Source organism: Scardinius erythrophthalmus (genome assembly GCF_964197995.2).
Source record: "Scardinius erythrophthalmus genome assembly, chromosome: 4".
NCBI classification, from domain to species: Eukaryota; Metazoa; Chordata; class Actinopteri; order Cypriniformes; family Leuciscidae; genus Scardinius; species Scardinius erythrophthalmus.
Window position 1 is genome coordinate 25032446 of NC_138224.1, and position 144179 is coordinate 25176624.

Below are 144179 nucleotides of genomic sequence, written 5' to 3' on the forward strand. Positions count from 1 at the left end.
ACACAGGCCCACTACAGAGTTGCTGATCAGCAGGCAGACGTGATCATTCATGACTGATGGTTTTTTACCGTGATAACTTGTAGCTGTATATTCAAATGTTTGCTATGCCAAAGTGGCATAAATATACAGTAAGTTGTATCTACAGTAAAGAGTGGGAGAGTGACTCAAAGCAAATATAACCAACTCTAAGAGCAAAAATAATATGACTTAATTAAAATCAAATATGGGACACAAACGTTAGCTCATTCTTGTTATTTTATCGTACAGTATGTATCAATGAATGCCACATTTTGGCTGTGGTGTGTGCATTAATGTGTGTGAAATGTCTGCTAATCACGTTGCTTATTTCGATCACTTATTGGGCATTTTTTGCACTTAAATTGGCGTATTCTTACTGTTGACATAGAAAATGATGCATGCGTTTTTGGGGTCAAAGTCATTGGTTAATTTCTTGATTGCCGTTTTGACAGTTTCCTGGACATTTTAGTCATTCTCTTTAATGTATTTTCCCTGTTTTCCTGTGAAATTGATTTATTTTTATTTTGTCATATTTTTTTTTGGAGATACAAATTGTGCTCATAAACATTGTTAAAGTTTTGGGCAGGTTTTTCTTGGACTGGGTGGGTTTTGGAGAGCTTTTGGGCAGGAAATCATCGACTCAATCGGGCAACACTGCTCCTGATCAAAACACAGGCAAAGAAGAAGCAGAAACAAGTGATAGCAGTGTAAAAAGAGGCTTAAGTAAAATATTGTGATCATCAGTAAATCAAAACTGCCTAATGTTACTGAATGTAATCTCGACCCAGGACGAGGTATAGGACTGTCCAAGCTTTGGAGGTGTTGATGGACTCGATCTACTCCATCTGTTTTGTTCATCCCTTTGAATCCGATCTGGATGTAGTCTTTGATGATTACATGATTTTCACAGCTTTTTGCTCAAAATGTTGCATTTTTATATAAAACTTACCCACATTCAAGCGTTATTGAAAACAATAATGCATTAAGTTAGAATAAAATGGGATTTTTTTTGTTTAAAAGCAGATGGTCTGTTCTTTCTTTTGATATATTGCATTTTCACTTCTCAAGTGTGTCACTCTTGCCTGTCTTCAAAACTTGATAGCCCTTGACTTTATGAGGACAAAAACCAGCGTTTATACTCCTCTGGAGGTGCAGAACTTTATTCAGGCTTCCAGAAAGGCACTAAAATCAAAATGAAGGAGGCTAGATGAGACTCATGAGGAAATACACACGGTAGTCTGAGAGGATACAAACAGAACATTCCAGATACACAAACACAACAGCACACAGCAAGCTATAGCACTGAACATTTCAATCTAAGAGAGGTTGAGACACGTTTATTTGAATGTGTTTCATCCTTCATTGTAAAGATTCTTCAGAGAGAACACAACCTCCAGCTACAGTTCATGCTTTAGTGTCTTCTCGTCCTTCTGCTTCAATAAATATGATGAGGTGTGGTGGTCCCTGTGAAGCCACTCTGACAGGACAGGTAAACTCCATCATGTCAAGGAGTGGCCAGGTTAAGACAATGACGTTCCCAAGACTGTTATGGCTCTGTTCACAGTTCGTCTTTGTAGTAGCCCAACTTGGCGTTGGACATCTCCTTCCGTAGCAGCAAGACCTCCCAGAACATCTGCTCTGCTTGGAAAAACACAACATTATGTCAATTTTAGAGGGGAAACCTTCATAAGAACAAACATCTGCTTATGCATGTTTATTTTTACCAATCGCTGTGTTTACACAGACCTTAATAATCTGATTATAATTGGACTAGCAGCACAGTCGGAATAAAAAAAGTCACATGTAACCATGTCAACCGGAATGAATTGGCCAAATCCGATTTAATTTTCATTTAGATTATGGTGGTTTAAACCTTTTCTAATCCGTTTAATCAGGATTTGATCCGTTTGGACATTAGGGTGTTCACACTTGTAGTTCGGTTCTCTTGGTTCTTTTGGTCTGGACCGAAAAAAAGAAAATTATACATTTAATGCTGGTTCGCTTTTAATTCATCCCTTATCAGTGAATTTCTGTAAATCTTAGAGACGCTCATGATGATCCATGTCAATAGATGGCAGTACAGTCTCTAACACCATTGTGGTAGCTGTAAGAATACAGAGTACAGCAATGCTAACGCTAGCTAAAGACCTAAGCTGTGTCTGAAATCGAATACTTCCCTACTATATAGTATGTGAAAAACAGTACGCCAACATAGTATGTGCGAATACATAGTATTCGAAAAACAGTAGGCGAAAAGTCCCCGGATGACCTACTACTACTTCTGGCGAGATTCTGAAGTGTGCATGATGGACACTTTACTATACCATGAGCCCACGGGAGAGGATTTATGAATGGAGGTGAAGCGACGCAACTGACACTGGTAGGTCACATTATAATGACAACATGGCGACACATTCATACTATACATGTATATAACATACTTACACAGTTGACCCTGATCCATGCCTCAATTCCGCAATATTACAAATTTGTCAAATTAAAAATTGTAATCTTTTAATATACTTGAATTTTGAATAAAGCTTTTATCAAAATATATTTTGGTAAAGAACTTGCACATATTCATGTTCAGATGAATATATGATAATTTCATACTGTAAAACCATAAGTCATTTTATAATTAAAACTAAAACGGATACTTACAGTATATGACCATATTAAATCCATGCAGAAAACAGCATCAAGCTTGGATGCTGATATGTAGCTTTGAACGATCTAAGTCTATAAGATAAATGATTCTATATTAAATATTATTATAAGTTATTAGCTTACCATCTTGTTGTTTGACTAGTCCTTGGAGGATGTAACGGATGTAGGTGAAGAAGTTGCAGACGGACGTAATCTGAGATAGGTAGAGAAGAAGAAAAGTGTGTCAGTTAGATGTATGGAATTCAGTTCATGCTGATTTTAATCAAGTTTTATTATGGTATAACAGGCTTCATTTTCTTCACAGATATCTATTGTTTTTCAGATTTATGAAAGATATACTTATATATTTATTTAATTCTTTTGATATAAGTGTGAAATATCTTTACTATAACTATTTTTCCATCCACCTATTTTTATTCGCATTTTGGGATATTGCATTAAAAAAAACGCTGGATGGAAATGCCAAGATGCGCGCATAAATTCTAAAAACGCACGTTAAAAATACGTATGCGCTCAACTGAGTCAAATACATTTTTTATCTGATAAGAAACCATGCACATAAACTACGATGGAAACATATTTACAGAATAATTTCCTTGATGCATCTGAAATGCTCTTTTAGTCGTTCTGAAATGCAAAGTCTGTCGTCAAAGTGGTTCTGTTTAGTTCCCTCCAAGAACTCTTTTACACAGCTGCGTTACCAAACAGCAGGCATCCGCCTCCGAAAGCAAGTGAACATGACCGTGTTAATAGAGTTTGGTCTGCGTTTGGTCTCAACTTTGGATGGAAACATTACCAACACAATCAAAACTAGAAGGATTTGACTAATAATATTTATGGTAATTGACCCTAATCATTCACTCCTTACAATCACAAGCAAAAAGCCAAATTAATTGACAATATTTATCAAAACTGGATGGGGAGGCAAACTTGTAAAATTTACATAAACATTTTCCAAACAAGGGTGAAATATGCAAATGATCACTCGCACCAACTCAGATCCACTCGGTCGGGTCAACTTTACTGTAGTAAACAATGGTATCGCTCTTTACAACGTTGGACACATAACGGTAATTAATACGATTAGCCTTTTGCTTGACTACGTTATCAATCAGCTAATAATATGTTACTAATGTTACACAGACCATGTTCCTGTTCACCATCTCAGAGTCAGTCGCCTGCCTTTCAAAAATCAGCATCCTTAGAAAAACTTTGAACAACTTTGAATGTCAGTGGCAAAAGACCACTGTCTTTATGATAATTCATCATAACATAGTAATATACATCATATACATAATTCACCAACTGTATTGCTAAATATACCAGATTTTTCTCATCAACAGAAAAATATACTGGTATAACCTGGCTACTCTTAGACTCCCCTGCTTCAGAGAATATTTAATGATATGCTAAAGCCCGCCCCTACGTTGACGTGATTGGTTACAAGGTAGTTTGTGACGTCAGAATCACTTGCGATTTCAAACCACGTTTTTGAGACGGTCTTTGGTTCACTGCAGTTTTAAAGAGAAAATACTCAGCAATGGAGTTGACTTATGATTTTGCACATGGTTTGTCTTATAGCATATTAAAAACACCACATAGACATATAAACAACATAAAAAACTTGATTTTCACCACAGGGGGACTTTAACGGTAGTCTGTATTTTATCTCTGAGGTTTTGTCTTTGGTCTGTCTCAGTCTCCAGGTGAGTCTTCCTCAGTAGAGTCTTTAATCTAGTCATCTTCTCAAAGAGGCCGAATCTGCTGAAGCGAATGTAGGTTTCACGGTCAATTATGCTCTTTTTATCTTGCTCAATTTGGTAGGATGGTCTTAATTCAAATACATTTGATTTTGATATTCAAAACTTTAATTCTATACACATAATTATGCTGATCTCATTTGAATATACAAAAAAATATATATATATATTTTCTGAAGATCTATCAACCCAAGCATCCATATTTCACAAAACAAAGATGTTGTGAAGCCTATCCACATTTGTTTAATGCAAGACTGTGCGCGGCCATTTGTAAATAGAATGTGTATCGAATAATAAGCCAAAAATGTGATACTCACCCGATAGCGGCAGAACGGAGACACGTAATAATAGCTGCTGGAATCACCAAACTTGATTCTGTGCTTGCAGGTTTTGGTTTGACCACACAGGGCACATTTCCTACACATCGGGAAAGAGATTGAAAGCAATTAGAAATATATTATACCACAAACTTGATGGACATCTGAGGAGGGATTTACGACTATAACACCTGGGTGAATAACTAAATGAAGCACAACTCCCTGAAACATAGACACAGGGCGGCACGGGCCAGATCAGGGGGACCGAGGGTCTAATCACGATTCACTTACACAAGAGTCTGTGCCATCCTGCCACAGGAAGAGCCCATCAGAATAAGAACAAAACCAACAAAAGAACAGAAAAAAAGAATGACGAATGAAAGTCATGCAGACAGACATTAAATAAAAATAACAAATTGGATCTGACAAACTTCAGATACATATCTAATAATAACGGTTTGATTACATGTAAATTAAAGGGACACTTCACCCATTTGCATTAAGCTTTGCATTGTTAGAAACCCAGTCATACTATTGAATGGTCGTGCAACACTCTTTCATTTTTCCCTGATACGGGAGAAATCTGTTATTTACCTCTTACACTTCCTCCTACAATGACGCAAAAATCGTCATTTTGCGTCATTGTAGGAGGAAGTGTAAGAGGGGGGGATTTCTGTTGAGACTACAAGCACTCGTTCCTCATCTCTCCCAGGGGGCGGGACCCGCTCACGCTACAGACCTATTACAGATCAGTGGGTGGGACTTTACTCTCTGAAACTGAAAGCAATATCCTCCATCTTGTTTGAAGCTAAGCTAACAGGCGCTGTGGAGACAGATGTAAAGTTATGACAATAGCGGAGGAGAGTGCTCAATATGATATAGACTACAGGAAGAGGATTTCGGAAGTCGGATGCTTGAATCAGGTGTTTGTGGCTACCTTTACAAGCAGCATTATAGTAGCGAAGAGCAGCCGAGGCTGAAGACCTGCCTGCCGCGGACGAGGAGCCCGGACTGGCTCGAGTTAGGGCGGACTGGTGGCGCCGGAGATCTCACTATGCAGCTACGAACCGCTACGAACACAGAGATAGAGTCCGTCTGCGGCAAAGAATTTCAACGATGACAATTTCTCCTGGACGAAATCTCTGAATCAGACGAGGACACGGACGTTTGTGTTGTGAACAAGTTTCCTAGTTTCGCACCGCATATGTTCTGACTGAACATCCAGGTACCATGCAATAATTCACCTTTTCGAAAGAAATACAAACGAGGAGTAATGCACTAATGAGTTCGCCAACTAACTAGACATTTTGTGTGAATGTGAAATTAATTTCAAGCTCTGGTGGTAGCTAGCCTTGTAGACGGAAGAGTGATTTCTCTTATAGGCAGATATGCGCTTTCTGGATTAGTGGGAGTGGCTTGCGGAGCTGTGCAATGTGGTGCATTGTGGGAGTTGTTGTCTTTCATACAAATGCGTCCTGAAGTTATTTTTTGTCTTTTCTCGGTCACAAAGGCACCAAATTCAAAATTTCTTTTACATTTCGACTACATATATGACCCACTTTAAATAAAAAACAATGTTCAAATGGGTGAAATGCCCCTTTAATGTAGTAGGGAAAGTGTATATTTTAAGTTTGTCTTTTTTTACATTTTAATAATAATGAACTAAATGTACACATGATACTGTTTGTTCCAGAAGTAATTTTACTCGAATATACATCACAATAGGGAAGAAAACAATATCGCAACTTCCATTTCATGCCAACATTTAGGTGACGTTGTTGGAAGTGTAATTACACAAATATGTACTGAGCAATATTAAGCAACTACATGTACTTACTATAGAGTTAGGGTAGGATTAGGATTTGGTTGAGGGTTAGTTGCATGTAATTATGCACAATTTACTGTTTTTACTATAGTAAGTACATGTGACATATGTAACAAGGACACTGTAAAATAAAGTGTTACAAAAATTTACTGCAATAGTACTGTAACACAGTAGTGTAAGGCATTACTAATCAATTTTCAGTAATATTTTACTTGGTACATGTTCAGTAACGGTTGCGTTACAACACACTTTTAGCCCAAAATTTAATTGTAAAAAAAAAAAAAAAAAACGGGGGGAAAAAACCAGCGAGACATAAACGAATGAAAAATGCAAGTAAGTTATTACCTGTTCATGGTCAGTCAATAGCCGCATGTGGTGTTTGTAAATTAAAGACTAAATGACAGCTTCTGATATATTTGTATGGCGATTTATTTCATTCATCTCCCTCTTGCTGGTGTACCTTGTATTGTGTGACATGGTCCAGTAAAGGCGTGTTTAGGGCAGGTTTTACAGGAGTTCCGCGAGGCATGATTTCGGTCTCTGTGCTCGCGCTGGCCAGTGGAAAAGTGGCTAATGGGAGAATATGGTAGAAGAAGACTACATTCGCGAGATGGACATATGTGCAATACTCTGTTTGTTCTGTGTTTTCTTTCTAACCAGTTAGGCTATGTTTAGGTGGTGTTTTTCATCATGTTTTCATCACGCAATCATGTTTTTGATGCGGTGGTGATACATTCATATAAAACGTAAGGGTGGCGCTGCCAATAAAAGCCCCTAAAAGCACCTAAAAGCTGTCACAAAGAACCGGCAAAAGTTATGATTATGAATATGTCAAATATAGCAAGGAGACATTTTAATTGTTAATTAATATACAAGTGTTTTCTGTGTTAGTGTCGGCTGCAAAGATGAAGTTAACTATGCTGACTCGCGATCTTCGCAGTAGTGAACGCGCCAGAGAGAAATTTTATTTCATACGGATTAAATAAGCAGTCTGTTTTCTTTCGTTTTGAATTGTTTTGTTTAAAAGAAGACATGTCTTTGAGGCAAGTAGGCGCTGGGTTTCGGTTCATTTATGAGATGAGCTCCAGTTCACGCGTCGGCCCCTCCGTGTCCTGATTATCTCGTCTACTATATTCACTTCTTATTTATTAAATCCAGGCAATTGGTTGATGAAACATTGCTTAAAATTAAGATACAATTAATACAAAATGAAATTCACTTTAAAGAAAGACTTTGTGCTTTCTGTTTGAGGTCTCTGTGAAAGTTTTAAAGCAGTCTTTTAGTGCCGCTTTCAGAGCACTCATGTCCGTAAATTGACACGTCCATAACATTGTTTTTTCCTCATAAATGCGAACACGAAAAAATAAAATAAAATAAATATATTATGTGCTGTGGAGAGCCAACCCTTCTTCATCCGGTGGGTAGTATTACTTTTGGTTTGCTTAGTGTAATTCACAGAATTACTAAAAAATATTTTGCTACCTAAAAGTTAAAGATTTTTTGTGTCACGCATGCATGCATGTCTATTTCCCTCATATTAAATATAAAACGCATGTGTAGACTGATTTTTCTAATGTCTGGACTCCTTTATTAAGGGAGTAGCCTATGGATATATAAACAGACGTTTCAATATATTGGTATTAAATGCATTTTCTGAGAATTTATATTTCAAGTTTTTACTGCAAATGTCACGTCCATAACGCTGGAATTGCCCAATTTTAAAGAATTTATCCTCAACTAGTGTTGTGGTGTAGGTCTACGTATTTTATAATGTTAACTTCAAATAATACTAATAGTAATTTAAAGATGTAGTAGCATTGGATCTGGACGGGAAGGAAAACTCTGGGTGTTGGAAGGGTTGTGTCCCGATTCTGCCTTCTCACACCGCGACACAGGTTCGTGGATCTGAGTGTCGCGATTTCGGTTTTATATCGCATATCGTTACAGCCCTAGACATTTTAGAATGTTAAGTTCTACTTCTGTAGTTATTATAGTGAAAGTAACTCAAAAGTAATAAAGGAGTACCCGTATTTTCCGCACTATAAGGCGCACCGGATTATAAGGCGCACCTTCAATGAATGGCCTATTTTAGAACTGTTTTCATATACAGGGCGCACCGGATTATAAGGCGCATAGAGTAGAAGATACTGCAGTCAAACGTTTGACTGGGTTTGCGTTATGCAGTGGTCACCAACCTTTTCAAGCCTAAGATCACATCCAAAGTCCAAATGTAAACCAAGATCTACCACTTGCAAAAAATTATGAAAAAACAAGTGGCTGAGCTGTAAAACCTTGTTTATACTCGACGCGTCCGCATGAGCGCGAAGGTAATAAAAAAACTAATATCCGTCTGCTCGGGCAGATTCGGCTCAAAGTCGTGCATCTTCGGATGCGGAGGCACGCGCGCGGCAAAAACGACGTCATTGTCATTGACGTCATTGCTTTAACCCTCTGGGGTCTGAGGGGTTTTTGGGGTCCTTGAGATGTTCTGACATGCCCTGACATTTGTGCTTTTTTCAGTTGCTTATAAACATATTAATGGCAAAGGTGTAAATTCACTCTATTTAGCACAAACAGGGCTACCATAATATGTGAACAACTTGCATGTACATGTTTGTATTTTTGATAGAATAATGTTTATGCATGTTTTTTTCAAAAACAAAAAACTAAAGTTTCTGAAATAAGGCCATAAAACATATTCTAAATATATGTAAATAAGACTTCTGACTAATGGATGACGTTGCCTAGAATTTTTTCTTCAAAATTATGTGAAAATCATCCTGCCTAATCATTCACATAACACAATACATTGATTTAAATCTTGTAAAACACTTTTTGTTTGGAAAGGCCATATGCGGGTGGGCGCGATTCACACCTGCGGAGACAATGGGGCCCGCATAATGAGGCTGCATACGTAATGAGCCTTTCATTCAGGTGTGTGACTTAGCCACAAGAATGCAAGGACAATATATAACTGGTTTCTTGTTTTTTTTCACAAATTTTGCTTGCAAATTGTACAATATCCAAGGTAAACATTTCTAGTAATTGTGCAGTTAATTGTTCTCATACTGTATTTTCAGATTTGGAATATATTCTCTTCCCAAATGTGTCACTAATAAAGCATAATACAATTATTTAAAGAGAAGGCTTATAATGACCTTTTAAGATTTTGTTTACATCTATCCTTATATATATATATATATATATATATATATATATATATTATATATATATGTTTTTTTTGTTTTGTTTTTTTAAGGTTATACAATTACAACATTTAAAATTGTAACAATATTTCCAGTGTAATCTTTCTTTGTATTCGCGATTCATATTAAAACAGTATTTTTGTCAGCTGTAGTAGCTCCACAACAGCGCGCATCTGTGCGTTCGTTCGTTCATTCATTCATACACAGAAACGCGATCAATATTTAAACAGTATTTTTGCCAGCTGTAGTAGCTCCACAACAGCACGCATCTTTGCGTTCATTCATTCAGATTAGAACAAAGCAAACAGAACTGACCTAATTCCTCAGCGGGATCCGTTTGCTCCTCGAAATGATACTTCCAGAACTTCTGAGGTAAATTTTTGCAGGATTATTATCAAGATAGTATTATTCCTCACAGCATCGTAAAGTACATAAGTCTGAAAGTGAACTCACGGTGTGTGTTATCCAGCTGATGTGGGCGTTTCACAGGTTTGTTTGGATCGCCTCACATTTGCGTTTGAATAGCGCGCGCTCTCCGTGGGCGGAGCACATTAAAACTTAATGAGCTGAGATGAGAACGACTGACATCTCTCTCTTTGCATGTATATTACATAAACTGTGAATATTTGTTTTTTATAAAAATTACTTCATTTTAAAGAATAGAATTCAAGCTTCATGCCTGTGTGACTGTATGCCTGTTTGACTGAGTATTCGCTGAGTTACAGTTCATTTTCGGACGCGTTTCAGAATTGACTTCACTGACGGAGAGTAGGCAGTACTCGCATCATGTTTATTTTTCTTTATTTGGCGAAAAGCACAAAACTTTGTTTTTATTATGAGCATACACAAAAAAATACACACTAAACAGGATCGATTGATGTATAACACAAGCATATAAGATAAAAATTAATATTTTTTTTTTATTTTTTTTTTGCACTCATACGGAAAAAAACGAGCCTATCGCGCCGGCGCGACAGCCGACCTCAGGGGGTTAAAGCGCGCGCGCCTCCGCATCCGAAGATGCAGACGGATATTAGTACATCTCATCACACCGGCACCCAGTTTTCGCGTCTAAATCAGTTGCATGGTCTGGTGTTCAGTCTAAAACAAAACAGTTGTGTCAAGTATAAATGCCTCGTCTGTTTGGGGAGGTGCGCGCGCAGTCAGCGGAGGCTCGCGCTCCGGTGCCAGGCGAAAGTATAAACAAGTCAGCGGTTGTTTTACAGACATTAATATAAGGCGCCAGATCCATATATAAGGCGCTCCGGATTATAAGGCGCACTGTCGTTTTTGGAAAAAATTAAAGGCTTTTAAGTGCGCCTTATAGTGCGGAAAATACGGTAATGTAACGCATTACAGTTCTGAGACGGTAATATTGTAAGGTAAAGAATTACTTTTAAATAACAGTAACAAGTAACAAGTAATGTATAATGTATTACAGTTTGGAAGTAACTTGCACAACACTGGTAACTACATCGCCTTAAAACAAAGTGTTACATGATAAATTAGTTTACAAATAAAGGCAACCATTAATCTAATTCTTAAATGCATTTGATGCCATTGTCACATTCATTGTTTATTTGCAGGATACATGGCTTATATTAGGAGTGATATGGATTTCTAAAACGACTTCCTCCACAGAGTAATGTAGCGGCGGGCCTCGTGTCGTGAAGTGGGCGACACTCACTTGGGTCCTCCACACTCGACGGCAGACGCTTTGACCACTGGCAGCGGCTGGAATCCCACCGGCTCCACACTCAGTGTGTTCTGCTCCACCGCCTCCAGGATCGCCGATCCAAGCTGCGGATCACACAAACTAGACATCAGCCACGCACAGATCTATTCACATTAACGTTTCCTCTCTCTTTCAAAATGCATTTGTAAGAGTCTGATTCAATTTACTGAGGCTTTGTTTGTTTGCATGCGCCGTTTTAATAAACTAGTTTATAAATGATTCACTGATTAGTTTGAATCTTTAACCATAAGTTAATCCCTTACACCACTTAAGGCTTTTTATCAAAGAGTCCAAAAAACATGTAAAAAAAGCAATAGCGTTTTACTGAACACAAGAACAACTTACATGTGTAAACGTCAAAATAAACCAGAAAAACAAAAAAGACCTAAGTGTGTATTGTTTACATGTGTGTTGGTACATTTGTTTATAACTGACATAAATTGTTGTATTTTACTGTTCTATTCAGCAATATATGACACAAGATTATCTGTTATGTATAATGTTTTTAATGTTGAATATCAAATAAACAGGGTATCTATTCGTTTTTCAAAAACAAATTTAAGACTTTAAAAGACCCCCTGTGGTGAAAATCAAGTTTTTAATGTTGTTTATATGTGGTGTTTTTAATATGCTTTAAAGCAAACCATGTACAAATTCAAATGACAACACCATTGTTGAGTATTTTCTCCTTAAAACTGCAGTGTCAAAAACGCGGTTTGAAATTGCTGGTGTTTCTGACGTCACAAACTACCTTATAACCAATCAGGTCAACGTGCCGGCGGGCTTTAACAAATCATTATAGCAAACTAGCAATGGAGTCTCGAGAGATGCCCGGTTACCCGGTATATTTTTCTGTTGATATGAAAATCGGGTATATTTAGCAACATAGCGTGTGTATGATGTATATTAAGATGTTATGATGAACTATATGCCTTTCTCCACTGAAGTTCTGAGTTGTTCAAAGCGTTTCTGATGATTGTTAGAAGGTTGCCAGCCTGATGCACCGAAATGGCGAACGGGAACATGGTTTGTGTAACATTAGCAGCACATTATCAGCTGTTTGATAACATTGTCAAGTAAAAGGCTAATCATATTAATTGCCATTATGTGTCTGACATTGTAAAGAGTGATACCATTGCTTACTGCAGTAAAGGCGGATGTCTTGACATCATTGCTTACAAAAGAAGTCCCATTTCATCGGCTAGGCGCCAACCAATAAAACGACTCCTTTGCGCCCTTCCCCTGCCCCGCCTTTCTCTCTCGTCACCACTGAGTGACGAGAGAGACAAGTGCACAAGTTAGTTTTGCATCTTATATATTGCGAAATGGGTTGCAAAAGTCAAGGTGCGAAGATTTAAAATTGCAGTGAAAGATTTGAGAAGTTGTACTGCGAATGTGAACATGCAATATTAATATTATTCTTGGAGGCGCCAGTGCCAATGCTCTCGATTGTAAGTCTGGAGCCCTGTGTGTGTATTTATCCCAACATCATATCTGGCCCCTTTAAAAAAAAGTTTGGACACCCCTGGCTTATGTGCAGTTATTTACTTTTCCATTAGTTACATTAGGTATATAGCACTATGTTTTTTAATTAGGTAGATTGTCTATAGTAAATTACTTCACAAAACAGGCAGCATGTCTCTTTGCAAACTACACTTTCATATAGCTGACATTCATGTTTTCAGCAATTCATGAGTAGGTTCAACCACCAGAGAGCAGCTGAAGATCTCAGTTGTTAGCCCAGATTCTCAACCATTAGCTGAGCTGCCACGTTTGTTTAGTTCATTACAGCTAATCATTTACAGAATCTAATGTTCATAAAATTTTAACAGTAGAAGGAGGAGCTCATAAGTCTTACAGAAGGATGACAGCAGAAGCATACCTCGCTTTTAGAAAACGTCAAACATGGGTAGATGTCTTCTCTGTAAATGCGCTCGAGGAAGGAGCAGCTTCTTTCCAGGTTCGGCTCCTCTTTCCATGCTTTGAATTCTGTGAAGAGCAGTGAATCCACCTAACAAATGACAAAAACACACATATACTATTTAATATCCACCATTATAACTTTTATAATATAACCATCCACTTTTATAGTCCATTTCAGAACACTGGTTGAGGGGAAGATGATCAGCGAACTATGAAGTAAGTTTCAGACTGTACCTTGCACAGCTATAGTACATTGTGTAGCTTCAGTGTACTATAGTATGTACTGTGCTTGATCTTTTCACAACATTTAACACTACAGAGCATGGAATTAGAGCATCCAATTTAGTAGATTTTTTTTCTGTAGAAATGGGAAATGACTCTTCTTCACAAACATTGAGAGCAGCAGGAGTTCCTCAAGGCTCCATTCTAAGTCCCATCTTGTTTTCCCTATATGTGTTAGTTTCTAACAAATAGTTTCTATTTGTCAAAAAACATTATTGATTATCATTTTAATGTTGACGACACACAGCTATATCTTCCTTTGAAGGTCACACAAAGTTCATTCAAAAATTACAATTATTCCATAATTTACTTATCCTCAAGCCATCCTAGGTGTATATGACTTTCTTCTTTCAGCCAAACACAATTGGAGTTATATTAAAAAATGTCCTGGCTCTTCCAAGCTTTATAATGGGAGTGAATGGTAACTTATGCCGAGTTCAAACTGCACGATTTTAGTCCCGATTTTGGGACTCACCAGCAACTGAATGTTACCCTGGATAGTCGTGCAGTGTGAAAAGAACAGTGACCCGACTACTTTGAAAATCGTGCAATGTGAACTCGGCATTAGATGTTTGAAGCCCAAAAAAGCGCATCCATCCATCATAAAAGTAATCCATACGTTAAAAGTAAAGTCCATGCGGCTCCAGGGGGTAATAAAGGCCTTCTGAAGCGAAGCAATGCGCTTTTGTAAGAAAATTATTAGGGGTGTAACGATTCATCAACTACATCGATGTATCGATTTATATTTCTATGATCCAACTACATCGATCTGTGCTCGGCAAGTTGGCCTTCCGGACGACATATATCGAACTAACATCGTTTTAAAAGGTAATGAATCGATTGTATTGATACTAAGAAATAACACATTGGATTTAAGCACGTCAGACTTTATATGGATGTTTTTTATTAACACTTTTAATGATAAACGCGTTAAACGTTACTCGATTCAGTCTGCCTATCTGTGACGTCATCGCCATGCGTGACGCGCCAGCAGCAGTGCAAAGACAAGCAGCGCAAAGTCTCTCACCTCAGAAAAACGGAGTTTCCTGTCCTCTCAGCCGCTAAACTGCAGTAGCGCGCACTCTTCAATTGCACGCACAAATGCGCCGGCGCGCGCTGTATTACTTCACTAAAGCGCAAAAGAAATACGAGCATGCAACGTCGTAAATTAGTAAGTTAAGAAATAAAAGTAAAATACCAATAAATTACGTTATTGGTACGTCATGTGTGTTGCTATTTATCAGGAGCAGTTTCCATGTTTCTTTACCAGTTCTTCTAAGTATTGTGCATCACCATGGTAGCCTTTTGTTGTTTGTTTCCATAACAAAATGCCACTTACTGGTTATTTTGTATATTTTTATATGACTGTGGTGGCTCATACCAAGATTGTATTAACAAAAACTAGTTTGGGACTGCTATTTAATAGCTTAACCTCGCAGTCCCTGTCATATTCTTAAAAAAAAAATTGTATGTTAAGTAAAGGGGGACAGAACTTGTGTGTCAACAATTTTTGTGTAAACAAATGTATTATAATAGGCCTATATAATTCCTAAAAAGGTGGGTGGCGGCTTGATGACCATGGGGAAATGTGGGTCCCATGGCCAAACTTTTCAAAACATCATTCAATGTTGTGATAATCGTAATTAATAATCACAATTACAATTTCAAGGGAATAATCGACAATTATGATTTTTGTCATAATCGTGCAGTCCTACGTTATTCATATAAAATGTGAATGCATTTGACATTAATTGTTGTTTACTTGTTTGTTTTATATCCATAATTAATTGATACCTGATTCCCTTACAAAAATTTTTGGCTAAAAAGTCAATGAATCGTTTCGGATCGTATCGGTCTAAATGAACCAATATCATCCTTGAATCATATCGACAACCACGAATCGCGATACGAATTGAATCGTTGTTAAAACGAATCGTTACACCCCTAAAAATTATCCATATTTATAACTTTATAAACTGTAATCACTGACTTCCAGAGTTCCAGCCCAAGAGTGAACTCTGACCCGACGCATGACATATTGGCGAACTCAAAATCACAGAGGATAGAGCAAAACAAAACACCGATCATGAATTTGAAGTCTAAAAGGAGAACTTTTAAAGAGAAATGTCAGAGGAACTTGAGTTTGTTGCCTAGCTCTATTTGTTTGAACCGCGAGAGGTGTCTACTCTCACCTAAGTTTACGCTACTCCAACATCATGTGTCGGGTAAGAGTTCACTCTTCAGGCCGGAACTCGACTTGCGATGTAAGATGTAGGAAAACTAAAACTTTGTGGCGAACAAACACTTTTATTAAAAAAATACATGAAATTACCACTATAACCAGTAGATGGTGGCAGAGGAGCACTTATAGGCTTTTTAGCCATTTCCACTCCCTACTATATGGAAAAAAGAAGTCACAGTCTCATGAAAAACAAAAACTTTTTCTTCAAATTATAACTGAATTATACAGAAAACAAGTAAAGAGTTCTCCTTTTATAATCATTGAAGCTGTCGGTCAGTTCAATATGACACTATAAAAGAACAATGGTACATTTAATAAGTGTCACGTAACGGATGAATATGAGACGAGGATTCAAATGCAGAGGAATTTATTGATGACATGCAGACAGGGTAACAAACTCAAAAAACACAGAGCTCCAGGAACACGCAACAAGGACAACGAACCAGCACAAGACTACAAACACAAGGAGACTAAATAGGGGAACAAACAAAGGAGGGTAACGAGATACACAGGTGGGACAAATTAACCAATAATCAGATAACAAGATGGGAAGGGCTAGACAATAGACACGAGCACATGGCCCAAAATAACAAAACACCCATGTGCATAACAAGACAGGACAGGCATGTGACATTACCCCCTCCCTACGGAGCGGCTACCAGACGCTCCATAAGACCAGGGCGGGACGGGAGGGACAGAACAGGGCGGGACGGGAGGGACAGACCAGGGCGGGACGGGAGGGACAGACCAGGGTGGAACAAGGGGAATGGACAGTTCAGAAGGCACAATGTTCGGGAGACCAGGGCAGAGCAGACAGTCCATCTGGCGGCCAGGGTGGAGAAGACAGTCCATCGGCCGGCCAGGGCGGAGACTCTCCCTCGGGTGGCCAGGGTGGAGACTTTCCCTCGGGCGGCCAGAGTGGAGACTCTCCCTCGGGCGGCCAGGGCGGAGACTCTCCCTCGGGCGGCCAGGGCGGAGACTCTCCCTCGGGCGGCCAGGAAGGAGACTTTCCCTCGGGGGGCCAGGAAGGAGACTTTCCCTCGGGCGGCCAGGGCGGAGACTTTCCCTCGGGCGGCCAGGGCGGAGACTTTCCCTCGGGCGGCCAGGGCGGAGACTTTCCCTCGGGCGGCCAGGGCGGAGACTTTCCCTCGGGCGGCCAGGGCGGAGACTTTCCCTCGGGCGGCCAGGGCGGAGACTTTCCCTCGGGCGGCCAGGGCGGAGACTTTCCCTCGGGCGGCCAGGGCGGAGACTTTCCCTCGGGCGGCCAGGGCGGAGACTTTCCCTCGGGCGGCCAGGGCGGAGACGACCCCTCGGGCGGCCAGGGAACAGGCACCACCGGCTCAGACTCAGGAATAGACACCACCGACTCAGGAACAGACACCACCGGCTCAGACTCAGGAATAGACACCACCGACTCAGGAACAGATACCACCGGCCCAGGAACAGACACCACCGGCTCAGACACCACCGGCTCAGGAACAGACACCACCGGCTCAGACTCAGGAATAGACACCACCGACTCAGGAACAGATACCACCGGCCCAGGAACAGACACCACCGGCTCAGACACCACCGGCTCAGGAACAGGCACCACCGGCTCGGGCTCAGGAACTGGCACCACCGGCTCAGGAACAGACACCACCGGCTCGGGCTCAGGAACAGACACCACCGGCTCGGGCTCAGGAACAGACACCACCGGCTCGGGCTCAGGAACAGACACCACCGGCTCGGGCTCAGGAACAGACACCACCGGCTCGGGCTCAGGAACAGACACCACCGGCTCGGGCTCAGGAACAGACACCACCGGCTCGGGCTCAGGAACAGACACCACCGGCTCGGGCTCAGGAACAGACACCACCGGCTCGGGCTCAGGAACTGGCACCACCGGCTCGGGCTCAGGAACTGGCACCACCGGCTCAGGCTCAGGAACTGGCACCACCGGCTCAGGCTCAGGAACTGGCACCACCGGCTCAGGAACAGACACCACCGGCTCAGGCTCAGGAACAGACACCACCGGCTCAGGCTCAGGAACAGACACCACCGGCTCAGGCTCAGGAACAGACACCACCGGCTCAGGCTCAGGAACAGACACCACCGGCTCAGGCTCAGGAACAGACACCACCGGCTCAGGAACAGACACCACCGGCTCAGGAACAGACACCACCAGCTCAGGAACAGACACCACCGGCTCAGGCTCAGGAACAGACACCACCGGCTCAGGCTCAGGAACAGACACCACCGGCTCAGGCTCAGGAACAGACACCACCGGCTCAGGCTCAGGAACAGACACCACCGGCTCAGGCTCAGGAACAGACACCACCGGCTCAGGCTCAGGAACAGACACCACCGGCTCAGGCTCCACAGGCTCAGGAACAGACACCACCGGCTCAGGCTCAGGAACAGACACCACCGGCTCAGGCTCAGGAACAGACCCAGGCTCGACTGCGGCCATCTTGTCAGGGGACACAGGCTCGGCAAACGTGACGTGTACACTCTCGGCGGCGGCCATCTTGTCCGAAGACCCAGGCTCGGCAGGCGTGACGTGAACAGGCTCGGTGGCGGCCATCTTGTCTGAAGACACAGGCTCGGCAGGCATGACGTGAACAGTCTCTGGCTGGGCAGACGTGACCTGAACAGGCTCTGGCTGGGCAGACGTGACGTGGACAGTCTCTGGATCGGCAGATGTGACGTGGACAGTTCTGGGAAACTCTAGGATCCTGTATAGTTTTTCGAGGTAATCCAACAGAGTCTCAGCTGCTCTGTCTATCTCAGACTGCACATGAACCTCCGAGACTGGGACCACCGAGACTGGGACCACCGGAACTGGGACCACCGGAACTGGGACCACCGGACTCGGGACCACCGGACTCGGGACCACCGGAACTGGCATGGAGGAAGTTTTCCTTCTCCTCCTCCGTTTCGGGACCACCGGAACTGGGACCACCGGACTCGGGACCACCGGACTCGGGACCACCGGAACTGGGACCACCGGACTCGGGATCACCGGAACAGTCACGGAGGAGTTCTTCCTTCCTCTCCTCCGTTTCGGGGCCAGCGGTGAAGGCTTGCCTTTCTGCTGACCATCATCTGCCATGGTCCTCTCCTCCTCCATAGTCCTTTGAGCGCATCTGGCGAAATATTCAAACAAGGAAACTGAAGATCCCTTATCCTCACCAGAAAAAATTTCACTCCGCTGAATCCACATATTTGGCTGGTTCGTTCTGTCACGTAACGGATGAATATGAGACGAGGATTCAAATGCAGAGGAATTTATTGATGACATGCAGACAGGGTAACAAACTCAAAAAACACAGAGCTCCAGGAACACGCAACAAGGACAACGAACCAGCACAAGACTACAAACACAAGGAGACTAAATAGGGGAACAAACAAAGGAGGGTAACGAGATACACAGGTGGGACAAATTAACCAATAATCAGATAACAAGATGGGAAGGGCTAGACAATAGACACGAGCACATGGCCCAAAATAACAAAACACCCATGTGCATAACAAGACAGGACAGGCATGTGACAATAAGAGGAGAATATTTAAATGTTCCCTATAAAAAAATAGGTTTATGCATGCTACTGTTATTAATAAAAGTTCATTTTATCTGCTCAATACAACCTCAGTGCTTCACTGTCAAATTTCCAATTAACCAATGTTATATTATTAGTAACTGCACTAACTGCATAACAATAGTTTTGATTAAATGAACTATTATGATTACTTTATGAAATCCCCCCAGCAATACCAAATCAGGAGCTGGCACCACCATCTGTAGAAATTAGTGGCATCGGTGCTACTGCACTCAAATGTTAGTCTGGAGCCCTGCATATGAAAAATGTTTTTTGAAAATTGATTTCAATGTAATTGTACATTGTAATGTAATTGTACAATGTAATTGAGCGATTAATTCATAAATTGGACAGTATGTTTGGTTTAGTGTGCAGTTAGAAAGGACATTGGAAATATTCTCATGAGATTCATCTACATTACATATCAACTCGAAAGATAAAAATACATGTTGATGCTTGTGATTAATAAGACATTGTGGTTGACACAGAACAAACCCCAGGGATATATGGAAAATGTCTTTGGATACTCACACAAACGTACACAAGCAGATACAAACCTCTTTACACTCACGTACAATGGGCTGCGTTACCGCAACCTCCTGCTGGCTGCCCATCATGGCGCTGCTCGTGCTCTTGTTGCGACCGTGGCCTTTCTTAAAGGGGGCCTTGGGTCCGGGGGGCATTTCCCTACAGGGGGATGTGGGAGAGGTTGACAGGACCAGAGTCTTCAGAGCAGCCACCTCAGCCTGCAGAACGTCGATCTGAACCCAGGAGAAAGAGAAGGTCTTCTCAGATTACAAACTTAAGAGGGGTTTAAGTTCAGGTATTTATAAAATATCACATCTCACAAAAACATGTTTTGCATTTAAAAATGTGCAATGCAGGGTAATGGAATGAAAAAAGCATTTTCTTTTAACTCAAGCGCCGTGTTTTTAGAACAGGGTCATGAGCAAGATGCTGAACAAAATGCATGAAAAGAGTGAATTGCTATGTTTTTTTGTGTTGTAGTTCCTCATATTTATCTTTTTTTATTTTTTCCATTATTTAGCCATTAATAAAAACCCTCTAGTGTCCTTCCTACCTAGATTTTCCAAGTGGATTGTTTCAATCTTATTTGATTCACTCATGTCATTTTTGTTATATTTACCTCAGCTTCATTTACCCACCAAAGCATCCTTTCACTCTCATTTGGTACATGACAAACATTCATTTTTAACCCTGCTCAGAGCGTCACACTGAGCAGAGGTGTATGGGTTTTACCCATGGCTCATCTAGTCATATTTATAACGTTTATAACGTCTATTTCAAACTCAAGTGTTTCCAAATGTGAAGCTGATTTCGCACTTAATCATTGCATATGAGTCACCTTAAATTCACTGTGATATATTTTTTTAAATATGCACGTCACCAGATTATGGAAAAATAGACATTACTATATGACCAATGTAATATACAAGATTTTGGGGTTAAATTTACAGCAACAATAACTACATTTTAAAATATACTGTTACTGTTAAATTTATAACTTTTAAAATCAGAGTGATATTAGGTTTTGGTCATAAGGCCCACCTTTAATGCTAGAGAACATTAGAGATCAATAACTGCAGTTTATGGGGCTATTTACACGACACCGTTTTCAACTAAAAACGTAAAACTTTTTATGCGTTTTGGCCGTTTGTTTACACGAAAACGCCGTTTTGGGTGCCTGAAAACGCAAACTATTGAAAAGAAGTTTCAAAGTGCACGTTTTTGAAAACGGTCTCCATGTAAACAACAAAACGTCATGCACATGCGTATTACATGTTCAGTCTATAGTGTTTCATCACCATCTAATGGCCTGGCAGCAGAATACGGCATTTTTTGTTGTTTCCGCGGATCCGTGTGAATGGGGATCGTTTTGACAATTGTGTTGTCTGTACGTGGAAAACTCAAAGGAAAAACTTCTCAGTTTTAAGCATATCGTTGTCGTGTAAATGTACCCTAAGTTCAGTCATACTGTGAGACATTTTTTGTGACCAATTTTACCAATTTAGTGAGATGTTGATTAGCTTTGTTTCTTCTCTGAGCTCACTGTATTTTTTGATTTAGCTCAATGATTTGTAGTCATGTTGACATGTCAGCATAACTCACCTTTCCCAGCGCCTCCTTCAGCTGTTTCTCCGCAGTGGCCTGCTTCAGGTTTGCCTCGTGCACCATCTTATGAGCCTCCTGTTGAGAATGTCACAGATCAGATCGAACTCAAACTCGTCTGTAAAATACCTCTAACACAACAGACCAGATCAGAGGCACCTCGCAGAGCAGCGCTAGAGGACGAGGACACTCAAGGACTTTGACTAGCAGAAACAAACAAAGGAAAACAGAAAGACATGAAAAAGGAAAAGTATGAGGAAAGTATGAAATGCAAAACAGAGGAGAGGAAGTGAGACTTCAGAGCAGGTTACCTAATCACTCAGCACATCTGTATTTATATGGTAAAAAGACCTACATAATGTAGGCATGTCATATGTTGACCCTGTCCACATAATTAGATGAACTTCATTTAAAGTGTTTGGAGTTGGACACTTGTTCAAATCAGTAAGATTCTCAAATAACTTTAGAAATAAGGCTGGGTATCACAATATACAATGTGTTTTATTCCGATTCACAAGTTTTCAATTCAATGTGATCTCGATTTGATACAAATTAATTTGGAAATATGAAACAAATTAATTTGGAAATATATAGGGGTGTAAAGGTACACAGATGTCACGGTTCGGTACGTACCTCGGTTTTGGGGTCATGGTTAGATACGAGTTAGGAGAATAGGAAAAATGGTCACACTTTAGCTTAGGGGTCAATTTCTTACTATTAACTACCTATAAACAATGACTTTTGCCTCAATAAACCCCTAATTACTGCTTATTAGTTAGTAAGGTTGTTAAGTTTAGGTATTGGGAAGGATTAAGGGATGTAGAATATGGACATTAACCCTCTGGGGTCTAAGGTGTTTTTAGGGTCCTTGAGATGTTTTGACATGCCTGACATTTGTGCTTTTTTCAGTTGCTTATAAACATATTAATGGCAAATGTGTAATTACACTCTATTTCTTTAGCACAAACAGGGCTACCATAATATGTGAGCAACATGAATGTACATGTTTGTATTTTTGAGAGAATAATGTTTATGCGTGGTTATTAAAAAAAAAAAAAAGTTTCTGAAATAAGGCCACAAAACACATACTAAATATGTGTCCACAAGACTTTTCGCCAAGAGTTTTTGCTTCAAAATGATCTGAAAATCATCCTCCCTAATCCTTCACATAAAACAATATAACAATATAATCCAAATATAAATTAAAGGTAAAAGCACATTTTTAGTACACTTATATTGACCTATTAAGATTTTGTTTACATCTACCTTGTAAATATATTTTTGTTATTTTATTAAAAACTTTTCACATGTAAATCAACAATTACAATTTTAACAATATTTCAAGTGTAATCTTTCTTTTTAAAAAGTATACATTTTATCATACGTATTTCAAAGTTAAGGATTCATTAGTTTGATATAGCCTACATTGGAACAAACACTATAATAACATCTTAGTTGATGACTTTATTTTTGACAAAACATACTATATATTTAACATGAGCAGAAATTGGCGAACAAAAGCTTATTTGATGCGGCAGTAGTCTATTTTGCAGTAAAAACTTTATAATCTATCCAAAACTAGTCAACGAAATGTTGCCTTTCATATTTCGTCTCTAACATAGTTTTTATGATATATTAGGGCATATAAATGTTAATTTGCAGTTTAATACGTTGCTTATACAAACACATTTTATTTCAACATATTTCAGTCGATTTTTACTCATCTCAGTATAGCAATATGGTTTGGTAAAAGCTAAAATAGTAGATGTGTTCATGTAAAAATAACATGTTTACTAATGTAAGTGCCTGTAAACAACAGCGCATTTGTGCCGTTCATTCATTCACACACAGAAACGCGTTTCAAATTTAAAGTCTTTTTGCGGTTTACAGCCACTATTACCGCCAGCGTGTTTGCCAACCCCAGAGGGTTAATGTGTACTATTAAAAAAAATACTAATAAACAGCCTTTATCCTAGTAATATGCATTCTAATAAGTTAATAGTGAGAATTGGATCCTAAACTAAAGAGTTACTGGAAAAAGCAACAAATCCACAATGCTAGGTTTAGAAGAGTAGTGCAAATGACAGTTTGTCAAAGTATACTCCTTTGTCCGTGAGCACAGAAAAACGCACTTGACGCGTGCGCAATATCTAGAGGACTTGTTTTCAAGCGCATATGCGCTGTTCTTCTTCTGCTTTTTCCTGTTGTGGTGGTTAGCAAACAGTGTTGCATTACCACGCGCACCCCCTTCTGGATTGGAGTGTGGCTCCCCTGTGACTGACTATATTCATCATCTGACTGTATTCACCGAACCGTTACATCCGTACCGTGATCGTTCGAGACGAATACATGTACCGTTACAACCCTAATTATATATGGGAAATCAATATTTTCAACCCAATCCTATTTAGAAAAATCAAGTTTTACTCAAAATTATTCCTCGTACATTTATGATAAAAAAACATGTTTATAATTGAGTTTATTCAGTTAAAGCAATGTGAAGTAGTCGTCTAACATCTGCCATACTCCATACAGTTTTAATGGCACCCTAAAAGCAAATGATGCAATAAAACATGTTGCAATAGTTTCAGCCAGATAACAATCTTAATGTCAATTTCTGGGTTTGCTACGAAAGATAGTCAAGAGCTGAATACTGATGAAAGATTTGATGTGAACTGCTTTACAACCCTGATAGCACACACACGTCGCAGAGGCATATTCAATGGGTGTGTTTTTATGGATGATGTAATTTATGGGGCGCTTGCTATTCTAGTCTTTTAAAAGTTCCCTGTCACAACTGTCTGGAAATGATGTTTTTGACTTATTTTAAGATGTTTATCAGTACACAAATATAGCACCTTTGGCTTCCTTAGTTGGTGACTTAATATTCAGCAATATTATTGAATTGACTGAGCTGAAACTATAGGATGAGAACTAAACTGAGCTGAACAATGACATCACAGTTTTTTCCAGAGCTGCTTTATAGCTGAATCTAACTCATTTCATATTTTTTCATATTTCATATTACACAGTTATTGAATTTGTTTAAAAAGAGGTTTAGACTGATGATTTTTGTGAAGTACCGAGATGAAAGCCAGAGGTGAATTGATGTCTCGTACGATGTATGTGGGTATGGTAGGGGGATGTGAATAAGGATTTGAAGTCAAGGCTCTAGAATTTACTACAAGAATAATATTAGATTACTTCTCTATTGATATACGGTTATATTCATTTTCTTTTCTTTTCTTTTTTTCTTTATTTATTTATTATAATTTTTTTCCCGTAGATTAGAAGACTTTGGAAAGAGGATGATTATAGCAAATGTAAGTTTTGAATACTGGAGAAGGGGTAGGATTAAATAAGGTTTTACTTCTTCCAACCCCTTTTCAGACATGTTACAGAGTGTTAGTGTATATGTGGTTGTGTTTATATGCATGCATTTGTGTATATATGTAAGCGTTTGTATATGTAGGTATGTTTATGTACCTGTATATGGGTGTATGTATATGGGTATGTATGTATGCACGTATATGGGGGTAGGTGTGGATATATATATGTAGGTACATATGGATATGGATGTGGGTTTCTATGCACATATGTGTATATGTGCTCAATTTCTTGTGTGAGTTAAAGACTGGCTATATATGATAGAAACAAAGTGTATGAACTTGTTAACATGTCTGAAATTAATCTAATAAATACAAAATACAAAAAAATGGAACTGAATCAACACTGAGCTGATTTCAGCTGAACAATGACACTCTTTTTAGAGCTGCTTTAGAGCAGAATTGAACTCTGTTTGTATCATTGAATCATTTTCCTGTTATCACTGTAAAGCTGCTTTGAAACAATCTGTATTGTATAAAGCGTTATATAAATTGAGGTGAATTGACATGGGCGATATATTGAATTATATATTGGTATTTATATCTGATGGCAATATATATATATATATATATATATATATATATATATATATATATATATATATATATATATATATATATATATATATGAATGGCAACAGATTTAGATATCTGGTTTGTGATCTGATCAACACTCAAATGTTCAAGAAAGTCTTCATGTGACAATCATGTGACTTTTAATAAATATACATTACCAGTCAAAAATTTGGGGTCAGTATTTGAAAGAAATTAATACGTTTAGTCAGCAAAGATGCATTAAATCGATCAAAAGTGACAATAAAGATTATTATTTCTAAAAGATTTCTATTTCGAATAAATGCTGTTTTTAACAATTGTTTTAAACATTGATAATGATAAAGGTTTTTTGAGCAGCAAATCAACATTTTAGAATAATTTCTGAAGGATCATCTATTAACAGAAACTTTCGAATGGTAGTGTATATTTCGGGATATACAGTATAACTGATAACTATGAATTGTTAAATAGGTGTCTATTATACCTATTATAGGTGTTTATTTATAAATAAAAAAACTAAGTGGAAAAAATCATTTTATTCTTACTGTTTAACTTTATACATTAAATATGTCAAATTTACCCACTTTACAAATGGTGCAATATATCTAGTATATATAGTGTGGACAGAGTCTGATACACAGATGTGTCAATTAGTGTTTTAGGTCTGTCTTGAATCATTTGAGTTGACCCATCATAGTGCTGAATGTTCAGAGTAACTCCAGACGATCAAGTGCTCACAGACACACACAGATCTGCTCCGTCATTTGGCAAACAAACCTCAAAAAGGCTAGCAGTGAGTTCCTCCAGCTCCTGTCCCAGCTGGTCTCTCACTTTTGAAAGCCTCTCACACTCCTCGTCTTTTAACTTAAGATCCTTCAGACACATGCAATGACATGAACAGAACACACAAATGATAAACAGAACAAAAAAACAGGGAATGTATGGCTCATTCTCTCATTTAGCCCATGGCATCAATATAAAAGGGTGGATGATTCAGCATACACACGCTACAGTATTATTTACCAAAAAAAAAAAAAAAGTTTATTTTTGAACAAATATTTTACTGACAGTAGCATATGTAACTGAAATTATTACAAATATTTTTTGTTAATTGAAATAAAGCTGAATATATATATATTTGAAACTTGAAACTAACTGAAATAAATTACAAGTTGAAGCACTAAAATAAACTAAAACTGAAATAAAAATAAGTGATATTGAAGTGATATAGAAATATATATAAAAAAGACAAAAGCACTTAACAAAAATTATAAAAAATATAAACAAAATTAAAATAAAATAAAAACTGAAAATATAAAAATAACAGCTAATTCAAAATACTCTACTGCCTTCAGAAAGATCCCAGCGTCGGAAACAAGTGAATGGTTTATTTTAATGGCGTCCTGGATTGCATCGGCGGATTACATTTTTGTTCTTAGTATTTCATTTTGTAAACGAGGCACAGTGTAATGGAGAGTTCGCAAAAAACTTTTGTTGAAAGAGGAAGCAGCCAACCGTGTTGAATCTGGCAGCAGCTGCATCACAAACAGAAAGTAAATACTTTTTTGGTAAATGACGGTTTTATGTATGTTTTCTAAACACTCTCGAGCAATAGAGGTACACAAAGCTGCACTCTTGCAAAAAAATCCCGCTATAATCAATGAAGCCGTCTACACTTTGCAATGAATCTCTTATTGACATTGTTTTTAAAGTTTGTTGGTTATAATGAAAGGATTCGTGGACATGCAGAACTCACGCTGAACTCAGCACTTGATACACAGTGATAAGAACAGTAACGATGCCATTGGTCCTCATTTTTTGGAAGTGCATGCAAATTAGATTTGCTTTTCGCTGCACAGGAGACAGCATCTTCTCGACATGTTGACAATAGGGGTGTGCGATATTGACAAAAATGATATCTCAATATTTTCTGGGATTTTCTCGATAACGATTATAAGACAATATTTTGCTGAGTGTGTTTATTGTGTTGGTACTTTGGCAGGTTTAGGACTATCGTGGACAGCGGACTCTTAAAGTTTTTGATATTCTTCATACTCTGTGTGGCGATCAATTCACATCAGTGACAGAAATAATTTTTTCTGTCATGTGTTTCAATTGATATTTACCTAATATGGGCATTTTTACCTTTATAAAGCCATTTTTAAACCTAATTATATGCATGCCAATTTCATACATTTAATCAAATTCAAATATAAAAATAAGACACAATAGGGCTGTTACCAATCAAATGAAATCAGTATCAACAAAATTCATCTTTGCAATATTGAATACTGATATTTAAAATTATTTAAAACAAGAAAAGATACTTTAAAATTTGTGAAATTGAAACCGCCAGTAGGTGGCAGCAAGTCACTGTTAATGAGCGAATCATTGAGATTGAACCGATTCATTCAAATGGGTGATTCAAAGGGAAAAAAACATTTGATAATGTCAAATCGCACATCTTTAAAACAACAATTACGATGTTATCGCAGACGATATATATTGCACACCCCTAATTGACAACATGAACCAAACTCTCCCAGGCTTCAGCTACAACTACAGTGTTTGAGGGCAGGTCAAACATGCCCACATATAGGTAACTATATTTGGGCATTGTGCAAATTTTGTTACAGACCTATGAGGAATCAAGCAAGAACAAAGACTGGAATTACTAGCAACTCAATTTATTGTGCACTTTAATCTTTGAAACTTTGCAGACCTTTTACATTCACGAACAGCTATATTACACGCTACATGAAAGGTAATATTCAAAAATATATAATAGGGACACTCTAACCAGAGCACAGTGACTACGGGAGAATGACTGTTTGAGAGGAAGTAGATTTTTAAAGACTCTGTGAATTTCATTGTGTCTTAACCAGACACAACACGTGACACAAGATACACTACATTGCCAAAGGTTTTGGGATGTCTGCCTTTACATGCACATGAACTTTAATGGCATCCCAATCTTAATCCGTAGGGTTTAATATGGAGTTGGCCCACCCTTTGCAGCTCTAACAGCTTCAACTCTGCTGGGAACGCTTTACACAAGGTTTAGGAGTGTGTTTATGGAATTTTTTGACCATTCTTCTAGAAGCGCATTTGTGAGGTCAGGCACTGATGTTGGAGGAGAAGGCCTAGCTCGTAGTCTCCGCTCTAATTCATCCCAAATGTGTTCTATTGGGTTAAGGACAGGACTCTGTCCAGGCCAGTCAAGTTCCTCCACACCAAACTCACTCATCCATGTTTTATGGACCTTGCTTTGTGCACTGGTGCGCAGTCATGTGGAACAGGAAGGGGTTCATCCCCAAACTGTTCCCACAAAATTGGGAGCATGAAATTGTCCAAAATGTCTTGGTGTGCTGAAGCATTAAAAGTTCCTTTCACTGGAACTAAGGGGCCAAGCCAAACCCCTGAAAAACAAACCCACACCATAATCCCCCTCCACCAAACTTTACACTTGGCACAATGCAGTCAGGCAAGTACCGTTCTCCTGGCAAACGCCAAACCCAGACTCGTCCATCGGATTGCCAGACAGAGAAGCGTGATTCGTCACTCCAGAGAACACGTCTCCACTGCTCTAGAGTCCAGTGGTGGTGTGCTTTACACCACTGCATCCGACACTTTGCATTGCACTTGGTGGTGTAAGGCTTGGATGCAGCTGCTCGGCCATGGAAACCCATTCCATTCCTCTCAACGCACTGTTCTTGAGCCAATCTGAAGGCCACAAGAAGTTTCGAGGTCTGTAGCTACTGACTCTGCAGGAAGGTGCCGACTTCTGTGCATGCGCTGACCCCGCTCTGTGATTTTACGTGGCCTACCACTTCGTGGCTGAGTTGCTGTTGTTCACAATTCAGGTGGAAACTTATCACAGTGCCACGCTTGAATTCACTGAGCTCCTGAGAGCGACCCATTCTTTCACAAATGTTTGTAGAATCAGTCTGTGTGCCTATGTGCTTGATTTTATACAACTGTGGCCATGGAAGTGATTGGAACACCAGAATTCAAAGATTTGGAGGGGTGTCCCAATACTTTTGGCAATATAGTTTATCTCTTCAGAGTATGAAAAATTGCTTATGATGTTGATCATTTGTAGGTAATTTTGCATAATGCATCTGCTAAATTAATAAATGTAAGTGTAGATCAGTGAGTGTGAATGACGTTTGTTAAGGTTCTCACCCGTTGTGCTTTGGTGAGCTCCTCCTTTAGCTTCTCGTAGCCTTTCTCTCTGACCTCCATAACTGAGGGACTTCTGAGACGGGACAGACTGTCTGTGCTCAGGCCCAGAACCTCCTCTCCATCAGCCAACAGGACGTTGCCATCCACCACATCCACAGTGGCTGAAGGATCATTTCCACTGTGGAGACAAATATCAATTTGGTTTCAAAACTTTGGTTTCAAAACTTCGCATACGGAAAATAGCGGAATGCACAGAGTGAGTAGCTGCGGGAAAGGTACATGATCCAAGCTGACCGAAACATGAACATGCTTTATATTTATAAGAGCTTCAAACAAAAGCATAAGCGTTTACTGCGTCTTGCCCTGTCGTGCTTTGACAGATGTGTGTGCCGTTTAATTAAAAAAAGTTTTAAGTTTTTATTCTTTAAATGCTATTGAAGTTAGAAACGTGTATACCAAAGTCATATGTAACTTTAGAGACGGTCCCTAAATTTGCAAATATCAAGCCAACTTTATGCTAGTATATCACTGTGAAACCCTTAGCGTGAAACTTTGCACGTTACGTTCATAGTCTGAGTCCATCTGCTGGTCTGTAGCCTATATAGTATAGCCTACATCCCCAATAAGGTGTGAGTTTGTTTTTTTATATCACTGTATTTAGTCCATTAAGCTATGTTAAGCGTTTTATATGTCCTGACGGCAGGGGAATCCTGGAGTATGACATATTGAAGTACTGAAGTACCCCATACTGCAGCGCTAAGATATAAAGTTTAGGAAACTGAACAATTGAGAGAAATATACTGTATGTGTACTTCAGATTTAACGTTTGATCTGTACAGCAGCATCGGGAAATAACATTATAATCTCGTTCACAGTAGAGAAAGCTGCTCACATGTATGCAACACAGGGAAAGTAACCGTAATGACATTGAATTAAACATAAACACAGCTTTTGTGTCTTTATCATCGGCGGTCACGTTTCACATAGCCAAAGATATGATACTGTCAGTACCATGGAAAAACTTGGCTTCAAACGGCTGCTAAAGGAAATCGACCCCAGATACAATTTGCCTTGCTGTAAATATGCGCTCCCAAAATTGTATTTTAAAGTTGTCAAACAGCTGTCACAGCAGCTTTCTTAGATAACTCACTTCGCGACAACTTCCGATCTATTGACGAGCCAAACCTGCGAACCCTACATCAGTCCTACCATTCATTTTATTGATGGCTGGGAGCTGAAATCGGCTTGTCTGCAAGCCAGTTACTTTCCAAATGAACACACCGGGGAGATCATCGCAGATTACACTTTCTGTACTTGTTTTGCTCTACTTCAGTTACATTTACATGTGTTCATTTAATCAAAAGCAGGAAGTGATCACAGATTTTTTTTTTAACAGCTCAAATTTGCACTAAACATTTTGTACTTACTTTGTAACAATAGCTGTTCTATCTAAATTGTTTTTGTTGTTTTTAAATAGGGGCAAAAGAAAATCATGTTTTTTTTTTTTTTTAAAGAAAATGCAAACATATCGAGATATATATAGAATATCGTAAACATTTTGACAATATCGAGATTTTTTTTATATATATATCGCCCAGCCCTAATCGGCACCCAAGTATCGTGATAGCATCGAATCGGGAGATAGGTGTATCGTCCCAGCCCTATGAAATAATATTGTTTAAAATAATGGATTAAAAATTATTTTTTATATATATATATATATATATTTTTTTTTTCTCATCCGATTCATCAAACAAATTATTGACAGATTAATCGATTATCAAAATAATCGTTACTTACAGCCTTAAAATACATTTTTTTTTTAAATATATTGTACACTAATAAGTCATTCATAATTAACACTACAACTTTTTATTAAAAAGTATGAATTATCCATTTTGATTTCATGTTGACTTTAAAGTCAGCATGAAATGGAAGTTGTGATATTGTTTTCTTCCCTTTTGTGATGTATAGTGAAACAGCTTCTCAAACAAGAAAAAATGTTGTCCAGGACTTGATTTTGTCCATGGGGGATTCATTGGATGGTTTGTGGTTTGTTATTGCTGTGATGTCATGAAAGTGACAGGTTGTCCCACCCTCACCTCAGTAAACACATCATCAGAGATGTCACTGCAAGAGGGAGGTTATTTTAATTAAAGATTACAAGGGCACATGAATTAAAAAAAAAGGATGTGCACAGATAAATCATTTATAATAAATATGGCAAAATTCCATAAAAAAAAAAAAGAATTCTCAATTTTGGTTGTGCATGCACGCATAAAACATTCAGGTACATACAACATATTTGCATACTTCAGCTTGTGATTATACGCTTTTGATGGCATCTCCTCAAAGTAATACAAAATACTTATTTTTTTGTACTATTTTTGGCTTTTGATAAATATAGAGGGACAGGAAACAGAACTGGGACACAGTTGGTGGCAGGATTCAAATCTGCATTACTGTATTTCAAAATGACAATAATTTGATCTGCGGATACAAGCACCAATATCAAGGGTTTTTATAATTTGTCATTTTTAATTTAGTTATTATTGCCATTTTAAGTTCTAGCTTTTTATTATTTTTTTGTTCTGTAGTTTCCATGTAATTTCAGTTTATCTGTATATAGAACTGTAGACAGTTCTCCCCAAAATAAAATTACTGTCATCATTTACTCCCCCTCATGCCGTTACAAACCTGTATGACGTTCTTTCTTTTGTGAAACATAAAAGAAGATATTTTAAAGAATGTTGGTAACCAAACCATTTTGGTGACCATTGACTTCCATTATATGAAAAAATACATTTCTTAAAATATCTTCTTTTATGTTCCACAGAAGAAAGGAATTCTTACAGGTTTGGAACGACAAAATGATGACAGATTTGTAATTTTTGGGTGTGAACTGTCTCATTAACTGAGATTATTTAAATGCGTTTAATGCTCTTAAATTTAACAGTATAGCCAAAATGTTTGTACAAATAAATGCAAGGCTAGGCAAACATACTGTATATAAAAAAAACATATATACAAATTAATTTGCAGAGGAAATAAACTGACTGGAGCTTCTGCTGTAGACTCTGTGTTCGGTTCTGTACCTGCTGTCCCATGTTCAAGTCTTACCTGCCATTGAGGGCGTCCTCTGTGCCCAGGTGTCGCGGGGCTGAATACACGGGCTGGGTGGGCAGCTGGTCGGCTCGGAGAGCGTTGGGTGCGTTCTGACCGGAGGACAGCGAGTGTGTTCGGTACAGTGTGCTAGGAGGAGCGTTGTGCTTTGGTGGACTCGGGGCGATAACGCCATGAAGATCTGGGGTAGTGGGTGACGCCAGGTTCACCTCATGGAAACCTTCGAGCGGTTCACTGGCCATAGCCACAAATATCTTCATACAATACTCTGTCAAAACATCAGAAGAGGACAGGTAGTTCAATTCCTAGACCACATAATCCAAAGCAAAATCCAATGTCTATAACCAAAACCATCTCATTAGGATTCGCAAAATTGCATATATTTTAAAACTGGCTAGTCTGTGCTAGTAGCCAACTAGCCTTGAAAACATTTTTAAGGTCAAAAGATGCATCTGCATCTGTGAACTAATATGAATGTAAACAAAGGTTAATGAATGCTGTAAAAATATACTTCTCATTGTTAGTTAATGCATTAACACACCGATTTCTGCTAAAGATTACAGCACCATTTAACTGTCTGATGCACTTAATCCAAACACACCTGAAGGACTCGTAAACAAAGTCTGGTTTGACGTGCAGTTACACTGAAAAGAGGGGAACCGAGAACTCATTCCAGACTCATTACGCATTTTAACTAGGGGTGCACGATATATCGACTCAATATCGTTATCGCGATATCATGTTGCTCGATATTATATCGAAAGTCTCGCGATAATTATGCGATATTTTGTTTATGATGCGTCCCGTCCGACATGTACCTCTCGAAAAATACACGTTGCTTGGAGAGGGTTAACTTTTCATGCTACAGATTTCCCACAGTGGTCAGAAAGAACAGGGGAGACACTTTGTTTCTCTCAATATGACTCTAGAGTCGCTACTCACTCCAAAGCTAATCGCCGTCACTCTCTCACTTCTCCCTCACTCTACCACACAGTCCCCCCACACAAACACTTGCCGGCTCGACGCACACACCAGCGCACAAGTATAAACATCAGTGCCGGTTGCATAAAGCACCTTAAGTGTAATTTTCCCTTAAGTTCTCCCTTATGTTTCCCTTAAACCTAAGGGTGTTGCAGAAAAAAAACCTTAAGTGTTACTTAAGGGTTTCTTTAAGTGAAACGTCATAAACACTTAGAAAATCCCTTAAAAAGCGTTAAGTGTTGCATAAAACCCCTTAACGGTCATTTCCCTAAGTATAACTTAAGGTTTGGAAATCGTAACCTTAAAGGGCACCTATTATGCAAAATTCACTTTTACATGGTGTTTGAACATAAATGTGTGTTGGCAGTGTGTGAGCAAAACCACCCTAGAATGATAAAAATCCACCCAGTAGTTTTTTTACTATCTCAATAAATCATAAGCACTGTCTCAGAACACCCTGTTCTAGATTTTCCTCATTGTGACGTAGAAATGAGCTAAGCCCCACCGACGTGATTTGATTGACATCTGGTTTTGGCATAGACCCCGCCCTCGGTGATCTGTTCTGCACACCATCGCCATTGTTTCGACGACAGCCGGTAATGAAGTGTAAAAAAATTTAAAAAAATAAAAAAAATTGTTTGTACTTAACAGTAGTGTGTGTGTGTGTAGTTTCAAAAAATTGCGCAAACGTTATCACAGTTCGTGTGTGTGTGTGTGTGTGTGTGTGTGTGTGTTGCACATCCATAATGGCAAAAGGGACGCGATTAAAACTTTGTACAGAAAGGTATCAAATAACCATTCCGAGACGTTTAGTCCATTCTCATTCGTGTTTATTCTGTGCCGGAGTCTCTTCATCATCTGGGTCCAGCAGCAGGGCGGGGATATGCAGCTCATTTACATTTAAAGTGGTACACACAAAACAGCTCTTTTTAAAACAGGCCCCAAAAATGACATTTTCAAATGGTTATAATAAATTAACTGTGGCGTATTTTGTGCTGAAACTTCACAAATGCATTCTGGGGACACCCAAGACCAATATTACATCTTCTAAAAAGGGGCATAATAGGTGCCCTTTAAGAGTAAGGCGGACAAAAATAAGACGACACTGCTGAATTTATGGAACCAGCTGAAGATCATTATGTGCCAAGAAGAATTTTTAGGGATAGGGAGAACCCTTTGGACCATCTTAGCGATGAAAAATTGTTGCAAGAATACCGATTTGATCGACGCGCAATATTTGACATCGCTAACTAACCTTGACCATGTCACACATCGCAACCACTCTTTACCTGCGGTGTTACAACTGCTTATAGCACTGCGGTTTTTAGACGGTAGTAGGAGATGTTTTCCACGTGCATAAATCGTCTGTCAGAAGAGTGGTTCACCGGGTTGCGGGGGCTCTTTCCCGTCATTTAACCTGTTAACCGTTGCCAGAGCGCGGGCGCACTGAAGCGTTTTTTTTTTATAAATAGTTCAAAGTTACTATCAGATTTAATGTTATACCTTGACAAACTATACATCATTACAAAGATATACGACTCAAGTTTCAGAATTTGACCACTATTGTATTCTGAGAAACTTATAGCGACAGTTATTTCTTAATTTGTGTCAGGAGTTATGAAATGAAAAAATGAGTCGATACCTTTGATATGAATTATGCGCGTCAGCCGCTTTCATTCATAAAAAAACTCCCGTGCCGTCGTCATGACAGCGATACACAAAACAACGTCCTTCCGGGCTTTTAGCTAAAAAATGTGCAGATTTGGAGAAATATTGATATATTCTCATAGGTTTACATCAGATTTCTATAGACAGGGATAATATTTATTGAATTTATACCCAAATGTGTCGATGTAATCATTATGAGCGTTTGTATACTCTGTTAATGTGTTTTCAATTCATACCAATAGCCTGAGGGCGCCCTCGCCGCCCTGTGCACAGTATTAGAACATGAAGAAGTGCCATAATCATGTGACAATCCAGGAAGCCTCGAACACACACACAGCTAACAAGAGATCGCGCTGTAACTATGGCTGAAACATGGAGATACAGTCGTTTTGAAGACAATAAACATGTTTGCTATGATATTTGAGTTACCTGTGTTTTTCAATCCATGCCAGGTATTTCCATAATAATAGATTATATTTATAATGTAATGCTAATCTATATAGACTATCATTGTGCAGAACAGTATACAATAGTATATTTTCTGTCTGATTTTTTTATCTGAAGCCAAATTAGATCACAGAAAATTATTTAAAATACTCGATTTGCTTTATAAAGTAAGTTTATAAGCACAAACATGGTTTTAATCTCATAAATTGTCGTGTATTGATGGTGTGCTAAGCTAACATGCTAGCTAGCCCTAGGTGCACCTGCCACCTAGAAGTTATATTTTTATTATTTTTTGAATGCTTACTGAAATGTTTCTTTATTCAAGAAATGCATTTAAAACAGTTTAGAATGTAAGGGTGAACTTTGAGAAAAGAAATTAGTGACTGAAACCATATGAATAGCCTGTGAATAGCCAGTCGTTAGTAACTATAATGCAGACAAAAGAAATGCATATTTACAGCCATAACCAGGCTGGAGAGGTGTGAATGTGTGCAGGGGGAGACTGAGACTGAATGGGGATCGTTTGCACCACAAAACAATAAAGACAATATACTGGATAGATGGTTAGAAGATGACAATAAATATCAGTAGCATTTTAGCATCAAATCAAAATAAAGTCACATGACATGGTCTTGAAAAACATTTCACTAAATACAGAGTTTTGGACTTATTATCTTAAGATTTTAAACATAAAATGTTTAGACATGTGGCATTAGCTGTAGTGCATTTCTAGATTGCTCCAGTGCCAACTTCAATTTTATTTTCATGAGGATGTTTCATAAAAAATAATTTCTAATAACTTTACAAAACTTTGAAGCTATTTATAACAATTTTTGTCATTATGACAATAATTAATTCTACATTACAATAAACTGCCAGGTGTCAGCTTTCAAATGAGATCATACTTGTGCTTTTAGTACAAAGGGTTCATGAACTGTATCTGTTTCAGTTTGGGTATGTCATTTCTTGGGATTTTTCAAAAGTGGGGTTGCAGCTTAACAGGTTAAACGCAACGGTCAAGTTTCCATCCCGTCATGACCAGGAGGTCATTCAAACCATTTTTTTTCAGAAAGCAGGTTTTCCTCGCATATGTGGTGTTATTGACGGCACACATATCAGAATACAGGCGCCCCAAACACACGAAGACCAGTCGTAAACAGAAAAGGCTACCATTCAATAAATGTACAATTAGTTTTTAATTTTCTTTATCCATTCCGATATCCTAGCCTACTTTATTTGACGAAACTGCGAAATTGCTAGTGTTAGTGTTTTGCGTATCTATGGCAACAACAGACTTTTATAACGTGAATCCAGGATCGCTGTCGTGAAACACTTAAATGTTTCCCTTACCTAAGAGAACCGTTTAAGAGATTATATGCAACACCCTTAAGTTATTCTCTTAGGTAAGGGGAAATCGCCCCTTAAGTATCATACTTACAGGAAAAACTTAAGGTGCTTTATGCAACTGGGAACAGGCCACCTGGACACTATGCGTTTTCTCAGATCAGATAGCTATCTGATTTATCAAAACTATTCCATTTACACCTGGACACATAAATGTGTTTTTGCAAAACGGTTCCTAGACTGTTTTTATTCAAGCTCCATGAGATGACGCCTAGGAACGTTTATTACACCTAGGAACGTTGTTGCTGTTCACGGTCAGGGACTATTTTTTTCCAGCGGAAGGAAGGCATTTAGTGATTTTACTTCAAGAAAGTTGCATTGAAACCTATTTTTTGGCTTTAATATTTGTACTGTGTGGTAACAATTTTATAAAAGCAATAAGCTACTCGAGACTAGTGCTGTATCGTGAATAAGTTACGGCTGAAGGGTTTGCAACGTAACAACTTATTCACAGTACAGCACAGCCTTGAGTACCTTATTGCTTACTTATTGTATTATGTTGAGAAGAGTATTATGAGAGAGAGATCAATTAAAGGTATAGCGGAGGATTTTCCCGAATTTTAGAAAAGAACCGCCCTCTCCACTTTTTGAAAAAATGCACATGCGCAACACTACCTACTCCCGAGAGGTAACGCCTATTAAACGTGTGCACGAGAGAGCATGCACGAGCTAATCATAGCTTACATTAACTTTTACTAGCAGTGATTTTAAATGGATTTCTCCAAATAGCATGCCAAACTTTACCTGTCAAGTAGAAACTTCGCGACTGAGGCATCAGTGGGAAGCCCAACCTGTGTTTTGAGCGTGTGAATCGTGTGCACGAGCACGTACGACGGCCTTACGTAAACATATCACCAGAATGATTGACACTTAGGAGGACCAATAGTCTTGATGATCCACCCGGAAAAAGAAAATCCTCCGCTATACCTTTAAGCGAGTGCATTACCTGCATCTAGCTGAAATTATGATATTTATACAAAATCATTTTGCTTGTCCGCCATGACACTCTTTGTGAGAAATGCTGCAAGCGGAGTGATACAAACAGTGAAACGGTTCCCGTGGTGATACATGTAGAATATCGCATGGCTGGAAAAGGCTCTCAGCCAATCAGAATCGAGAACCAGAACAAACTGTTGTATAAATTAAGAGATAATAAACTGTAAGGACACATTATTTTGATAGTAGGGAAATGTGAACGTACCATTGTGATGAAATGATGTTTAAAGCTTTAGAGTATAAGTCAGCAGGAAGAGCAGAACAAAGTTTTCTCCTCATAAACCACGGCTGATTCCTGATTTAATTTCACCTACAGACACACAAAACAAGAACACAAGCTACAGATGAATGAACGGTCAGTCAATCCCTGAAAAAAAGAAGAATTGTGAGCATTATTTATAAATTACAATAAACATTCACAATTAAAGGGTCAGTTCACCCAAAAAAATTATTTACTCACCCTCACATCGATCCAAACCCATAAGACTTTCGAACATATTTCAAAACTCAAACGACGAGATTATTAATGCAACTAGATTTCTGTCCCTTCATTTAAAGTCCATTCCACCAAAAAGTTCATAAAGACGTTGCAATCGTAATCCATAAGCACTTTAATCAAAGTCTTCTGAAGAGACACGATCGCTTTATATGAATTTAATTTAGGATTTTATTCATTTATATATACACTGATAAACACACATACACAGAGCACATCACATCAAATATAGTAAATGGAAGTAAACATGCTTGCGTAACACAAACACATTTGAAATTCCATTTTTCATATTTGATGTGCTCTGTGTATGTGTGTGTATGTCAATGTTTGTTTATATAAAATAATAAAAGCCTAAATTAAATCAATTCTCATAAAGCGTCTCTTTAGAAGGCTAGGATTAAACCGCTCAAAATAGATCACTTTTACAATGTCTTTATGAATTTTCTGAAGCATCAAAGTTTGGTGCAATCGACTTTCAATGGAGGGATAGAAATCTCTCATATTTCATTAAAATATCATCATGTGTGTTTCGAAGTTGAGTGAAAGTCTTGCTGGTTTGGAATGACATGAGGGTGAGTAAATGATCTACTAAATGACCTATCCTTTTCATAACATAATTCAACTATAAGCAGAAAGGACTCCAGACTGAACACAGAGGTGTGCTCCTAGTTTAATGTTTGATCGTGTCAGAGAATATGATGATGTGGTTGGTTTGTACAAAACAAAGTTTATTTATAAAGTTAAAGTCAAAGTCACATTATAAGCTACACAACCATGACACACATTGACGAATGCTACTGATGTAGTAAAGAAAACACTCTTATATCTGAACTTCTTTTAGATTCTGGACTTTCATCAGCCAACTTCATGAGGTTCATCCTGGGACGATTTTAAACTGTACTTGATGATGAACACTTCATGATGAAAAGATCAGTAAAGCTGGGAAGTTGTGTATGATCATGAGCAGAGGTGTGGACTCGAGTCATGTGACTTGGACTCGAGTCAGACTCGAGTCATGAATTTGATGACTTCAGACTCGACTCGACAAAATGTACAAAGACTTGCAACTCGACTTGGACTTTAACATCAATGACTCGTGACTTCACTTGGACTTGCGCCTTTTGACTCGAGAAGACTTGCTACTTCCCATGAAAACTGGGGGAAAAACGTTCACACGCCGCTCTGTTTATCTGCATCTGTGAAAAAATGTGCACCACCTGTATGCATGCAGAGAGCGCGCGCGCTGCCTGCACGACATCCAATCACTGTAGTCCCGCGTTGTTTTGATTCGACAGCATCTAAGCAGGCACATTGCAAGACAACCAATGAAGCGCAACAAGCACAACGCATGCTACGAATTTGAACGAATGAAGAGGACACGGAGACCGACAGACTTGACAGAGCAGGTTAGTTATGATATAAAAAATCTCTGCTCTCAGATTCTGTCACTTTTATTACGAAATTCAGACAATAAATACCGTTTTGGCGCTTGTAAATGTGACACGACAGATCCCTAGCGGCACGTGAACCGATCATCTCTAGCTGATAGTAAATAACGTTAAACACGAATGAACACTGTTGAAAGATACAGTACAGCTTACCGAAATGTATTTTCCTCATACATAATATCGAGCCATCAATCAAAGGGGTCAATAAAACAGTTGGAGAACAATTATGTCACATAACATTTACCTCAGGAAAGCATTTAATGACCATAATATAGGCACGTTAGTTGGCTAGAAAAAAGAGCTATAGAGAGTATTTTGCTAAATATGTGTACTATTGCATGTTTATTATATTTTTACTTATATCATTAAATAAAGTTGTTATTATAATAAAAAAAATGCATTATATTTAATTTGTGTTATTTTTAACCTTAAATAATACTGCCAGCTGATAGGGCTCTCTGTATGTTTAGGCTACAGCATTAGGTGAGTTGTTTTTTTCTTGAGAAAAATGAATGCCTATCTTGTGTAGCCTACCTAATATTTATCCAAATGAGTCAATATTAAATCAAATCATAATAAGTGAATTGAACTGAAATAATAAAAAAGCGTAGCTTACCATAAATTGAACCATGTAAACATTGTAACATGTTGTCACTAAACCTAATAAAATTCAGTTTAGTTACTAAAATGTTTTGACAATACACTTATTGTGATGCAAAAATTACAATTATTAATAATTGCATCACAGTTGCACCTAGGAGTGTGACGGTTAGTATATAACCGTGAGACCGACGGTTATAGTTGAACACCATCATTAGATCTATATAACCGCCAAAACCGTGTTATTAAAATATTTTTTACAAAAAAAAAATTTATCATAGAGAATGTTTAAATACTAATTAAAAACAATTGTTAACAGTCTGTGTTATTAATGGTCTACGTCGTTTCCAACTGTATTTGATTCTTTGCCAAGTACCCCCTGACCGACCCAATTATTTTAGATAGAAATAAAAGCTATGATATAATGATATGCCATCATTATGCGATTTATTAAACAAATGAAAAACATTTGCAATTATAAACATTAGCAATGAACATTTGCAATCGGGAGACATGGTTTTTACCACTTAATGAAGTTTTGTTTTGTAAATCGTCAGACATGATTTTTACCACTTCATTAAGTTTTGCTTTGTAGAAATCCTTTCTTTAAAGCGAAGTTCGTTTTGTACAAATTGTATCTTAATTTTAATAAATGTTTCATCAACCAATAGGCTCTATGTACGATCGCTTCCGCGTTTTGTCTCAGCCCGCCCAGTTACATCCGGTGCTGCGTCAGAAGCCGTTTTTGCATTAGGTGGAGATAATGGCAAATTACACTCGCTGTTTACAAACACTTCCTGCGGTTAACGTGAATGATGTTAACAATATTGTGAGGCAGTTAACTGTCACACATATGAGTAAGATAGAGAAGTTCTTTAAATTATAAATTTCAAGCTACATCAACAACTTTGAGGGTGAGTATTCTCTCATATTGCAAAAAAATCCGACTAGCGAATCAGTTTCTAAAATCGTTGTCTCCGTTTCTGAGAAAATGAATTTTATTAAAGTGAATTGTCCTATAGAACGCGCTATGCGGAAGTAAAGACGCCGGCTGAGATCCTACCGGAAATACGTTAGCAGCGTTCGTGCATAGAGCCTATTGCATGTATTTAATAATTAAAACCTATTGATGCTAGGCCTGTCGCGATAGTCGATAAGTCGATTAATCGCACGATAAAAAAAATTAGCTCGATAATTTTTCCGGCCGCGATAATTCCATTTGCATGCTTGTTTGTTTTCCTCGTCTCTCTCTCTCTCTACCAAAGAGACTGGATGACCACTCTCGGTTCTTTAGCGTATAGGAGGAGTGAACCCTCTTGTTGTCAGTTGCATGGTCTTTGTGTGGGGAGGCGGCGGCGCGGCGCTTGTCAGTCACATGGTCTTTGTGTGGGAAAGCGCCGGCGGGACTGTTTGCGGCTACTGCCGGGAGAGAGAGAAGATGCTAGTTGTGAGTTGCGACAGCGAGCCCGATCACATGAAAATGCATATCTATACCACGAATGTTATTTCTCGTGCCATTTATACGCCAAAAATAGTTTTTGCGTGCATATGATACGCTCTTTATGGCGTGTAATACGCACGCACTCCTCACCCCTAATCCTAACCAAGTATTTTCAGTGCGTAGCATACACACGCAATAAAGTGCGTCTCCGTCTTCCCGACAGTACACAATCACTTGACAAAGTAACAGGAGGACAAAGTAACAGTGCAAAATTGTGCGATATGGCTTGTTGAGGCTTTTTTTTATTTGTTTACAAAGGTCCTAACTGTCAGTTTTGCCTGTTATGGAATGTATCACCATTTAATAATGTCTAAAGCCTAATGTTTAATATTTTTTGAAGTGCAATTTTGTTTCATTTTATATATTAACAGACATTTATTTTGTTAACAGACACTAAGAGTCCATTGCTTTCATTGTTTTTGGTTGTTTTGTTCATTTTTTTGGATATTTAAAATGTTTTCCGTTTTCAATGTTTAATATTCTTTAGAAATAAAAGTTTATAGATCGTTGAAAAGGTGTACCTGCATTATTATGCCATTATAATTATATTAAATGAAAATGGTCTCAGAACGACAATATTATCGTTTATCGCGATAATTTCTTGGACAATTTATCGTCCAGCAAAATTTGTTATCGTGACAGGCCTAATTGATACTTTGCAGTCACGTGACTACCACGGATACCTGGCGGCCAACAAATGGGTATTTTCAACGCTGAGTCCTGTCTTTCTAGTAGATATCAAGTCTGTTAGCGAGCTAGCTGCATAACTACGGACTAGGATTAACTCCAAGGTAACTAAATTGTGTAAAGCAGACAAGTTTTTTTAAGATAATCGAGCAGTAATAATTCCTCCGTAAATAATCTAGCTCTACTGTTGGGTCATCTCTGGTTCTCATTGAAAATCATAGGTTGTTTTGAGGTTTGCGATATCTATCACACACTTCTGTTATTGTTAGCAAAAGACGACAGCTGTTACTGTGCGTTCACACCGCCACCGGCGAGAGCGTCAAAGTGCCTGGAAATCATTCATTTTCAATTAATTTTGCCGCTCTCGCTGGCGGCGGTGTGAACGTACAGTTAGCCTAGCTTAGACTCATAACACAAACACCTGACTCGCCGAACCAGCTGGTGAATACTGGTGGTGTTGATTGACAAAACTACAGTAACTTAAAGACACGATTAATTACATGATCCAGGGCTTGAATTTCGGCGCGGGATTGCGGGTATTGCGCATAATTTTAATCATTCCCGCAGGTCTGCCATTTATAATGCGGGAAATTCCCGCAAACATTGATTCGCTTTAGCATGTAGGTTGTATTAGTAAATGAATCCACACAGATTATAAAATCAAATCAGTCATTTTAAAACTGTCTGCGAGACGCAATTTCACAAACAGCGTGAGTGATTCAGCGGGGCTGCGTCTTCTCTCTCTTGTCTCTCAAAATGGGTTGCACAAGGCAATCGTTAAGCGCGCTGCAGGCGGCGATAATACACTCTCGCGTTTCGGGAGTCGTGATAGACAGAATTGTCACTTGCATAATCGGGCCAGCATTGCATCATGAGTAACTAAAGTTTACCATTTGCACGTCTTTTTAAGTCTTACCAGTTTAAACATTCACGTAATTTTAAACTCTTCGGTACTTGCGCGCTGTCTGAGAGATGTTTTTTTTCTGGGCACACATACATACAGTAGAGTAAAGCCGCCTCACAAACAGCTCGTGGGTAACAGAAGTTATTTTTCGTAGATTATATCGCTTTGACAGTCAAAAACATGCGAAAATAATGTCAATTTCGGTCTTGGTGAGTATCCTCTAAAACCATTTTGCTCTTTATGGTGTGCAAGTGATAGAGCGCGGCAGCAACGAACCAACTGATCAGCTTGCAGCGTAACAACATTGAATGTTCAGCCGAACAGCTGATCATAGCTGTACAGGGCGCCTTATTATTTTTCATCTCCATAAATATATCTAGTAATAAAGTTAACGCAAGGGCTGGAAATCAATTAATCTTTTGCTGATACTTCCTTGTCATCATGGAGAGCGCAGTTGGTTGCATGGCAACGACAGACGCCACGAGAGTGCAAGCGCTTGTGGAAAGGAGACAGCAGCGCGCGCGCCCGTGCTTTCCACTTGTTTTTTCACATCTCGAGCTACGTTGTTGATTGTTTGAGCATGTGACTGCGCGTTTCTCCTTGTTTTCTATTCGTTATGCGCAGCATATTTCCCGCGCGCACAAACACGGCCACATACAATGAATTGTTTGGTTAGCGTAACGTTAGTTTAAATATGGACCGCTGGCTGAAGCGAAAGACAAGTTCGGATGATGACGATCCAAAGAAAAAAGTGTCCTACAACGAAAGGCCGACAAGCAGCCAAACCGAAGATCCACAAGAAAAGGTGAAGCAGTCAAAGGATAAATTTCAAACGAACTGGCTAAAAATTTACCCTTGGCTAGAAATGAATGATGGGATAATGAGCTGCTCAGTGTGTAAGATGTACAGCAGTCCACAATTTACCAGCCAATGCTACAAAACATCTACATTAATTAGACATGCCAATGGAACTGGCCATACAGCAGCTTTAAAAAGAAAGAAAGAAGCAGAAACATCCAAAAATGCTATGGCTAATGCTATCCAAACTGCACAGCTGCAGGGAGAAGAGGAGCTCAAGGGGTTACTTAAAACTGCTTATTTCCTTGCAGAAAATGAACTGGCAAATTCAAAATTTCATAATTTTGTGAAATTTATGAAGGAGATGGATTGTTCTTCTTTCAAACATCTAAAGACAGACTCAAGCTATGGAAGCTATCTTAATGACAAAGCATTGTCAGAAATGCACCAGGCTATTGCAAGTACACTGGTTGATGACATTAATAAGGCTGTCCTAAAAAGTCCAGTGTTTTCCTTAATTCTGGATGAGTCCACAGACATAAGCAACAGCAAACGGCTGATTACCTATGTTCGGTACATAGAAAACAACAAAATTCAAACAAAATTGTTCAGAAACTCTGAAATTGTGGATGGAAAAGCAGACACAATTGTGGATGATGTGAAACAACTGTTAATAGAGAAGAATTTAGATGGAAGAAAACTTGTAGCAGTTTGTACAGATGGTGCTGCTGTTATGACAGGATGCCGTAATGGAGTTGTTCAAAAACTCAGAGAGGAATACAATTCTGAATTGGTAGGAGTGCACTGTACAGCTCACCGTCTCGCTCTCTCTCTGCAAGTGATGCAGCCAGATCCGTTGAACAGGTGAAAAAGTTTCAGGAAGATTTAAGAGCAATTTTTGTGTTTTTCAGCAACTCTGCTGTCAGAAGCAACAAGCTTCATGAATTGCAAAGACAACTAGATGAGCAACAACTGAAATTTACCCAGCCCCACACAGTGAGATGGCTGTCAATTCACAGTGCAGTATCGGTGGTATGTAGATCCCTGAAAGCCCTAAGAGATGTCCTGGAACACATGGCTGCCTCCAACAGTCAGGACTCGGGAAAAACCAAAGGGTTATTGATTGCTGTTCGGCAGTTCAACTTTGTGGCACTGTGTCACATGATGAAGGATGTGCTTACACATATAGTCCTTCTTTCTAAGCATTTTCAAAGGGAAGACTTGGACTTTTCCACAGTCCAACCAATGACCCAGGGTACCAAAGAAGCACTGAGACAATTAATAGCTCATCCTGGTCCAGCAGAACAAGAATTCTTCAGCTGTCTTGAGGGAAACAAATTTAAAGGAGACAAACTTTTTGAATTCCATACTCAAAAGCCAGCCTTTGATAACTTGAAGAGCAGGTATGTTGGATCCTTGATTGATGAAATCGACAGAAGATTCCCTGCTGACACAATCAGTCTTCTTTCATGGTTCACCATTTTGGAGCCAAAAAAGGCCACCGCTGCCAAACAGTCTTCAGGGAATTTCAGTCTCTATGGTGTTGAGAAATTAAACAATCTGCTGAAACACTTCTCATCCAATGTGAAAATGCAGGAAGCTCATCAGGAGTTCACAAACCTGAAGCAAGTCATGGTCTCCTGTGATTCATATTCTTCATTGTCCTTTCAGCAGTTTGCAGAGACTGTGTTAAGTGAACATAGTCATGTTTTCACTGAAATGGAGAAACTCCTTCAGACAGCCATGGTCATACCAGTTGCGAGTGTGTCGTGTAAACGTGGATTCAGCACACAAAACAGGATCAAAACTAAATTCAGAAATTCACTGAATAATACAAGTCTCACAAATCTAATGATCATTTCAGAGCTTGGACCTTCCCTTGAGCAGTTTGACTTCAACAGAGCCATCATCAAATGGAAAGAGATGAAGATGAGGAGACAGATGAGAAACTTAGAATAAAGTCACATGAAAAAAGTAACAAGAAATGGAAAAAAAGTGACTGAAATAGAACTGAAATGCATGAAAGACTCTGAAACTGAGAGACATAAATACATATAGTTAAACTGAGTTCTTAATATCAATTTACGATATCAATATCAAACGTTTAAAAAAAAAGCAAAGAATTGAACTGAACTGAAACACATGAACGACACTGAAATAGAGAGACATTAATAGGCCTAGTTAAGACAGAGGTCTTAATGTCAATTTGAAGAAGAGCATGGTGTATTTTGTATAAAGTTGTTTTGTTTTGTTAACTGATTTGAGAACTGGAAATGCAAAATTCATGCATACAAATCTTTAGATATTAATAAATGAACATGATTAAATTAGACCGATGCATCAAAAGTTATTCTCCCCCCCCCCCCCCATAATCTTTAGATCCCCCCTATGTGACCCATGTAAGGGGGGAATTCCCCCCCAGTTTAAAAAACGAAATTCAGGCCCTGCATGATCATACACCCATTGTATTCAATCAAATGTTGAAATTACCTTTGATGGTAATATGCACAGACGTGTGTATACTGTGAAGGTTGCTTATCTCATCTGCGGTTAGTGCATCCAATTGCACAACAACTATCTGGCATGTCGTTTACACCTCAAAACACCAACTTTTGTATAGCAAAACTGGCGACCCTTGATTAGTTTACTGGGTTTCATTGCTGGAGAACGACGTTCTTGCCCGCCAGCCAGTACTTGTGACGTCACGTGCAAAGTATCAATAGGAGACAATAAATAACCGTGACATTGAGGCTCCGATGCGCCGCGTTCACTTGCATTGCATTGTGAAGCTGAACTAGAGCGCATCTCATCGTAAATGAATGAAACTCAGCGTAGGCCTCATACATTAGCATTAAATATATTTGCTGCATCCTTTCTAGAACAGACAAGGGCATTCTTGCGGCTTTGAAATCTGGTAAAAAAAAGTTGGTGCGGATGATGAGTTTTGTGATGCGGTTGCGGATGAAATAATACACCATTCGCGTATCTCTATTGATAACAACATTGAACACTACACAAATATTACTTTTATTCAAAGCCCCCCCCCCCCCCCCCGACAGTTATGTTACGAACGAACCGTCACATTTGACTCACGTCATAACCGTCATCACCAAATCTGAAACCGGCACACCCCTAGTTGCACCCATCTCCCGCCCCCCCTTCCTTCCTGTTCAGCAGAAGAAATAAATTCATGTGAATTTTTTAGTGAAAATTAAATTTTCTGTTTTTTTACTGTATTTGATTAATGTCATTGTATAAAAAGAGGTTTAAATAAATACAAATCTTACAGACATACATGATTTGTATGCATTTTATTTCTGTGGTAAGACGACTTAAAATGACTCGAAACTAAAATGGTAGGACTTTGGACTCGACTTGAGACTTGTTGGCTTTGACTTTTGACTCGACTCGGGACTTGCCTCATCTTTGACTCGACTTGACTTGGGACTCGAGGGCAAAGACTTGAGACTTACTTGTGACTTGCATAACAATGACTTTGTCCCACCTCTGATCATGAGAAACATCAATTCAATCCAGTGTGTCAAAAAGTTTGTTGCTAAATATACAACATGAATGAATAAACATTCTGTGGAGAAGGCATACATCTAGGCATTAGTGTGTGTGTGTGTGTGTGTGTGTGTGTGTGTGTGTGTGTGTGTGTGTGTGTGTGTGTGTGTGTGTGTGTGTGTGTGTGTGTGTGTGTGTGTGTGTGTGTTGCTCGTGAACGCTGTAATAAACCGAACAGATATTTGATAGGCTAGAGCTGCTCATCATTAAATATTGAGTCCTGCTGCTGCTGCTGGAAGTGCTCCAGCTTATCTACACTAGCTCTTACTTTCACCAGTGAAAAAAAAAAAATTCACTAGCTATCTGGAGCACGAGTGTTTATAACCTTACGAGGGGATCATTTTTCGCTCCATGTACAAGTATGGCCATGAGTACTTACTGTAGACGTGACAGCAGCAACCGATCATACAAACACAAACATTATGTGACTTTTTACCATTTCGAAATGCTTCACAGCAATCAACTGTGCCAATGTACCGCAAATGTGCCAAACTAGAGCTTTGTTTTTAATATTGTGATTGGTTACAGTGGCATTTTTGTATGGAACATTTGGCTCTGATTGGTTAGAATGGGATGATAAAAGTTCTTTAAACTAAAACAGCCTCACATGCACATTGCATTCATACTACCATACCTGCATGGACTGGCTAATAACCAGACAGTGATCGCTTCTGGGAATGAGGATGCAATGCAAATACTAAATTAATTTGCAGTACAGTGGTGCAATTATGACGTCAGAACCCGGAATATTCGAGTTCCTTCCAGATTTTCAGAGTTTTATAATGGCGGTTTTCGATTTATGAGTAAAATAAAGCCTGTGGTACAACTTAAATAACACGTATAGCGAAAATGCAAATTTTCAGAAGGTTATGTAAATTTTTTTACAAAGCATACGCTTTTAATAAGTAACTAGATAAGACAGCTTGGGGTGTGAGTGCGTGCAAAACATCAAAGTATCATCAAGTTGTTTACCACAGGCTTTATTTTACTCATAAATTACTCATTATAAAACCCCATAGGAAAATCAGGAAGGAACCAGCGCTGAATTAGACTTCTGGGTTCTGACATCATACCTGTACCACTCTATTGCATTTGAACTTTGACCGAAACATGTTTCCTAGTATGGTGCCCTTAAAACATCCAGGAAACACCCTGGGCTGGGACACATTATCATTCTGGGATGACTTTAGATTGATAGGAGCAAAACAAACTATGACCACTTATTTTATTAAAGAGAAAACAAATCGATTCAGAAAATAAAAACCGTGTTCTGATAAGTCTGTTGTGTATTAATCTGAATGTCAATCAATCAGGGAAGCTATAAAGGTGAGTAACCTGGGCTCGTTTGATCCAGTACAGACATCATGTCTAACTGTCACATTTATAATAATAATGACATTATTATGTCATGAAAAAGAAAATATTATTGCTGCTCTTCAATAAAAACAGAATTTCTTTATTTAATTTATGCCAAGAAAAGATCAAAATGAATGCGCTCGTTGTTTAGATTTCTAAGCAAGTGCTTCAGTCCACAGAGGACAAATATACTGTAAATGTGACCTCTTTTCCGTCCACATGAAATACATCATTCTGTCAGTTCTACACAACTATGTGCGCTTTTGACCCAAAACATTACTCAACAACAGTAAACAGAATTGTCAGATCTATGGTGCGTTTTGACAGTGACTAGTTTAGGGTACGTTTACACGACAACGATATGATTAAAACGGAGAAGTTTTTCCTTTGAGTTTTCCGTGTGCAGACGACACTGACAATAGAGCTGGTAAGTCCCGCCCCTTCCGCTAACCCCACTGGACCTCTAGGTTGAAAAATCGTCAATGCAAGTGAATGGGAGAAAATAATTATTTTCTGGTCCCGTTTGAATAGTGCCATGAATGTGAACATATGTTGTCTGTGAATTTTTTATATAATCTTTCATGTGAAGAATGCTACAATTTAGCGGGTAGAAGTTTGATACGGTTAGACTTTGTGTGAGAGCACTTTGTGGACTACAACTCGTCGCTGCTTTCGACGCGTTTGAAACGTCAACACCACCACTAGCACACGGACACTAGCTCACGGATCCCGCTAAACATGGCTGTGTCTTTGGTGCACTTCACCGCCTTCTTTCAGGGAGAGGACAAAATCGCTGAGGTTGGCGAAAACCACGGGTAAGTCAACTTTATGGGGTGACATCACATAGGCGACATGTAGTCTTTCTCGTTATGTCTTTTTTCACAACTGCTAGCCGAAGAATCATACCATATACTGTCAAACTCGTAACATGAAAGATTATATAAAAAATTCACAGACAACATATGTTCACATTCATGGCACAATTCAAACGGGACCAGAAAATAATTATTTTCTCACATTTACTTGCATTGACGATTTTTCAACCTAGAGGTCCACTTGGGGTTTAACGGAAGGGGCGGGACTTACCAGCTCTATAGTCAAAAGATCCCCATTCACACGGATCCGCGAAAAAACGACTAAAAACGCTGTATTCTGCTGTCAGGCCATTAGATGGCGATGAAACACAATAGAATGAACATGTAATACCCATGTGCATTACGTCATCGTCTTCAGAGATTTACGTTTTTATTGTTCAGCCTACACGGAGACCGTTTTCAAAAACTTCCACTTTGAAACCCGTTTTCAAAACTTTGTGTTTTCAGGCAAGCATAAAAAAGTTTTACGTTTTTAGTTGAAAACGGTGTTGTGAAAACAGCCCCTCAGTTAGTCTTCAGTCTTTATCCAGGTTTAGTTAGTCTTTCTCCAACCTTTTATGTAACGGACCGTAAAATGCCAGGACCAGTCATGAAGAAAAAAATTAGATCGTTCTTTTAAGACTAGTCTAAGCAGTTTATGCAACGAGCCACAGGTTATAAATGCAAGCAAACCATCGTGTTACCCGTCATTGTCTGTCGGCATTGTTCGCAAACGTGAAACGTACAAATCATGTAAACAGTGTCTGTTTCACATCCATCTTTCATGATTTGATTTTCATTCTAATCTGTAATGTTAACATTGACAACTGAGGGCCCTTTTTTAACAATCTAAGCACATGGTCTAAAGCGCACAGAGCAAGTGCACTTAGGGCATGCCCGAGTCCACTTTTGCTATTTTAACGACGGAAAAAATGGTTGGCGCATTGTCTAAAAGGGTTGTCCCTATTCTCTTAATGAGTAATGGGTGTGTTTTGGGCGTAAATTGCAAAATACCAATCAGAGTCTCGTCTCCCATTCCCTTTAAAGGAGAACTCCGGTCAATTTTAACATTGAGCTAATTATTTTGTAAATTTGGAGTGCTGTCAGTACAGAGAACAACGACAAAAATCGGTGTTGCCTACACCGTGTTATCCTCTTTTTAAAATTTGCACCCTGTTGACTTCAATGGGGCAAGTTTTAAACCTGCTTTTAGGCTCTTAACATCCTTGATGTGTCATTACAAGTGCACAGCTAATGTGAGTGATTCCTTCAGAGTGATCACGGGTGAATCTGACTGCAGTAGATGTGAAAGATATGAATAAAAATGAAGTTAATTCGGCCAGCGCACATACCTGTATTTACTTCCTGTTTTCGGTTAAAGGGGTCATATAATGGTACATGCACTTTTACAAGTTGATTGTACTGAAATGTGTGTTGGCAGTGCCTGTACACAACCATCATAAAATGATAAAAATCCATCCAGTGGTTTTTTTTTTATCTCCTTATATGTTTGAACCTCTGTGAAATCAAGCCGTTCGACCGTGTGACGTCACACGGTCGGACGCCCCTCCCACGATTGTGATTGACAGCTGCAGCGTTTCAACACACACCCGCCCTCGCTCATGAGCGAGCTGTCAATCAGTCCGCGCGTCATTGTTGATACCCTCACTGGAGCGCTGTCTATGAGCATAATGGTGTCTGCGATTGTTCTTCGGTGTAATAAGGAACACAGCAGTCATTTGAATGTTCCTAAATCTGAGCCATTGAAGAAGCAGTGGCTGAGTTTTGTTTTTGAAGCAATATGCCCAAAGGATTGACGCGGGGATTCCCTCACGGGGATTCCCCACGATCGTCTGTGCTTTCCTGTTTGCGTGAATCATTTCACACCAGACAGCTTTACAAACGAGAAAAAACGGATCGGTACCAACGTGTTCCTGCTGAACCTCAAGAAGATGTGAGTGTAATGTTTTATTAACCTTTATATTAGTATTTATATTAATCTTTGCAAATTTGCAAACCTTGCTGCACGCTTCATGATGAATGCATCTAAGGTTTACACTCCGGGTACATTACGGCATGTTTTCTATGTACGACGTTCTCAATATAATTCATAATCCCACGTTTATAATGAACAACGCGTGGTTATTGTGTTAGAATTGGTGTACGCACAGAACAGAGGGGCGGGGTGAGCAAAACTCATTATCATTTAAATACACATGCACTGAAACGGCGTGCTGAAAACAGAGCTGTTTTTGACCAGGTAAAATTAGTGTTTTCTTACAATACTAATGAGAATTTTTATTTAAAGTATATTACAAACTTTTAATTTAGACCCTAAAGAATCATATTAGCTTGTACAAAAATGCCATTATATGACCCCTTTAAAGTCCATAGTAATCGATTGTCGAGTTCACGCGCGTGATCATAGGTAACTAAACCTATGCATGTGAACTCGACAATCGATTACTATGGACTTCGACTGAAAACAGGATGTAAATACAGGTATGTGTGCTGGCTGAAATAACATCACTTTTATTAATGTCTTTCACATCTACTGCAGTCAGATTCACTGGTGTTCACTCTGAAGGAATCACTCACATGGCTGTGCACTTGTAATGACACATCAAGGATGTTAAGAGGCTAAAAGCAGGTTTAAAACTTGCCCCACTGAAGTCAACAGGGTGCAAATTTTAAAAAGAGCATAACATGGTGTAGGCAACACCGATTTTTGTCGTTGTTCTCTGTATTGACAGCACTCCAAATTTACAAAAAAATGAGCTCAATGTTAAAATTGACCGGAGTTCTCCTTTAATAGCCAGTTACACTCGCGCCATGGCGGATTCGCTATTTACATGCCGGAATTTGCAAGCGGAAAACTGAACGCTTCTCCAGAGAGCAAACGGATCTGCTCGTGCCCGAGGTTAAAGCGTGCAAGCAGAACATCTACGGAACAAGCCGGATTCCACCATATCTTGTACACAATATTAATCTTTTACATTGTTATCTTTTTATTTTTAATATTTGGCATGTTTGTGTGCTGCTATGCGTCCCTGTGTGTGTAATAAGCAGAGTGTACGCGCTGTGTGGACCGGCCTATAGGCGCACATTACTAACGCACCCTTTAAATAACAAAAAATAAATACTGCGCCATTGGCTTTAGACCAGGTTTCAGTTAGTCAATGGCGCAGTCTATTTCAGTTGCCTCAAAATAGTAATGCGCCAACAATGCACCTGAACACACCTCGTTTTCAGACCAGCACGCCCATGGGTACAAATGCATTTGCTATTTCAACGTGGCGCAGGACGTGACAATTATAACTGCGTCGTGCTGAAACTAGCAAAAAACACTTGTGGTGCGCCTGGTATATGATAGCGCCCTGTGTGTGTGAAACATACTCAGTTGTTTTGGTGTGAGATGGCAACATAGGATGCAGAGTACAGACTGAATGTATTGTCACGGGGCGGCAATAGTTCATCTTCTTGAGCAACCGGAGTCATATGAACACAATCACCTACATCCAACTGCACAATAGAGGACAGTATCCCTCCAGGAGACAGACACACAGACAGAGACTAAACTACTGTTGACTGTGTGTCTGACAGTGTGTAGCTCAATACTGTTTATGTAGCTCAATGTTGGTCATTGTGGTTCGTCTTGAGGAGATCCTTCACTAAGAGGTCAGATGGACAATTGTTTCCTTCTAGACAATAAAATGTGGAAAAAAATCCCAAAGAGTTAAGGAGGGACCAGGACAAGAACTGTAATTTCACTGTAGGGCTGCATGATATATGGTTTTAGCATAGATATCGCGATGATAAAAATACTGTTAGACCTACCTGAAAAACCTTAGCACTGATTATTTAATTTGTATCTTTGTTCTGGTGTATTTATTTCTTTGTGCTATTGCTTGTAGTTTGATTATTGGTTCTTTTTCATTAATTACAAATCACTTGAATTTAAAGGCAGGGTAGGTGTTTTTTTCCAGATTTTTTTTTTTTTTTTTGCTATGCTGGTTGAAAGTCTCTTCACATCCTGATAGCAATTACTAAGTTAAGTGGTCTAAATGTATATAAATATTAGGTCCGAATGCTACAATACGATGTCCTACCTGCCTGTCAACGTATGTGTTTTCATACCTCTGCATCACACGTCATCAGCTCATTTCATGGCACTAAAGTCTGATGTCATCAATTTGTGATTGGTTGGTGAGATCAATTTGCATTGATTTACTATTTTAGTGACTCAAAATCACTTGTCATAGAATGTGATCATCGGCCAAAGAGGCACATCCTCACATTTATATAAAAACAAGAATCAACAGAACGGAATGGACACATTACTAAAAGTTGGACTTCTTTTAAAAACAGCATGACACAATGACCTAATACCATCTAAATGTGTGTCTGTAGCAGCAGTGCTTTAAATGTTAATAAGTTAATAATGATAACAAGACTGTGTTTATCATGGTGATTTGTACAGAGGCTCGGGATTTGCACTTAACAAGACTAAACAGACAGTGACCGAGAGAGACATCGACTTGGCGTGTGCAATTTCCTGGTCTGTCCTTCAGGTCAAGCCATATATTCATAAAAAAATCAAATAATAATTCCCCGTGAATGGCGTCAGCGCTGGTCAATTTGATCTCTATGAAGTGAAGCATCAGTTTCAGCGTTGCCCATGCATGCGGCACATTTTGCTGCTCCGAAGGATTTCAAATACTTTGGAAAGAAAATTTTCTAAAGACCTGAGAACAACTGCCAAGACTCTAGTGAATGATTTAGCCAAGTCTGGGATTGATGTCTCAACGAAGACCGTCACTAGAGCCCTGCACAGGAATGGACTGTGAGGTTGCTGACCAAGAAAAACTTGTGTCTGAGGAAGAGACACCTCCAAGCTAGACTGAAGTTTGCCAAGGACAACCTGGAGAAAAATTATGCATAATGGAAATTGGAAACATGTAATTTGGTCAGATGAGACAAAATTAGAGCTTGGTGGCCATAGACATATTGCCTATGTTTGGAGAAAGAAGGACACCCAAAGAACACAGTTCCCACAGTAAAACATGGCAGTGGGAGTACAATGGCATGCTGTGGGGATTTCAATGCGTTTGGAACTGGGAATATCGTCTGGGTCGAAGGAATCATGGCAAAGGAAGACTACGAGAAGATTTTGAAAGACAACCTCAGGCAATCTGCAACAAAACTTGGTTTGGGTTGACGTTTTGTCTTCCAGCATGATAACGACCCAAAGCTAGTGTTGTCAAAAGTACTGACTTTGGTACAATGTGACGATACCAGCATTTCCTTCTAGCATTTTGACTTTTGAACGGATTCTTAAACACCTCTGATTGGCCACTCAACATATCTGTGATTGGCTACAATGATAAAAGCTTTGAAAACATGTCTTCATGGAGAGCTTGCACAGATACACACGGAATGTTTGAAAGCAGACGTCTCTCAGTGGATCCCTTATATATCCACTAATAGACGGATCCGCTGATAGACGCCTGCTTTCAAATGCTCACGCGTGTATCTGTGTAAGTGCCCACATTTATTTGAATTTCATTATTGACTTTGTACCGAAGTCAGTACTTTTGACAACACTACCCAAAGCATACCTCACTTCTGGTGAAGAACTACCTCCAAACGAGCAAAGTGAACGTCCTTGACTGGCCTGCACAAAGCCCAGACTTGAATCCAGTAGAAAATCTGTGGGACACACGGAAGACCAGAGCCTATGCCAGGAGACCAATAAATCTGGAGGAGCTTGAGAGATCTGCCAAGGAGAAATGGGCTGCGAGTCCTCAGGACTGACACAAACGACTAAAGGCAGTTATCAAGCAAAAGGGATACACTATTGACTATTACCCAGACAGCAACATAGTTTCGGCCCAGATCCGGCCCACATGGAATCCACGTGTACCGGATCTGGCCAACTCTATGGTGCTGTCAGGGTCACATAAGAGGGCTAATCATTTTGACTTGTAGACTTTTTTGTTTTTGGTTATAATTTTGTTTCTGTTTGTATTGTAAACACTCCAAGTTTCCTAAAATAACTATTATGTTTAGAAATGCTGTGTTAAAAAACTTTGCTCCGTTAATCAGCATTTGGGAATCATTTGAATAAAAATATAATATTTCATAGTGGGCTAATAATTTTGTCTTCAACTGTACATTAGTTTAGTCTTCTATGTGAGATGACACTAATAACAGTGGTTATAGTAGGTGCACAATGACTCCACTGTCACCAGCACATGGATCAGGTAACGTTATCCGCCTGACCTGAAGCCATTCAACCCCCACATACTGTTTACTACATAGGGCTTATTGTTTTAAGACAGGACGAGGTGAGGGGCTGAACTAATTCCCTCAGGAGCTCCTCAGCAGACACTGCTAATACACTACAGTATAGAAGCAAGTATGCTGCATACACACTGTCATTAAGGTTATATTAAGCTTTCAGAGTGAGATGGACCAGCAGTGCTAGATGCAGAAACAACTCAATATTATTATATGCATGCAACGTTACACACACCTGCTATCTTTAAGTGCGCGTGCATGGAGAGGTCAAGTTATTATATTTATGCTTTCAACAAACCCTGAGGAGTAAAGACATTGTAATTCAAGCACTGCAAGTGTGATCCTCAACACCATGTCATAGATATAAACTCCTTATGAATAATGCATCAAAGCCTCATTAACACAATGACATAATACTTTGGATTTGGCGTTGATGCAATAAATAAAAGCAAGAATGGATGTTAAAAGCGCAAGATGGCTGTCTAATGTAAGTACACTCACATGTCCTGAAGGAATTGTGTGTCTGTCATGTATCCCGCTCCTCCTTCAAGAAAATACACGAATATAATTAATATGAAAACATGAACGCTTGCACGATCACACAGCTCGCGCTTTTCCTCTCATAACGCATGTCTTTCTCGTGATAAACTAGTCCTCGGTTAAAGACAGTAACCAGGGCCAGACAAAGACACAACAGAGCCACCGGCTGCCACCATCCCGCCTCATGATTGTGCTGCTGTTCCGTGTGGAATATACGATTCCTACTATAGCGACGGTCTCTTCATGAATGTTAATTAGGTCGCGCTGACGTTTCTCAAGTACGTTCATTTGAGCTTCAGGCACGTTATCTAATTAATATTTATAAGGTAGTATTAAGCTTCGTTTATTCGTCAGCTGTCCAGCGCCCGCCTACCAACGCCTGCCTTTCAGCCAATCAGAAAGGCCTATTGATCGAGGATGAAGTTACCTAATTAATATTTCACCAGCCAAGCGGTTGCCATAGTACGACTGTTCATCCAACTATCCTGTCAGATGAGGCGGAGGCTCTGACCGGCTCGCGCAAGCGCTGCTAAATCACTTCTATTATAAAACATGTAGCCTTTAAGGTTTTAATACACATAAAACAATAAAAAAGTCACGTATTAATCTCAAGTAATAATAATAAATTCCACTCAGCTGTTTGTTAGGGGTTATAATTTGGACCGCAGCGCCGCGCATCGGACAGTTTGAGTCATAATTTAAAATATAACGGACAACGTCAACGATGATTATAACGTTACTGGATTGAATGGCAAGCCGTTTTAACTTTTATTAATTTCCAGGATATGAATCCTTGATATCAACAATTCAGTTTTCACAAGTTAAAATGATAGTTATTGATATCAGGAAGAATTAGATTTCTACAATGGCAATTTTTAATATCATAAATTACATTTCCACTAGTAACAATGCTAATTCTTGATATCTACAATTCAATTTTCACTAGTTAAAATGATAATTCCTGAAATCTGTAATTGTATTTTCACTAGTGAAAATTGTCACCATAGGCTGCCATTCAAAATCAATTTTTGATATCAAGAATTGATTTCTTACAAGTTGAAATTCTAATTTCACATATCATAAATACAATTCTTACTAGTAAAAGCCTTTATTTTTGATATCAAGAATTCAATTGTCACTTGATGAAATGTCTATTCTTGATATCAACAATTGAATTACTGCTAGTGACAATGTTAATTTCTGATATCATGAATGTGATTGTTACTAGTAAGAAAGCCATTTTAGATATCTGAAATTATATTGATATCAGAAATACATTTTCAGATATCAAAAATTTACATTTTTACTATAGCAATTTAATTGTTGATATCTAGAATATACATTTTTACCACGTAATTCTTGATATCAGGAATTCGCTTTTTTATTGATTATTGATATTAAAAATGATATTTCTACTACTAAGAAATACAAAGCTGATGTGTGTAATAAGAATTTTAGCTATAAGAAATCAATTTTTGATATCTAATAGTTTTGTCGCCCTTTTAACATTTAAATATGTAGGATATGAATTGTTTTATATCAACAATTCAATTTTTGATATCAGAAATTCTGATTGTTATTATCAAAAATGACGTCATCACTTGCAGAAATACATTTATGATATTACAAATGAAATTACAACTTGTAAGAAACATACTTCTTGATGTCTGTAATTTAATTCTTGATATCTGTAATTTAATTCTTGATATCTGTAACTTACATGTTAAAATTTAATTTTCACTAGTCAAATTTGTTATTGCAGACATCAAGAATTAGTTTTTCGATATGTGCATAGTAATGACGACTGCTTATAAATATTCAAATAAGAGCATGATGTTTTTGCGTGATGTTTTACATGCTCAAGAACTGCGATGAACTGTGAACAAACTGGCAATGGCAGAAGGAGGTTTTGAGGCAAATTGGAAGGAAATGTTATGCCTTTGAAAGGACGTACCACTATGGCTTTTGTGGTCAATGACATCTACGTGCCATAGAGGCACACTGTAAAAAATTTAACCATGATTTTTACGGTAAAAAAACGGCAGCTGTGGTTGCCAGAACTTTACCGTCAATACGGTATAGCAGACTTAACTTAAAATTTACAGTAATAAATCATATTTTATTATCTGATATAGTGAATTTACCGTCCAACTGAAGTATTAATATCTGTTTTGTACCATTGTAATACACTGATAACCACCAATCACAGCAGTGATGATAGTCACATGATCAATCAAAGCTCATCACAAGCAGCTCTTCCACAAGAAAGTTAATATTATAGAAGCTGCACAGTGTTATTCACACAAACATTAAACACCATCACGGTAACATGAAATTTTACAAATGCAATAAGCATTAATTTAACAACATTAAATGTAACATAAAACCCTAATGTACATAACTGATTAGAAAAAACGAAGAAAACTATGAAGAAACATAGTTATTTCAACAAAAATACATCAAATGTGAAGTGTCACACAGGGAATTGCGGGAATGTCAATTTACGGTTTTTCACTGTACTGTAAATTATACAAATGAGTTGTTCTTTTTCACTTTCAAAAACTGTAAATTTAACGGTATTTTACAGTAAAATTACATTAAATGTACCATTAGATCTATCACAGTTATTTACCGTATATACTGTAGTACGGAAACTTTCTGTTAACCAATTAAGTTTTTCACTGTAGCATTTTTACAGTCTTTTACCGTTAAAATTACGATAATTTTTTACAGTGTACCTGAGCTGCAACACAAATAACCGTGCCTCAACTGTGCTGACCCAGTTTGTGAAGGCCACATGTCTTTCTGGCCTTCCTTCGCGAGTGCGATCTGACCATGGAGGGGAAAATTCACAAACCGCCCTCTTCATGAATCTAGTTCAAGGGGTGGAACGGAGGAGTCACATAACAGGAGAATCTGTTCACAATCAGCGCATAGAACGGCTTTGGAGAGATGTTTTCCTGCATGTGCTCCAGTACTTCTACAACTTGTTCTACACTCTTGAGGATTCTGAGGTCCTTGATCCAGATGATGATGTCCACAAGATGTCCCTGCAAATTGTCTTCCTGCCAGAGATACAAAAGAGACTGGGTCTATTTAGGAATGGATGACCACAAAATCAGAATGGAGAACAATAAAACACCTGTCCAAATATGGACTGCAGGAATGCTTGCCAACATGAGACATGAGACAAACTGCAGAGCCATCAGCAATGTTTTTGGTGAAGATCCTTACAGCACACAAACTCTACAAGAGCATTTGGCACAGCATGGCATAGACAACTTCCCTGTGACTGATGATGGCGAAGATCATTTTCCAGCTGTAGTTGTGGAGCAACCCAGAATCAATCTGAGCCATCCGCAGCAAAACATTATGCAGGCAATTGAGACCATCTCAGATATTACTGCTAAGTATCAGACATGCTGCAGAGAAATTGCAAACACATTACAAGATGGCTGAGATACAATTTATGATACAGTGTGTTTTTTCTAGAAACGCGCCATCAGAATGATAAAAATGTTGATGTATTCTGGATGCTTGACTATCTCAAAAGGACCCCCCTCAAAAAAAATCAATTAAATGCCTTCAGGTAAATACCACCCTGTCTGTTTCATGCTCTGACAAAATGTTTTTAGCAGGATTACAATGTGAAAAAAGGATTCAGACAAATGCAATCAGAATTTATTCAGGTTTTATTGTTCCGTTTATGCAGTGAAACATTTAGATGTCAGATGGATCACTGTTTTGAATCACAACTTGCTGTGATGTACTTTTTAAATTTAGAGGAATTAAAACTGATGTTGATACAAAAAGTAAATGAAGCAAAATGTTAAATCTAAATCAAACGTTAAAGGTAAGAACAGTACAACAATAACAGTAAACGCAGTAACAGTAAAATGTGTGTTTGAGATGGCATAAGGGTGGATAAGTGTTAAGAGAACTATTTAAAGTATTTCTTTTATCACCCTTACATGAACAAGGTACTACATGGTGCCAAAAGTTGGCGTTCTAAACGATTCGTAGGTACTATGAATTGGAAGTCTGAGAACAATAAGGCGTGTGTTGGCCTCTGGAAATATTCTGGTGTCTTGACCAAATGTAAGTAAAAATTTGATTTTTGGCTTTTTGAAGTCAACTAATTTTTTTTTTTTTTTTGGAAAGAAATTTAACTTCACAAAAATGTGTCACTCAAAATCACATTAATGACCAAACTTGATTATTATGAAATTATATATGAAAAACTGGATGGACTGATATTGGCTACAACTTGGGAATAATATGAAATCATAAAAAATGTATTTTCTTAGGTCCTAGGAGACACTGGGCGATCATTGTTTGCTGATGACGAACTCTTTGGGTTGCATACATTTTCTTTTAAAATGTAATTTTGCTATTGAAAAAATCCCAATTAAACTGGCAAACTTCCATAAGGAAGGCACTGCTGGTTTGGTAATAAATCTATAAACATAACTTTTCACTGAACGGTACTTTATATTAAATAATAGAGATACCTTGTACAAAAAAAAGTCTATCTTTAATCAGACTTGGTATGGAATACTTACTGTTAATCAGTTGCTTAATGATTAAGGACTACTTTTATCATAATCTGAATTCCTAAATAAATTTAAGATCCCTGTGAAGCCAAAATATTATGCTATTATCTTTGATTCAATCCCAAGTAGAGTTGTAACATTATTACTAAGTCCTGGATTCTGCCCTCTTAACTGAAACCAACAACCTTCTATTTATTCATTCATTCATTAGCCTTTATTGTCCACCTTAGTGGAAATTTGTCTTCGACTTCTCCGAACAGAAATGCATCAGTGACACCACATTTAAACTTACATTAAAATACACACAGTTAAGAGTACAATACTACCACCATCAACATACAACAACAGAAAACGGAAAGCAGCGCAGCCGATTGAAATAAGGTAGGTTTCGACCTACAATAAACACATTTAAAAACTATTTCAGTTTAAATTAAGTTCCTGTATGGCATGGGGAATAAAAGATCTCTTTACAGTGCATTACTGTGCATTAACAGAATGCATAGCTGATATAAAAAACTGGATGACTAGTTATTTCCTACTAAATTATGAAAAAAATGAGATTCTAAATATTGGGCAAAAAACGTACCTCAGTACAGATAAAACGTTGTCAAGATAATTCCAGTTCACATGGCTAGGCGGAAGTGATAAATAATTCTTCATTATAATTTGTAAAGAAAGACTAAACGCCTACGCACATATATATTCAATATATATATATATATATATATATATATATATATATATATATATATATATATATATATATATATATATATATATATATATATACAAATAATAATGTTAAAGAAGTCTCCTTTAAAATTCTACACAGAATTTACCCTGTAAAGGAGTTACTTTCAATTTGAATATGGAAGACTCAAAGACTCCATCTTTTCTTTGAAAGTGAACATTCAAGAATGTTTTAGTTGGATGTCTCTAACTTAATTTTTAGACTGTTTGGAACAATAAGACAAATTAATTTGAATGATGTTATATTCTTTTTTGTAAAGGATACCATTGATTCCAAAATAACAATCTTTTTTCTCATTCAACTTTTTATTTTAGGCTACTTGGAAATGTCACATTCATGTGAAGAAATGGGCTAAAGCTAAGCCAAATTGTGAACATTTTATAAAATAAATTAAACAATACAGCACTATAGAATATATTAAAAGCAAAAAAGACTAACGAAGCGTTTCGTCACTTTATCTTCTTGCAATATTTTACCTCTGGCATATATTGTTTTCCCCTTATACACTCATCAGATGAATATTTGTGTCCATATTTGTTGTGAGATGTATATATTGGTACACATTTTGTATATTTATTTGTAATAAAAACAGACAAAACAAAAAACACCACAAGCAGAAAAAGACAGGACTTTTATTTTGGTCTGGTGATGTGACGTCACAAGGCTGCGCCACGGTCCTGTGTCTGTAAACTGACTAAAGAAAGGTTTGTGCGTTTAAGTGTTTCAGTAAAACAATTTCATAGTTTATAAGAACTGTTAAATAACGCAAATATTATTTAAAGTAACACTGTAATGCTTTATCTAACATAAATGTACGCTATTTTTGAGAGTAAAGCGCTTCAGCAGAACAGAAAAGGTGCGTTTCATTTCGCTCCTTGTATTATGAATCAGATTGTACATCCTAAACACGAATTGAGGCACTGGAAAGTTCCAATCGGAAGTGAGCATCCCTATGCTTTTTTGTTTTGTTTGTTTTTTGGTAATACTTTATTTAGTAACAAAGCACAACAATTAAATACAAAATAGCAATAGTTAAAAAAAAGTAAGAATATTATAAAATACAGATGGTAATAATAATACAAATAAATAACACAAAGAAGAACAACTATATACTCAGAGGTATTGAAATCAAATCCATATCATTACAAAAAAAAAAACAGGTCCTTAAAGGGTAAGTTCGGTATTTTACACTTAAAGCCCTGTTTACAGATCGTTTTTGATGAAATAGAACGGTTAAGATTAAAATTTGGACTCATGCTGCTGTCCCGATAATTTTAGGTTTCTTTCGCTTCCCCCCCACCTCCAGAATGGGTGTATAGGTGCACTTGAAGTCTCGAACATATCCTTCCTAAAACGCATTAAACTTTCGTTTACAAAGAGATGAAACTCACCGAGTTGTCAGGGGTGTTCACTGATATGCTCATACAAAAATCGCTGCAAAAGATGCTTTCCAACAGGTGTTTTACCATTGGTTGTAAAACTGGATCTATTTTTCCAAACGTCTAACACCCGTAGATTCTTCCGTTGAGAGCTTGAATAATAGACACTCCAGCCCGGTTGGTGGCGATAATGCACCTTTGCCAATTGCAAGCAAACCACTGGCATTTCATTAAATACACAGAAGAAGCAGAAGAAGAAGCGGCGGAGTAATACCGTACCTCACACAGCTCTTTCAATACAAGTCAATGGAGTTGGACAAAAACTACGATAAAACCTGTTGGAAAGCATATTTTGCAGCGATTTTTGTATGAGCATATCAGTGAACACCCCTGACCACTCGGTGAGTTTCATCTCTTTGTAAACGAAAGTTTAATGCGTTTTAGGAAGGATATGTTCGAGTGCACCTATACACCCATTCTGGAGGTGGGGGGGAAGCGAAAGAAACCTAAAATTATCGGGACAGCAGCATGAGTCCAAATTTTAATCTTAACCGTTCTATTTCATCAGAAACGATCTGTAAACAGGGCTTTAAGTGTAAAATACCGAACTTACCCTTTAATAAGGATAACATTTCATGGCTTTACCACAATCTATAGTCTTTTTTGCCTTGGTGTTCCTTATACCCTCCAATGATTTAAGATACTGACAAAGCTCAAACTTAAAGGGGGGGTGAAATGCTATTTCATGCATATTGAGTTTTTTACACTGTTAAAGAGTTGGATTCCCATGCTAAACATGGACAAAGTTTAAAAAATTAAGTTGTACGTTTGATGGACTATTTCTGTGCCAAAAATACTCCTTCCGGTTTGTCACAAGTTTCGGAAAGTTTTTTTCGAGTATGGGCGTGTGTGATGTCAGATGCGGCGGAATTTCCTTATACGGGTCCTAAGGGCACTTCTCCCGGAAGGGCACGCGCACACCCGTAGACCAGAGCGAGAGAGCGAAAGCAGTACGCCCATCAAAGTGCTGTGCTCGTTTTTAGGGATGTGGAAGAAAAATAATGTCAAATGTTTTTGAAATAAAAAGCCTGCTGAATTGCACTACTTGGAGAAAAAAAAATAGGCATTACATTAACCATGCTTGCATTTTAATGCATTGTATTTTTAGGGCTTGCATTTTTATGGGCTGAAATTCAACATGGTTGAATATTTAAGCTGTGAATATTTCAATTAAAAACATTTCAAACACATTTTCATTATTAAAAATTCAATAATCCATATTCACCTTTCATATTTCACTTCCAAAATATTCAGACTGTTTAAAAATACAACCTATAATATTCAACAGGCATTTTTCGGTCCATTTTATTTTGCTTTGCAAATTCGCTTCCACAAATTCAGTGGTTCAAATTCGACAGTAAATTCAACATTGACATCCAGGAACTGCAGGAAAAGCAGTAGATTGCCGAGCATACTCTCCATCTGCTATTAGTCACCTCACCAGCAGGTGGTGCAAAAGCGCGTGTTGTTGACGAAGACCAGCAACAGTTTAACAAGCCATTCATTCATAAAACTCATTTACAGCAATGTAAGTGACGTAAGTGTATTTGTGATTATTATGAAGGCGGTTTTATGTTAAATTCAGTGTCTTCACGGTTACTTTTCCTGTGTAGCCTACATGCATCTTTCTCTACCGTGAACAAGATTATAATGTTATGCGGATACAATGTTATATTTTTGAGGTTGACATAATATTTCTCTTGGTTGTTTAGTTGCCTTAACTTTATATTGTGGCAATGTGCTGCATGCAGGCTATTAGGGTTTCCCTCAATACTTAAGGATTCCCCTGCTGGACATTCAAAACACTTAATGTAGCTAATATAACTAAGGCTGCATTTACACTGCAGGTCTTAATGCCCAATTCCGATTTGCTGACTATATCCGATTTTTTTGACGACCCGCTTACATCATCTTTTAAAAGTGACCCGTATCCGATATTTGCATTTACACTATACACTGCCAAAACAACCAAATATAGACGTTCTGGCCTGGAAAATGAAGTAAAACAGCTCGATATGCAATGGATGTAGAAGCAGAGAAAATTATTATAGTGATACGTACGCGGATCGCGGTTATATCCGCGGGGGCTCTGCTAATCCGCGGATCGGGCGGGTCAAGTAGGCTAATAAAAATAACATTCTGATTAATTTCGGGTGGGTCGCGGGTGGATAGATAAATCATTATTAACGAAAATATTAACTACATTCTCTAAAATATGAGCATGTTCCATTCCAGTTTAAGTTTCAAGGGAGTAAAGCCTGTTTATGCCATTAAGAAAATGAAATTCTGTCAAATAAATTTTGTTTTAAAGAAATGTTCATTTAAAAGCAGCGCTCATTCATCAGTGTATTATGTTACCATTAGAGATGCGCGCATCAACCGTCACCTCGAGTCCGCTGTTGAAGGTGATGATCATCCATTTATCCTCACGTGTAACAACACATAAGAATAATAACTTTGACCATCGGGTGCGGATACTTAAATCAGAGAAAATTATTGGTGCGGATGAGTGGCGGGTGGATGATTTGTTTTTGTCTGCGGATTCGCGTGACGTTGGAGCTCATCTGCGCATCTCTAATAATCCAGTGTTTTGCTTTCCGCACTATTTTCAAAGGTCAGCAAAACATTGCTCTCGTAAGGTGTAAAAAAAATTAGGCTACTCCACTGTGTTGAGCCTTCGACCTCCATCGCGCCTATAAAGTCATGTGTTCTCAGTTGGTGGTAGCCTATCACTTTTTTTAATGACGTACGACTCGCATTTACTGGGGAATATCCGATTTGTCTGCTTACATGGCACACGCAAATGCACGTATCCGATTCATATCCGATTTATTACCACATATGAATGAGGCCTGAATCCGATCTGAGAAAATCGGAATCCATGCGTTTTTTTCCTGCTTACACGTTCACCGGTCATATCCGATCTGTGCCACTTGAGAGGAAAAAATCGGAATTGGGTCACTTGAACCATGCAGTGTAAATGGGGCCTAATACAGTGATATTAAAAACCAAACGCAAGTCCAGCTCCAGATGGACTCAGAATAACGCGCAAAGTTTAATGCTTGAAACGTGTATAATGTTGTATGCAACTTTGGAGACAGTCCCTAAATGTGCGAATGTCCAATGTCAAGCCAATTTTACATTTATTAGGCTACATTTAGTAATTTAGCAGACGCTTTATCCAAAGCGATTTACAGTTCAACTAACAATAGGAGGACAATAATATGCAAGTGCTATGACTCTTCCCAGTTTAAACTAATGCAATACACGTAGACATAACCTACTATACTATATATATATATATATATATATATATATATATATATATATATATATATATATATATATATATATATATATTAGAGGTCGACCGATTAATCGGCACCGATTGTTGATTGGTGGAACTATCGTTATCGGCAAAAATACATACCGATAGTTTTTCCTGGTTGCGTCAGTTGCTGGGGCGGCTGAGAAGCGCGCGCTGTCATTCATTACACATTAAGAGAGAGCTGAGAAGGCTCTGCTGGCATCATGCAGTACAAGAGCGGCCTCTAGAGGTGTAATAAAAACTATTGCTGATGCCTCGTGTTGTTTATTTCGACACGTGATGCTGCGTGCTGCACTGAGAGCACACGCTGCGTGGAGAGCGCTGACATCAGATGCGCGTTTAAAGCACCGACAGCTAAAAGGTCTGTATACACAGTACATTTTGTCATATCATTATAAAGTGATTAATTTGTTGACTAAATGCTGCATTAGTAGAGAAAGAACAGCACAACGATATGTTTGTTTGCCTTCGAGGCTGAGAGGACCCTAACATTAGTAGTACCTCAAGCGGTTAAAACACTGACAAAAATAAACGTAAGTCCGACCCGAATGTTTAATGTCACAATTGTTACCATCTATTTGCATTAGTTTATATCCAGCTGGTCACTTTTATGCATTAAATATACAGAGAAGTTGCATATTTAAAGCTAGAGACGTAAGATAGCAAACTCATATGTTCATACAGCCAACAGAAACATATAAACAAATCAGAAAAGCATTAGATTTCGGTTATTTTTTCATCATCACTTTAATACATATTTTGTTATTTTGATTAGATAATCATCAAGTGTTTATAAAATAGAAGCAAAAGTATGAGACTATACATTTCAATTCTCTGGCGTTTTAGATATTTAAAGTTGGCCATCTTTAAGCATGACTGTTTGGGTTTAATATGAAATCATAACACTTACAATAAAATTACATATGTAACATTAACTAAGGTTAATAACTGCTGTATAAGGATTGTTCATTGTTTGTTTGTTAATTAAAATGTACTAATACGTTTTTAAATTAAGGTTTTTATTTGTTAACCATAGTTAGGCCTAATGCACTATCAAACTAACATGAATGATCAATTTGTTTTTATCCAGTATCAATTTTAAAAACTATCGGTTGATTAATCGGTTATCGGCAAGTATGGCCCAACCTAGCTATCGTTATCGGTAAAATCCACTATCGGTCGACCTCTAATATATATATATATATATATATATATATATATATATATATATATATATATATATATATATAATGTATATATATATATATATATATATATATATATATATATATATATATAAATAATGTATATATATATATATATATAGAGAGAGAGAGAGAGAGAGAGAGAGAAGAGCAAATAAAGTGTTAGTATTAATTAATCAAGTGTTGATTTTGTGCCAGTATATCACGAAACGCTCTGCATGAAACTTTGCGCATTAAGTTCATATTCTTAGTCCATCTGCTTGTCTGTAGCCTACAGCCTACATTCCCAATAAGGTGCGAGTTTGGTCTTTTAAATAACTGTATTAGTCCATAAAGCTACGTTAAGCTTTTTATCCCGACGGAAGGGGAATCCTTGAGTATGAGGTATTGAGGGAAACCTATTATAATCCCGTTCATGGTAGAGAAAGCTGATGACATGTAGGCTACACAGGGAAAGTAACAATGAAGTTATTGAATGAAACATAAACACACCTTTTGTGTCTTTATCATCTTTTCCGCATATATATACTGACACACATAATCATTTTCATTTTATGAATGAATGGCTTGTTCTAACTGTTGCTGGTCTTCGTCAACAACACACGCTTTTGCACCACCTGCTGGCGAGGTTGACTAACAGCAGATGGAGAGTATGCTCGGTAATCTACTGCTTTTCCTGCAGTTCCTGGATGTCAATGTTGAATTAACTGTCGAATTTGAACCACTGAATTTGTGGAAGTGAATTTGCGAAGCGAAATAAAATGGACCGAAAAATGCCTGTTGAATATTATAGGTTGTATTTTTAAACAGTTTTGGAAGTGAAATATGAAAGGTGAATATGGATTATTGAATTTTTAATAATGAAAATGTGTTTGAAATGTTTTTAATTGAAATATTCACAGCTTAAATATTCAACCATGTTGAATTTCAGCCCATAAAAATGCACGCCCTAAAAATACAATGCATTAAAATGCAAGCATGGTAGCAAGCAAGTAGTGCAATTCAACAGGCTTTTTATTTCAAAAACATTTGACATTATTTTTCTTCCATATAGGGAAGTCATCGGTTGCGCTGCTGTCAAAGGACTTAAAGAAATAAACAATGTCACCAAAGAAGTGTGTTTTTGGTTGCCAGGGCAAGACAACCCTGCACAGATTCCCAAAGAACCCAGCGTTAAGGGACCAGTGGATGGAGTTTGTTTTTCCAGAGCATCACCGGAGTTGTGCAAGTGTTCTTGTTTGTTCCCTGCATTTCGACGATGATTGTTTTATAAACAAGGCCCAGTTCGACGCCGGATTTGCAGATCGTCTAATGCTTAAGGATGGAGCAGTCCCAACAATAAAGGTTCACGGTCGTGCGTTGGAACCGCAGGCGGTGAGTAAAACGTACTCGGTTACTAACGTAACCTCGGTTCTCTCTAGAAGAGGGAACGAGTACTGCGTAATATCTTACGCTAGGGGAAAATCTCTTTTCCGCGAGATATTGAAGCCAAAAATTATCCTTAATTTTTTAAATAATGTAAAACGCATTGCGGCAGCATGCAGACATAGGCAAGACGGCTTGCACGCCTATTGGCTGCCCTGCGGCAACTGCAGCAGCCTATCGAGAGAGGGCCCTCGTGACGTCAGATCCAATGGGGGCACTTCGCGCCTACTGCGTCACGTCCTGCCGAAACAGGCGTGGCTTGGGCTTATAAATACAGCTCGACAGGCTGATAGAATCTGTTTTTTCATCGGCGAAGCGAACCAGAGCATGTTGCAGGCACGGCAAAGATACGCAGTACTCGTTCCCTCTTCTAGAGAGAACCGAGGTTACATTAGTAACTGAGTACGTTCTCTTACGAGAGGTCTCTCGTACTGCGTAATATCTTACACTAGGGGAACACAGTGTAAAACGCTGTGCGTGCTGAGATCCAACACCAAAGTCCCAGGGGCAGGTGCCCGGGGCTCATATAGTGCATGATCACCAGGGACTCGCAGAGAGTCCGGGAAAGAGGGGCTAGAACAGCATCATTCCCGTAATAAGTAGCGTCCTATAAGGAGCAAATTATATCAATAGTGTTCCACACAGTCAGGGCGAAAAAACTCGGCCTGGACTGATGAATATTATGGGTCTTACACACTGCTCATAGAGTTATTTAATCGATCAGTGAGCGGCGCTCAAGCAGTTTCAGTATTCTGAGCCGATAGCATCGGGGCAGCCAATACTGATTTATTAGACCGAAAGCAGCTTAGCCTGCAAGGCAGGAACCTCTAGGTTATAAAACCTTATAAATGTAGAAATGTAGACCAAGCCCACGACGAGGCCATGCCTCTTGTGGAGTGCGCTCTGACACCTAACGGGCACTGCAGGCCCTTAGAAGTGTAAGCCAGCGTTATAGCATCAACTATCCACCTGGATAGACTCTGTTTCGACGCAGCTAGTCCCTTAGAACGTCCGCTGAACGAAACAAAGAGCTGCTCTATCTGTCTGAAGACAGTCGAGCGAGACACATAAGCCCTTAATGCCCTGACTGGGCAAAGGAAGCTCGCGTCCATTTCCTCATTATAGACCGGCAGGGCCGACAGGGAAATCACCTGAGCCCTAAACGGTGTGTTGAGGGATTTAGTAACGTACCTTGGTTTGAGTATGACTTTCAAGTCTTTGGCCCAAATTCCATACACGTCGCGCTCACTGAGAGTGCTTGCAAGTCCCCTATACGCTTTACCGAAGCGAGAGCCAGAAGAAACACTGTCTTGAAAGACAAGTGTTTGATATCTATTGATTGGATTGGCTCGAATGGGGCACCTTTCATGGCTTCCAAAACCGTAGAAAGGTCCCAGATGGGGACTGAGGGAGGTCTGGGAGGATTCAGCCTCTTAGCTCCTCTAAGGAAGCGGATGACCAGATCGTTCCTCCCAAGTGACTGGCCAAGCGTCGGTTTAGTAAACGCTGCTATGGCCGCCACGTAAACCTTGAGCTTGGATGGGGTTCTGCCCTTATCCAGTAGCTCTTGCAGGAAGGAGAGAACCTCCGTCACCCCACAGTCTGGGGGTGATATGCCACGAGCTGTGCACCAGCTAGAGAACACAGACCATTTTGAGCAATAGAGCCATCTAGTAGATGGGGCCCTAGCCTGCGTGATCGTGTTTAACACTCCCACCGGGAGGTTAGCGGGTACCTGTTGATGGCCCACGCATGTAGGGACCACAGCTCTGGGCGAGGATGCCTGATCGAGCCCTTGGCCTGAGAGAGGAGGTCCTTCCTTACTGGTGTCGGCCATGGGGCAGTGCTTGTCAGCTGCATCAGAACTGGGAACCAAGCCTGGTTCTTCCAGAACGGAGCCACAAGTAGCACTGAGCATCCGTTTTCTCTGATTCCCTCTAATACCTGAGGCAGGAGCGTGACGGGGGGAAAAGCATAGAGCGGGCAGCGGGGCCAGACGTGGGCCAGCGCATCCCTGCTCTTGGAGAAAAAACTCCGGACAGTGAGCGTTTTCTTGAGACGCAAACAGGTCTACCTTCGCTCTGCCGAATGTCTTCCACAGCAGTTGGACTGTCTGCGGGTGTAGAGACCATTCTCCTGCCGGAACATTGTTTCTGGACAGTCTGTCTGGTCCCATATTCAGGTGGCCTGGCACGTGCGCTGCTCTCAACGAGCGCAGATTGTGCTGAACCCAAACCAGGAGGCGCTCCGTCAGCCTGTAAAGGTTTCGGGACTTGATACCTCCTTGGCGATTTATATAGGCCACCACCGACATGTTGTCCGAACGGACCAAGACGTGGTGTCCTTTTATCTGGGGACAAAAGCGCCTCAGCGCGTTGTCGACTGCCATCATCTCCAGGCAGTTTATGTGTAGAAGCTTTTCCCGTTCTGACCACTGGCCGTAGAACGGTCTGCCCTCGAGCAGCGCTCCCCATCCCGAGGTGGAGGCGTCCGTAGACACCACCTTCACACTCAAGGAAGTCCGACCAGTCGGTCGCTCCAAGATTTCAGAGCTGAGATGCATTTCTGATTGACCTTGAGGCTAAAAAAAAAACCGGAGGCCCATGTTCGACGCGGTACTCGCTCTTTTAGCCAGAACTGCAGTGGGCGTATGCGAAGCAGAGTACTGATGATGCTGAGGCCAGCATTTTCTGAATCTTCCTGAGCGGGACTATAGTGCCGCAGCGTAAGGATTTCGTCATGCACTGAATATTCAGTCTGCGCTGTGGCGATAGTTGTGCTGTCATAGACAGCAAGTCCAGTTCTGTGCCCAAAAAAAAAAAAGATATTCTCTGACTGGGAGACAGTGAACTCTTCGCCCAATTGACTTTGAGACCTAGATTCTCGAGATGTTCGAGTAATATGGTCCTGTGTTCTATGAGCTCTGAGTGTGATCAAGCTAGAATCAGCCAATCATCCAAGTAGTTCAAAACTCGCATGCCCCGAAGTCTCAGGGGTGCAAGCACCGCGTCCATCCACATTGTAAATGCTAGGGACAGGCCGAACGGCAGGACTGTGTATTGATATGCCTGGCCCTCGAAGGCGAATCTCAAAAATCGCCTAGAACGTGACGCTATTTGTATTTGGAAATACGCGTCCTTCAGATCTATTGACATAAACCAGTCCCCTTGGCGAATTTGCGTGAGGATTTTCCTGGTTGTGAGCATTCTGAACTGCCGTTTCGAAAGCACTTTGTTCAGCTGTCTTAGATCTAGAATGGGTCTGAGACCCCCGTCTTTTTTCGGTACCAGAAAATATCTGCTGTATAGACCCCCTTCGCTCTGAGCTTGAGATAAAGGCTCTATGGCCCCTTTGCTCAACAGTTTCACTATTTCGGCCCGAAGTAGATGTGCTACTTCCTTTTCTACCGTGGTTTCTATTCACGGCGAGCCAACTGTAGCGAATAGCCTCTCTTTATAATGTTCAGCACCCATTCTGATACCCCGGGAAGCTTTGCCCATGCACTTGCATGAATAGCTAGGGGTTGAATGAGATCTGGGCTCTGGCCGCGACATGGTGGTGACCGGAGAGGTTCGGTATGCCGTAACATAGACGCCGTGCTTGCAGCGTTCGAGGCGGGGGGCGTGCTGATCACAGCGGGCAGCCTGCCCGCACTCGACTCTCCTATGGCGGCTTGCTGAGAGGGAGCGAGCGGGGGCGAGCCCCGTGGGGCTTGTCATGTCTGTGAGTGAATGTGGCCGCGGGACAGCGGGCACATTTACTACACTGAAAACACCGTCGGCTTGAGCTGACTGTATGTGTGTTGGTTTCATTTTTACAGAAACCATGAGACATGCAGTGTGTAGTGTTTGTGGGCACTGGGTCGTGGGCACATTCACTACATTTAATGCACAATCGACATGAGTCGATTTTATGTGTGCGAGCCCTGGAATGTGGCGTGCTGTGCTTGTGTGTGGGAATGAGCACTGAGCCGTGGGCCTTTTTACTACAATCATAACATCATCGGCCGTGGCCGGAATACCAGAAAATACACTCTTTATGAGATTTATCTGGGTCGCCGTAAAAACTGTGTTTGTGTGCAGGCAAACGGGCTGTGGTACCGGCTTGTTTTCTGCAAAATACACTGGAACAGTCGCATTTTCTGGAACTGAACGAGCGAGAAGTTTTGGTGGAAGTCTGGCCGCAGCGGGACTTGAACACTGTCGTTTTCCTAGGCGAGCTAGGAAGACTTTGAGGCCTCGGGCTTTATCTCAATCTTAGGCCGGGGCCCACGCAGAGGGGGGCGGCGGCCAACAGAGCGAGAGCGGGGTCTTGGGTCCCTGGCGGGCTGCGGCTGGGAGCTTCGAGCAGACGGCTGTTTGAGCGGCCTGCTGCGGAGCTGGAACGCTTAGGCAGGAAGAGTGCAGCGCAGATGCAGCCTGTCTAGCGGTGGTGTAAGCGTGACTGTGCATGGCTGAAGTCGTGCGGCAAGCTTTAGATGGTAGCGCTATCTTGGCACGCCATCCAGCGGAGGGCGGGCAAAGATGGGCCGCTACAGCTTCTTCCACAGGAGGAAGAGAATGGTATCCTTTGTCTTTAGCACCATCCACCACAGAGAATGCTGCTGAGACAGAGGTACGCATTCTGGCTGAGAAGGGGGCGTTCCAAGACTTCGCGACTTCTTCTTGAAGCTCAGGAAGAAAAGGTGCGGGTCTTGAAGACGGCGAAACGCGGTCCCCTTGCAGGAAACATCCATCTAGCCGGTTGTGCGCAGGCTCCTCGGGCGCCGACCACTCAAGGCCGAGGCTCGCTACGGCCTGCGTGAGCAGATGCATCAGCTCTGCTTCAATGCTGGCCCTTTTCCCAGAAGGCTCGCGAGCAGAGGGGGCGAGATCCACAGAGCTCGACCAGTCCTCACTGCCCGACGCCAGGATAGAGCAGCTGTCATCCTCCACAGGCACGGCTTCTTCATTGTCATCCATGATGGAAGCGGCGGCAGACGGCGGCCGCTGTCCGTCAGTGAGAGACCCTAGCGAAGCAGGTGGGCGAACCGGCGAGCTTTTGCGGGTTGGTGGAGGTTCCGGGACCCGCTGAGCACGGCACTTTTACGGCGCGGCACCGCAGCAGGCGGAGTTGCAGACTCGGCGAAAGGTGGCAGGCGAGTCCTCAGAGTCACCATGGGCATCAGCTCGCAGTGAGGGCAGCCGCCGTCAGTGAGCGCGAGAGCTGTGTGTTCCTCACCCACGCAGGAAACGCAGATGACATGGCGGTCCCCGTCGCTGAGTGAGGCTCGACAGAAGGTGCGGGGCATCTTTAAAAAGACGCTCGGCTCTTTTAGAATGGGAGTGTGAGCTGCAGTGGCGAACACCTTGACCTTGACCACACTAGCAGAGAAAAGGATATAATACGCCGGATAGCGTAGCAGGAACGGCGACTGAAGGCGGCGAGTTGTCGACCAGCTGCTTCAGATGCAAAGGCTCGTCCCGCAGAAGGCTTTCTCTAACGGCGCGGCTTCTTCCTCTCAGGATCCAGCGATGCGAGAGCTTCACTGAAGAGATGAAAAATCAGATTCTATCAGCCTGTCGAGCTGTATTTATAGGCCCAAGCCACGGCTGTTTCAGCGGGACGTGGCGCAGTAGGCGTGAAGTGCCCCCATTGGAGCCAAATTGGCGCGCGAGCCGTCTTGCCTATGTCTGCATGCTGCCGCAACGCGTTTTACATTATTTCAAAATTAAGGATAATTTTTGGCTTCAATATCTCGCGGAAAAGAGATTTTCCCCTAGCGTAAGATATTACGCAGTATGAGAGACCTCTCGTAAGAGAACTGCTTCTGCTTCAAATGTCTGTGTGTTGTTAGCTATCAGCGCGTAAGCACAGCTTTAGCTCCGCCCACACGGCACGCCTCCAGCCGCTCGTTTTTTTTCCGGAAAGACTCGGTACAGCCTATCTTTCTTTTATAAATATAATAAAACTAAAGACTTTTTGGAGATATGAAGGATGCAATACTACTCTATAGGTACTCAAGATTAACATGAGATTGACTGAAACTGAGTGTTTCACCCCCCCTTTAATTGTATAAAACTAGGTGTATTTATTGACCATCATATTTCCCTAAAATAATAAACAAATTAAGTACATATATATATACATTCTAGACTTTTCTTTTTAACATGAAGACACAACACTTGCATAACTAATAATCATAACCAGGGCTTGACATTAACACCCGCCAAATGCGGGTGGATTTTGCTTGTGGCGGGTAACACATTTACTCCAACTAGCCACTTTGGCGGGTTGAATAATTGTAGTCTTTTCAAAAGGCATCTGAAATAAGTGTGACACTACGACACTACAACTCCCATAGGGCTGTCAACGAATATTCTAAATTCGAATATATATTCGAATAGTTTGAAAAAACAGAATTTCAAAGGTGAAAATGAATATTCGACCTTAAATTGCTTGTACAAAACTCTTGATCAGCACTCAACATTTGATTATTGTTGTTGTTCATTTAAACTGTTATGCACAGAGCGCGTGACGCCTCATTCGCGCCGCAAGACCTACAGACGCGCGTAAACGCGTCTTTACACTCGCGCCAGACGGTCTATTCGCGTTTGGTGTGAACGCAGCATGAGGGTGAGGGCGAGAGAGAGAAAGAGTGCCTGCGAGTGAGCGAGCGAGAGTGAGTGAGGTCTGCGGTCTTGGCCATTAGTTGATTTACTTGTTTTCGTATAGGTAATACGTTGTCAAATATGTTTAAACTTAAATAAACTACCTATAGTAGTTATGTCTCTTTGTATTAATTTGTCCTGTTATTGACGTAATGCGCGTCATTGACAAAATGCGCAACCAGATGTTCGAATAGTTTGAATATAAGCTATGTGTTTTTTTTTAGAGGGAATATTCGAAGATCATTTTTGAGCAATTTTGACAGCCCTAATGATTATTGTCGCTAGTGACCGACAACAAAGAATCGAAGAGACAGCTAGCTGCCCTGCTGGAGTTATGTCGTATGCAGGTGGAGCAATGTGGCGACATATAATACATAATACATGGTTTTATTTTTAAAAAGGAGCTTTACACACAACCTTATCAGAGCTAATGATAATGACCTGTATTGTTATATATTTATGTAGTCTTGATTTGGGTGTGTACAGTGGTTTTACATTTAAAAGGGTTGTAAATCTAGTTCAAGTAAATTTTAGCACGCCATAGTCAACTTTTATCAGGTAATTTCACAACAACAAAAATGTGGCTAGTAAAAATGCTGTGTGGCTAGTAACTTTGGAAAACCACTAGCCACATTGGCTAGTGAGCAAAAAAGTTAATGTCAAGCCCTGATCATAACAACTAACAAAAATAAGAAATGAGCTTACAGGGTCTCCTTGTTTTACACCTCTAGAAATATTAAATCTGGGAGTTGTTCCAAAAGGTAATTTTATTGCAATCATTATACACTGTATGAACCACTCTGATAAAATTATTACCAAAGCTAAAAAAAACAAGAGTATCCATCATGAATGCATGGTCAAAGGCTTTATAATAATCAATGAATAATATATAACTTTCATCCTAAATTAAGAAAGGATAATCAATTAGATCCAAAACAAGACGAATATTATTTCCAATATATCTGCCACGCATAAAACCAGACGGGCAGTCATCAATAATTTTATCCAGACAAAGTTTCAATCTCTCTGCAAATATTATCGATAACAATTAAGCATCATTATTAATTAATGAAACTAAGCGGATCTTTACCTGACTTTGGAATAAGGGTTATTAAACTCTGATTCATTGTATGCAGCATTTTCTCAGCTTCCAATATTTCCTAAAAAACATGAAAAAGGAACACAGAGATATCTTCCAGAAAGGTTTTTATTAAATTAAGCGGTTAAACTGACATTACACAGTGTTTTATTATTCTTCAATTTGGCAATATTTGTATCGATTTCATCCAATATTATAATTCCTATCACAAGTTTTTTTAATACTATCCAACAAAAAAAAGTCCCTGCATCTCCAATACCTTCATCTTATGTGTATAATTTTTTATAAAAGCTTGTTACAAACTGAGAGACCATTGAAACTTTAGCATCAATCCTAAGTATTTTTAAGGAGGACAATTCAGTATTTCTCTTTTCGAGATTAAAAGCCACCTATTATGCAAAATTCACTTTTACATTGGTACACCGACGCATGTATCATTCCTATTTTGCACCTGACGCACAGCGGACTTTTCCCTCCACAGTTGCACGTCGGTAAATTAGGGAATGAACTTGCGCTCCCGGGGGCGGTTCAGCGAAAAGAGGATGCGTGTTCCGGCGCAAACGTTCCCTGGTGCTATTTTGCAGTTCCAGAAAACAATTCCACCACAGACCAGGAAAAACCTAGTCTAAAGTCAGTGACGCGTTTTCAGTGGCGCGTTCAGATGCTATTTTAAGGGCGCATGCTTGGCCATAATGTAGTGTGTGCACAACACGCATACACTTTGCTTATCTCATCTACACACAGACGCAGCAGTTCCAATTTTGCAAAGCATACATAATTAAAAGGAAAAATATTCCACACAAGGGAAATCATTGTGGTGTCCATGAAGATGTGAAAAAATAAGCATAAATCTAGCTTACACATTTACCCAAATTATTATACGCCTGTTTAACCGGAGCTAATTTGGGTGTGTTTCTCCCATCCCCATACAGTGTCACTTCTCTGTCTTTTACGGCCCTGACGAGAACGTTGGTCTCCTCGGATGTGAACCGCTCCTGGCATGCGCCTGGCAAATTCTCCGTTATAATAGCAATCCGCCATGGAACAAATGCGCCTGCTCTTATAGGGAATGTGAGATGATGCTCTGATTGGTTTATTTCACGTTATGCCTAAACCACACCTATGAGTAATGTAGCTACTTCAGACCAACTCATTTTAGATCCGCCCACAAAGTTACTTGCGTTTTGCGTTTGATGCTTGCGTTTCAGATTGTTAAAATAGGGCCCAATGTGTGTTGGCAGTGTGTGTACACAACCACCCTTTAATGATAAAAATAAACACAGTGTTTTTTTGTTTTTTTTTATTCCCATAAATCCTAAGCAGTGTCTCCGAACAAGCTGTTTTCTGATTCTGGGCAATGTGAAGTCCTTTTGCTCAGGCCCCTCCCATGACTGTTGGCGGACACTGCCGTATTAGCATAAACCCGCCCTGAGTGAACTGATACACAGTCTGCCATTGTCTCGACGTGGGAGCAGCTGTACCGGACAAGAATGTCTTCTAAGCGATTGAGGTGTTTTGTTGTTGGATGTAAGAATGAACACAGCAGTCGTCATTTACTCCCGACATCTGAGCCGCTGAAGACGCGGTGGATTACTTTTATGTTTGAAGGGAATGTGCCCCCTAATCTACCTAAATGCGTTTATGTTTGTGCAAATCATTTTATGCCAGACTGCTTTGTGAACGAGGGTCAGTACAAAGCAGGTTTTGCTAAAAAATTGATCCTGAAGGATGGATCGGTACCAACTCTTCGTGATCCAGCTTCACCTGCAGAAGTAGTAAGTGTCATACTGTTTATTTTTTTTGAGCAAATTGCCATTTCAGTCAATGTGCCTGTTAGCTATTTCCACAACAAATGCGACTAAAGCTATTGTTGTCTTAGAGAATAGGGACCCTATCATACACCTGGTGCAATGCAGCGCCAAGTGTGACGCAAGTGTTTTTTGCTAGTTTCAGCCTGACGCAGTTCATTTTCACGTCCTGCGCCACGTTGTTTAAATAGCAAATGCATTTGTGCCCATTTGTGTCCCCATGGGCGTGATGGTCTGAAAACGAGGCGCATTGATGGCGCGTTGCTATTTTGAGGCAACTGAAATGACTGCGCCATTGACCAACTGAAACCTGGTCTAAAGTCAATGGCGAAATATTTCTTTTTCGTTAAAGAGTGCATTAGTAATGTGCGCCTATAGGCAGGTCCACAAATTTTTTTTCAGGTACACTTTGCTTATTACACACACAGGGAAGCAGCACACAAACATGCCACATATTAAAAATAAAAGGATTACAATGTAAAAGAATAATATTGTGTACATAAAGATATGGTGGAATCCGGCTTGTCCCGTAGATGATCTGCTTGTGCGCTTTAGATCCGTTTCCTCGCAAGAGAAGCGTTCAGTCTTTCTGCTTGCAAATTCCGGCATGTAAATAGTGAATCCGCGAACGCAACTGGCTTTTAAAGGGAATGGGAGATGAGACTCTGATTGTTTATTTGCACGTTACGCCTAAAACACACCCATTACTCATTAAGAGAAAAGGGACAACCCTTTTAGACCATACGCTGGGTGCGCCGACCATTTTTCCCGTCGTTAAACTAGCAAAAGTGGATTCGGGCAAACCCTAAGTGCACTTGCGCCCTTCACTTTAGACCATGCGCCCTTCACTTTAGACCATGCGCTTCGATCGTTAAAATAGGGCCCTAGATGTCCGTCGTCTATTTTAAACCTTGTTGTATAACCACACTTTTATAAACAACAGTATAAAAGGTTATTGTCTTGAAAAACTGTACGTTAAAAATGTTTGTTTATTTGCAAAGGCCAGCACATCTACACAAAGCCGTAGCTCGAGGGATGTTGGCGTCCAGACAGAACCATCACAGCTACACAGTTTTGTCACACAACCATCAACATTTCAAGCACACCACAGGAGTATCGGTATGTTGATGGTTTTAATTGTATTTGTTTTGCACAGTAGCCGCAATAGAGAATGTGAATCTACCTCGTTGTGCATTGCATAATGTAGTGAGCATCATGTTTGTGGTAGCCGCTCAGAGTGTACAATGACAACAAATACAAATCACCAGTGGAAAAACGAGTGCTTGCACTCGGTTAGAATAAAATTATTAATATTGGAATGTCTTGCATTCATACGAGCGCTTAGTCATCAGTCTATCATACACTCATAGAAATTCTACGTAGCTTTCAATAAATAAAACGTGACCATGATGTTTCTGCTATATTAAATAATAACTACTATATAGCTTGATATTTGCCAGTGGATCATTTATTCAATCATCATATCACCCTAATTTCTTAACGTTAAACGATGTGGCATAACACTAAAACGTTGCTGCATTATACATTTCAGGTGTCCAGACAACTGTGTCAAGTTTTGACCTTAGTATGGCATCAGTTTCTCATACAGCAGCTATGTCTTCCACACCTCTCAAGACTCCATCAAAGAGACCTCATCTGGACCTTGAGGAAGAGGGAGATGAAGAAGATACTCTCAAGGAGTGCTCTTCTATACTAACAGCACAAGAGACTGATGTCACATTCAATCACACATCAATAACAGAGCCAAAAGGCTTGTTGTAAGTATCTATTATGTGCAGATGGTTTAGAATTATGTTTGTTTTAATCATTACAACCCTCACGTTGTGCTTATATGCATGCATATTTTTTTCAGAGCTCAAGCATCCAGTCCTGTTCAAAATATTAGTAAATATATTGTCTATGAGACCTGCATCATGGAACTGTTCGAGTTGTGCCCGGTATGTCAGCGAAGCTGTCATGTACGATCGCAAAGGCTTGGGACATTTTTACGTGTTGAACAGCTCTGCCACCACTGTCAGTTCTCACGGAAATGGAACAGTCAGCCAATTATGGGCTGTACTCCAGCGGGCAACCTTCACCTTTCTGCTGCCGTGTATCTCTGTGGTGCTTCATTCTTCACACTTGAAAAAGTAATTGAATATCAAATAATTAATCGCAATGCAGTTACAGAGACTAAACATTTATAATGTCAAAGATGATTACATTTAGTAATTTATTACTTTACTGTATAGCAACTTCACTGTTCTCTATGTTGTCAGATATTTGCAGCAATGAAGCTACAACTTTTCAGGTACGACACCTTTTGTCGCCACGCGCGAATGTGGATTGAGCCTGCTGTTCTTCACAAATGGAGAAACTGGCAGGATGAGATGCTACAGCAGTTAACTCAAAGGGAAAAAGTCATTGTTGGAGGAGACATGAGGGCTGACTCACCAGGTACATTGTGGGAAAAATTAAACCTGTTATTGAAAATCCCCCAAAAAAGAACATTTGACAGACTTTATAAAGAATGATAGACTTTTCGCACATCTACCAGACAAGGCACAGTATGTAATAAGGAATTATGTAACATTGTTTTTGAAGGGCACTCTGCCAAGTATGGCAGTTACACAATGATGGACCTGGAGACGAACACCATTGTTGACGTACAACTCGTCCAGGTAAGTGAGCAGAAACCATTGTAGCAACATGCTGGAAGATTTGCATTTTTAATTAAAAGACTCATTATACTATGTTTCTTTGACAGAGTAATGAAGTGGGAGGAAGTTACCACATGGAGAGGGAAGGTTTGAAGAGAAGTCTCGACTTTTTGGACGCTCGTGGTGTGACCCTGGACTGCATTGTGACTGACCGGCACCCGCAAATTAAAAAATTCCTCAGGGAGCGCAGTGTTAACCAGTTCTATGATGTCTGGCACATAGAGAAAGGTATATAGCCTTACTACCATTCTTATAATTTGCAAGAGTTTTACAGACTAATATATGTGATAATACTGTAATAGCGAATGTTTCTGGATCACCAATAACAATATTAGGGCTGTTTTCGACTAAGGATTTTCATAGTCGAATCTGATTCGTTAGATTTTGCCGTAGTCGACTGATAGTCGAACCTTTTTTTTTTTTTTTTTTTTTTTTTAGATAGCAGCTAGATTTTTTCCATTTCAAACAAAAAGAGCTAAAAAACACATATATATCACACATATATCATAACATTTCATAAACATGAGGAGCAATATGAGAGAGAAATTTGGTGATGGTTGTTTAGGTACATTAAACCACGTAAAGCTTTTTCACGCCCATGAGAACCGTGTGGAGTCAACTCACAGCCGCTCCGCAGCCCTGCTGAAAATGTGAAGCAGAAACGCTTAATATCAGATAACGTCCATAATAATTGGACTCTGGGTTCGATTTTTTGACCATTTTCAGTGGTTATGAGGAGCAATATGAGAGGGAAATTTGGTAATCGTTGTTTAGGTACATTAAACAACTTAAAGCTTTTTAACGCACATGAGAACCGTGTGGAGTCAGCTTTTTAACGCACATGAGAACCGTGTGGAGTCAACTCACAGCCGCTCCGCAGCCCTGCTGAAAATGTGAAGCAGAAACGCTTAATATCTGTTAACGTCCATAATAATTGGACTCTGGATTCGATTTTTTTTTTACCATTTTAAGTGGTTATGAGGAGCAACATGAGAGGGGAATTTGGTAATCATTGTTTAGGTACATTAAACCACGTAAAGCTTTTTAACGCACATGAGAACCGTGGAGTCAACTCACAGCCGCTCCGCAGCCCTGCTGAAAACGTGAAGCAGGTTTTTGAATACATTTTTATTTATTTACATTAGTAAGCTACAGGACATCGTCTTTCAAAACATGACCTGCGCGAAAGCGAAAAAAATAAAATAAAAATGGTACCCAGCCCTTCTGAAAATGCGAATGCGTCTCTGTCCCCAGCACATTTCAAACCAAACTGACGCCCATGTATTCGACTATGAGGTTCATAGTCGAATCAGACCTCCCCGAATCGAATCGTCGAATCCTCGACTATTAGAAGTCAGCCCTAAACAATATAATAGTTTTTTTTTTTTTTTTTTTTTTTTTTTATATCCACCACCTATTACACATTAGTCCACTTATTGTGAGTGTTGTCATACTTGTGTTTAATTGTAATCTCCAGTAATTTCAAAACAGTTGGAGAAAATTTGCAAGTTGAAGGGATGTGAGAAACTACATAACTGGTTGCGTAGTATTAAAAATCACATCTATTGGACTGCTAAATCATCAAGCAATGGGCCTGAAAGAGTGGCTAAATGGACATCTATGCTGAACCATGTCCAAGATAAGCACACACATGAAGACACCAATTTTCCTGCATGTCTACATCCACCAAGGAAAAGTCTAAACAAAAACAAGTGGCTGGCAGCTGGTATGTAGTCTCAAGAAGCAATGAAGTTAGTTCTAAACAAACTGTATGCAAAACATAAAGCTTGTCTTTTTTAGTCAAAATGAAATGCTTAGCCAGTTCTTATTTCTGATTAGTATAATTAAAGAATATTTCCAATTCTTTAGGAACTCTGGCATATTACAAGTTGGAGAAAGTTCTCTCCAACAAGAGAATTTTGAAGGATGTGGCCAAGCTATGTCCTCACTACCAGACTTCTTCCATTGAGGTTTTCCGCAGTGTCATACTACGGTTTGCACCCAAAAATGTGGTCTTTCCATTTCTTGGAATGTTGTGCAGGTAAGGTAATTATTGTAAAATTAATTTCCCATTTGCATACACCGTTGTCATGTTATGTTGATAATGTATTTCTTGCTTTCAGACTGTACCTGGCTGCACTACACTACAATGAGAACGCCGGGCGTCCTCAAGCCACAACAGCAGCAGGTCAACCCCTGCTCAAAGTGACCTTTCCGAAGGCCAAGGAGGGAGAATATAGGGCCAGAGAAGGGAAGAGACAAGCAACTTTCAGTATGTATAACCTGAGTTTACTTACAAAATGTGATAGAATTGTACATTACCTTTATTGTACTTTTCCTGACAAGCTATGTGAAAAAACAATATATAACTATCTACAAATAAAAAATGTCATATTGCACAGGATATGTGGATGACCTGCTGGACCTCATATTTGATCAAGTCTTTGTGGATCCTGCACCATATGCGGATGAGGTCTTGAGGATCCCCATACCACCGCCACTGTGTCCAGAGTATGACCGGCTTGCTTAGGATGAGGCCATCTCCAGCAGGGTGTCTCGTTTTAAGATACAGGCGGTCGAAAACCTACATAGCTGCCCTGGGCATCAGGAAACTCTCTTCGAATACTCAGGACCACACAGGCTGAATCACAACTCGTACTCTTCGTCCCAGGAAACCCCAGCACCAGCTAACAAAGCTCTGATAAGCTAAAAATCTGTAACGACTGACACACAGGGACATTATCATAACCGGGTTCAAGGATTTTTTTTGGTGTTTCTGTTTTATATGTCTATCTACGCTGTCTGGAGTTTTAGTTTTTGATATTCAATACATTTTGGCAAAAAAAATTTTGTTGATAAACGTCATTTTTAAAAGTGAATTTATTTGTAAAGGTCATTGTCTTTGTAAATTATGTAAATAAATACATTTATATTATGCAAGTTTCATATGAATTTACTTAAGGATATAACAACAACAGTAAGGTACAGAGTTTGTGTTCACTCTTTATGTATGCTTTGGTTTGAATATAACCTTGGGAAATATAATGCTAAATGTTTTGTAAGATCACATGAACTAGACATTTGCAGTTATATTCGCTAATCATTTACACACTCACTGTTGTACTCCACGAAAGTCGCAGGGGACCATAGTCAACTCTGTAAATGTTAAAGGGTCATGAAACCCCAAAACACATTTTTTGAGGTGTGAACAGAAATGTACAGGTTGCTCATCACTGAAAACACTAAAAGCACGGAAAATTTTCCCTAGCAATTTCGTTCTTCCGGGCTGAAAAGCAAAGTCGAGGCAACGTCTGGGAATGAGTGGTAGAAGCGTGCGTAGTGTGTGACTGGCTGTGGGCACGATTCTACGTCAGCTGGCCCTCAAGCTAGCTCTGCATTTTATTCATGAGAAAGAGCTTGTTTAATCCAATCACATTACAGCGGAGGATTCAAAAAAACATGCGGCACGCGCATGACATTGGTTTCTGCGCCGAACAAGTTCAACTCTCATAAAGCGGATATTATTGTTCATACTGACCGGAGCAAACGCGTTTCAAGGTTCATGACACTTTACATGCGTTTTGTAATGAAAACACATTTAAACAAACTGGATCCATTCCGGGATGGTCCACCATACATGATGGAGTCACTTGCAGTTGTTGCATCCGTCTTCTAACCTTCATTACAGTAAACAGCGTTAGGCATTTTTATGTCACACGTTCTGTTTACAACAATTATAACTGTAATTAAATGAATACCCGCTCTATCTTCCTGCCGCATATGTTTTCTGGTTCTGTAGGCATCCTCTCATATTTGCCACATGAGCACCTGTACGGCAAGTAATATTTTACACATGATGCAGCAACAGTACTCCTCACATAAAAGTCATGTTGTTATACTGCTTTGCTAACATTTTCTCCGTATTCGTGTCGTTTCGTAAAGGCGCATTGCGAACGCTATCACAGTATCTGTGTGTGTTGCTAATCCATCGTTGCAAATGGGCTGCGAAAACTCGACAAGTACATAAATGCATCAAATAACCATTCCGAGACGTCCTGGTACATTCTCGTAGGTGTTTCTTCTACCGGAGTCTCTCCTTCATCTGGGTCAGACTCTGGTTTATACATGTTGGGCTGAATACTGAGTCTCTCGCTCTCAGTCATGGTCATGTTGCTTTCTACCGACCATATAGGTTTGCAAAGCAGAGATGTACACACTACGCCAGGGGTTGGCAAGTTTGGCATTGGGCCAAAAAACATTTCGCCACTAGATAGTGGGCCAGAACAATGCAACTAGAATTGCCTGTGACAGACTGTTACAGTGTCTTTTGTAACTGGTAGTGAGCTGTTACTCTGTGTTAAATCCTGTAGTAGGACAGTCATTAACAAAAAGCCACATTTGTGTGGCAGTGTCCGGGTTTTACACTGGATAAATTAATAAAGCAGTAGTGAAACATAGCCTGGCAAGTATCTTCATTCACCAACTTGCAACACAGACCGCCTTGCTAAAACACACATATATGGGAGAACCGGAACTCAAAAAATAAAAGAGGACTTGAATAAGCCCATTAATGGCATGTTTGAGTCATGCTCTTAACAAAATATGTTTTATTTCCTCTTTCCATATTGTGAATAATAAATGTGTATCCTTTTAATTTGCTTGTTACACAATGGAGCCTGACTTATTGTAATTATTATTTGGCGTAGTCTACTTTTACACTCAGAATTATTCCTTGGCATCCTCACTAAACTGCATTTTTCTATTACGTTGTGTGCAGAGTGATGTCAACATTTTAGCTAGCTGGTGAGAGAAAATGGCACTATCAAAGAGTCTAAAGAGGAAAGTTGACAGCGAAAATAAGGCATACAAAGAAGAATGGAAAGACAACTATATGTTCATCCTACCTAGTTTTGTGAATGCAAAGTCTTATCTGCAACAAAGCGATCCACAGACTCTTTTGAATGTCTTTCAGAATCTTTTAAATTAAAAGCTCTCAATTCATCTCAAAATAAAACATTGCTGCAAAAACATTCTCGTACTTTTATTTTGAAGCCAAAATGTGAGTATGACGGCATAATGTTTTGGAGACGAAGTGATTGTGGTAACTGTTGCTGTCATGACAGATCTATTTCGTAACCAGCCGCTATCAAAATAATCTGGCTGCAGCTGCGGGCCAGATATTATTGCTGGCGGGCCAGTTTTGGCCCACGGGCCGCCTGTTGCCAACCCCTGCGCTATGCCCTAATCTGAAGACTGGGCGGGGATATGCAGCTCATTTACATTTAAAGTGATACACATCAAAATGCTCCTTTAGCTTTATTCTCAAATATTTGATGCAATTCTAATGCAATTTAACTAACATGTCTTTGTCTATCTGAGACAAGTTATGTTTTTCATATATAAGAGTAATATGTTTAATGATGGAATCCTCCTTAACCCTTCTGGCTTTGACCATTTCTTTTCCAAATCTGATAGCAAACTTTTTTATTGAATACTTCATAAATTCCCAATGGTTCATTTGAGAAGCATTTGCCCTACTAAAAGAATCCTTTATATTATATTTAATAACTATTTTAAATAGTTCATTTCAGCCAAACTATCAAAACCAAACATAACATGGATTATTTTATGGTCAGTATGAATGGAAGGTATTATATCAATTTCCTTAACTTTTTGTGCCAGTTCTTTAGACAGTGGCCAAAAATAAATTCTGGATTGTCTGGAACCATCCTTATTACTCATGTAAAGTCAACTTTACCAGGATTCCCACTGATCTATTCATCAAGGCAATTACAGTTTTTTTCAATTGCTTACACACTAAAATTAAAACTTTCCCACAATTAGCAAAACCTTACACTCAAGTAGCAAAACACCGGCTTAGATTTGCACAACTGTAAGCACATTGTCAGCTTCACACTTTTTGCAAAACATTACACACAGTGATTTGCAAAACACTAAACACACTTGTATGCATTTGACACAGAAATTTATCATGATGTCATTTCCTTGCAATTTCAAAGCAAAGGCTTTGAAATGAACACACCTATGAACCAATTGGTTAAACACAGCCACCAGGTGTGCACACACGCTTAATTGTAGACACACAAATCAGTTTTAAGCACTATAAAAAGGCAACAGTAAGTTCACCTGTCTTCAACAAAAATGAACGGTGTCAGAGGAAGAGGGAGAGTGCGGATGAGAGAGGGAATCCAGAGAGTACCAGGTGGAGGAAGAGGCCAAGGTAGAGGTAGAGGAAGAGGAAGAGTTCACACAGGAGCAAGAGAGAGAGATCATAAACCTCGTTTTGGCCAATAATGCAATCAGACTTAGAGAAATTCAAGCCCTTATTGTCAATGATCACCCAATTTTCAATAATGTCCAACAGGTCTCTCTGTCAACAATAGCCCGTATCCTTAAAAAACATCAAGTTCTGATGAAACAACTGTATGAAGTTAGCCTGGTTAAAACCAGACCATTCTCAGTAGTAACTGAGTTATGGTCTGGCAAAGCTTCATTACAGTTTTTTCTGAATGCTTAAGCGCTAATCGTGATTCTTGTAGCACAATTTCTAAAACTATTAATACGTATAGCAAAACCACTCACTGAGTTTGCAAAACTAAAAGCACAAACACTGCTTTGCACTCAGTTTGCAATTTTGTAACACACACTTTGCAAAACTGCAGGCACAATTCACTGCACAACACTCTTTTTGCAGAACTTTAAACACAACTCACTGCTTACACTCAATTACCAAATTTCCAACACACTCCTAGCAAAATTATACACATGTATGGCTATCATTAACACTATTTTGCCAACTGTCTGGCACACTTTCACATGTGAAAACTGTTTTAGATAATTAGTTCACTTTTAATCAGCCTAAGCACTATAAATAAGCCACAGGTAAGCTGTCTGTGTGGAGTACAATGGAAGGAGCAGTAAGAGTGAGAAGAGTGAGAATCAGAGGAGGCCGAGGGAGAGGACGTGGAGGTGAAGAAGTTGGAGGAAGAGGACGTGGAGGTGAAGAAGTTGGAGGAAGAGGACGTGGAGTTGAAGAAGCGAGAGGGTTAGAGGAAGTTAGAGGAAGAGGACAAGGAGGAGCAAGAAGAGGACGAGGAGGGGAAAGAGGAAGGGTAAGAAGAGTAAGAAATAGAATAACTGATGACATCAGAGCTACAATAGTGGACCATGTCATCAACCATGGGATGACCCTGAGGGAAGCTGGCCAACGGGTTCAGCCTAATTTGAGCCGCTACACTGTGGCAAGCATCATTAGGACATTTCGAAATGAGAATCGGTAAGTACTTGGTAGCACTGCCATACTCTGAGAAACACAACAGTACCATACATGCAAAAATACTGAAATTGTTACTTTACAGAATTGCTAGACGTCCAGATGTTGGGGGCAGAGGAAGAATGTTCACTCCAGAGCAAGAGACCCATATAGTGAACATGGTGATTGCCAATAATGCAATAAGACTGCGCGAAATACAGCAGTGCATAATTGATAATAACACCATCTTTCAAAATATACACAGTGTAAGCATTTCTGCACTAAGTCGTGTACTTGCGCGCCACAGAATAAGAATGAAGCAAATTTACAGAGTTCCTTTCGAGAGTAACACAGAACGTGTAAAGCAACTGCGATATGACTATGTGCAGGTAAGCTAGTGTCATTGGTTCTGAATCTGGAAGTGCATACTGTAGTGCTGTGCATGGGCCTGATGTGTTGCATTTGTTTTGTCTTGTCCAGAGAGTGATGGAACTAGAAGCAGATGCCATGGGACATGAGCTACTTTTTGTAGATGAGGCCGGTTTTAACCTCAGTAAAACCAGGAGACGTGGCAGGAACATTATTGGACACCGTGCCATCATCAATGTCCCAGGACAACGTGGTGGTAACATAACCATGTGTGCAGCTATAAGCCAAAATGGTGTTGTTCACCATCATGCAACCATAGGCCCATACAACACTGCACACATTATTGCATTCCTGGACACCTTACATGACATGCTCACTGTTCAGAGACCCGATATGTCATCATATGGGACAATGTTAGTTTCCATAGGGCTGCTTTGGTCCGCAACTGGTTTACAGACCACCCATCCTTCATGGCACTCAACCTCCCTCCATACTCTCCATTCTTAAATCCCATCGAGGAGTTCTTCTCTGCCTGGCGCTGGAAAGTGTACGACCGTCATCCTCATCAACAGGTAGCCCTTTTACAGGCAATGGAGGAGGCATGTGGAGATATTGACCAGGCATCATGTCAGGCCTGGATACGGCATTCAAGGAGATATTTTCCCCGGTGCCTTGGACTGGAGGATATCGCATGCGATGTGGACGAAATTTTGTGGCCGGACCCAGAAAGACGACATGATGATTGTCTTTTTTTTTTTTTTTTTTTGTGAAATTACTATTTTGTGTTCTGACTTTGTCTTGGTTTTGATGAGTGTGAATAAACACCAATACTTGAAGTTTGGATCCTTGTATGTTTACATGACACTATGACAAAAGTATGACCTCAAATTGACATCTGTACACAGAGAAAGCAAAAGCCAGATGTGTTTTGTATTCATACCATCAGTGTGTAGTTGGCACATTGTGTGCTTAGTAGATGATGGCTTGTGTTTACTGTTTGATACGAAAACACCATTTTTACGAAGGTGTGAAGAGTTAATCTAGCTGTGTTCGCTTTTGCAAGAGAACTAGAATGTTTTGATAATTGGGTGAAAGGTTTTCTTATTTGTGTGTAGAGTTTTGCAAAAATAGCCAATAGTTACAAAAAATGTGCCTAATCAATCAGAAAAAACTGTAATAACTCATTTCCAAAGGGGCGTCACCAACGGACGTCGCTCAAATGCCTCTGGGCGCAAATGGATAGACCTAAAACCCATCAGAGCGATCGTCATCGTGTAAAGCCATATGCTGCGTCCCAATTCGCCTAAGTTATGCCATACTATGCCATAAAAGTATGGACTCTTTTTGTGAAGAAAATGTATTTACTTTTGAATGTGTAGCAAAAAAGTAGGCAACTTTGGGACATACTACTTCATCATCTTTATCGGACGGATCTGTCGCGTGCATCCTGTCACGTAAACTGCCCTGTCAATCATCTTGTCACAGTTAAAATCCTCTATTAAATCTAATTTAATTTCCTACCATTTCGGAGAGAAATGTAGTAGCACGTTCATCTGCCAGTGGGTCTTTCATGGAGACTGTCCTCATGCGTTTGCAATTTGAATATAATAATGCATTTAAAAGTTGAACGGACGTCGCTCAAATGCCTCTGGATGGATAGACCTAAAACCAATCAGAGCGATCGTCATTGTGTAAAGCCCGCCCCAACGTTTCTGATTTGTGCCGCGATTTCGACGGATTAGAAATGGGCTTGAATGAGCTCTTTGCCAGACTACTTGCAGGGCAAATCTAAATTTGCCGGAAGTTGTCTGGGTTTTCCCAGGCTAGTATAAAGTGCCATTTGAAAGAATTTCAGACGGGGTGGAAGTCCTGCGGCATGATTATGTGGTGGTACGTTTTGTTCACTGACTGTAGTATTGTGTACTGCACACATAACCTTTTTACTGTACATGTAATTTTATTGTATAGCAGAGCTACAGTATATTGATCTACACAATGTGATCTTTTGCTGTATTTCAGAGAGTTTTGCAAATGGATGCAGAGGAAGTCCCGCATGAGTTTATATAAATTGATGAGGCTAGATTTAACCTGACAAGAGTGAGAAGAAGGAGAAGAAACATCATTGGCCCCAGGGCTATTGTCAATGTACTAGTGTTGTCACGATACCAAAATTATTGTTTCGATACCGATACCAAGTCAAGTATTGCGATTTCGATACTTTTTCGATACTTTTCCTGAAAAGGGAGAAACACTCTCAAATATCATTGCTGTGCTTTATTTTAAAACCGGGACAACATTTAATCATATAACACACTAATTAATGAACATATGAACAGCAGATATATTAAACATTTGAACAAAATATGAAATATCAAAATATAAAAAATAAATTAGAGCAATGACATTCAAGGTAAAAAATATATACATTTAGCAGCATTATCTCATTTATCATAAGAAACACAAGAGCTTTATCTTGATTCTGAACTTTGAATAAAAATATGAACAGCGATTATATTAAACAATGTTTAATATTGGTATGATAAGCCTTATTGGTGATATATTTGACGTGGGGAGAGAGTTGTGGAAGGCCTATACTTCATGTTAAACATAAATATATATAGCAGCAAAGACAACGTCGGCAGTGTTGACTGCAAAATAGGCTACAGAATAATTCGTTCAGTATTGAGAGGTGCAATATTTGAAAATCGATCATATGTTTTAAATTACATTTTATATTGTATTTGTCAAATCTTTCAAACATCAAAATGTCATTGATTAATATGTATTCGTGTCAAAATGACATAGAAACATCTTTTCCTATTCTATTTTGCCTGGAAACGCTTCCAACACGTGTGCGTGTCGCGTGAAAAATAGATTTCTAGAATGCACGCGTTTTCCGCGCGTCTCGAGCTGCACCCAGACGCGTGTGTCACGCAGGCAGTTAACATCATGGGAGCCGAAATAAAAACGGACACGACACGCAGCCAGTGTGTGTCAGGCCTTTACAAATCTGGAACGCGGTCATTCTTAGAAGCGATAGCCTACTAATAAATTAAAGAATCGTGACGTATTTCATTTCCGGTTTTCTTTTGAAGTATCGGTGCACCGTGCAACAGAGCAAGGTAGGCAACTTACTTCCATATGTCACTCCTCCTCGCGTCATCTTTTTCTACGAGTCGTGGACCACTTGTGCTCATAGACAGTATATAAACGATTATGCTCGCACATGCAGCCATCTCTGTAGTGTTTTGTCACATGACACTGACAGCAGCAGGTTCTTTGCTGCGTGCGTCAGGAAAAAAACACAGACGTCCATAGGGAGGCTTTTTTTTAAGTATCGATACTGATAAATTTAGGTATCGTGACGTTTTTAATTTCCGAGTATCGCGATACTTTTGAAGTATCGATACATCGTGCAACACTACAATGTACAAGGGCAACGTGGGGATAACATTACCCTTTGTGCTGCCATTACACAGAATAGGGTCCTCCACTGCCATGCCAACTTGGGTCCTTACAACACTGACCTCATTCTTAAATTTTTAGACAGATTACACAATATTATCACAGCAGCAAACCAAAGGGACCAGATGCAATACATTGTCGTCTGGGACAATGTAGCTTTCCATCGTTCTGCTCTGGCCCAAAACTGGTTTCATCAACACCCACAATTTACAGTTAAATACCTTCCACCATACTCCCCCTTCCTAAAAACCCCATCGAGGAGTTCTTCTCAGCATGGCGGTGGAAGTTTTATGATCTCCAGCCCTATGTCCAGATGGCCCTCATTCAAGCTATGGAGGAAGCATCCATACAAGGGTGGATTTGTCACTCCAAAAGATTCTTCCCACGTTGCCTTGCAAATGAAAATATAGCCTGTGATGTTGACGAGGCCCTGGGGGGTCGGTACTGAACTGGATATGTACTTTATGTTACAGTAGTTCAGTAATACTGTATGAAAACTGGAAAATGTTTTGTTATGAATGTTTTGTTGAAATGTTCAGTATTGACTGACTATTAACTGATATTTTCATTGATCTGGTGTTGAATTTATTTTGACACTTTCTCTGTGTAAATGCTAAAAGTGTTTTAGGTTGAGCACAAGAGTGTTTAACTGATTCAAACAGAATCAGACCGTATGATGGTTGTGTTTGTGTTATGATAACAAAATAAGGTTTTTATAAGACATTGTATAGTTTTGACAAAAGCGTTCCATTTTGCTAATGATCTGAGGTGTTGTGCTACTTTGGTGTAGTGTTGTGCTAATTGTGTGAAGGGGTTTGAAAAACCGGGCCCTGTTTTCAAAATTGTGCTTAAGCAATTAAAAAAAACTGTAATGCAAACATAAATCACTAATATAAGAATATAACACCGGCAGAGTTACTGCTTCCATAGGATAGCCAAAGATCATCTCCACATTGATTTCTCCAAAACTTGTAGTCAGATCCTAAAGCATGGGTCTCTTGCTAAAATTCAAAGTTGGCCTTGAATGTCTTAAAATATAACAAAAGCTTTTCTTTTTTAACGTTACGAATACCCCTCACACTAAATGAATATAAACAAAATGACATTGCACAGAAAGGTCTTCTCCGCCACTTCCCAGATTTCAAATATTTCTGATCCTCTAGCGTTCTTCCGAATGAGATCTCTAGTTGACTTGGCTACGAAGCTGATGATAACTGGTTGAATCTTCTCCGCGCTCTTTCTGCCAACCCTGTGGCTCACATCACTGGGCCTCATTCACCAACCGTTCTTACGAAGAAATGTGTTCTTAAACCCCACTTATGCACTTTTTATGAAGATTCTGACATTCACCAATGTTTTCTTATCTTGGATTTGTTCTTAGCTAAGAACAAAATCTACGCTCTTATGCACATTTGAGTGATGACAGTTTGCTCCAAATAATTGGTTACTGCATTTTATTTAATTCTACAGTCGTTTACAATGATAGTATTTTACTGTAATGTATTTCTGATCATTTGTTGAAAAAAAAATCATAGTATGCAAAGAAACACTAACACTGCAATTTACATCAGCAATTAAGCTGATTAAATCAAATATTATGCCTCGTTTGGCATTTACCTATTGCTGTAGAATTTCTATTTCATAATTACTGAAGTTCTTTTTTTGTTTGGTGATCGGTGGACCACCACCGTCTGTGCGTCTTTTGGACATTCTTCAACTTTTCTTGCACACGGCCCTGAAGTGTCATGTCCTTATATGGGAATTTGCGGGGCATTTTCTTATGCTAATTAGGAACAACTGGCACGCGCTTTCAATTACGAAGACGTGGGATTCATCAATCCTAAGAACACAGGAACACAAGGTATAGTGGAGGATTTTCCCGAATTTTAGAAAAGAACCACCCTCTCCACTTTTTGAAAAAATGCACATGCGCAACTCTCTACCTGCTCCCGAGAGGGAACGCCTATTAAACGTGTGCACGAGAGAGCATGCACAAGTCTAGTTCTCCTCATGCACGCTCTGTTTACAAGTTGCTGTTGGCATGGCAGTGCGTGACTTGTGCCAGGGCTAGCATCACTAATCATAGCTTACATTAACTTTTACTAGCAGTGATTTTAAATGGATTTCTCCAAATAGCATGCCAAACTTTACCTGTCGAGTAGAAACTTCGCGACTGAGGCATCACTGGGAAGCCCAACCTGTGCTTTTAGCGCACGCCAGTGTGTGAAATATTCTCCCAAAAACACTCTGGTCTTCTTTCTTTCTTCAGAGGCCTTTCTCTTCTTGTCATACAATTCGTAGACACTTTTTCTCTTGCAACCCTCAGACATTTTGAAAAAACCCAGAGAGAACGGCGAGCTTCAATGAATGGCTGAAACCGTAGCTCACCACACATATACACCTGAAATTGCGCATGCGCAGAAAGCGAAAACTACCTAGGGACGAGCACGTACGACGGCCTTACGTAAACATATCACCAGAATGATTGACAATTAGGAGGACCAATAGTCTTGATGATCCACCCGGAAAAAGAAAATCCTCCACTATACCTTTAAGAACATGTCATGAATCCGATGTAGAATTTTCTTAGGAAGTTTATTAAGTACAAAGTTAAGAAAATTCTTATGAAGATATTGGTGAATGAGGCCCAATGTGCTGTTGACACGTCTCCTCATTTTCTGTATGACAGAGCAGCAGATGTCAACCCCCCGGGCTTTGACAGGGCCTTGTTCAGCCAGACCATACAGCCTCAAATTCCACCATCTTTGGTACCTTTCCGTTTCGTTGAGCTCGTCCTCCAGTTCCGTTTTCTGTTTCTGATGGTCTCCCATCGTTTTCATATTGGAGATGTCTTGCCTTTACATCCTTCAATTCTTAAAAGATAAATTCTGTAGCCTCCTTCAAAGAATTAGCACACTCTCGGTTTTGTTTTATTTCTTGATTGAAAATAGCTGTATTCTGACTTATCTTCTCAACAAATATCCTGACAATATTATCTTCTACTTCTTCGAGTGTGGGTTAAACTTCCCCAAGTGCCCTTCAAGGGTGCAAAAACGCTGTTTGGAATTCGCTGTTAGAAATGCTGAGTCAGTTGAACCAGTTGCTTTGCAAAATGGTTAATTGATTCGAAGTGCTTTTCGAAACAGCGAACGCTGACATCATCTACTGGTCAAAGTGATGTAAATGCAGCTAGAACACAACATAAGCATGATGGCAACATTTAAGATGTTTTCATGAAAGTGGAATCTACTAAGTGTGAATTATGGCTAATGAGGCCAGTTAAAGGCCATTAACTGTCAGATACTCTGACTGACTCTCTTGCCAGTGCTCTGGCTACTGAACTAGGGAGCTGATTGAGACACACCCAGGGATTTATTTTGTATTAATTTTTCTTTCTGTTAATTATTCTCATCTTAAACATGACAGAGTGAAGTCATCTCCTGGTGAAGCAACTGAGATCCATGTGAGACTATTATAAAGATGACGTCTATTAAAGAGGAGAGTGAAGAAACAATGAAGATACTGAGGAACAAACAGGTTGGTTTCATTCTCAGAGCTTCTCTCAGTCATTTGATTCTTATTAAAATATCCACCTCTACAGAAATGAATGATATTCATTTATTCATTTTTATTTATAAAACACTTTATAACTGCTCATGCAGACCAAACACTTTCTCATCAACATCTCTTCATTAGCAACAGCTGTGATCCTCCTTTTGAGGAACCTGGGAACTGCAGTTCGGACAGCCATCTTGGTTTGTAGTCTCCATTGCTGCAGCCACCGAGGCTGCGTTCCACTCTGCTTTTATACACGCACTCACAAACTTAACTAAGCAATTCCCCTCGGGGGAATCCTTGCTGCCATTTTGAAGTGCGTACCACTTTGTGAAGTGGACAAGTGAAGTTTATATGGACAGACCCTCACCCCCTCAAACTTGGAGTCATATGCACACTTCAGGCAGATCCATATACCACAGTGCAACACAATTGTGTCATCACTACATATTGTGTTTAATTTACCACCACCACAAACAACTTTATGATATAATAATTATAGTTTTTTACATTTAAAACAACCCAAACACACCTATATACACTCACCTAAAGTATTATTAGGAACACCATACTAATACTGTGTTTGACCCCCTTTCGCCTTCAGAACTGCCTTAATTCTACGTGGCATTGATTCAACAAGGTGCTGAAAGCATTCTTTAGAAATGTTGGCCCATATTGATAGGATAGCATCTTGCAGTTGATGGAGATTTGTGGGATGCACATCCAGGGCACGAAGCTCCCGTTCCACCACATCCCAAAGATGCTCTATTGGGTTGAGATCTGGTGACTGTGGGGGTCATTTTAGTACAGTGAACTCATTGTAATGTTCAAGAAACCAATTTGAAATGATTCGAGCTTTGTGACATGGTGCATTATCCTGCTGGAAGTAGCCATCAGAGGATGGGTACATGGTGGTCATAAAGGGATGGACATGGTCAGAAACAATGCTCAGGTAGGCCGTGGCATTTAAACGATGCCCAATTGGCACTAAGGGGCCTAAAGTGTGCCAAGAAAACATCCCCCACACCATTACACCACCACCAGCCTGCACAGTGGTAACAAGGCATGATGGATCCATGTTCTCATTCTGTTTACGCCAAATTCTGACTCTACCATCTGAAGGTCTCAACAGAAATCGAGACTCATCAGACCAGGCAACATTTTTTTGTCTTCATGTCTTCAACATGTCTTCAACTGTCCAATTTTGGTGAGCTCGTGCAAATTGTAGCCTTTTTTTCCTATTTGTAGTGGAGATGAGTGGTACCCGGTGGGGTCTTCTGCTGCTGTAGCCCATCCACCTCAAGGTTGTGCGTGTTGTGGCTTTACAAATGCTTTGCTGCATACCTCGGTTGTATCGAGTGGTTATTTCAGTCAAAGTTGCTCTTCTATCAGCTTGAATCAGTTGGCCCATTCTCCTCTGACCTCTAGCATCAACAAGGCATTTTCGCCCACAAGACTGCCGCATACTGGATGTTTTTCCCTTTTCACACCATTCTTTGTAAACCCTAGAAATGGTTGTGCGTGAAAATCCCAGTAACTGAGCAGATTGTGAAATACTCAGACCGGACCGTCTGGCACCAACAACCATGCCACACTCAAAATTGCTTAAATCACCTTTCTTTCCCATTCTGACATTCAGTTTGGAGTTCAGGAGATTGTCTTGACCAGGACCACACCCCTAAATGCATTGAAGCAACTGCCATGTGATTGGTTGATTAAATAATTGCATTAATGAGAAATTGAACAGGTGTTCCTAATAATCCTTTAGGTGAGTGTATATATATACAGTATATATATATATCAAGATGCTGTGTATTCCCTGGTTGCTGGGTTTTTACTCAGACATAATTAGTTACTTTTTGTCAAAGTTGAGTTTATGTTGATTTAGTATCAGTTTTTCATTACAGTCGAATCTGGACACAGAGAAAGCATTTTGTTATTCATACTAGCTACATATAATAGCTTGATCAGTCACACGAAAGTAATCACTAATCAGAATCAATATTGACAGTGCGACCAAGACAATATTTCAAGATATATAGTTGAGTGTTAAATACCATGAACAGAGACATGATGTGAAAAACACTGCATCAGAATGGTATTATTACATAAAGAATGTGTATTAAATGTTTTGATTGTTAAGTTTAACATCAGCTCAGTGGTGAAACAGATTATATAATATATAAAATTTCAATCCAATAATGTTAACACCAGATTGAAATTCAGGATGAATGTCAGTCAGCCTTAATCAACCTAATGGTGCTGTAATAAACAGGGCCCGGTTCCCCGATAACGCTCACTTTTAGCGCGCTAAGAAGACTCGAAAGATATATCTTACCAAAGTTGTTTATGTTCCTAAGTGTGTTCCCCGAACTATACCTTAGAAAACTGCTTAAAAGGTGGTATCAGTGATTTCAGGCCTAAAAATATTTTTATCACATTCATCTAATCTTTCCTAACGATCCGCTAGCTGCCCGCCCCATAAGCATGCCATAAGCATCTGTAGGCAGCCTAGGCTCTGAGATCTGCACACAAAAACAAATGGTTTAGCCAAACACTCAAAACCAAAACAAATAGTGTTCCAACCAATCACCAACAGGGGGAGGGTGTTGTGAGGTTTTTGAGGTAAACCATTTGTTTTTGTGTGCAGATCTCAGAGCCTAGGCTGCCTACAGAGACGCGTTTTTTTGACGGCATGCTTATGGGGCGGGCAGCTAGCGGATCGTTAGGAAAGATTAGATGAATGTGATAAAAATATTTTTGGGCCTGAAATCACTGATACCACCTTTAAGATATACCTTCTTACGTGCGACGTTACCGGTAGCTGTCCGTGGCGATGGTGCTGAATTGGTTGATATCGATGGCTCGAGAATCAATTATTCTCTCGTGCAGGGGCTGTTTATGTGAGAAAGCGGTGTTCTTTATTAAAGAAGCACTTCAGAAATATTTGAAATTACATTTATTAGGACTATTGAATATTATAAAAAATAATCCAAACTATAATAGCCTAGCCTACATATTTTAAAATTGTAACATATATTGCTGCCACAATAACCTTTTCAAAAATGTTACGTGCTTTCTTCTCTTTCCCATTTTTGTTCGCTGAGGTGGAGCTGCGATGAAATATTGTTCTTGTAAACTTTCCAGCATTTCAGTAATAAAAGTTTACATCTTACGTACGGTGCTAGGCAGTGATCAAAAAGGATTTAAACCGTGAATTTTGAATCTCTTCTTGTAAACTCAGAGATGTGGATTCAGACGGCAATTAAATTACCACACGACCTGTTTGTCAAAAAACAGTAGGTACTAATTTGGCCAGGGATTTTTACGCGGGTTGGGTGAGAAAAACACTGATATTATGGATTCGGACGGCACTAAAATCACAAACTTATCCCTATAAATGTTTAAAATATCATATAAGCCCACGAGAAACAATATTAGCTTCCGAATATGACTTAACTGACAGTAGCCTATGCTTTCACTGGCATTTAAAAGCGCTTTTTAATTAAATTAATAATATTGTATAATAATATAATTAAAAATCTAACAACAATCAGTGTAATGACAATTTTATTCTTTGCATGAAAACACTTGAATTAGCCTAATTGAACACTGTCTGGGTTAAGAGGTTAAGAACTACTTAGCGATAAGAACGTTTTGGGGAACCGGGCCCAGCTTATTAAGCGATCATGATTTATTTATTTATTTAACATGTATGTGTGCATTAAAAGTACCATTTCGGTAACGGGAACATTTCTGAGCCAAATGAATAAGATGTTTTCGGTTTTCCTCTTTGTGCTGGCAAAACTCAATGAGTGAGAGAATCGTGCCAAAACTGGAAATGCTGCTAAAAGAAAGACGCAACTGTACAAATCGGGTTATTTTGGGAACTTTTTTACCCCATGCACACAACAAGCCATTTAGACATTTGCAACAGTTTATTTTTTTACACAAAGTTAGATTTTACGCAATTAATTTGTTTTGCAGTTCTTGACTGTGTTGCTTTCGGTTGCAAATTGCTGTTCACAGGCCTGCAGTGCTTTTGGCAGTATTTGTGCAAAAACCGTGCCAAAAGTGTTAGCGCGGAAAAATGGCAGTCAGAAGAATACAGATCCTATTTATTTTGCGTTAGCATGAAGCTGCAGTTTAACAATACATGAATTAAACTTACGAATAACAGTAAAATGCTGCAATGTTTTTTTCTTACACTGAAAGGCGATTTACACCTTTACAAATCTTCTCTTGCGCATGCAAATTTAATTTACGCTTGCAATCTTATGTACACTTTCACAAATCTTACCCTGAGCTTGCATTTCTTTATGACATCATACCTTCATAGATTCCTTAATGGGAAATCTTCCAGGCGGTGGCACACAGGGTGGACATTTCATCATGCTTATGGGAGAAAATGGAAAATTTCCACCTACATCTTGGCAGTCAAAACGAATCAGGAGAGTTGTACGGAGTACCTTAGCAGGAGATACTTTGGCACTTGCAGACGGAGTTGACAGTACAGTTTTCCTCGTTACGTCAAAGTGCGTATCCTTGTTAAAGGGATGGTTCGGAGTAAAATCAACCTAGGGTCCTTTACACCATGACCTCGAGCCAAACACCCCCCCCCCCCAAAAGACTTTTTTTCCCTTGGTTGAACATTATTAAAGTTAGAGCTTATTTAGAGAAATCAGCCGGATGGCTTAGTGCAGTCGCTAATGGAACCAAGGTTGTATGTCGTAAATTACCCCACTAATAATGCCCAGAATGGTACCAAACTTCTACAGTAGTACAAATGTACTCATAAAACGAGGCATTGGAAAGTTTGTAAGTACATCAGGAGTTTATTTAAATAACACTTGCCTGACGGCTCATGCTACCGCTAACCCGGACGTCGACGTCGCTTCTGTGATTTGGGAAAAGCCCGTAAAAGTCCTGGCAGAAAGCGATGCATAAGGATGTAGTGTAACAACGCCCAGTTCCAGGAATGCACTAATATTTTGTTGGTAGTACCAGTTTGCAACAATTATTAGTTAACACTAAGTTGTCAACACTTCGGAAAATTATATTAATATTATTTCGTCATTAAATTACATCCGTTACAGGTAAGTTGCTGATTAGGGTGTGGACCTGTGCTTCCATTCCTTCATTTAGTGATGTGTCATGGTAGGCCACATATTTTCTGGACAATGTATCAGCAACGGGTATTTCTTTACCTGGTTTGTGGATCAAGGTGAAGTCGTATTTCTGTAGCTGTAAACACATGCGCTGTAGATGTGGAGGGGCAGCAGATAGCTGTTTCTTTTATATGGACTCTAATGGTTTGTGGTCCGATTCCACAATGAATGCTCTCCTGTATACATACCGGTGAATTCGCTTGCACCCAAACAGAATGTCATACAGTTTTTTTTGGATTTGCTTCGTTAGGGTTGTAGTATGCTAATACAGGTCCCGACTCCCTCGTGATCAAGTCTTTAATTTTTTGAAAAGCAGCGTTGTGAGTTTTGTCACATGTAAATTCATTGCCCTGCTCCAGCATCTGTCGCAGCGGTGCATTTATCTCTGCCAGTCTCGAGGCGAATCTGGACAGGTAATTGACCATGCCCAGCATGGTTTCCAGTTCGGATTTGTTTTGTGGCGGTTCCATTTCCTTTATGGCTTTGATTTTCTCTCAGTCTGGTTTGATGCCATTATGTGTGAGTCTGTGTCCAAAGTAACAGACCTCAGACATGCAAATTGTGCTTTTTTCAGGATTCAAACGAAAACCTCTCGTCCTCGTTCTTTCCAGGAATGAACACAGGTTTTTGTCGTGTTTGTCTTTTGTGCGACCGTACACTAGGATGTCATCCACAATTGCCGTTACTCCGGGCAGTCCTTCATACATCTTGTCGATTTTCCTTTGGAAATCATCCTGTGCAGAGATTATTCCGAATGGCAGATGGAGAAAACGGTACCGTCCGACCACCGTGTTGAATGTGGTGAGCTTAGATGATTCCTCTGTCAGTTTAATGGCTTAATATCCTGATCTGGCGACTAATACACTAAAGTGTCTTGCGCCTGAGAGTCTGGAGATCACATCATCCAGGGTTGGTAATGGATAATGCGGCCTTTTAATCGCCTTGTTTAGGTCGCGCAGGTCGAGGCATATGCGAAGCGCCCCAGTGCAGGGTTTTTCCACTACAACTAATCTATGTGGATTTTACACTTGCCTGGGAATTCCCCAATTCCTTCAAAAACGTCAGCAAATTCGCTCAGCAGATCATCACTTTGTCTGGTGTCGGTTTGCACGGAGAGGACCAGTTTTATTAGATCCATTTCCAGACATGCTCTGAGTCCTAGGATAGGCGGTGCTTGAGTGTCAACGACGTAGAATTCATGCATGGCTTTGGTCTCTTTGTGCTTGCATTGCAGCCTGCATGTTCCTCTCACGGATAAGTGTTCTCCGCCATATCCTGACAACCTACGTGTTGCTGGGTTTAGTTGGCTGACACCGATAACATCTCTTATTTTATTTTCTGGGATTTTATTTACTTGCGCCCCAGAGTCTAATTTAAATTTCATCTTCTGTAGCTTTAAACCTACTTCAATTTCAGCAAAAGCCTGTTAATTTATCACATTGCTGTGCTCTTTTGTTATCGTGTCGATGAAGAATTCCTAAGGTGGTTCGTAAGCTTGGTCGGTGTCGTTATTCATGGTATGCACGCTTTTTTTGTTTCCACATTTGTTGCGATTTACAAACCTTTGCGAAATGGTTTGGTTTCCCACACGTCTTGCACTGTCTACCCATGGCTGGGCATTTTTGCTTGTCTCTATGCACCTGCGCGCATCGTCTGCATGTTGCAGATCTCTTGCTGTCTCTTTCAGCTCTGATGTCAATTTTTATACGGTTCTGTTTATTGCCTTGTTTGAACACGCCATGCGCAACCTGTTGGGTGTGAGTTGTACTGTGCTGTCCGGCCATAGATTTTAGCTGTCCCTGTGTTATTTCGTGAGATTGTGCAATGTCTATGGCTCTATCAAGGGTTAAATCTGGTCCGTAGTTTAGCAATTAGTTCATGGAGAAAACTATCCTGTCTCTTACCATCTCGTCTGTATTGGCATATCCGCAGTCTTTAACTAACAATTTTAATTCTGTGACGAAATTGGCAAAACTCTCACCTTCCGCTTGTACTTTCTCGTGGAATTTGTACCGTGCGAAGATGTGGTTCTAATTTGGCATCACATATGCTTCGAATCTGTCGTAGTATGTGCCTAAAACCTTTGCGTTCTCAGCAGTCAGTGTCCAGGTGTTGTAAATGTCTCTGCCTTTCTCCCCTACCCAAAACAGGAGATAGCTGCAATGTTACTCCTCCGATTTTTCATGGAGCCGGCCTTTGAACATCAGCTCGGCGTGTTGTCGGAATCTCCTCCATGCGTTAGGCAAGTCGAGGGAATCCCAGTCTATCCTGGGCATCGGAACACCAGCGGAGTCCATCTTCTTGTCTGTGTAAGTTCATTATTTTCTCTGACACCATGTACTGTTTGTACTTTGTACACTGTTTGTACTGATCAATGTATAATAATAAACACAACTCAGATATAACGTGCAGTGCGTGTTAACCATCAGCTCGACATTTTCTTTTCTTTCTTTCACTTCCAGTAACACCATTGGCCTCTTGGGTAATGCAGTTAAATATATAACAGTACTGCCAAACATTACACAAACTTGTTAAAATCTTCTCACAGACTGGCTACATAATCCCTCAACAAGCTGACCAAATTAACAGCATTACATAAATCCAGGTCAACTGCCTGTAAAGCAGTATAGTCTACACATAATGTGTACACTACAACAGTACAAATTACACATAATGGCATTCTCTAGTTTGTACATCTTCAAATACAGTGTCCTGGCTTCATCCCGTGCAGTAAGACATTGGTTTGTGTCATTACTGATCTTTTGAAGCGACTCCTGGATTCTGGTGTAATTCTGGTGCAATTCTGGTGCAGTGCTTTTGTTGCTTGCATGTGAGTTGACCATCTTGTGTCTGAAAGACTTTTCAAAGTCTCGATCCTCTGTTTGTAATTTGGCTGTAAACCCGCTGTAATTGTCTGCAAACAGGATGTGGATTTGGAGGAAAAATTAAAAAGTGTTTGCACTAAATAAAAAAATTCCTCCGTCTCAAGGCAGCAGTTAACACTATTAACTCCCACTAAATTAAGTGTGTGTGCAGCGCACGGTACCCACTCGATTAATGGGTTTACCTGTTTAATGCGTGCTTGTAGGCCACTGTAAATGCCAGACAAGTGCAATGTCATAACATTGGCCTCTGCAGTTACTGATATCAATGCCCATGTCTTGTAAAACACCAAGCACAGACTGGCAAAGCGACTCTCCTGAATTGATTGATTTTGATTGACTTGATTTGATTCTGCGTAATGTCCGTTTGTGGTAGAGTGATTCAAGGGATGGTAGGGGTGAACCAATGACTTTGGATGCTCTGTTGATGATGCGCTGTAATTTCTTCCGGGAAAGTGTGTCAAGACTGCCAAACCAGACTGTGATGGATATGGTGAGGATGCTTTCAACGATGGCCGTGTAGAAGCGGAGCAGGAGATGAAACCTTACTCTGAACTTCTTGAGCTGTCGAAGATGGAAAAGTCTTTGCTGGGCTTTTTTGTAAATATGATCTGTGTTGATTTTCCATTTGAGGTTGTTGCTGATATGGGTCCCAAGGAATTTGAATGTATCAGTGATGGAGATGGGTTCACCTTCAATGAGCACAGGAGTTTTGGGGGATGGCTGACGTCTTAGGTCGACGATGAGTTCCTGTTCTCCCATCAGTTCAATCAATTCTAGGCATGTTGTTGATGAGAGGTATGATAGCGTTCCCTTTCCAGCATTGCCATATTTTTCTATATGCGCTTTCAAAAATGGATCAAACTCGCTGATAACTTCCAGCACACCCATAAAGTTCCCATTATACATGTGCCCAAAAACTTAACTGTGTCCCCTATGTAACGGAAAGCAGATGATCAGGTCTGCCTTTTTGTTGATTAATCAAATCTAATCAACAAACAAAAGGTACTGATTAACCCCTCAAAACAAAACAACAGTGTTAGCAGATGCTCGGTCAGGTCCCCTGAGTTAATCTCATCAACTCAAGAAGATATTCACACTGAAAAGGAAGGACAAAGTTCGCCACGCGGTTCCACGTGTGCACGACTCTGCATACACACACACAAAACACAGACTCCTTATCATGCCCGACCACTTGTGGTCAAAATTACCTTTTTAAAATGTTTAAAATGTATTTCTTGCTGTGCTTATGATCCTTATACCCGAAATACGATATCTATAAGCTTTATTGATATGTAATCAGTTTAATATGCATGTAATCACGAGAAAGCCTGTTTCTTTGTGTTGTTGACTAACAGAATTGTCATTCGCGGTATTGTTTTGTTCAGAAGAACACAACGGTGTTGAATATTTAGCACAGAATATTAGAGGATGCATTATTTGATTAATACCAGTTTTATAAATGTTTATGAACGAAGTTTATTCCGCCAGCATTAGTTAGAAGAGGCGTGTACCTTTCCAAATGAAAGGACATGACCACAATACGTCCTCCCAGGCGATTGGGTCACGCACGCAAGGGGGCGTGACTTGAGCTCCTTCAAAACACAGCGGGCTCTCTCACCTCTCTCTCTCTCACCTCGCTCTCATCCTTCCTCCTCTTCTACCGGCGCGACGCTTCCCCGAGGAACATCCCGGAAGGCCTCGGACAAACACATGTTCGAGTCGTAGCAGCCGTTCTTTTGCAACTAAGTTATATTTGCCTCTTCCTTCACGGAAGATGAAGACGAACTTTCTCGGTAACGTTACATTTCAGTGAGCCTTTTCAAGCTTCCCGCGACACCGGAAGACGCAGTCGAAACAGGACCTCGTCCGCGCTTTCAGCATCAACCAAACAGAGAACAGACTTGCAAGTATATTTATCTGATAAAAGCTGCTTTCCTGGGGTCCGGCTTTTAGGTTTCTGTATGTAACAATTACTAGCTTTTCCCTTCTCTCTATTGCTCTCTTTCTTTCTTTCATTTTATTCTTATCACGTATGTTATTATTGTTTAAATGTTTGTTTGTGTTTATTGTTTGCATTTTTACGTACGTTTCTATTCGTAGCTCATATAATCTTTAGTCACATTTATTAAAATCCATTTATACTTTTCACTGTTGTAACAGTCTCCCTATCCACTCTTAGTGAGACATGCTACAAGATAATTTTTGAGGGAGGGACTAACAGACCAAACTGTTTTTTAAAAATATAAAGAGTGTAAACAGTTCAAAGATAAATCTCAACACACCAATAGAAATGCTTTTAGTTTATATCAGATGACCCATACGAGTATATTTACATAGACACCACCCAGCAAAGCTTCAATATACAATAATATAAACCCCAAAGATTCACACAAAAGCAATACTGTCATTGATGAGTAGCAGCAGTAATAATGACTGATAACATTAGTTCTCAATTGTCCTGTGATCCATAGAGTTCATCCAATGTTTTGTATCATACAATGAATTGTTCCATTGGCAGTGATGGAGAGGAACAGAATAATAGTCCCGTGACTGAGATGAAGCAACAATTAGTAACAATCCACAATGACTTTCATCCAAACGAACACAGTCAGGCCTTGAAGACCCTGTCCATTAGGAACTCATGTTCCAGTTAGAATTTCAATCTTGAGCCTCATCACCAAACAGGAAAATAGATGATACTCAAAGAGTCCTTCTACAAACAAAACATACATACTAGCATTAACACGCTGGTTTCAAAACAAACAACATCTGAAAACCCAACTAAATACAGCTTACACATGAATAAACCACCGTTGACATAAATCAGAAAAAAAACACTTACTTGGTTGAGCTTGAAACAATAGTTTCTCAACCTGGACTCTAAACAGCTTGGGTGAACTAAGAGAGAAGAACCATGCTTCCCTTTCCACACCATAAACTGACTTCTTCTCTCACATGGCTATATACAAGAGAGCATGATACATGGAGCCCCCTACTGCATAGTAGTGGTACTACAAGACAACAGTAACCAAACTTTGGGTGGTTACATATCCCCCTCCTCATTAGAAGAAATAACATACCCATGACAAAGCTTCAAGTGTTGCACGTGATATGTATCAATAATATCTGGAACAGATATCAGGGAGACTTGATAATTCACCGGACCCAACTTCTTTACAATTTTAGCGGGACCTTTCCACTTAGGGGATAGTTTTGCCATGAAACCGTCATCTGCTTTGGATAAGGGATGTGTTCGTACCCACACTACGTCTCCAACCTGAAATTGTGTTGGTTTGTGACGTTGGTCGTAGTATCTTTTCTGCTTAATCTGGGCTCGTTCCACATTCTCCTTCACCAAGCTGACTAGTTCCTTCTGCCGTTCCAGTATAGGGTAAACTGGACTGTTAGGATCAGGTAGCTGTTGTAGGGCTCTTTCCATCGGTCCTTTCAACTTCCGTCCTAGAGTTATTTCTGCTGGCGTAAACCCGGTACTTTCATGCCAGGCAGAATTAATGGCAAACCTAAATTCGCCCAACCACTTATCCCACTGTCGATGCTGATCCTCAACATAGGACGCAATCATTGTTTTTAAGTTTCTATTGACTCTCTCTGTCAAATTTGTTTGAGGATGGTAGGCAGTGGTTAATTTTTGAATTACCCCCCACTGTTGGCAGACAACATCGATGAGATGGGAGGTAAACTGTGTACCTCTATCTGACACCAGGTAGGTTGGTATTCCCCATCTAGTAAAGATTTCATCTATTAAGATTTTGGCAATGTGAGATGCTCTGGCAGTTCTCAAAGGAAATAAGTCTACCCACTTGGTGAAGTAGTCAACGACAACGAGAAGATACTCGTGTTGCTTATTGCTCTTCGGAAAAGGTCCCATAAGGTCCACTCCCAACATAAATCCAGGTTCAACTATAGGAGTACTTTGTAGCAGACCTGATGTCTTAGTCATAGATGGTTTGTATTTTTGACAGGTTTGACATTCTTTACAGTACTTCCAAACATCTGCCCTGATGCTAGGCCAGTACACAGTTTCAAGTAGCCTGAGTAGAGTTTTAAGCTTTCCCAAATGTCCACTCAGAGGGTTATCGTGGGCATAGTGCAGGAAGGATTGTCGTAGTGCCGAAGGTATGATCAATTGGAGTTTTTGCCCTTTTTTACCATCAGGTACGCTGCGAAATAGAAACCCATTTTCCACAACATAATGAACTCTGGCCATGTCACAACTAGTTTGTTTCTCTGCTCTAGAAACTAGTTCTTGAATCTCAACGTCGCTGTTTTGAGCTGTGGCAATTTGTGTCAAGTCAGCTGGTAGGTTGCATGGTGGTGAAATAGTTTTGTTGGCAGTAGCAATGAGTAACGTGTCCTGAGGAGTATTATGACTTCTTGATAACACGTCAGGTACAACATTGCACTGACCCTTCCGATACCTCACCGTGAAATGAAAACCTTGCAATCTTATGGTCCATCGTATAAGACGTGATGAAGGTTTTGGATGTTGGAATGCCCATGTCAAAGCTGCATGATCTGTTACTACCTCAAACGTCTGTCCTTCCAAATATTGCCTCCACTTCTCCACGGCCCAAACTACTGCCAAGCATTCCTTTTCCGGCACAGAATAAGCTTTCTCTGCTCCTCTCAACAACCGGGATGCATAGGCGATAAGATGTTCTTCTCCCTCCAACTCTTGGGTAAGAACAGCTCCTAACCCAATATCGCTTGCATCGGTTTGCACTCTGAAAGGCTTACCGAAATCAGGGGTGATCAAAATTGGAGCTTGCACCAGATCTTGTTTTATGGAATTAAATGCTTGCTGACATGGTTCAGTCCATTCCCATGAGGCATTTTTTTTTTAGAGCATGCAATGGAGCTGCCTTTTCGGAAAACTGGGGTATGAAACGATGATACCAACCAGCTAAACCTAGGAACCTTTGAACATCTTTGATGGATTTTGGTATAGGGAATGATTCGACTGCTGAGACTTTGGATGGGTCAGTTTTTACTCCTTCATGTGTCACAATGTGTCCCAGAAATGAGAGCGACTTCTGGATAAGGTTGCATTTCTTTAGATTGAGGGTGAGACCAGCTTTATGGAGACATGTGAAGACTTGTTGGAGATGTTCTGAAATGTTTTTGGAGTAAACCACGATATCATCGATGTATACCATACAGCATTTTCCTTTCACCTCACGTAATACCTGTTCCATCAGCCGTTGGAAGGATGCTGCTGCATTTTTCAGGCCGAAAGGTAAACACAGAAATTCATATAGCCCATTAGATGTTACAAAGGCTGTTTTTTGAATACTTTCTGCATCCATTTCCAACTGCCAATATCCACTTTTCAAGTCTAGGGTGCTGAAAACTGTTGCTCCATGGAGAGATTTGAGGATGTCCTGAATTTGAGGCATGGGATAAGCATCCAGATGCGTCTTGCTGTTAAGACCTCGATAGTCTACACAGAATCTAGAACTTCCATCCTTCTTTTGAACTATAACCACAGGAGATGCCCAAGGTGAAGTAGATGGTCGGATGATTCCTTTGTCCAATAGTTCTTGCACTTGAGATTCAATGAATTGCTGCTTTGGTAGTGAAACCTTGTAAGCACGTTTTCTTGTCGGAATCTCATCTACAGTTATGATACGGTGTTTTATACAGTTGGTTCGACCAATTTGACGGGTACACACAGTAGGCCATCTTAACATGAGATCCTCTACCTCTTTTTGTGTAGGGAGATCTGTGTCTGATGCTTGAGCTAAACTGTGAATCTGCTGACAGGCTTCTTCATCACAATTAGATCCCGGTAGAGCGAGACAGAAATATGAAGAGGGTGGAACATCATGTTGTTGAAAAGGAAAAGTTTTTGTTTCGGAAATTGCAGGCATACAGTATTGGGCTTTGTGGAAATCCAATACCATCTTGGATTCTAACAGAAAGTCAATTCCCAGGATAACTGGTATTGTTAGATCAGCATCTTTCATGATAAACAAATTTACATCCACCCACTGTCCTTGAACTTCACATTTCCAACTGACCTTGCCTAAGGAATTTTGTCTCAGTCCATTGGCCAGCAGGAACGATTGACCTCCACTAGGTTGACATTCCTCGTGATGATTTAACCGTTTCCATAAAGATTCTTGGATTAGTGAAAAAGTGCTTCCTGTGTCAACAATGGCAATGATATAACTGTCTCTGAGAATTATGGGAAGGGTGATGTTCTTATAGGCATAAAGTTCTGGACTCTGGTCAAGTAGCACAAATCTGTGGCCAGCCTGTGGTAATTTCCGCTGAGGTTCTTGAACAGGTGCCATTTTCTTTTTCTGTTCCTCCCCATTGACTTGACTCCAATACCTTTTGGACTCATCAAAGTCTCGTTCAATTTGTGTCCCAATCCTGACCAATTCTCCCACGTCTTTAACAGCTCCTCGTAGCAAACTGGCCAGCCGTGGGTTGCAATTTCTCAGAATCGCCTGAACCATTTCTCTCTCAGACATATCCTTTTTCCATCACAAGCACAATGCGCGATACTGGAATGCAAAGTCTCTGAGGCTTTCCTTGGCCCCTTGTTTCCTTTCTAGCAGTTTCCTAGCTGCTACATCCTTGTAGTCCTCACTTAAAAATGAGTGCAGGAATCTCTCCTTAAACTGTTTCCAGTTGATCACATTTCTCCTCTCTGCCATCCACCAATCCTTTGCAGTTCCTTTTAATACAGCTGAGAGTGAGGCAAGGATTTCGTCATCACTGAGGGGTCGAACAACAAAGTATTCCTCACATCGCTCGATGAACAAAACTGGATCATCATTAAGGGTATTGCTAAAACTAGGAAAATCAAGTTTTACAGGAGGGTTATATTGAACTAAAGATTGGTTGTTGATATGGTTGGGTTGTAGGTTATATGTCATGTTACTAGACGGAGAATGGGGTTTACTAGACTGTGGATTAGTTTCTGATATTTTTGGAGTAGATGAAGACATTCTCTGTGCTTGAAATTTTTGCTCCCATTGCCGATCTCTTCTTTTCAAACAATCTACCATTGTCTGTCCCAAATCCTTAACTAACATTTCCAATTGAAGTTTAACCCTCTCACACTCCCGTTGAACATGATAGGTCATCCTATCTTCTATCTTTTTACATTGTTTATCAAAAGTATCCCAAGAAACTTGGTCACTCACCACCTGTTTGATGTCTGCCATATGACTTTCCAATGTCACAATGCGTTCATTCAGGGATGTAACTGATGAATAAGGATTGTGGTCTTCCTCTTCATCCATTTCTAATGGTGGTGGAGGAAGAAAAAGAGAATCATCCTCAGGAACCCTACTCATAACTCTTTCATTTTCCTCATCGCAGTCGAGGTACAGATCGCTGAAGGTGTTTATCAACTCTTTCATCGGCTCCCTTCTGGCAATGAAAGGTTCAGAGGTGAAATCTGCACTAGGTACAGCCTCCTCCTTATCCATGGCAGATGACGGTTGGAATGCTCTGTTACCAAAAACACTCTAATTAAAGAACCTGATGGCCTGTGGTCCCTGTTCGGGCGCCATTCTGTAACAGTCTCCCTATCCACTCTTAATGAGACATGCTACAAGATAATTTTTGAGGGAGGGACTAACAGACCAAACTGGTTTTTAAAAATATAAAGAGTGTAAACAGTTCAAAGATAAATCTCAACACACCAATAGAAATGCTTTTAGTTTATATCAGATGACCCATACGAGTATATTTACATAGACACCACCCAGCAAAGCTTCAATATACAATAATATAAACCCCAAAGATTCACACAAAAGCAATACTGTTATTGATGAGTAGCAGCAGTAATAATGACTGATAACATTAGTTCTCAATTGTCCTGTGATCCATAGAGTTCATCCAATGTTTTGTATCATACAATGAATTGTTCCATTGGCAGTGATGGAGAGGAACAGAATAATAGTCCCGTGACTGAGATGAAGCAACAATTAGTAACAATCCACAATGACTTTCATCCAAACGAACACAGTCAGGCCTTGAAGACCCTGTCCATTAGGAACTCATGTTCCAGTTAGAATTTTAATCTTGAGCCTCATCACCAAACAGGAAAATAGATGATACTCAAAGAGTCCTTCTACAAACAAAACATACATACTAGCATTAACACGCTGGTTTCAAAACAAACAACATCTGAAAACCCAACTAAATACAGCTTACACATGAATAAACCACCGTTGACATAAATCAGAAAAAAAACACTTACTTGGTTGAGCTTGAAACAATAGTTTCTCAACCTGGGGCTCGTTCTTCGTAGGTCGCTAACTCAGTTAGCTGGATTTGATTGTTGACGATTTGGCATGATCTTGGATCGTTTGGTTCTTCGAAGCTCATCCTGGACTTGCTGTCATAGCAACAGATGCGCAAGCTCAAACCTGCTCGGGAGCAGGCTTATTTCATGTAAACAGGATTAGATCGCGGCTTCATAAGCGGAGCTGATACGGGAAGTCCAGCGCAGCGCGATAGTGCACTTTCTGAGATGTTTTTTTTTTTTTTTTTCTCGTGACTCGTGAGATTGTCGTTTACATTATTAAATTGTTGGAAACGCACATTTATTTTCGACTTGTCGGAGTCTGGCTTTAAATACAGCACAAACTGTTTGCATTGCCCTAAGATTATTTGCGAGTGGCTCTTTCCTTTACACTATTGGAGATACGGAGAACTTGATGGAAAGTGCTGTCTGTCGTGTCATTTGGAGTTTACCTGGCGCTTTTAGGTTTTTTAGGACCATTTTTTTGCATTTCCAAGCCACTTAAGACCCAATGTTGTAAAGCAGTTTTTTTTAAAGCAATTTCTTTAGGCTATCATCATTTTTTATGAAGATCATACAATCATGACCATGCCGATTACAGTATGTCACTCAGGCTTCACTAACGTGATTGGTACCATATGAAGGGGATTATGTGAACAGAAAGGGGGTTCACAATGTAAATGTGCAGCCCAGTTACAATTGGGATTCTTAATATTCCAGATTAATAATATTATATCAAATAAAAAAAGGCAGTTGACTAAAATCTTCCATAATCACAAATGTGAAAGCAAAACGGCCAGGATCTGTGCATGACTTAAGAATTTTCAGAGATTCACATTCCTGCACATTATTTGAAAGTGGTAAGGAAAGTTCCACAATTAAATATCAAGCTCACTGTATTACATACACTTATTGATCCTAACAGAACTGCTTTTTTTCATAGGTGATTATGACATGTTCCTGCAGACAGGTGTTTTATGACCCCATTCCCTGACCCAAACCAGTTACAATGCAGCTCTAGCCAGGACAAGGGCACACAATAAAAATGAACTTCAGCTAACTAAAGGGAAGATTTCAGTGTCTGAAAAGTCTGAGGGGTGCACACCTGACAGGGCCTGTGACATTGCTGCATGTGCCATATTACACAACATTGCCAAAAAAAAAAAAAATAATTAAATGTTTAATAAAAGACAAATATGCTTAGTTCCTTGAGTTTTATTTAAATTGTTCTTCGTAAAGAAAAGCCAGTGGTCAAGTGCCTGCAACAAGAGATATTAGACACATGCCTCATGCAACAAATAAAAAGGAAAAGTTGGCTATACACTGCCCACCTGTAGGCCTATGTCTCCTCTGTCTGTGCAGACTCTTCTGTAGGCCTTTCTATAGATGTGGAATCCTGCAACTTATATTGCAGCCATAAAGCATACAAGTATAAATGAAGTAAAGTTATTTATGCACTTGCAGGTAGGCTAGTTCCTCCATATGACAGTTATCTGAGAGCCTTTATTCAGTGTCCAGTGCAATGGAAACAAATAGACATTACAAAGTCTTATACTTTCTTTCCTTTGGAAAGGTAGAAAATGTCCACTTACTGCACATATTTCAGCCACCACTTTCTTGGGAACAGATACAAGTGTGTATTATGTAAAAGTGCACAAAAGAGGAAAACACAATGTCATTACAATGAACTACACTCGGGAAAATGTGATCAATAACTCATGGCAAAATATTTTTACATTAACATAAGTTTATCAGTTTTCACTTTCACAAGTCAAAGCAATTCATCACTTTTAATGCGGCCTTCATTTAATGCAGCAATATGTACAATTATTTTACAGTGTAGGCTACTAAGATCTTTTCTTTTTTTCAGCCTTTTTCTTGGTTGCTTTTATAAACAGACAACCATTTATTCAACAGTGCCTTTTATAGAAGAGAAGAGACTATAATATAACTAAAAATTACCATTAGGCTATGTAGAATATTTTTGTACTTCACTTTTATTTGTTCCCATGTTCTAGTGTGGTGACTCTGACATTACAATGAAAAAAGTAGCCTAATTATGCAATTATTAAAATACAAATAAGGCTAATAAGTGATTAAAACATCTAACATGGCCACTTCTAACTGATTTAAATTGTCTGCTACTTTTTGCCAGCCCTCTCTCCTGGCTTTTGCAGACTTTGTGTTCCCTGGCGTTTTGATTAAACATTAAAATTCCGAATAAACTTCGACTATTAGTTCTTGCTCTGCTGAGGAGAAAAACTGTGCGCGCTCTTTGGCCACGCTGAACAGCCAATAGCAGCGTTGCTGATCAATGTTTCTACGATCGATACATATCCCCTTTTAAACCAGCGCATGAACGCGCAGTTATCTCAGATAACTCAATCCAGCGATACTAATCATAAACAACAGGTGAGTTCGAAGAACCCAATTAGCCGGATCATGATTAGCACGATGATATCATCTTGGATGTGTCATTTGATCTCGGATGTAATAAGCAACGTACGAAGAACGAGCCCCTGGACTCTAAACAGCTTGGGTGAACTAAGAGAGAAGAACCATGCTTCCCTTTCCACACCATAACCTGACTTCTTCTCTCACATGGCTATATACAAGAGAGCATGATACATGGAGCCCCCTACTGCATAGTAGTGGTACTACAAGACAACAGTAACCAAACTTTGGGTGGTTACACTGTCTCTGTGTTTGAAAACCCACCATTCTAAAGTCAATGAAACAAAAGATCTTAAGCTACAAGCTCGATATTAGACTACATTCAGTAGTTTTAATTAATAAACTCAGAAGGTTTGATGTCCGTGGCCAGGAGATCAAACTTTCTTGGAGTTTGTAAAGAGATAACCCTTCTTAACTGTGATAATCTCACCGTTATTCGCTGGACGAATAACGATTAGATCAGTTACAGAACCAGTTAATCTCTATAATTGATAAAATAAATGTATATGCGACTTATGAATTATGACCATGAGTCATAATTATTAATATTTCCAAAATTCCCTATATTCTTGAGCTAATTCAAATTTACCCAAAGTCGTATTCGCTACACCTAAATGGTAGTCCTCGCTCTGCTAAAAACTCTGCGTTTTTCCAGTCACTATGGCCTGATGTCAGTGCAGACTGCATGCCACTGTCCCCACTTAATTTACATGCAAAACAAAACACAGTGCCTTTTGAGGGGAAATAAAGCAGCAATTCTCTTGGCTGAGTTTCACCATTTGCCAGTTTCCTTTTAAACATGGTTTTGGAAAAGTACCTCTTTTGGTGTTTATGTTGTCTTTCTGAGGCAGCAACATCTGCATCTTTGTTCTGGCAACTTTCAGGTCCCATTTTAATCCATTATGCCCTCATGTCTTCATCAATTTTATCCCAACATGCAGGATCCGAGCTGCCGGAGGTGCGGCTGACACACAAGCAGGTGAACTGTGTCTGCAGCATGATGCTGCGGGTGGCTGAAGTGTCTGGCTCGGTCCCTCTGTCTCAGACTCCCTGTCTGAGTGAGATGGTAGTGAGGCTGCGGTATCGTCACGGCGGTCATTTTGATTGGTGTCTTTACATCTATCACGGGTAACATGAAAAAAATAGGACCAGCCTTAAAAACCAACCCGTATAAAATGCGTGTCATTGTGTAATATCTCCCCCAAATTCCCTTAAATATTACAGATGACATGATGAAATCCCGCTGCAGGTGTTTTAACCGCAACACCGATGTTAGCCAAAGCTAGCTGGCAGTGGATCTTGGCTTCGACTCGATGAAGATTCAGCAGCCTTGAAGTAGGAGAGGGTGGGCTATAGGGCAAAAATATCCACAATTTTATCACAATTCTTTTTCATGTTGGTTTTACTATTTTGCAAGTGACTGAGCATTACAATCACACTTATTTCCCTATTTTAAAAACAGAGAAAAAAAGCAAGGCAGTCATTTAGGCTTTAAAGCACATGCAAATAATGCACTTTTGTCAATGTACATGTGATTAACATGTGATGTGAATGTATGTACAGCTGTAGCGGCTCCTGACCATAAAGTAAGGTAGGACAGATTCTGGGTCTTAGCGCTAGTTTAAAGTAGTATATTTTTATTTATTCAGTGTATATAGAGGTCTATGTTTGGATGAATATTTTAGACTTGTGTGAAAGTCATCTCCCCAGAGAAGAGCCGCGGCTGTTGAACAGTATGTTAAGACGGAGGCGGAAGAACTGAACGATAATACTACAGAAGCAGATCGTGGAGACATTTAAATCGTCCACGATTAAAAATTGTGATATCACACACCCCTACCTTGAAGTATCCAGTCAATTTAAGGATTATCCTCAGTGTATCTTGGTCACGTTGTTCTTTTAACCTTTGTATTTTTCGTTTTTGTGCTCCACTATCGTATGTTCTTTCAGGCATTTTGCTGCTATGCCGTCTAGCAATAGCAGTGATGAAAATGAAAACGATTGACATGAAATGAACAGTAGCTGATTGGACAGATGTTACCTAAATGCCACATCTATCCAATCACCTGCTTTTTTTATGTTTCTTATGGGCCAATGAGTCTTTTTTTTGTTTGCGCTGAAGTACATAAAAAAAATATATATATATAGTCTGGCCAATCTGGGTCCCCTGCACACGTGAAAAAAAATATATAGTCCTCTAATCCGGGGCCCCTGCACATGTGGGGCCTCTAGGCTGCAGCCTATGCAAGTCTGTGCATTAATGTGTATAAGCGTGTGTACAGTGTTTGTGTCCAGACAAAGAAACGCTGGGGACGCTGATAAACGCTGATAAAAAAGAAGGCTATCAATTAATATTTGGTACAGAAACCTTTTTTTGCAATTACAGAGATCATGTTTCCTGTAGTTCTTGACCAGATTTGCACACACTGCAGCAGGGATTTTAGCCCACTCCTCCATACAGACCTTCTCCAGATCCTTCAGGTTTCAGGGCTGTCGCTGGGCAATACAGACTTTCAGCTCCCTCCAAAGATTTTCTATTGGGTTCAGGTCTGGAGACTGGCTAGACCACTCCAGGACCTTAAGATGCTTCTTACGGAGCCACTCCTTAGTTGCCCTGGCTGTGTGTTTCAGGTCGTTGTCATGCTGGAATCTTCAATGCTCTTACTGAGGGAAGGAGGTTGTTGGCCAAGATCTCGCGATACATGGCCCCATCCATCCTCCCCTCAATACGGTGCAGTCGTCCTGTCCCCTTTGCAGAAAAGCATCCCCAAAGAATTATGTTTCCACCTCCATGCTTCACGGTTGGGATGGTGTTCTTGGGGTTGTACTCATCCTTCTTCTTCCTCCAAACACGACGAGTGGAGTTTAGACCAAAAAGCTCTATTTTTGTCTCATCAGACCACATGACCTTCTCCCATTCCTCCTCTGGATCATCCAGATGGTCATTGGTAAACTTCAGACGTGCCTGGACATGAGCTGGCTTGAGCAGGCTTTACTAATGGTTTTCTTTGAGACTGTGGTCCCAGCTATCTTCAGGTCATTGACCAGGTCCTGCCGTGTAGTTCTGGGCTGATCCCTCACCTTCCTCATGATCATTGATGCCCCACGAGGTTTGATTTTGCATGGTGCCCCAGACCAAGGGAGATTGACTGTCATCTTGAACTTCTTCCATTTTCTAATAATTGCGCCAACAGTTGTTGCCTTCTCACCAAGATGCTTGCCTATTGTCCTGTAGCCCATCCCAGCCTTGTGCAGGTCTACAATTTTATCCCTGATGTCCTTACACAGCTCTCTGGTCTTGGCCATTGTGGAGAGGTTGGAGTCTGTTTGATTGAATGTGTATACAGGTGTCTTTTATACAGGTAACAAGTTCAAACAGGTGCAGTTAATATAGGTAATGAGTGGAGAACAGGAGGGCTTCTTAAAGAAAAACTAACAGGTCTGTGAGAGCAGGAATTCTTACTGGTTGGTAGGTGATCAAATACTTACCTCATGCAATACAATGCAAATTAATTATTTAAAAATCATACAATGTGATTTTCTGGATTTTTGTTTTAGATTCCGCCTCTCACAGTTGAAGTGTACATATGATAAAAATTACAGACTTCTACATGCTTTGTAAGTAGGAAAACCTGCAAAATCTGCAGTGTATCAAATACTTGTTTTCCCCACTGTGCATATTCAAGGGCGTGCAAAGATGGGTGGTGTTTATGATCATATGTAGTGGGCCAGTCTGGGCCAATATGCCAGGGCCGATTTTTTTGTCCCAGTCCAGCCCTGCACACATACACACACACACACACACACACACACACACACACACACACACACACACACACACACACACACACACACACACACACACACACACACACACACACACACACACTCCTGAGTCAAACAGAAAGTGGATTTGAGAAAGTGGATTATTTAAAATAAATGTTGTTTTGTAATGAACGGCACTATTATTTATTTATTTTATACTTGTATTTTTCATTTTTGTTTAGTTTTGAATAGCCCACCATTAATTTAAATGATTTTTTTTTTTTTTTTTTGGGATTAAGGGGAAGTTAAATATGCCTGCATGTTAATTTTTTGTTTTTTAACATTTTGTTTTATTTACCAGTATTTTGCATTATTTCTGAAAGTGATAATAAAATGCAATTTTTACACTGATGCGACTTACCTGTGTGTCTCTGTGTGTGAGACTTCCTTAGATAGGCAAAGACATCAAGAAACAGCATATGAATCTCAACAATGCTGACAATAAACAAAAAGCTTTTTTGTGACTTCAGTAGCTTGTTTTGTGATGGTTTTTGTGATCTGTTTATCGGAATATTTTATCGATTGACACCATTGTTGAGACTCATGTGCTGCATTTTATGCATAATGATTTTATAAAATCTTTCAAAATATCAAAGAACTGCAGGATTTTTTTTGCAGTAGTAGGGCTATAATAAACAATATGAAATTGATAACTAATATAATAATTTTAAATACTTTAATCAGAGATATGACTCTAGATGAGATGGGCCACTACATGATGACTATATCATCACCAATAAGTAGCCAACTTCATGTGATCACATTTTCTCTTGCCATAACAAATGTGCTTTAAAAACGCACACAGTATAGAAAAACTAATGTTAAAAAGTCATGGGTCAAGAGCATAGACTGAAAAAAATATATAGAATATATGCTAAAATATAAAAATTTTGAAGCCCAAAGTGGGCAGAGCCGGCCATCGACTATCTTGGCAGTGCATCACTCCCGGATACCCGAAAATGGGCAAAAAGGAGGGATTAGCTGACGTGATGGCTAACAGACAACAGACAAACGGCTAGTAGTGACAGCAGTGGCAATCCACCTGTCACTCCAGTGGCCACGCCCTTAATTATGCAGAACTTTAACCTTTACACACGCAGGTTTAAAATATTCTGGCTGACCCCCCAGCATGAGTTTTTCAAGGCGACCGTTATTTAGAACCTGTCACTTTATTGTTTCCATGGTGATGCGTCATTGCTTGTCACGTGACGCCGCAACCACAACAGCGCTGAATGAATGATGATCTGCTTTAATGTAATTTTTCCTTTTTTATTCAAAATATTCACAAATTTAGAAGGTATAGCATGAAATATCTGATATTCCGATTGTCAAATATGTGCAAGTGGATGTGTTTTGTTGTTTAAACATCTTTATAACGATTGCGTTAGTTGAGCTGTATGCACGATGGGCGCCGACCATGTTAGTTTGTGCCATAGTTCAGAGAATCGGATCTGATGGATTTACAAAACATCAATTCATCCAATTCTCCCGAAATACATGAAAGTAAGTGGCCGCTGTACTGCGAGAAGAATAGAGTAAACTTTAAAGCTACTTACACAATGTGTATCAGATATGAAAATTCATTGTTTTGTTAGTACTAATGTGATTTTAAGTGTCTGAAACCTAAAATAAACATTATGGGTTTCAAAACACTGAATAGTTGTGATATATGACAGCGCGGAGCGCATCCGTCTCTGGCTCAGCGCGAAAGCACGTTTGAATTTAGCAGTTGATCACGTGATGCACTGACCATTCCAATCACACCGGTGTGATCGTACACACCAATGTGATCTTACGTGCAAAAAGGTTAAGGCTTAATATAATTTAAACCAGAGCTGCCAACTCTCACGCATTCACCATGAGACACACGCAATTGACACTTTTCACACGCTCTCACGCCACACATCCATTTTCTCACGCACAGAAAAATCGCGAAGCAAAGAGGACACGGAGACCGACAGACTAGACAGAGCAGGAAAGTTATGATATAAAAAAAACGGCTTCTCAGCTCTCAGATTCTGTCCATTTTATTACGAAATTCAAACAATAAATACCGTTTTGGCTTTTGTAAATGTGACGTGACAGTGAACCGATCATCTCTACTAGCTAATAGTATATAAACACGAATAACAATGTTGAAAGATAAAGTACAACTTACCGAAATGTATATTCATCATACATAATATCGATCAATCAGTGTTCTTCAACTGTGGAAAGGGTCAATAAAACAGCTGGAGAACAATCATGTCACATAACATTTACCTCAGGAAAGCCATTTGATGACCATAATATAGGCTATAGCACGTTAGTTGGCTAGAAAAAAGAGCTATAGAGAGTATTTAGCTAAATATATGTACTATATTACATATTTATTATATTTTTACTTATATCATTAAATAAATGTGTTATTATAATAAAAAACGCATTATATTTAATTTGAATTATTTTTTAACCTTAAATAATACTACCAGCTGATAGGGCTCTCTGTATGTTTACAGCATTAGGTGAGATTTTTTTTCTTGAGAAAAATTAATGCCTACCTTGTGTACCTAATATTTATCCAAATTAGTCAATATTGAATCAAATCACAAGAATTTAACTTAATTGAAATCCTGAAATTTGTTTTAAGCAATAATAAAAAAACGTAGCTTACCAGAAATTGTACCATATAAACATTGTAACATGTTGTCACTAAACCTAATAAAATTCAGTTTAGTTACTAAAATGCTTTGACAATCACAATACACTTATTGTGATGCAAGATTATTTTTTTACATCCCCCCATCCCCCCAAAAAATAAATCTCACTCCAAGCAAAACTCAAAAGTTGGCAGCTATGTTTAAACGGATGAGTTATGAAAAAATTCACCCAATTAAATTTAGCTATAAATTTCTAAATTAGCTATATAGACCAAAACCAATTTTGGTACCAGGTTGTGAACATATTTTTTTCTGCTGTAAAGTTGGGCATTTTAACATGGGGTTCTATGGGATTGACTCTCTCTAGTGGCCAGTCGATGAATTGGAGATGAACACTTCCGTGTTCGATTCAAGAGAGAGACCAGAAGGTTGCTGCTTGGTCAAGAGTCCAACTAAAGCAAACACTTACCACAATAATGGTGACTTCAAACTTTATTATTTTCAATAAAACATCAGCATCTAAACCTTTGTTAATTCTCAATAAGAACTTTTGTGTGAAAGAGTCAAACTAGATTGTAATAAGTGAAGACGCTTAGATTTTGAGAGATCTGTTTTGTTTTGATTGTCTGATTGTTTAATGTTCTGCTGGGATTTAAAGGGTTTCTGTTGTCTGAGTTTTGTTGGTCACCATTGTGCACTTTAAAAAATATAAGATAAATAAGTTATGACAACATATGTTTTTACATTGCTTTAACTCATCACAATAAGTTAAGCAATTTTCAAATTTTATTTATGTGATACAAGATTCGACTAATGTTTTTAAGTCAGTTTAACGTAATTTAAGTTGAAATTACTTAAACATCCAAGTTGATTGTACTTAAAAATTTAAGGCAGCAACTTTTTGTAGTATTGAAGAGTAGAGTCAGTGCTTCAGCCCAGAATTGGCCAGAAAACATCGACAATATGCTGTATGTTGCTTTATTTAAAGGCAGTAACCGTGTAGACACTTACACAGTGATGTCTACATACATTAGCATGCATGTGTGCTATTGCTAGCTAACAGTTAACTGTAAGATATTAGCATTTTACAGTGAAAGTGTTTGATCAAAATAATTCAGGAAATACTTGTAAAATAGTGTTTTTCTTTAAACTGTTTAATGAAAATTTATTTTCGATATTTTACTTTAATTTTACATTTGTTGCTCGGCCATTCTTTTACGATTTGACTGTAGTTTTTCAACAAAGGCCATTTTACATTTGAAAAAAATTAACAACAACAGACTCCTGTAGATGCAATAGAGGCCTACGTTGATGAGCACTAGTTTAAACAAGTACAAATACATTTTATCACTTTAAAGTTCTAAAGAGAAACCGCACAGACAGTGGAAAAGGATAACATTTTTAGTGTGCATGTGTTGACTGCCTGTGTTCGTGCATGCTATCAAATGGAGTATACTTTAAAAAGCTACGAGTTCGGCTGTACAGATACGCTAAGCATTTGCATAAAATCTGATGCATACTTTCTGTATTATGTAAATGAAATAAACTTTGACTAATTAATAAGCTAAGAAAAACCTAGGATCGGCAGAGAGAGAATGTTTACCCACAGCTGGAACCAGCTTCCAGTGTCACCAGATGAGCTCCAACAATATCTGTTTTAAATTTCAGGATGACAACACGTTTACCTGTGCATTCTCTCACTAAAAATAAATCAAATAATGCAGTTCAGTGTTCATTATTTTCATTCAGTTTATGTTCTTTCATTTACAGTCTTTCCTTTATATTGTGGCAATTCACAGCTAGAAAAAAGTTTAATATTTTGATTCTAAGATATCAAAATATGGAATGGAGCGACGTCTCAATTAGAGGGTGTCTACTTCAACTATAGCAAAAGAGATGGTGAAGTGTGGCTGCAAAAAGTTCATATGTACATTACAAAAGAAAATAAAAAGCCTCAAGAGGTGAAGGATGCAGATGATTATGAAAGAGGTTTTGCCCCACAAATGTGCCCCACATTCTGCTGCGGGGTGAACACTGACTTAATTTCACAGACACGTATTCTCTGGTGCCATTTTAAATTGCTGAGCCATTTAAAACTCTTTCCACACAAGGAACACAAATAGGGTCTCACATCCGCATGACTTTTGAGGTGTATCTGTAAGTGTGATGGCAAATGAAACCTTTTATTACACTGTTCACAACTAAATCGCCTTCCTCCAGAGTGAATGAGCAGGTGATTTTTGAAATTGCTACTTTTTCCAAATGTCTTACCACACTCAGAACACTGCAATTTTTTTCCGGAATGAGTATGCAAATGACGTTTCAGGTCTTTTTGATATGTGAAACTCTTTTCACACTCAAGACACGTGAAAGGCTTCTCTCCAGTGTGAACTCTTATGTGAGTTTTAAGGTTTCCTTTAAGTGTGAAACTCTTCCCACACTGAGGGCAGGTGAAAGGCTTCTCTCCAGTGTGAACTCTTATGTGAACCTCAAGATTTGCTTTGTTTGTGCAACTCTTTCCACAGTGATGGCACATAAAAGGCTTTTCTCCTGTGTGAATTATTACATGATTCTTAAGGTGATTCCTGTCTGTAAAATTCATTCCACACTGCTGACATATTAAACAGTTTTCTCTCGAGTGAATCCTCACATGGTAATTAAGGTTTCCTTTACGTGTGAAACTTTTTCCACACTGACCACATATGAACGGCCTCTCTCCAGTGTGACTTCTCACATGGGCATTAAGTGTTGCTGTATATGTGAAACTCTTTCCACACTGAGGGCATGTGTAAGGCTTCTCTCCAGTGTGAAGTCTCATGTGAGTCTTAAGGCTTACTTTATGACTGAAACTCTTTTCACAGGAAGGGCATTTGAAAGGCTTCTCTCTGCTGTGAATTCTCATATGAGCCTTAAGATTTTTATTGAATTTGAAACCCCTTCCACACTCTTGGCATTTGAAAGGCTTCTCTCCAGAGTGAATTATCACATGCCTGTTAAGGCATTTCATGTCTGGGAAACTCTTCCCACACTGATGACATATATAACAGTCTTCTCTTGAGTGAATCTTCATGTGGCAAATAAGGTTTCCTTTACGTGTGAAACATTTTCCACACTGAACACATATAAACGGCTTCTCTCCAGTGTGAGTTCTCATGTGAGTCTTAAGATTTCCTTTTAGTGAAAAGCTCTTCCCACACACTTTGCAGGGAAAAGCGCTCTGTCCAGTGTGACTTCCCATGTGGGAATCGAGTGATGCTTTATATGTAAAACTCATTCCGCAATGAGGGCATGTGTAAGGCTTCTCTCCAGTGTGAAGTCTCATGTGAGTCTTGAGGCTTACTTTATGACTGAAAGTCTTTCCACAATGATGACATATTAAAATGTTCTCTCTTGAGTGAATCCTCATGTGGTAATTAAGGGTTACTTTACGTGTAAAACTCTTTCCACACTGATCACATGTGAACGGCTTCACGCCATTGTGAATGTTCATGTGATACCTAAGGTTTGGTTCTGCTGTGAAGCTCTTTCCACACTGTTGGCAGGTGTAAGGCTTCTCTCCAGTGTGAATTCTTAAGTGGCTTTTAAGGTTTCCTTTTTGAGTGAAACGTTTTCCACACTGTTGGCAGCTGAAAGGCTTCTCTCCTGTGTGAACTCTTAAGTGGACTTCAAGGTTTTGTTTTTGATTGAAACTCTTTCCACACTGACGGCAGGTAAAACAACTGTTAGTGTCAGTCTTTTGAGCTCTTTTTCGTGAGGAAGTCTTTTCAGTCTGTGTGGATTTTTCTCCAGTCATGAAATCATAATGTTTCTCATACTGATCTTTTTCTTCCATCAGTTCTTGACTTTCTTCTTTCAGTACCATCAGGGCTAAAGCAAAAAGACAAATACAAGTTAACACCAGTTCTTGGCACAAAGCAGACATCAAAACCAACACAAAAGGCATTAAAGCATCAAAACAAACATCAAAACCTATAGAAAAGGCTACTGAAAGAGGTGTTTCTTGTAATCTCAGAACCTCATCAACTGTCACAACAAATTGCCAGAATAAACCCTGTCTTCCATGTCAGGGACTAGCCCTCCGATTGAGAGAGAAGATTCCCCAATGCAACCAGGAACCAGATGTACAAGGACAGTAAACCAATAGGTGTGTTGACTTCGGCTGGATTTTTACCAATCTGTGAGATTTTGTCGCAGTCTGGGAAGGAGTCAGAAACTTTCTACTTCATGTAGTGAACTTTCTGCTTATTGTTCCTCTCATCAGTAAATCCAGCCAATTTTAGAACTGCAGTGTCATCAGCTTGTGGTACTTTGACGATATGCGGCACAGTGATGTGGCATCGGACAAAACTTCTAACCACCATGCAGTGTCGCAAGTCAGACACTGATTGTTGAGTGCAGTGCTGCAAGTCGAACCCACCTAATATTTCTTTGGCCATCTGGGATTTTAAGGCTTACAACTATTCTTCCAGGCATTTTTAAACAGTGCATCTATCCCCAAAGGACCTCCCTGGATGTTCAGAGAGAACCACCTGCAGCAATGGGTGGCCTCAGTTGTGGCAAACAACCATTTTGGCCATGCTGAAGGCAGTGCTCTCACGCAGTGGTTCCCAACTCTGATCCTGGAGTACCCCCAACACTACACATTTTGGATGTCTCTCTTACCTGATACACCCATCTGAGGTGTGTCTGAAATCAAATACTTCCTAATTATATAGTATACAAAAAACAGTACGCCAACAGAGTATTATGTCCAAATACATAGTATTAGAAAAACAGTAGACAAAAAGTACCTGGATGACCTACTACTTCCACTGAGATTCTAGAGTGTGCATTCAATGGACACTTTACTATTCAATGAGACCACGAGAGGGTATTTGTGAATGGTGGTGGAAGCGATGCAACTGACAGTGTAGGACACAATACAAAGACAACATTGTGAATGTAGTGTGTTCAAATTTCACTAATCCCACACACATTGATACTATATAAAACTATATTATATTATTTTTGTTTATTATAACATAATATAGTTAAACAATAACATGAGCAAGAGTACTGTTTTTTCCAAATATCAGCAAATGTGAAAAAGTTAAATAAACAAAAAGTTTATTAAATTATTAAATTACATTTAATACACAGCATTGTCAATGTTGATATTTCCGCTCTATTTTGAACTGAAAATAGTTCTAAACAGAACAGAACTGTAGCGCTTCTCTGAGCAACACACAGCGGTGTTTCGCTTTGTTCGTGTTTTTGATTCTCCTCAATGATTCAACGAGATTCATAAAGAAAACAACTTTTTCCTGAATGAATCAGCCGTTTTAGTGACTGAATCATAAACACTTTCCGCCAGCTATTGGTGGTTTTAGTTTCCCATTTAAAAGTAGGCCTTCCTTTTCATTTTTCCACAACATTTCATATTTCTATATTTAGGATTTTATGTAAAACATTACTCTTGTAACATTATTACTGCAATTACAATCACCACCTCGGCTTTTATTTACACTAATATCATTTGATTGGTAACAGCCAGTTATTCATTCTCATTAATAAAGTATTTGGTTCATTTTGTAGATTTCAATTATGAATTAACGCAATACTACACAGTATTGTGAAACTACTCTTCCTTACAAAAACATTCCAGATCTGTTAAATTGTGAGGGTATCTCCTGTGCACAACCCTCTTCAGGGTTCTATAGGATTCAGGTCTGGGCTCTGGCTGGGCCATTCCAAAACATTCATCTTTCTTTGGTGAAGCAATTCTTTTGTTAGATGTGTGTTTTGGATCATTGGCAAAATGAAAGGTAAATGTTCTCTTTATTTTCAGCATTCTAGCAGACACCAGTAGGTGTCTATTCAAATGCGCATATCTATAGACTAAACACCAAATACGCATTTGCCAGCATTTTCACAAACGCCAGCATTTTTCTGTTTAATCAACGCTTGCACCTTGGAACCTATTTCAAGGTTTGTGTTCTCGAGCCACCAGGCACTGTTTGTCACGATCCACACACACAGGAAACAAGAGAGATCCAATTTGCAGTATTTATTGGGGTAATCCGTACTCACAAAACCAGTCCAGGCAAAAGGTCAAAATCCATAAAGGCAATCCATAAACAAGAACAAAACAGGAACCAGGCAGAAACAAACATCAGAAGTGGTGTGAAATGTTACAAGGACTCAGTGACAAACACTGACACAACAGGATATATATACACAGACACTAACAAGGTGAGGGGTGTAGCGAATACGACTTTGGGTAAATTTGAATTAGCTCAAGAATATAGGGAATTGTGGAAATATTAATAAGTATTAATAATTCATAAGTCGCATGTACCTTTATTTTATCAATTATAGAGATTAACTGGTTCTGTAACTGATCTAATCGTTATTCGTCCAGCGAATAAAGGTGAGATTATCACAGTTAAGAAGGGTTATCTCTTTACAAACTCCAAGAAAGTTTGATCTCCTGGCCACGGACATCAAATCTTCTGAGTTTATTAATTAAAACTACTGAATGTAGTCTAATATCGAGCTTGTAGCTGGATCTTTTGTTTCATTGACTTTAGAATGGTGGGTTTTCAAACACAGAGACAGTGAAAGGTATAAATGGATTTTAATAAATGTGACTAAAGATTATATGAGCTACGAATAGAAACGTACGTAAAAATGCAAACAATAAACACAAACAAACATTTAAACAATAATAACATACGTGATAAGAATAAAATGAAATGAAAGAAAGAAAGAGAGAAAAAGAGAGAAGGGAAAAGCTAGTAATTGTTACATACAGAAACCTAAACAGTTGGACCCCAGAAAAGCAGCTTTTATCAGATAAATATACTTGCAAGTCTGTTCTCTGTTTGGTTGATGCTGAAAGCGCGGACGAGGTCCTGTTTCGACTGCGTCTTCCGGTGTCGCGGGAAGCTTGAAAAGGCTCACTGAAATGTAACGTTACTGAGAAAGTTCGTCTTCATCTTCCGTGAAGGAAGAGGCAAATATAACTTAGTTGCAAAAGAACGGCTGCTACGACTCGAACATGTGTTTGTCCGAGGCCTTCCGGGATGTTCCTCGGGGAAGCGTCGCGCCGGTAGAAGAGGAGGAAGGATGAGAGCGAGGTGAGAGAGAGAGAGGTGAGAGAGCCCGCTGTGTTTTGAAGGAGCTCAAGTCACGCCCCCTTGCGTGCGTGACCCAATCGCCTGGGAGGACGTATTGTGGTCATGTCCTTTCATTTGGAAAGGTACACGCCTCTTCTAACTAATGCTGGCGGAATAAACTTCGTTCATAAACATTTATAAAACTGGTATTAATCAAATAATGCATCCTCTAATATTCTGTGCTAAATATTCAACACCGTTGTGTTCTTCTGAACAAAACAATACCGCGAATGACAATTCTGTTAGTCAACAACACAAAGAAACAGGATTTCTCGTGATTACATGCATATTAAACTGATTACATATCAATAAAGCTTATAGATATCGTATTTCGGGTATAAGTATCATAAGCACAGCAAGAAATACATTTTAAACATTTTAAAAAGGTAATTTTGACCACAAGTGGTCGGGCATGATAAGGAGTCTGTGTTTTGTGTGTGTGTATGCAGAGTCGTGCACACGTGGAACCGCGTGGTGAACTTTGTCCTTCGTTTTCAGTGTGAATATCTTCTTGAGTTGATGAGATTAACTCAGGGGACCTGACCGAGCATCTGCTAACACTGTTGTTTTGTTTTGAGGGGTTAATCAGTACCTTTTGTTTGTTGATTAGATTTGATTGATCAACACAAAGGCAGACCTGATCATCTGCTTTCCGTTACAGTCCCCCCTTGATGAGTTGATAGGGCGTGTATGGGCCTAGTTGACTCATCACGGTAACAATGGTCAGATGGCAGGTGGTTGCTAGGCTGATGACTCAGCTCAAATGAGGTTGAGGTAATGTGCTCTTTCGACGTTGCTGGGTTTAAGTCGAATGTACACTTTCGGAGTGTGAGTCCTGCTTTGGTAATCAGGACTCGGGGCTGCTCTCTCTCCATGCGATGCCGGATGCCGGATCTGGTGATGTCCGATTGTGGCTGCTTTCTAGCGAACCACCACAGCATCGTGGGTTTGGTGCTGCGGTGTTCAGCACATGATGTGTTCTCGGCACGCCTGACCCCCCTTTGTGCGCTGTGGCCTTACAAGCTGTGGCGCTGTGATGGCACAGGTGCACAATGCGTACAGAAGTCCTGTGAACGCAGCTTGTGCGTGGTGGCAGACAGTTGTCTGAGGCACTGGCTGCCAGTGAGCTCAGATGGCTTGCGAGGGTGGTGGAGGGGTAAGTGGCGGCATAGAAAAAGTCTGTTCTTCAGAGGCCCGCATGACCTTTTAACACAGCGGAGGTAGCGTAAGCAGCTCTGAGGCGTGCAGTGTAGTTGGTAAAGTTTGTTTTTGCTGTGTAGTCACTGCAATCGTGAGGGTGGTTGGTCTGTGTGTGGCGCAGACATTGGTCTGGTTACTCAACTGCAGTTCAGTCCAGGACCTTGAGGCAGCAGGTGTCAGTGTTCGTTTTCTGTGTCTGTGTCAGACGTGGCTGCACTGTCTTCATCTGTTGTGTAAGAAGACTCTGGCTCACCAGTGTTCTGGGGAGAGTGGTTCCAGGTTCGACGGTCTGGGCTTGGAGTTCTGGACGGCTTTGTGTGTGTGCCAGGTCCTCCAGGGCCTCTGTGGCCTGGAGCTGTAGTGCGGCTGTCTTTTGCTGCAGGTCGGCGTTGGTCCTTTCGCTGGCCCGGGCCTTGATGACGAGGTTGAGTGCGAGTTCTCCAAAGATTTTAGCCAGCTGCTCATGGTCGTACTTCTGGGTTGGATCGTAGGTCTCAAACTGGTCCAGGTACTGTGGGTCAGCGGCGTCCTGGGGCAGAACCATTGCCGTCATTTCTCTCAGCCATGTTTCGAGAGTGTGCCAGCGGACTGGGTGACTGGATGAGCTCGACATCTTTGCTTACTGTGGTGAGAGAAGCACAGCACACACAAAAAGAGACAGAATGCAAGTTTGTTTTAGGGTCAAATGAGCTATACTCGTACGGCTAGGCCGTTTATGAGAATTTCGGGGCTAACTGATGCCGACAGTTAGCGGAGCCAATTTCGTGGGTATGGATAAAGCCCACAATAGAGATTTTGACAGGCGGTAGCCTGGGGGTCGTCTAATGACGCCGGCTCTGATCGTTACTCTATTCACTTTCCTGGGGTCTCTCTTAGGTTCTGTCTGTAAGTGAAATGAGAGAAACAAATCACAACAGAAATGGAGAAAAATTTAAATAAAAACAAAGTTGAAGGTAGGGAAGATCAAAGGGAAACACAACACAAGGAAGTGAATTGGTCTGCAATGAAATGTCACAAGCAATAACACGGGGAGTGTTATAAAATAAAAATAAAGAGGCCTAAGCCTATAAACACTGACTGAGTTCTGCCAATAGATACACAATAAGGGATTAAGATGTTAGACTTAATGTAAATTAAGGCTTTCTGGTGTCATCAAATTGAGTAAATATGTATGCAGGAGTCCGAGGCAAAGGCTTTACTAAAATAGTGATACAACAAAAGGGAAATTATGATAACTGATGGTGATTTATCAGAATAACCTACCCCCTCCCTTTGGAGAAAAGAGGGAAGAGAAAAAAAAGAGAAAATTATCAATGAAAGAAAATGTGAATAACAACACAGGCTTGAGACGCAGGCAGAGGGATAGGCCCCGGCAGTGGGTTTGTGCCACTAGGGTGAGGGCCGTATGTCTTCTCAGTGGTCTTCCCTGGCTGATTAGACACAATTTTGAATTAAAATTCAAACTAGTTTGAATTGGAATTCAACTAAGCATGCAAGGGGAGGTTCAAAATAATAAAAATAAGGAAGGAAAGAAAATTAGAATGATGACAGTGATGTATCAATACTAAAATTAATTAAACTGAAATTCAGAATGACTTCCTATAATCCTTACAATAACACTGAAGTTATTAGTATTGATTATAAAAATAATCAAACGAAAAGGGTAGCAATGAGACACTTCAATTGCAGACTGGGGGTTAAACAGATATTGATAAGTCGACCCAAGATGGCCACACGGTGGCGTGCTTCTTCCTAGGAGGACCTATCAATGAACTGAGTGAATCAAATCTAAGTTTTTAATTTGAAAAGTTTTCTTTTTTTCCGAACTTAACTTAAAGTGTGACAGTCAAAAACAGAAAAAGGAATTGTCTAACTCCAAATAATATCAGCATAAGCTAAGCTTGAATGCAGTTAAGTAGTTGAGAGAGAAAATGAATGCAGAGAGAAAAAGAAATTGAAAGCAGGTATTATCTTATAAAGCCACGAGATGGCGTAGTTGCGCTCGCGCAGGCTGACGTCAGTGGGAGGCGACACTCACGCAGGATGACGTCGGTGAGGGCACGTGATTTGAGAACTGCCACACACTAGAGGCTGCCCTCTAGTGTCGGTGACGTGATTCAGCAATTTAGACAGCAGATTTTTTTTTATCTGTGGAAATCACGAGTATTTCGCGCTCTGTTGAATGCGGAAAATTACACGAGTTTCATATGTGACTAACAGGAATTACACATCTATTTAATTACACATTATATATGAAACGGTTTAAATAAAACAGGCATTAAAACTTCCGTTTTTAATTAATCGAGCTGTGAGTAAACAGGCATTAGACTTCGGTTTACTTACACATTATACATGAAACGGTTTGAATAAACAGGGATTATCTTCTGTTTATTTCAGCTGTGAACAGGAATTTTTCTTCTTCTGTTTACTTACAGCTATGAACAGGTATTATCTTCTGTTCATTACAGGAACAGGGATTATTCTTCTGTTTTACTTAATTAGAGCTATGAGCACGACAGGAATTAGACATCTGTGAATTTAAGCCGTGAGCACACATGCATCAAACAGCTATGAGCAGGAATTATCATCTACTCATCTCCCATAAGCATTAATCACAATAGCCCTTTTATGATTTTATGCGTAGGTTTTTCAAAATTGGTTCGCGACGCCAATGTCTAACCAGGAGTTTATCGTTAACGTTTTGTATAAGGCCTATTACGACTGAAAACTGAAGCACTGTTCAGATCAGGTTTACGTCCTCGTCCTAAAAGAGATCCTTCGTCTTCATTTAGTCGGTTTAAATCATATTACATGAACTAACTGTAAAGAGTTTCGCTTCGTCTTTACAGAGACACATGTAATATCATGAACTGCAGTTTTAGCACTTAACAGTGATTAAAAATGCTTAGACATTTTGAAACTGTTAATTTGAAGAGCTGAGCTGGCTTTGTGCCTATAACGTCAGCTGAGTGAGTTCGCGTTATAGCGACTTACCTCACAATTCAAAACGCGCGTGTAACGTTACAATTATTAATACCAATAATACACATTCACTGAAACTGAATTTTGCCCACCAAATAAAGTTTGAAACTGCCTAAAATAACTCCACCAAAATGTAGCGAATACGACTTTGGGTAAATTTGAATTAGCTCAAGAATATAGGGAATTGTGGAAATATTAATAAGTATTAATAATTCATAAGTCGCATGTACCTTTATTTTATCAATTATAGAGATTAACTGGTTCTGTAACTGATCTAATCGTTATTCGTCCAGCGAATAAAGGTGAGATTATCACAGTTAAGAAGGGTTATCTCTTTACAAACTCCAAGAAAGTTTGATCTCCTGGCCACGGACATCAAATCTTCTGAGTTTATTAATTAAAACTACTGAATGTAGTCTAATATCGAGCTTGTAGCTGGATCTTTTGTTTCATTGACTTTAGAATGGTGGGTTTTCAAACACAGAGACAGTGAAAGGTATAAATGGATTTTAATAAATGTGACTAAAGATTATATGAGCTACGAATAGAAACGTACGTAAAAATGCAAACAATAAACACAAACAAACATTTAAACAATAATAACATACGTGATAAGAATAAAAATGAAATGAAAGAAAGAAAGAGAGAAAAAGAGAGAAGGGAAAAGCTAGTAATTGTTACATACAGAAACCTAAACAGTTGGACCCCAGAAAAGCAGCTTTTATCAGATAAATATACTTGCAAGTCTGTTCTCTGTTTGGTTGATGCTGAAAGCGCGGACGAGGTCCTGTTTCGACTGCGTCTTCCGGTGTCGCGGGAAGCTTGAAAAGGCTCACTGAAATGTAACGTTACTGAGAAAGTTCGTCTTCATCTTCCGTGAAGGAAGAGGCAAATATAACTTAGTTGCAAAAGAACGGCTGCTACGACTCGAACATGTGTTTGTCCGAGGCCTTCCGGGATGTTCCTCGGGGAAGCGTCGCGCCGGTAGAAGAGGAGGAAGGATGAGAGCGAGGTGAGAGAGAGAGAGGTGAGAGAGCCCGCTGTGTTTTGAAGGAGCTCAAGTCACGCCCCCTTGCGTGCATGACCCAATCGCCTGGGAGGACGTATTGTGGTCATGTCCTTTCATTTGGAAAGGTACACGCCTCTTCTAACTAATGCTGGCGGAATAAACTTCGTTCATAAACATTTATAAAACTGGTATTAATCAAATAATGCATCCTCTAATATTCTGTGCTAAATATTCAACACCGTTGTGTTCTTCTGAACAAAACAATACCGCGAATGACAATTCTGTTAGTCAACAACACAAAGAAACAGGATTTCTCGTGATTACATGCATATTAAACTGATTACATATCAATAAAGCTTATAGATATCGTATTTCGGGTATAAGTATCATAAGCACAGCAAGAAATACATTTTAAACATTTTAAAAAGGTAATTTTGACCACAAGTGGTCGGGCATGATAAGGAGTCTGTGTTTTGTGTGTGTGTATGCAGAGTCGTGCACACGTGGAACCGCGTGGTGAACTTTGTCCTTCGTTTTCAGTGTGAATATCTTCTTGAGTTGATGAGATTTACTCAGGGGACCTGACCGAGCATCTGCTAACACTGTTGTTTTGTTTTGAGGGGTTAATCAGTACCTTTTGTTTGTTGATTAGATTTGATTGATCAACACAAAGGCAGACCTGATCATCTGCTTTCCGTTACAGGGGAAACAGCTGAGTGCAATGATGATGGGGAACACCTGAGTGCAATGATCAGTGGTAGCCAGACAGGATGATGGGAAACGTAGTTCATGATGTGAGTGACACCGGGGAAGGAGGACATCTAGTGGACACCCGGGGAACACAAACCCAACACTGACATAACCCCCCCTCTACGGAGTGGCTACCAGACGCTCCAAGACGACAAATACAACAAAACAAAAGAGTCCAGGCGGGAGGTGGAACAGTGGAGGATCAGGGGGAGGGATGGGGGGCCAGGTCCATGAAGGGAAACAGGAACAGGGGGTGACGGTCTAGCCGGCGGCCAGGGCGAAGCAGAAGACAGTCCATCGGGCGGCCAGGGCGAAGCAGAAGACTCTCCCTCGGGCGGCCAGGGCGGAGACTCTCCCTCGGGCGGCCAGGGCGGAGACTCCCCCTCGGGCGGTCAGGGCGGAGACGGCACTGGAACTGGCACCGGCACCACCGGCTCAGGCACTGGAACTGGCACCACCGGCTCAATTGTGTGCGCAGCCCACACACACCACATGGCTGTGGCCATAATGGCCAGTGTCGTGGTCACTGAGGGCTCAGGCGGTGTATACATGGCGTGAACAGTTTCTGACTGGTCAGACGTGACGTGAACAGTCTCGGCGGTGGCCATCTTGTCCGAAGACACAGGCTTGGTAGAAGCGCTGTGTCTTCTCCACGCATGCAGTACCGCCACTGCATAGAAGAGGAACACAGCCTTCCTGGCCATGGCAGGACTGATGATGGGGAGTTCTGGGACCACCGGAACTGGGACCACCGGACTCGGGACCACCGGACTCGGGACCACCGGAAACGGGTCCACCGGAAACGGGACCACCGGAACTGGCATGGAGGAAGTCTTCCTTCTCCTCCTCCGTTTCGGGACCACCGGAACAGGGACCACTGGAACTGGGACCACCGGAACTGGGACCACCGGAACAGTTACGGAGAGAGCCTTTCTCCTCCTCCTGTGTCTTGGAGCCATCGGACTCTGGACCACCGGAACTGGGACCACTGGGCTAAACCCTGGCTCAGATCTGGAACCACTGGACAGTTCGGGCCCGGGGTTGAAAAAAGACCGAAGCGGAGAGTGGTGTTGGGGTCCATATCCACCACCTCCACCCCTGCGGCCTCCACGGGTCCCACGAAAAATGACTAGACGGGTTCCCTTAAACAAATCTCTCCTCTCCCGCTCGGTGGCTGGGGAAGAGAAGTTTGAAAACATACCGCTGGATCCTTGTGGTGATTGAGTCCTTCTGTCACGATCCACACACACAGGAAACAAGAGAGATCCAATTTGCAGTATTTATTGGGGTAATCCGTACACACAAAACCAGTCCAGGCAAAAGGTCAAAATCCATAAAGGCAATCCATAAACAAGAACAAAACAGGAACCAGGCAAAAACAAACATCAGAAGTGGTGTGAAATGTTACAAGGACTCAGTGACAAACACTGACACAAACAGGATATATATACACAGACACTAACAAGGTGAGGGGAAACAGCTGAGTGCAATGATGATGGGGAACACCTGAGTGCAATGATCAGTGGTAGCCAGACAGGATGATGGAAAACGTAATTTATGATGTGAGTGACACCGGGGAAGGAGGACATCTAGTGGACACCCGGGGAACACAAACCCAACACTGTGACACTGTTGTCGTGAAAATGAGCAGGCCAGAGCACATTAAGAGTTTTCTGTTAGAACGGTGTAATGCAAGCAGCCCCTAAGAAAAATAACTAACGATCTTTGCAACAGAAGTGAATAAATCAAAACTGACTTTAGCTGGACAATAACTTTATTTTAGCTGCTGTAAAGCCAAAACAATCTTTGTTACTTTAATTTCCTATTATCACTGTAAAGCTGCTTTGAAACAATCTATATTGTTAAAAGCGCTATATAAATTAAGGTGACTTGAATTGACTTGTGGCAAAATCAACTTTGCAGTTTCTGTATCTCGAGTCAACTCACATAATAAGATAACTTCGACTGTTTGCCCTTTTAAACAATAATAATGATTGCTCATTAGTTGCCATCGCCGCTGACGTTAGCATTATTTATTCGAGATCATCTCTGCAATCTTCAAGATCATTAGGCAGTTTTGATTTACACGCTTTTTTTTATTTTACATTTGCGTTAGCAATCTTCTATCTCTTTTTTCTGCTTTTTCTTTTCCTGTGTTCTGATCAGGAGATTCAGTACTCTTTAAGAAGATGCGTAATAGCACCACCTACCGTATAACAGTGAAAACATGGATAGCTGGAAAATTCAGTCAATGGCAGGGGAAGAGTAAAGTAGATTTGAAGCCAATTCCTATGTACACTACCAGTGGACTAGCCTACACAAAAATTCAGGAATGTATCCGTTTTCTTTATAAATCAATATTTTCCCCCCAAAAATTAAGTTTATAAGACAGTATGTAAAACTATGTGAAAAAAGTATTTAATAGTCGACTCATTCCAAATATTAAATACAACTACATGCCAAGTAAACTTAGAATACTTAATTATACTTTTAAGTATATCTCAATGAAAAGATTGAGTACTCTGATAGGCCAATTATGCTTAGATTTTTCTGTCAGTATACAGTTTTAATCAAAATTATTCAACCTCCATTACAAATCCGGTTTATTGTCAAAATTTACAGACTTTCAGCTGTTTGCAATGATCAAATAAAAAAGTAATTGAAATAGCTCAACACAACAAATGTTTCAAGTGATTTCCCCAAATTTAAGTGAAAAAACAACAACTTTTAATGACTTCTGCAGTCTCAAAATTATTCAGCCCCTTCATGGCAAGCATCTTTAGTACTTAGTAGAACACCCTTTTGCTGTTATGACCTGCTGCAAACAAAATGTATAACCAGACACCAGCTTCTGGCAGCGTTTCTGAGGAATCTTCCTCATGAGCAATGGCCTCCAGTTCAGTAATATTCTTGGGTTTGCGTGCTGCAACCGCCGCCTTCAAATACCACCAGAGATTTTCTATGGGGTTCAAGTCAGATGACTGCGATGGATCTTCTGGATTGTTGAATCTTCCATGACTTCTTCTGCAAGCAAGCCTTGGTGGAATTTGAGGTATGCTTGGGATCAGGTCCAATGACGCCCAAGCTTCTGCTTCCTCACTGACGGCATGAAGTTTTCTCCTAGGATTTCCTGATACTTCAATGAATCCATCTTGCATTCCACACGCTGCAGGTTTCCAGTGCCAGAGGATGCAAAGCAGCCGCAGAGCATCACCGAACCACCACCATGCTTAACTGTAGGCAGAGTGTTCTTTTCAGCATATGCTTCATTCTTCTTCCTCCAGACATACCGCAGATCTATAGGGCTGAAAATTTCCATCACCGTTTCATCGCTCCACAGAACAGAATCCCAAAACTTTTGTGGTTTATTTATATGATTTTGAGCAAATTGGAAACAACCTTTTTTTTGCTTTTGGGTCAGTAGTGGTGTACGTCTTGGATTTCTGGCATGCGTTTAGTACGCACCTTACTGTGCAGCTGAAACCTCAGTGCCTTTTGCCACCATGTCTTGCTGCAGGTCTTTTGCAGTCATTAATGGGTTTTTCCGAACCTGGCCTCTCAGAAATCTTGTTGCAGTCATTGATAGCTGCCTTTTTCTGCCCCGTCCAGGTAGTGTCACCACTGTTACTTTAACTGTGATCATGCAAACTATGCTTCCAACGGTGTCTCTAGGAATATGTAGTGCTTTCGCTATCTTTTTGTTCCTTGTTTGTGAAGGGCGATGATATCTTCTCTTAACTTTTTGGACCATTCTTTTGTCTTAGCCATATTTCTAACATACAGTCAAATGTGACATTCAAAAAACTTAGCCAGTCCTGATATTTCATGTGTTCTAGCTCAAGCACACTTGGTGCAACTAATGAAGCCTTAGATTAGTTGCATCAGGTGTGCTTGAGACAACACCTGTTTTGCAGATTTGTGCTGTTGTGAGGGATTCTATTCAGGGGTTTAATAATTTTGAGACTGCAGAAGTCATTAAAAGTTGCATTTTCAGTTGAATTTGGGGAAACCACTTGAAACATTTGTTGTGTTATGCTATTTCAGTTTCTTTTATTGATTTGTTCATTGACAGTACACATAAAAATTCACAAGATCAATTTTTGAAGGGGACACTAATAATACAGACAAAATTGTACTTTTAGCTAGTGACTTACTATCCAACAAGCTACCAAACAAGCTAGGTAACATTATAATCGTTGATATTGCAGACTCATGGAAAAATAGATCGGATATTATAATCGTTGATATTGCAGACTCATGGAAAAATAGATCGGATATCATAATTTATTTTATCATGACTAATTTATAAATGACACAGAATCATCTGTATTAAAGAGAAAATAATCACTTCATCCGTTTATTAAAGTGAATAAGATAGCCTTGACAGCCAACATACTGGAGTTCCACAACTACTGAAGAACTTGTTCTCTCCCACCGAACTTGTGTGTGTAGGTGAGTGAAAAGGCGGAAAGCAAGCAGTAGACCAAAGCACTGTGAGGAAAGGGAGGGGGGACTCAAAATGTTTCTGAACTTAAATCGTTTGTATTGTTTCACTTCGTACACAATTATTTTAAGTATATATCATTATATTATTTACAATACACAGCGTGGTTTTAATTATATTTTTAGGGGGGAACAACCCTCAGATGTTAATGTTAGTATGACAATATTTTGTTTGTAAACAAACAGAACAAAAGGTTCAAAACACAAAACAGTGTTTTTGAACCTCTTTATTTTTTATGAGGTTATAAATATTGTTATGGTAGCATCAATGCGCATTGCACAAATGGTGAATATAGAGCTGGTAAGACCCGCCCCTTCCGCTAATCCCCCTGGACCTCTAGGTTGAAAAATCGTCAATGCAAGTGAATGGGAGAAAATAATTATTTTCTGGTCCCGTTTGAATTGCGCCATGAATGTGAACATATGTTGTCTGAATTTTTTATATAACTTTTCGTGTAAAGAATGCTACAATTTAGCGGGTAGAAGTTTGATACGGTTAGACTTTGTGTGAGAGCACTTTGTGGACTACAACTCGTCGCTGCTTTCGACGCGTTTGAAACGTCAACACCACTCGCACACGGACATTAGCTCACGGATCCCGCTAAACATGGCTGTGTCTTTGGTGCACCTCACCGCCTTATTTCAGGGAGAGGACAAAATCGTTGAGGTTGGCGAAAACCACGGGTAAGTCAACTTTATGGGGTGACGTCACATAGGCGACATGTAGTCTTTCTCGTTATGTCTTTTCCACAACTGCTAGCCGAAGAATCATACCATATACTGTCAAACTCGTAACATGAAAAATTATATAAAAAATTCACAGACAACATATGTTCACATTCATGGCACAATTCAAACGGGACCAGAAAATAATTATTTTCTCCCATTCACTTGCATTGACGATTTTTCAACCTAGAGGTCCACTTGGGGTTTTACGGATGGGCGGGACTTACCAGCTCTATAGCAATCATTGCATTTATTTCCAAAAGGTTTGTCTGGTCATGTGATCTTAACATGTCCACATGAGGCGACCCACTTGACACAATAAAACCACTTTAATTAGGCCACTCAAATGACATTCTTCAGAAAAAAAAATTAACCCTGCTTTCTGGAATTCCTCCAAGAAAATAATGCGTTTACAAGGCACTGATTTGATGGATCAAGTGCTTTTGAGTTCAACATTTTAATAAGGTTCAAATGACAGAGTTCAGGTTTGAGAATAAAACCAACCTGTTTGTTCCTCAGTATCTTCCTCTTTCACTCTGAATGTTTCTTCAATCTTCATGTCTTCACTTTCCTCTTTAATAAACGCCATCTTTATAATAGCACGTCACATGGATCTCAGTTGCTTCACCAGGAGTGTTTCTATGTTTGGACACTCTGTCATGTTTAAAATGAGAATAATTAACAGAAAGAAAAATAAATCCAAACTAAATATATTGGTGCGTCTCAATCAGCTCCCTAGTTCAGTAGTCAGGGCACTGGCAAGGGAGAGAGTCAGAGTGAGAGTTGATAGTCTTAAAATGTCTGATTATACAAGCCCTCTCACAAAACAATGAAAACTAGCACTTCAAATTAATAAAAGACGACAAATTATACAGACAATTAATTTTTATTTAAATTGGTATTTAATGATTTGTAGATACATGTATAAGATTACATTTTCATGAAAACATTTACATTTTCATTGTAATCACACATTGTAAAAGTTGCTTTTACACCATTTTGAGTAGCAGGTGTCATTCAGTGTGTTGCGTTTCGCAAAGCACTTCAAAACATTCATTTGGATTTATTTTGCAAAGTAATTAATTCAACCGATTCAATAAAAAAAAAAAAAAAAAAAAAAAAAACACTCTGGCATTATGGTTTAACTGCTGAAGTTGTAGCTTCAAATGCAGATGAAACCGATTGGTCACATATCCATCAATTCCAGAAAACCTGTCCAATGTCAATTACAATTCAGCTGATAAATCTTTCAAAAGATGCTGATGATTCCTCAACACAACACCATCTGTTGTTTCAATATTATAGGACCTTGGTTGCATTCGAAGTAGTTTTATCTTTGTGTCTGACCTCTTCACCAGCACAAACCTCTCTTTGTGGATCATTTTCATCTTGGCATCAGCAACAGGCAAGGCTTCTACAACCATGTCCAACATGCTTGGATATCTTCTGTCAACTTTTCACAAGAGAATGCAGTTTGATCAACTGCTCTGGACAAGGTACCCGCCATACAAATTAAATTTGCCTGGTGTATAAAACACAGTTAGTTCATAACATTGCAATTAGGGATGCTCATAATTAACTGGTAAACTGTTAACCGACAGTAGGAATTTTAATCGATTAATACTATAGGTTAAATGGCTTAAAAAAGTGCATTTTCAATATATTTTTTAAAAACATTTGATCCGTGGTTAAAAAAAATGCTACACATATGAAATTAAGTTTTTGAGAGAAAAAATAAAACAGGTAAGCTGTGTATAAGTTGCATATCTTTAAATATGTCAGTTCCATTGGTTTGTCTCAAGATGCACATTAGTAATGTTTTTCTAGGACACGTTTATAAAAGTTACTTTAATATCCTAATTGAACTAAGGCCTACTCCTGGCTTAATCTAAGCCCTGTCTGTGAAACTAGGCCTAAAAACACTATAAACATAGCTATTAGGGCTGTACGTTTAATCGCAATTTCCATGTAATCGCACTTAAACCGATTTGGCTTATCGCGATTTTGAAATCACAAAGGCTGCGATTATTTTTTATGCGCAGTTTGTCATTGATGTACGGCTCTGTAAACGCTGCTCCATCTGAAAGTCTGAGTCACTCATAACGTGCATTTGAAAAAGCAACACGCGTCAAACAGCTTTCCAAACATGAGAAGCATTTATGAGCCTCTTGTCCAACAAAAGACAACATTTAATAACATGCTTTTACTCCAAACTCACTTCATAACAACAGTTGAGCATCCTTCTGTGAGATGATGTGGCTTCTTACACAGAATAAGGCAGTCGCGTGTTTATTAGTCATGTTTAATCAAAGCATTTCAATCTTCGGTTTATTCAGCTACACAGCGATAGGGATTTCCTGGAATGATGTGTGGGGCATATTTGGCGTGTCTGTGTGAGCGCCCTCTGGTGTTCAGGTGGAGCAGCATTTACTACCGATCAGTCGCATTGCACTGACAAGCTGCGCATAAAATAATCGCAGCCTTTGCCAAGTCGCATGCGGGTTCATTGTAATTAATTGTGCAGCCCTAATAGCTGGGCTATAGGTTATTTTAGTTACTCCAAAACAAATCATTTCAGTTTAACTGAATTCAGAACAGAACAAGAATGAAGAAATAAAAGTAGCTATATAAACGTCAAGCCAAAACGTTCATTAAAAACTGGCATTTTCAAATAGCAACTCATGTTGCTATTTGAGCATGTAAAACTAAACCCCTGGAAAACTCATTTTTAATGGGTAATCCATTCTAATTTTATTTTATTCGAATTTAATATAATAATGCCGTTCAGTAATCAGTTAATGAGCTTCAGTTGTTGGTAAAGCAATACATACAAAACTCATCCCTAGGAGGGTCAGAGTTTAAAGATCAGGGTAGGATTGCATCTGCCTTTTGTAAGTTTTTACTTGAATTGGAATGTAAAGTCCACACTAGAGGCTTAGTAACTAATACTAGCCATCAATTGCACATAAATAGAAAAGAAATCTGTTATGCTTTATAACTTGTTGTTGAGCAGCTTGTTGAGCTTGGCTAATGTATGCACCGTTATTGCTATAGTTCCCTCATGTGCACTGCAATAAATTAGAAGTAAACAAATTGGTTTGTTGATGGACATACTGATGATGAGGAATGACAGCTGCAACATCTCATAATGTAGGCTACCTCAAACTGAGTAGTGTATCACTGAGAAATGTCCTGGGCTGCGTTTCCCAAAAGCATCGTAAGCCTAAGTAGATAGTAAAACAATCGTACGACTGATCTTAATATTACGGTCTGTTTCCCAAAAGCATCGTAACTTAAGTAGCACTTAAAAATCATCGTAGATCTACGAGTGCTCTGGAGTAATCGTAAATCCCCAAGTGCATCGTAAGATTACAGAGTTAGGAGGTCACCTCCAGGACAACCGGCAGATTACACCTTTAACTTTATTCAAATGCAATGTGATTATAATATAAGGTTTTGATTGTACTTTATT

General features: G+C 39.6%; 2 protein-coding genes across 15 annotated transcripts; one reads left to right on the plus strand and one right to left on the minus strand.

The window, feature by feature from the left end:
* Positions 1-1131: 1131 nt before the first annotated feature.
* Positions 1132-57776, minus strand: rab3ip (RAB3A interacting protein (rabin3)). 12 transcript variants are annotated; one of them, XM_081364237.1, is made up of 13 exons: positions 57444-57731; positions 38637-38741; positions 32933-33203; positions 29813-29990; positions 26405-26500; positions 21687-21764; positions 20132-20317; positions 13411-13539; positions 11481-11593; positions 5054-5071; positions 4763-4862; positions 2809-2878; positions 1155-1656 (listed from the first exon to the last, which is right to left on the minus strand). In XM_081364237.1, the coding sequence occupies exons 3-13, from the start codon at positions 33193-33195 to the stop codon at positions 1577-1579; spliced, it is 1311 nt and encodes a 436-aa protein (XP_081220363.1). In that variant the 5' UTR covers positions 33196-33203; positions 38637-38741; positions 57444-57731; the 3' UTR covers positions 1155-1576. The 12 variants fall into 12 exon arrangements, with proteins under 12 accessions (XP_081220362.1, XP_081220364.1, XP_081220360.1 ...); XM_081364233.1 differs by having other exon boundaries at positions 1156-1656; positions 20114-20317; positions 57444-57776; XM_081364235.1 differs by having other exon boundaries at positions 1164-1659.
* Positions 57777-63454: 5678 nt separating this feature from the next.
* LOC308690023 (uncharacterized protein) lies at positions 63455-85394 on the plus strand. Of its 3 annotated transcripts, none has more exons than XM_081364242.1 (13): positions 63455-63490; positions 69893-70132; positions 79256-79707; positions 80742-80859; positions 81293-81518; positions 81614-81890; positions 82020-82197; positions 82345-82421; positions 82508-82688; positions 83938-84186; positions 84330-84501; positions 84584-84732; positions 84863-85394. In XM_081364242.1, the coding sequence occupies exons 3-13, from the start codon at positions 79423-79425 to the stop codon at positions 84988-84990; spliced, it is 2040 nt and encodes a 679-aa protein (XP_081220368.1). In that variant the 5' UTR covers positions 63455-63490; positions 69893-70132; positions 79256-79422; the 3' UTR covers positions 84991-85394. The 3 variants fall into 3 exon arrangements, with proteins under 3 accessions (XP_081220368.1, XP_081220367.1, XP_081220369.1); XM_081364241.1 differs by having other exon boundaries at positions 63456-63490; positions 69813-70132; XM_081364243.1 differs by lacking the exon at positions 69893-70132 and having other exon boundaries at positions 63457-63490; positions 79253-79707.
* The last annotated feature ends 58785 nt before the right edge of the window (positions 85395-144179 follow it).

What these genes read in the sequence shown, in the direction of transcription:
- rab3ip (XM_081364229.1), bottom strand. Translation starts at nt 33,195, where the DNA reads ATGAAGATATTTGTGGCTATGGCCAGTGAACCGCTCGAAGGTTTCCAT. An exon ending in TCACTGCTAGCCTTTTTGAG is followed by an intron (nt 21,765 to 26,404) that starts GTTTGTTTGCCA and finishes CATTCTCAACAG; the next exon opens with GAGGCTCATAAGATGGTGCA. An exon ending in TGAAGGAGGCGCTGGGAAAG is followed by an intron (nt 20,318 to 21,686) that starts GTGAGTTATGCT and finishes TCCTGGGTTCAG; the next exon opens with ATCGACGTTCTGCAGGCTGA.
- LOC308690023 (XM_081364242.1), top strand. Translation starts at nt 79,423, where the DNA reads ATGTCTTCTAAGCGATTGAGGTGTTTTGTTGTTGGATGTAAGAATGAA. An exon ending in AGCACACCACAGGAGTATCG is followed by an intron (nt 80,860 to 81,292) that starts GTATGTTGATGG and finishes TATACATTTCAG; the next exon opens with GTGTCCAGACAACTGTGTCA. An exon ending in GAAGAGACAAGCAACTTTCA is followed by an intron (nt 84,733 to 84,862) that starts GTATGTATAACC and finishes CATATTGCACAG; the next exon opens with GATATGTGGATGACCTGCTG.